Source organism: Prionailurus bengalensis, chromosome B3, assembly GCF_016509475.1.
Source record: "Prionailurus bengalensis isolate Pbe53 chromosome B3, Fcat_Pben_1.1_paternal_pri, whole genome shotgun sequence".
Lineage (NCBI taxonomy): Eukaryota > Metazoa > Chordata > Mammalia > Carnivora > Felidae > Prionailurus > Prionailurus bengalensis.
This window is the reverse complement of record NC_057355.1, coordinates 773,331-895,226: the sequence shown is the minus strand read 5'-3', so window position 1 is coordinate 895,226 and position 121,896 is coordinate 773,331. Positions and strand designations below refer to the sequence as shown.

General features: G+C 61.7%; 2 protein-coding genes and 1 long non-coding RNA gene across 7 annotated transcripts; 2 read left to right on the top strand and 1 right to left on the bottom strand.

The window, feature by feature from the left end:
* The first annotated feature begins 2,457 nt into the window (after positions 1-2,457).
* Positions 2,458-43,667, top strand: ADAMTS7 (ADAM metallopeptidase with thrombospondin type 1 motif 7). Of its 3 annotated transcripts, none has more exons than XM_043554591.1 (24): positions 2,459-2,810; positions 10,108-10,463; positions 11,988-12,153; positions 13,082-13,278; positions 16,653-16,736; positions 17,054-17,178; positions 17,975-18,124; positions 19,183-19,326; positions 27,797-27,941; positions 28,752-28,844; positions 29,161-29,306; positions 29,427-29,596; positions 29,774-29,907; positions 30,711-30,831; positions 31,895-32,139; positions 33,622-33,757; positions 35,325-35,451; positions 35,968-36,181; positions 36,475-37,740; positions 38,459-38,611; positions 38,875-39,048; positions 39,142-39,288; positions 40,979-41,141; positions 43,311-43,667. In XM_043554591.1, the coding sequence occupies exons 1-24, from the start codon at positions 2,720-2,722 to the stop codon at positions 43,466-43,468; spliced, it is 4,905 nt and encodes a 1,634-aa protein (XP_043410526.1). In that variant the 5' UTR covers positions 2,459-2,719; the 3' UTR covers positions 43,469-43,667. The 3 variants fall into 3 exon arrangements, with proteins under 3 accessions (XP_043410527.1, XP_043410526.1, XP_043410525.1); XM_043554590.1 differs by having other exon boundaries at positions 2,460-2,810; positions 33,610-33,757; XM_043554592.1 differs by lacking the exons at positions 40,979-41,141; positions 43,311-43,667 and having other exon boundaries at positions 2,458-2,810; positions 33,610-33,757; positions 38,875-39,026; positions 39,142-39,282.
* Positions 43,668-43,891: 224 nt separating this feature from the next.
* On the top strand, positions 43,892-51,067 carry LOC122468167. Its single transcript, XR_006293142.1, has 2 exons — positions 43,892-44,263; positions 50,363-51,067. It is a non-coding gene; the product is annotated as an uncharacterized LOC122468167 (long non-coding RNA).
* Positions 45,563-112,789, bottom strand: TBC1D2B (TBC1 domain family member 2B). Of its 3 annotated transcripts, XM_043554595.1 has the most exons (14): positions 112,471-112,789; positions 97,833-97,986; positions 89,477-89,636; positions 74,242-74,405; positions 71,144-71,370; positions 70,196-70,579; positions 62,455-62,565; positions 61,441-61,634; positions 58,524-59,018; positions 55,727-55,844; positions 51,514-51,699; positions 51,244-51,365; positions 48,140-48,300; positions 45,574-45,638 (listed from the first exon to the last, which is right to left on the bottom strand). In XM_043554595.1, the coding sequence occupies exons 1-14, from the start codon at positions 112,786-112,788 to the stop codon at positions 45,574-45,576; spliced, it is 2,859 nt and encodes a 952-aa protein (XP_043410530.1). In that variant the 5' UTR covers position 112,789. The 3 variants fall into 3 exon arrangements, with proteins under 3 accessions (XP_043410528.1, XP_043410529.1, XP_043410530.1); XM_043554593.1 differs by having other exon boundaries at positions 45,563-48,300; XM_043554594.1 differs by lacking the exon at positions 112,471-112,789 and adding an exon at positions 111,165-111,560 and having other exon boundaries at positions 45,563-48,300.
* Positions 112,790-121,896: the final 9,107 nt, after the last annotated feature.

The window sequence follows — 121,896 nt, the reverse complement described above, 5'->3', positions numbered from 1 at the left end:
CGGCTGAGCGTCTGACTTCGGCTCAGGTCATGACCTCGCTGTCCATGAGTTCCACCCCTGTGTCGGGCTCTGTGCCGACAGCTCAGAGCCTGGAGTCTGCTTCGGATTCTGTGTCTCCCTCTACTCTGCCCCTCCCCCCTCTCAAAAAATAAATAAAACCTTAACATTTTTTTTAAATGATCTCTGTCAAGATTTAGGAGGAGAACTCTTTAACTGCACAATTACAATCACAATGACATCAGACATACTGCAAAACCAAATCCCTTGCTTTGTTCAAAATGGACTTGTGTGCAGCGTGCTGCCTTCCACAATGTACTCCTGGCCCCCCAGAATGTGCAGGGTTCTTCGGCTGGGTTATTACTAATGTCATGAGGGCGGGACTAAGCCTCGTCATTGTGTGTGTATCTTGTGTGTGTGTGTCCAGCATGTTTGTGAGGAGGGGCACGGAGACGGTGCCCAGCAGGGTGCGCACCGAACGAAGGCAGGCAGTGGCCTGGAACCGAAGCAGGTGCGGACTGCTGTCAGCCCGAGGCTCCAAGACGCACGCGCCAGGGCTGCCTTTCGGGAGGCCTCTAACCGGTCTTGGTCTCAGTGGCTGGCCATAGGAGCAGGGACGGCAGGCGGTGGTGCCCGCCAGGGGGTGCTGTGCGTCCCCTCGCCAGATCCTCTTGGTCTCTCAGGTTTACTGTGCTGGGGGCCGGGTCGCCAAGGCGAGTAAGACCCGACTTGACCGCTCGCAGGCGGCGGGGTTGATGGACCCCGGGAGCAGACCTCGGTCATTCCGTGTGGTCGGTGCCATGACTGGCGGGTGAGGGTGGAGGGGGGCAGTGGGGTGGGGGCGCCTCTGGAAAGCTCAGGGCAGGGCGGGAGGAAGACTGCCCTTGCGCCAGAATGGAGGCTGCAGCAGGGGTGAGCCTGGGGCACCAGCAGGGGAGAAGTCTAGATGCCCCTGGAGAAGTGGGACGGGGAAGGGGAGCAGAGGGGCACCCAGGCCGTGGAGGAGTAGTGTCAGTGCCTTTCAAGGAGGGAGAGCAGAATGCTTTAGATGGAGGGTCACCAGCTGTAGGGACCTAGCTAAGAGGGGGCACCCAGAGCAAGGTCCTTCGGGAAGCAGGAGGGGAGGGCACAAAAATGGCAGAAGCATTTGTCTCCCACTGCTGGAGTGACCTGCCGTCCCACTGTGCGCAGAGTGCCGGGACTTCCTGCCGCCCCACTGTGTGCAGAAGGCAGGGACTTCATGCTGTCCCACTGTGCAGAGGGAGGGGACTTCACGGGTGCTTGGTGTTCAGGTGAGGTGTGTGGCAGGGTGTGGTAGTGGGGGGGGGATGGGAGGTAGTTGGGGGCACAGGGGTCAAACAGTGCATGTGGCTGGGAAGGGAGGCAGGTGAAGTCCGGAGGGGCTGGTAGGTGGGGAGAGGAAGAAGGTGACAAGGGACCACAGGAAGAAAACACATAGTGTGATGTGGGTTTGGGGAGGGTGGGGAAAGTCGCAGGATCCCGTCTGAAGGTCAGGCATCTGATCCTCAGGTTTCAGAGGTGGGGCAGGCGGGGCTGAGACAGCCTAGGTTGTGGCCCTGGGAGCTGGTGGCACAGGTGGAATGAAACGTGCTGGAAAGGAGGACGTCAAGGCCACGTGCTACCGGGGTCCCCTGGAGGACAGCAGGGCTAAGGGTGCAGGAGTCAGGAGGGAGCTTCCAGGAATGAGGGACGGAGCGCGGGAGATGGGCAGTGAGGAGGCATGTGGGCCTCGGAGGGGAGGGGTCTTCGCCAGGGCTGGGCAGGGCAGGGCAGCTGACCACGACCGGTCGTCCCCAGGAACAGGAGGAGGTCCCTGAGCAGGACCAGGTTTAGCGAAGGCAGGAGTGTTCCTGGGAGCGGGCTCCTGCCCGCACACGAGGAAGGGCCGCGGCCACCGAGGGCAGACGGCTGGGCCCTCGCCCGCGGCCGGCCGGCCTCCAGGCTCGGGGTGGGGGGCACTGCTGCGCCCCGCGCTAACCTAACGGACGTGCAGCAGAGAGCCTGGAAACTAGGGCTGCGGGACCAGCCCCGCCTGGGAGCCACCGCTCTCTGGCCGGGCCTCTCTCCTGAGCCTGCTTTGGAGCAGCGTCCACCTTGGGGTCCCCGGAAGGCCTCTGTACCCCTTTTCGTAGAGGGGGCCGCCCTGCCGGGCGCACGGAGCGCAGTTTAGGGAAGACACATTCCGGAAATTCTAGTTTCTGGGGGGCTTGGAGGGTCGCGGCCAAGAGGCCCGGCTGAGCTCCGCCGCCAGAGGGCGCATGCGACCCGGCGGGGCGGTCGGGGCCGTCGGGGGGCGCAGCGCGCGTCCGGCCCCGGGCCCGCCCCCAAACAGCGGCCGGCGGGGCCCGCGGGGCGGCGGGGGCGGGGCCAGGCCGGGAGGGGCGGGGCCGAGGGCGGGGCCGAGGGCGGGGCGGGGCGGCCGGCCGCGAGGCCCCCTCCCGCCCTCCCTCCCTCGCTCCGCTCCGCTCTTTCTTTCTTTCTTTCTTTCTTTCCTTCTAGCCGTCGGGCTCTGGGTCCCTGGAGCCTCCTGCGCCGCCCAGGGGGCGGGCCCTGCAGCCTTTGTTGCCGCAGGCCGGGTCCCGACGCGGGAGCGGCGCGCGGGCCCGGCATGTCCTGAGCCGGACCGGGACCGGGCAGCGAGCGGACGGGACGGACGAGAGCGCGCGCGCGGGGCCCCCCCTCGGCGCCGCCCGCCCCGGCCATGCCCGGCCGTCCCAGCCCCGCGCCGCGGCTGCGCCCCCTGCTCCTGCTGCTCTGCGCCGTGGCGCCCGGCGACCCCGGACCCGCACCAGGTGGGTGGTCGCCCCTCCCCGCCGGCCGGCCCCGCGCCCCCCTCTCCTCGCGGCCCGGGTGTCCGGCACCGGGGGCGGGGGGGAGGTCGGGGGGCCAAGCCGCGCCGCTGGGCGCCCTCTACGGCCGCGCAGCCGGCGGCCCCCCGCCGTGCCCGGAGGAAGCCCCTCTGCCCTCGGGCGCACGGCGCAGGCCCCCCCCACCCCCGTCTGGTCCGTGCGCGGAGGGCCCGGCGTGGAGCCTCGTCGGCGCCTGGTCCGCGGAGCACCCCGCCGACACGCAGCGGGCCGGGGCGCGGGGCCGGTGGCGCGGGGTCCCAGCTCGCGCGCCCCCAGCACTTCCTGCCTCCCCTCCCCCGAGTGTGCAGGCGCCCGGGCGCAGCGGAGGGGAGCGGAGGGGAGCTTCTCTCCCGGCCCTGGGCTCGGCTCTCCCTGCCCCGCCCGGCTTGCCTCCGACGAGCCTCTGGCCAGAGTCCAGGTCCTTGCTCGGCCGCGGAGCTCCAGGCGTCCGAGGCAGCCGGCCTGGAAGTTTCGGAGCCGAGGGTCTAGGGGACCCCTGGCCGTGCGCCCAGGGAGCGCTGATGGGGGCCGGTCGGATACCCGGGAGAGAGCCATGCGGGCCAAGCGGTCGGGAGGGCTTTGTAGGGGAGGAGAGGCCAGAGCCGGGAGGGACTGGGGATGGATGAACTTCGGGTCGGGGGGGGGGGGGGCGTCCCCGCGGCGGGGCGTGGGCTGCATGGGGCCTGCGTGCTGGGGATGCCGCAGCCTTGGAAAAGCGTCCGGGGCCGGAGTGTAGGAGGAGGCATTTCAATCAGATCTTAGAAGTTTTGGGGAGCCATTGAGGGGAGTAGCTCATGAAAGCAGGGTTTCAGGGAGGTTCCCTGTAGCAGTGCGTGTGGAGTGTAGAGGAAGCAAATATTTAATGAGGTTCTTAATTCTCATCAGTCCTACAAGAGTGCCGCAAGGCAGGTGACAATGCGGAACAGGCTCAGAGAGGAGGGTGGCCTGCCAGTCTGGCCCTTTAGCTACTGCGTGAGTCCTTTACCCCCCTGCTCAGAGCGGGAACCCATGGGGACTGACCAGGTGATGGGGATGAGGCAACACGGACCCCCTTGGCCCAGGGAACTTGGGTCCAGGACCCTGGCAACTGTGAGAGGAGTGGGGAGTGGGAACGTTCTCCACTTGCACTGGAAGCCAGACCCATAGATGAACTTGGCCAGCCTCCTGCCCCTCCCGGTCTGTAGTTAAGTGGGGACAGTGGTGTCTGCCTCCCCCGGTTCTTGGCAGGACTGAGATGCTGAATGTCAGTTGCTTAGCACAGGGCAGAGTGACTGACTACCGTGTGGTGGCCATTTTCGCTAATGCCACAGAGACCCAGGAAGACCGGGGAGACCTTGGTGGGTCCTGTGCTTTGGACCTGCCGTTTGGCAGTGGACGCAGGGCAGGTAGCTTCTCCCACCCAATGTGCCCCCCACCCCTGGGTGGAATGTCTATTGTGGTGTCCCCGCGGGTACATGACAGGGGGCCTCCCCGTTCTGCCCCCACTCGGGGTGCCTGAGCCCTGGGCTGCCGAGCTGAGCCGTCTCACTGTCGTTGGAGCTGCCCAGAGGTCCTAGACTCTCCCCGCTGCACACGACCTTCTTTGAGACCAGAGGGCGTATCCTGGACACACTTCTAGGAAGCTGTACCCTGATTGTTTCTCCTGTGACAAATCAAGGGATTTGTTGGGGTTGGTGGGACTGGGGCCTGGTAATGTCCCCACCAGCACGCTGAATTGCACACGTGGGCTGTGTGTGCGTGTACGTGCGTGCGTGCCGGGCACACGCAGGCCGACCTGAGGAGGACGGCATCTGTCTCTCCCACATCCACACGCACACCACACACCTTGGTTATTTGTTATCTTTGGCATGAGCTTCGGGTCAGGTCGTTTGAAGGGCTGGACCATCACTCTGGTTCCTGAGAGAGAGGTGATGGCAAACACCACGTTGGCATTTCTCTGGTAGAAGCTGCAAAGTGACAGTTCTGTCACCTAGGGATGGTATTCAAAGTATGTAACACCCTGAACAGAGCTCCTGACCTGGCAGGAGGGACTTGGCCGTGAACCACTGGCCGTCCGTCTTCCTGCACAGTGCCCACACCCATTCCCTTGCCCAGTGCCCGTGCACCCGCGTGCCTTCTAAGACTGGACCCCGCAATTTCCCCTTGCCGGCACTGGGTGCTGCTCGCTTCAGCCACCAGGTCTCTGCCAGGGGTCGGCTTTAGGAGACCGTGAAAGAGTTATTTGTTTTATAACACACTTTGCCCCCTTTATGACATATTTTAATGGCAAAACAATAAAGTTAATTACAAAAATAATTATGCAGAACAAAAGAAGAAGATAAAAATTATGGCAAAGTGATAGCTTCCTAGAAATATTTTTCTTTTTGCTTTTTTTTTTAAAGTTTATTCTGAGAAAGAGAGAGAGAGCGTGAGCTTGAGCGTGAGCAGGGGAGGGGCAGAGAGGGAGAGACTCCCGAGCAGTGACCACACTACTGGTGCCGAGAACATGGTGCTCGAACTCAAAAACCACGAGATCATGATCTGAGCTGAAACCAAGAGTCCGATGCTCAGTCCACTGCGCCACCCAGGAGCCCCTATTTTTCTTTTTTGATTAAAAAGTATTTTTGGGGGGCGCCTGGGTGGCCCAGTCGGTTGAGCATCCGACTTCGGCTCAGGTCATGATCTCACGGTCGGTGAGTTCCAGCCCCGCGTCGGGCTCTGTGCTGACAGCTGGGAGCCTGGAGCTGCTTCGGATTCTGTGTCTCCCTCTCTCTCTGCGGAGTATGCTTCAGAGAGTCTCTTGCTAATTTTCAGTTACAACTTAGCTCTGTTTTCTGTGTGTGCCACGTCCCGTTCTCGGCACCTGCGTGTGAGCCCAGGGGACTCTCCCACAGGCAGAGAGAGCAGGTGTGACGATTATCGTACCCATTTCGCAGATGGAGAAACAGACCTGATGCTGGAGTGTCTCCCCTGTGGGCTAACAGCCGCGGGTGGCGTCTGGGTCTGGCACACGCTGACCCTCGAGCCGGTTACCTGCGTGCCTCTCTGCTTGGTCCCCGTCACAGTTTCGAACTTAACAGACTGCTTCTGTATAACTCGCCTTGAATTTCTGTCCTGCGGTGTTTGCCCACGGTCTAGAGCAGGGATTCTTTATTTATTCATTTATTTATTTTTTTCAACGTTTATTTATTTTTGGGACAGAGAGAGACAGAGCATGAACGGGGGAGGGGCAGAGAGAGAGTGAGACACAGGATCGGAAACAGGCTCCAGGCTCTGAGCCATCAGCCCAGAGCCTGACGCGGGGCTCGAACTCACGGACCGCGAGATCGTGACCTGGCTGAAGTCGGACGCTTAACCGACTGCGCCACCCAGGCGCCCCTAGAGCAGGGATTCTTAACAGGACCGCACATCCCAGGGCACACGGACCCTCGCTCCCCAGGGACACTTGTTTGGAGTCCTTGGGGCCATTTCTCCGCACTGCTTCAGACTCCCCCATCACATGCGAGCTCCGGACGTCTGCGGGTGTGCACGTCTGCGGGTGTGCGGTGCGGCTGCGGTTCTGCGGGGCAGTGAGCGCGTCAGGCCGGCACCGTGCACCCGCACCTCCAGCCGGTCGTTCGTGGCCTTGGCCGTGACCGCCCGAGCCCGGGAGCCGCTTCAGACCTTGGGATGTAGCTGTCTCGTTGCCCACCTGTTTGTCCCGCGCCCCTCCCTCCGTTCCCGACCTGGGTTCTCTGCGCCGGTGAGCAGGGCCAGGCCAGCCTCAGCACGATGGCGACTGCCCCGGTCACACAGCCACCGAGCGGCCGGCTTGCGGCCTGAACCTTTCTGTGCTCCAAGCCGCGTTCTTGGCCGTGCACGATTTTTTCACTCCATCGTCCCATTGTACAAAACGCGTGCGTGGCCGAGCTTCCCGTCTTGTGTTGCCCACACCCGTGGCACGTTGTACTCTCGGGGTCCGTCACACGGCGCCCACTACCGCGACCCTCCGTGGGTCCACGTCACATGTTGCCGTCTCCAATGAGACTTTTCCTCCTCCGTCCGCCCATGAGGCGTCCCCTCCCCTGCCTGGGGCCCATCTCGGCACGGGGCCAGGGGTGAGGACGAGTGCCCTCTGCCGGGTCTCTGTTTTGAGGGGGAGGATGGCGTCCTCTGCATTTTCCTGGACTTTGGAGCACCCGCCGCTCCTCGCAATGAGCAGTCAGTGGCGCCACCCCAAACGCCACGCACTAGGGCAAGTGAGCAAACACGGTGGGCGGGCTCTCTCTTGTTTCCCCGTTGTTGTTAGAAATTCAGTTCTTTGGTCATTGGGAGGCAGCATAACCGTGAGGCCAGAGGACCCTACCTTTATAGTTGGGGACACAGCAGGGGGCTGTGGGGCAGGCTGCTGGGGGGGTATGGGCCCTCTCCCAGGGGGGCTCCCTGCTCGACTCCAGCCACTTCTGCCACGTGGGGATTTAGGCCTGATGGGGATAGATGGCCAGGCTTTTCCAGGAAAGCTGAAAACTGAGACTTTGTGCACTATCGCATAACTTTTAAACATAGGTAACTGATTAAATATTTCCAACATTTGTGGAAGCCAAAATGAATGACCAAGATCAATAAACCGACAGAAAACAAGTCTGCAGGCGGTGGTTGGGAAGCTCTAGTCCCAAAGGCCCTCGTTGGACGTCAGAGAAGGAGTCTCCCTCCTCAAAGTGCCGACTCCTGGCTTCCGAAGGTCAGCCTCCGAGATGAGTACGTCAGAGTCCCTGGAAGGCTCGGGAAAATGCGGAAAACGCAGAGTGAGGGGCCCAGAGCTCTGGGGCTATGGAATCGGTCTCTGGGCCGTCCCAGCCTCTGCACTCTTCAGTCTTTCCAAGCTCTCCAGGTGTGGCCGCTGTTAGACCAAGTGCACTCCCGGTGCAGGGTCGTCCAACTTCCCTGACGATGGCAGTCCCCCGAGGCTCTGGGGGGAAAACCCAGCTTCCTAGTCCCATTTCCTGGAGATGCTGATTCAGTGCGTCTGGGACGGGGCCTGGGAATTCGTGTCTAACAAATTCTTACCCGAGAAGTCTGGAAAATCCTCGCACGAGTGTCCTCCAGGGACTCGGGGAGGGAAGATTTGCCCGGAACCACACAGGGTCACCCAGCACGTCCGCCTCTTGCCTGAGCACGTGCTCTTGGGCTGCAGCCTGAGGGCCGGCCGCCCGGTGGTTGTGGGCAGTGGGGCATGTCCTCCACAGGGGCACTCTGCACGTGGTCTGGCAGGACCCGGGCAAGAGGGTTTCTGCAGCCTGGCCGGGATGCGGCTCTGGGCTGGGTTCCCCGGCAGCCACAGAGGGAGCCTTGGTGGGACATCTGCAGGGTGTCCGGGCATGCCTGTGGCCCTAGGGGTCATTGTCCTGGGGAGCTGGGCATACGCCCGGTTGGTCAGAGCAGGACCTAGGGCTGAGACACACTCCGGTGGGCCACTTTCCTGACTGTTCCTCCGAGCCTGGAAACTGCAGAGAGCCAAAAGAGGACAAGAGCCTCAGCCCCAGGGTCCCTGCCCCCACCCGCCGTGGCGCCACGCTGCTGTGTCCGTGTGTCCACACGAGATTTCTTTTGCAGATTAGGTCTGGTAGCTAAAGAAGTTTGAACAACTTGATGTAGCACAACTCCTTCATGTCAGTGATGAGGAAAGAGGCCCAGGAGGGGACAGACCGCCGAGAAGGTAGAAGAGTGTTCCTGAAGAGACAAGCCATCTGGGAGACCTGGAGCCCAGTCCCGGCTCGATGACTGGCTGTGTGGCTTCAGGCCGGTTGTGCGCTTCTCTGAACCTCCCTTTGCTTTCTTCAGAAGCAGCCTGGAGACTTTACTGCAGGTGCCCTCCTGGAATCTGCGGCCCCAGGGACATGGGCAAAATGGAAAGGATCCGTGAACTTGGACGGGAAGATACTATGTCTTCAAGCTTTTTACCTCGGTTTGCATTTCCTTCAATTACGCATATTAGCACCAAAGTACAATGGCATTAGCAGCACCTGTGATTCTGTTACCGAGGCAAACAACCAAAACACTTTTCTGTCTCATTGTAGTTGCAGGTATCTTGAGATAAGGTTGATACTCGTCACTTCAAAATCACCATAAAAGTTGCCGTAGATCTTGTTTAATGCGTTCACAAAGGAGCACGTGATTCTGTATCCCACCTCTAAAATTATTCTGATAACCGTGTTTCAATATGATCGGTTTCCTTGGCACTTATTTGCACCTTACGCATTTGAAAACATTATTCTGAGAAGGGTCTGTGGCAAAAAAGGCTAGGAATCTGGTGTTAGAGGGAAATCGGAGAGGACAGATGTCTTCCAGGTCTGGAACCTTCTCTTCAAATGAACCAAAGCTGCTCTGCTCAAATGGGGGCCACTCATCTGCGTGGTCTTCCTCCATTTCTCCTTCGCAGGAGGCCTGGAGGGACGTGCAGAACCCTCCGGCACCTGAGGGCACGTGTTAAAGTCCACCAGGCTATACGATCCCCGCAAATCGTAATTGCTGGGCCAGGCACTGCTGTGTGGAGTGGTTCAAGTGGTTCAGATCACTAACCCTCCCAACAGCCCTAAGGGTGCAAATGGTTTTTACTCCCATCTACAGATTCACTCACTCACTGAGAAACTAAGTCTTAACTGCTCAGAGTCCTAGGACACTCTGGGCCCGTGAAGTCTTCAACAAAGACTGGAGAGCTTCTTGCCCTCCTGGAGTTTGCATTGGGAGAAAATAGAAAAAAAAATTGAAACAAGGCATATGGCATTCCCTGAGTGCTGTGGGGAAAAGGGGGGGGGGGAAAGCAGGGGCAGAGGGGGGCAGGGAGTTGCCTTTTTAAAACAAAGTGGTCAGGGGAGGCGGCAGTGAGACCTTTGAGGGGGGGCTCGAAGGCGCGGCTTCGAGGCGAGGCTCGATCTTGCTGCACAACCTGCACAACAGGCAGCGGGCAGGGCAGCGTGTTCCACCCGGAGGGGGCGGCAGTGCGGCATGCGGGCGGGGGTGGGGCGGGCACCGCAGGGAGGCAGGTGTAGCCGAGGTGAGACTGAGGAATAACCTTGCCCGGGGCCACACTGGCCAGAGCTCTGCCTTTTTCGGAGGCGGCCACTGCAGGGTTTGGGACGGAGGCGGGCCTCCTCTGGCCGCTGCGCCGCACGCAGAAGACGAGGGGAGGGGGCCCGCGGGAGGTCGTCGCGGTGACCCGGGTGGAGGAGCGGGCCGGGCGGGTGCCCCGCAGCCCCGACCGCAGCCGGTTTTCTCCCCGCAGGGAGCGGCGCCGACGGCCGCGCGGCGCTGGACGTGGTGCACCCGGTGCGCGTGGACGCGGGCGGCGCCTTCCTGTCGTACGAGCTGTGGCCGCGCGCGCTGCGCAAGCGGGACGTGTCCGCGCGCCGCGCCGCGCCCGCCTTCTACGAGCTGCAGTACCGCGGGCGCGAGTTGCGCTTCAACCTGACGGCCAACGCGCACCTGCTGGCGCCCGGCTTCGTGAGCGAGACGCGGCGGCGCGGCGGCCTGGGGCGCACGCACATCCGCGCCCGCGCGCCCGCCTGCCACCTGCTCGGCGAGGTGCAGGACCCCGAGCTGGAGGGCGGCCTGGCGGCCATCAGCGCCTGCGACGGGCTGGTGAGTGAGCGCGGGAGTCCCGGCCGGTCCTCCGGGATGGCGGGGCTCAATCCTGAACGGAGCCAGAGCGCCCGCAGGCCTTGTTAGGACAGAGCCTCGGAGGGTGGGGGTGAGTGTCCGAAGCCTCCGTTTCTGCCGGTGCAGAGAGCGGACTTGGAGAATCCCTGTGCAGGCCAAGTAGCTCCTCGAACCGCGCGGTCCTTGCTCCTTGGCGGCGTCAGTTAGGACTGCTCCCCCACAGCCGCTTGGGCTGTGCTTCTCCAGGACAGGCAGCCTCACCTTCACCCCCAGGGGGAGCAGGCCTTTGGGTGGACGTGGTCGCCTCCCTCTGCTGGGGTGCACGGGGACCCCCAATGCTCTGGGCTAGGTGACCGGCTCTGCCCTCCCCCCTCCCCGCGGGGATGCGTGGACCTCCCCCCCCACCCCCCCCACCCCAGGGTCCTCAGCTGAGGTCGCTCAGGAGGAGCCACGGGCAGTAGCAGGACCGGCCTAATGAGAGCCCACGCCACAGCTGCCACACATCAGGCCCTAGGCGCCTGCCCTTTCTCGCTAATCTCCCTGGATCCGCAGCAGCTGTTCATATGGGTGTCATTCCCATTAACAGATGAGGAAGCAGGCGGGGAGACGGACTGGCCCAGGGCCACCCAGTTAGCCGGTGCTGCAGTCCGCATTCACACCCGGGTCTGCAGCCCCTCTGGGGGGGGGGGGCACTCTCTGGCACGCGGGGCTCACCTCGACCCTGCACAGCCCCAGGGGCACACTTGGTGCGTGGAGGGAGCTGCGGGGTAAGGAAGTGGGGGGGGGGGGGTGAAATCCTCTTCCCTGCCGGAGCCCTGAGCTTCCTCAGGAGGTGGCCGGCTGCCCAGAGACACTTCCCCAAATCCCTCCCTCTTGGGGCCTCTCTGAATGCGGCGGATGTGCCCAAGACACGCCCACCGGGCTTCCCTTCTCCGAAGGTCCTGGGACCAGGGAGTAGGATGTCCTGGTGACTGAGCATCTCCGTGGCTGGGGTGTGGGGAGAGCTGCACTTGGAGTGATTCATCACCTCCGGGAGAGTGGGCTGCAGGCCAGCTTTGAGACGACACAATGGCTGGCATGCAGGGGAGATGGATAGTGGCCCGACTCAAGACGGCCGTTTGGGAAATGGCCTGGGTGCTGGCCCCGGGGCCGCCCGACTCAAGACGGCCGTCTGGGACCACGCGGAAGATGCCATCTCAGATCTAGGGTGCTCCCGTCTCCTGCTTCCAACAGGGCGGGGGAGGGGGGGCGAGGTGGGCGTGTGCGGCATCTTCGGAGGCTGGTGGCTCCGGGGCTCAGCCCCCAGGCCCGTGGCTGTGTGGAACGGCCGGGAAGGACGTGCCAGGCGGAGGGTCCGGAGTGAACAAAGGCCCAGAGCGGGAGACGCACGCGCTTGGGGTCAGCCGGGTGCTGGGAGCAGCGTGGGCTCGGCGGGCAGCACGGGCCTCGGGGACGGTGGGGACGGCAGTGCTCATCCGCTCCGTGTGAGCCTGCACCTCTTCCCAGACAGGTGTGTTCCGCCTCTCCAACGAGGACTACTTCATCGAGCCCCTGGAGGGTGTGCCCGCCCGTCCTGGCCACGCCCAGCCCCACGTGGTCTATAAGCGCCAAGCCCCAGAGAGGGGGGCGGAGCTGAGGGGCTCCAGAGCTCCCGGCACCTGCGGGGTACCAGGTATGGTCCTCTCCTGCCCGGGGAAGGGGATGGGCCTGGAGGCACCGAGCTTCTTTCCAGAAGCCTCTCTCGACATCTCCATGCACACCTCCCCTCGGACCAAAGGGACGCAGACAGACAGACACATCACCACAGCCCGTGCCTTCCAAATGTGCCTCCGGCCTGAGGCCTCTGCCTGCCAGGCCTGCCCCAGCTGATGCCCTGGGCTGACCCCTCTCACCACCTCCTCACCCACTGCCTGGCCAGGCCCACCAGGGCAGCTAGCCAGGAACCTCCCGCCCTTCCCCACACTGGTCCCCGCCCAGAATAACTCCTCTCTGTCCCTGGGGACCTACCTCCAGCCCTTCTTCTTCAGAGCGGCCACGGTGCTGGCCAGTCCAGGTAGGGAGCCGCCTACCGTGGGCTGCTGGGTTGGGGGACTGCTTGGCCGGCACGCCAGCCTCGGAAGGTGCCGCCGCTCAGGGACTCCACTGGTTGGAACAGATATCTGGTCATGCTTCTGGGCCTTGGTTTTCCTGCTTCGTAGATGTGCTGTCTCTTCTGATCCGGGTCAGCCTGGGACAGTGCAGTGGGTCTCCCAGGCAGCGGGCTGGGCCCTGGGGACCGCGTGTGCTGGGATGCACCAGCCCCCCGGGGCTAGGGGCCCAGGAGCTGCCTCGCTGTGTGTTCCTGTGCCCCGTTTCATTGCCCCCCTCCTCCTAGGTCAGCTTCTGTGGCTGTTTGGCTGATTCCTGTTTGTAGGCGGGGATGCTCAGGGTCAGAGAGGGGAAATGACCAGGTCAGGGTCACACGGCACAGGTCCCGGGCGGAGCCACAGGGGGGAGTCCAGGCTGCCGCCTGTGATCCCAGCACCGAGGAGAGGCCCTGGAGAGGCACGGCCTGGGCCAGCCTGCTGGCAGCTAACCCCCACCCGGCCTGGGGCCCACAGCGTCCACGGAACCGGAGGCCCGGCGAGAGCGTTGGGAGCAGCGGCAGCAGTGGCGTCGGCAGCGCCCGAGGCGGCTGCATCAGCGCTCGGTCAGCAGGGAGAAGTGGGTGGAGACCCTGGTGGTCGCCGACACCAAGATGGTGGAGTACCATGGGCAGCCGCAGGTCGAGAGCTACGTGCTGACCATCATGAACATGGTGAGGCTGCGGAGGGCGGCGGGGGTGCGGTCTGGGGGGCGGCGGGGGTGAGGTCGGGGGGCCGGGCGGCTGGGGGGCGGCGGGGGTGTGGTCTGGGGGGCGGCGGGGGTGCTGTAGGCAGTGGGAGGGCGGACCCCAGGCTGTCGGGTCCAGTAGTGGCTGGTGGACATCTCCTGGGTGAAGGGTCACCATTTGGCCCAGGACCTGGCTCCTTCCTGCCTCCCTGTGCAGGCTCACAGGACATGGGCATCCACTGTGTGAGCCCCGTCCTGGAGGGGGGTCTGGCCCTCACGTTCACTGGGCTTTGATCAGGTCAAGCACTGGTCGGGACAGAGAGGGGACCTCTATGAGTCTGTTAGCGCCAGTCACCTGGGGAGGCTGCAGCGGCTGGCAGGGACACGGGGGGCATACAGCAGCCGCTGAGAAGGGCTGTACCGTGGGTGATGGCTGCAGCCTTACCAACACCGGCCTGTTCGGTCTCCTGTAGTCACTGCCCTGCCTGAGCCTCACCCCCATCTCATAGGTGAGGGAAGAAAGGCGCAGAGAGGCCAAGGGACATGTTCACAGTCACACGGAGGGGGCTGGGGCTCAAGTCTGTGCCTCTGGGTCCAGAGAGGGCCTCTGGGTCCAGAGAGGGCCGTGGTGGCCAGAGCTTGCCAGAAGGATGGGGTAGCCGTGGCGGAGGTGGGGAGAACTTCCCTCCCTCTTCCCTCTGGAGCAGGTGTTTGTTTATTTAGCGCTGCTGTGCCGAGTGCCAGCTCTACCCCAGATAAAGTGACGGGTGCACGAGAACAGGTTCCCTTCCGGCAAACTCTGCCTCTTTGTAGCATGTCTCAAAGCGTATTCCAGGGAGGACTTATTCTGAGATGCTGATAAGTGTTCTGTGAAAAAAAGGTGCCATGGTTGAAGAAGTTTGGCAACAAGGGTTAACAGAAAGGAACACAGACCTGTTTACTGCGGGACTTCTCAGAGCCTTCAAAGCTAACATGTGTTGAGAATTTTCCGAAGTTAAGAGCAGGGGCTCTGGGGCAAACCTGGGTTCTGAGCCCAGGTGAACCCTGTCTTAGAGCCTCAGTTGCTCTACCTGTAAATGGGGACGGTCATGCCTACTTTAGAAGTAAGACGATTAAGCAATATACTGCAGGTAGGGCTCTCAGTACAAGGACTGTACACGTTGGGCTCGGCACGTGTCCGCTGCTGCTGGTGTGGCTGCTGTAGCACCTGCCCTTCAGCCCCACAGCCACCTTCAGGGCAGCCGCACTGTTTACTCAGGCCTCCTGCGGGCCCCAGTTTGTCAGTGTGCCCTCTGTGCCAGACCCAGACCTGTGTGTGGGAGCTCGGGTGGGTCTGCTCCAAGCATCGCAAGCCAAGTTCCCCGCCTGCCCCTTTCTGAATGGCTTGTGTCATACCGTCAGCTCACTGGAAGCTTGTGGTCACCTGTAACCCCCAGATCTTCCACAGTCCACCCAGGCTTGCTCTCGGGGCCTGCAGCAGAGCTGGGCTGGGGATCGTTTATCCGGTTGAAACACCGGTACTCACCTCAGGCCATCGCAGACACTCACTGGCTGAGTGGGTCGGCCGGTGACAACTGCCTCCCTCCGGTCCTGCCGTTGTTGCTCTGCCTCTGTACTTCTCTGCCTCTATCTGGGGTCTCTACTTCTTGGGGGGCAGAGGCGTCATACGTGCCAAGGGAAGGACCTGGTGGTGGCCGGAGCCGCCCGCAGCCCTGACTCGGGACACGGAGGCCGGCTGTCGGGACGGTCTTGGCAGAAGCTTAGGGGCTTCTCGCCCTCCAGGCCCCTCTGCTGGGACCTGCTGCCTGTGGCCTAGGGAAGACTCCTGACTTCCTTCAAGGTGCTTTTCTCATCTTCTGCGAATTCTTTAGAATGAGACAGGGCGTCAGAAATTCTTAGCAGGTGCCCAAGATTCATTCCTTTGTTCAAAAAGCTCTTTTAGAGTGCCCGTCACGCCAGGTGCTAGATGGGTCACTGGGCTGGAAGAGGGCCCACACAGACCCCGCGGGGCCGAGGAGACCAATGTCAGCGAAACTGTCATCTTGAGGAATCTGAAAGTCAGCAGACGGGCTGCTAGGAAGGACACGTTCACGTGCTTTGGGAGTGTCTGGCAGAAGAAAGGCTCCTCAGAAGATGTGCTCGAGGGTTGAGAGCTGGAGACGGGAGGACAGAACTTGGGAAAGACAAGAGGGAGGACATTCCAGGCCAAGGGCACAGCATCTGCAAAGGCCCTGTGGTATGGAGAATCAAGGGCTTCTGAAAGAGCCAGAGTGGTTGGACCAGGGAGTGAGGACGGAGGGGCCGTCAGCGTGTGGGGCGGGACTTGTCTTCACCCTGTGGACAGGAAGACCCACTTGCTGCTTTAAGCAAGGGCACGGTGACTGGGTTTGCATTTCAGTGGCAGGTGACTATGAGGCTGGAGGAGACCTTTACAGCTGGCCAGATGAGAGGCTGTTGCCTCAGGCTGGGCGGTGGCCTTGGAGGTGGATGTAGGGAACATCCAGGAGGTGGAATTGGTTGATGCTGGGGAGGGGGCGGTGCACGGATGATGCTGGGGAGGGGGGTGGTGCATGGAGGTGGACGGAGGCACCTTGGGTTCTCAAAAAACAATCTATCCTGTTAATGGGCTTTTGTATCCTCTTGATAGTGTGTGTTTTGTCCATTTCTATCAAAATATCATTTTTCTTGATGAAGCTGCTGGAAGCCAACTCATGACTGGCCTGTCCCGCCGTCTCTGCCATCTGGGAACCTGATGCCTGTCGCAGGCTGACCTCTTTCTTGTTCTGAGGGAGCTTCCCCCACCCATCTCCCCGCACCTTCACATACCTTCCGTCTTTGGGGGCGGCCTTTCCTGGGACCGGGTGGGGAGCCCCCGTGCAGCCGTGGGGCCTCCGAGAGCTTGCGCCTGCCGTCTTGGCCCCACGGCTGTGCCCCAGGGAGAACTTGAGTGTGGGGCGGTGGGGAGACTCTGGGGGCCTGTGCCTGCCCCAGCCCCCTCTCTAGTCCCGGCCCGCGTCTCCTGCCTCGTGGGAGGACTCAGTCCTGGGATGCTGGTCCTGGCGAACCCTGGGCAGGAAGAGGCTGCGGGGCCTCCCAGCCCAAGACAGAGGAGGCAAACTAGGGCCCTGGGGTGGGTGAGCTGGGTGAGCAGATCCCACACTGGTGCCCAGAACGGGCCTGGGCCTGGGCTGGCCTTTTGTCCAGACTCTGCGGTGTGTGTGCAGGTGAGGGCACGTTCCCGTGTGGGTGCGCTGCGTGAGCTCCCCCGCGTGAGGACGTGGGTGGTCGGAGGTAGGCAGTGGCTGTCTGGTACCTCTCTGCAGGCTGGCGGGCTGACCGCCCCCCCCCTTTCTTGGGCAGGTGGCCGGCCTGTTTCACGACCCCAGCATCGGGAACCCCATCCACATTACCATCGTGCGCCTCGTCCTGCTGGAGGATGAGGAGGTGAGAGGTCACGTGGCTGCGGGCTGCCCAGCGATGGGCGTCGGCCACCAGAGCCCTCCTGGTCCGTCACCCAAGCGGCCCCGTGTGGAAGGGCACGGCGGGCCTCTGTGGCCCGGGCAGTGTCCTCCGTCGCCCCTGGGTCCCCGGCCGGCTCTCCGCCGGGTGCCCCCAGGATGGGCCTGTGGGGAGGGGTGGTCCCTGGAGGCTGGACCAGGGCTCCCCGGCCCCAGGGCCTCTGTCTCCTGCCTTTGGAGGAGAATGGGGCTTGGCCCTCCGGCGCTCAGGGGAGGGACCCGCGCTGCCCTCTCTGCCCCCAGGAAGACCTGAAGGTCACGCACCACGCAGACAACACCCTGCGCAGCTTCTGCAAGTGGCAAAAGAGCATCAACATGAAGGGGGACGCGCACCCGCTGCACCACGACACCGCCATCCTGCTCACCAGGTGCCGCCAGCTGTTGGGCGCGACACCGCCGGCGGGGGGGGGGGGGGGCGCCAGCTGTGGGTGGGGGGCAACGTGGCCAGCCAGGGCCTGCTCTGGAGGGTGGTGCTGCCTGAGCCCGGCGGGGTGCGGACACGGCCCTGCCTCTGGAGCCCGTGTTAGGGGAGCGCACGCACCTTTGGCTGGACCCTGGGTTCCGTCAGCGCTTGGGGAGCTCTTGTGAGTTTTCCCAGAACTGTCCGAAGCAGGCCCCCAGTTCCTCCCCCTCCCCCCGTTCCTCCCCCTCCCCCCGTTCCTCCCCCCATTCCTCCCCCTCCCCCCGTTCCTCCCCCCATTCCTCCCCCTCCCCCCGTTCCTCCCCCCATTCCTCCCCCTCCCCCCGTTCCTCCCCCCATTCCTCCCCCTCCCCCCATTCCTCCCCCTCCCCCCATTCCTCCCCCTCCCCCCATTCCTCCCCCTCCCCCCATTCCTCCCCCTCCCCCCATTCCTCCCCCCATTCCTCCCCCTCCCCCCATTCCTCCCCCTCCCCCCATTCCTCCCCCTCCCCCCATTCCTCCCCCTCCCCTTCCCCCCCTTCCTCCTTCTCTTGCCCGACCCCCACCCCCACCCCCACCCATCACCACCTCACCCACTCCCGTCTCACCCACTCCCATCTCACCCACTCCCGTCTCACCCACTCCCTCCCACCTCCTCACCTACTCTCTCCCTCATGCCCAGCATCTGGCCTTCTGGGCTTAGTTCCACCTGGCACCTGGCACCTGGTCAGGTCAGCCTGAGGATCCTTTCTCTCTGAACGCAGGAAGGACCTGTGTGCGGCCATGAACAGGCCCTGTGAGACCCTGGGCCTGTCCCACGTGGCGGGCATGTGCCAGCCGCACCGCAGCTGCAACATCAACGAGGACACGGGCCTGCCGCTGGCCTTCACGGTGGCCCACGAGCTCGGACACAGGTACTGCACCTGCTCCCGTTCCCACACTAACGCTCCAGCTTCCCCTGCAAACCCGGGGGCACCAGGCAGCTGGGCCCACGGGCCACAGGATCCCAGGGAAGCGGGCCTGGCCGTGGCCGCACGTTGTCCCTGCGATGTCCCCACCCACACCGGGCTGCTTCCCTGTGAGATGTGGGGAGGCCCACGCGGGTGCCTGTGGGCCTGGCTCGGACCGAGTCCCGGTCGGTGTGGGGTTGAGACGACCGGAAAGTCACCAGTGTCTTTAGCTGTCCCTCCGCGGTGCGCTCAGTGCTTGCGTGTTGGCTCTCGGTCCCCCACGCCTGCATGTCTGATTGCTCCGTGACCCCAGGCAGGTGCCCTGCCCTCTCTGGACCTTGGTGTGCCCCTTGTTGCTCGAGGGGGTTGGACTCACTGACGCTCGGGGCTCCTCCAGCCGGCCCCTCTGCGCGAGGTGTGTGGGCCACAGAGAGGCCTGGTGGTCAGAGAAGTCGGCGTCATCATTCACCTGCTCTGGGTTCCTTGAGTGACAGCCACGCGTGCAGGGCCTCGAAGCCGCCCGTGGTGGTCAAGAGCGCTCTGCCCCACATCTGCTGTTCCCTGGCTGTGTTACCTTGGCTAGTTCCTGGGCCTCTCTGGGCAGTTCCGAGAACTGAGCAAGGTGGGGTTTCTGAAAGCGCTTAGCACGGCGCCTGGCACGTAGTAAGTCCGAGCAAAGAGAATCATTCTTGTCTCCTTCCCCAGGATGGCGTCTCGAGAGTTTCTCTGTGACAGGGCAGCTCAGACTCCCTTAAATCCAGGGCACGGTGGGACCCGTGTCATTCCCTGCTGGGGACCCGTGCGGATGTGGGGACAGCCGTCCCCCCGTGCCCCTGGCTCGTCACTGTGGGTGCCCCTCGGGCTCAGTAGGCTGCCCCCCGCCCCCGCCCATCCACGCTCTGGGCGGGGGAAGCTGAGGCTCCGAGAGGGGTCGGCCTCCCGAGGCCCCACGGCGGTCTGGAGGCAGAGCCGCCCGGCGGCCCCGCAGCTCACCAGCCCCCGGGGCCTGTGCTCTCACGCAGTTTTGGGATTCAGCACGACGGAAGCGGCAATGACTGCGAGCCCGTGGGGAAACGGCCTTCCATCATGTCTCCACAGCTCCTGTACGACACCGCCCCCCTCACCTGGTCCCGCTGCAGCCGCGAGTACATCACCAGGTTCCTGGAGTAAGTCCGCCGGGCCCGTGGGGGGCCGCCCGGTGTCAGGGAGGCACGGGCGGGGCCGCCCGGGCTGGACCGAGAGGTCCCCGAGGCCATCTCCGTGTCCTGCAACCCCGCAGGAGGGAGAGAGGGGTCGTGGGGACCTAGGGATGGGGCTGGGGTCGAGCCCTGGGTTTGGGACGGGACGGAGACCCGACGGGGCACGGCACCGGCCGCTTGGCCACAGAGTCCTGGGGAAAGTGCCGCCGGAGGCACCGAAGCTAAAGCCCGTCCCCTCTTTCTGATCCTCTCAACTGGTGACCGTGTTTTTGATTTGCTATTTCACGTTGCTCTCGGCTAAGGAAAATTTAAAGATGTAAGTTATTAGCACAGACTTTTTCACAGTGCCAGTTGTAAGCACAAGTAGGAGAATGGACCTCGGGTGCGAGGCCCCAGACGACGCGACCCACACCCGTAGCTCCCTCGACCAGAGCAGCAGAAGTGTGTACGAAAGGAACTGGGTGGGTTTTAGTCCACTTTTTTTTTTTTTTTTAATGTTTTTACTTATTTTTGAGACAGAGAGAGACAGAGCATGAGCAGGGGAGGGGCAGAGAGAGGGAGGGAGACCCAGAATCCGAAGCAGCTCCAGGCTCCGAGCCGTCCGCACAGAGCCCGACGCGGGGCTCGAACCCACAGACCGCGAGATCACGACCTGAGCCGAGGTCGGACGCTCAACCGACTGAGCCCCCCAGGCGCCCCATTTTTTATTCCACTTGACACGTGGGTGCTCTGGCACCGCTCCCCGCCCTCGGCTGACGCTGGCCAGTAAGCGGGGTCTGAAGGGAAAAGGGTCTGGGGGTCGGCCCGTGGCCCCCTCCGCATCCTCCCCCCTGGCGTGCGGGTGGCCGGGACAGGGAGGTAACGCCGATAACACGGGACGACAGGGTTTCTGGGTCGTTCGTGGCTCTTAACACGTCACTGCCTTCTGTCCACATTTGAAGCACGTGCTGATTCCATCAGGCAGCGTGGCCTCTGTTCCCGTTCCTATCTAGACCGGGTGCCTTCTGGGCCAGCCCTAAAATTGTCCCACGGGGTCCTCCTGCCACTGACTCTAGAGGGGGTGCTTCTTTGTTCTGAGAAAAGGTGCATGGAGGTAAGGGGGTCGAAGTGTGTTTATTCTGCCCTCACACCTGATCGATCGTTTGATTTGGTATCAGCTTTGCGCTGTCGGTCGCTCTCCGTCAGCGTTGAGAGGCTTTGTTCCCGGGCGCCTGGGTGGCTCAGTGGGTTGAACGTCCGACTCTTGATTTCAGCTCCGCTTGTGATCTCACTGTTTGTGACTTCGAGCCCCACTTTGGGCTCTGTGCTGACAGCAGGGAGCCCGCTTGGGATTCCCTCTCTCCCTCTCTTCTTCTCTCCGTGTTCCTCCCTTTATTGTTCTTCCATGAGCGTGGGATGGCTTTCCGTTTCTGTGTGTTCTTTCTCCCCAGTTCTTTTCATCAGCGTTTTATCGTTTTGCTGTGCGGAAGTTTTTTACCTTGACGAGGTCCCAGTTCTCTATTTTTGCTTTTGTTTCCATTGCCTCAGGACGTACCTAGAAAAGAGTTGCCACGGCTGATGTCAGATCACTACCTGTGTTCTTTCTTCTCTGGGATTTTTATGGTTTCAGGTCTCGTGTGTAGGTCTTTAATCCATTTTAAACTTATTTTTGTGTATGGTGTAAGAAAGTGGCCCAATTGCTTTTTTTTAATTTAAGAAATTTTTTTAAGTTTATTGTTGAGAGAGAGCAGGCAGGGAGGGGCAAAGAGAGAGGGAGACAGAATCCCAAGCAGGCTCTGCACTGTCAACATAGATAGAGCCCAACTCAGGGCTCAGACTCACAAACCGTGAGATCATGACCTGAGCCGAGATCAAGAGTTGGTCGCTTAACCGACTGGGCCACCCAGGTGCCCTGAAAGTGGTCCACATTCATCGTTCTGCATGTTGCTGTCCAGTTTTCCCAACACTGTTTGTTGAAGAGACTGTCTTTTTCATATTGTGTATTCTTGCCTCCTTTGTCCAAGGTGAGTTGTCCATGTGACCGTGGGTTTGTTCCTGGGCTTTCTGCCCTGCTTCGTCGACCTGTTTTTGTGCCAGTACCACAATGTTTTGATCATCACAGCTTTGTAGCGTATCTTGAAGTCTGACATTGTGATGCGTCCAGTTTTGTTCTTTGTTTTCAAGGTTGTTTTGGCTATTTGGGGTCTTTTGTGGTTCCGTCCACATTTTAGGATGGTTTGTTTTTGCTCTGTGAGAACTGCTGGTGGTGTTTTGACAGGGATTGCGTTAAATGTGTAGACTGCTTTGAGGAGTAGAGACGTTTTAACGATATGTGTTCTTCTAATTCATGAGCGTGGAAATCTTTCCATGTCTGTGCGTTCTCTTCAGTTTTTTCATCCGTGTTTTATAGTTTCCAGAGTGCAGGTCGTTACCTCGATGCAGTTGATTCCTCGGTACTTTGTTTTTGGTGCAATTGTAAATGGGGTTGTTTTCTTAATTTCTCTTTTTCTACCTCATTATTAGTACACAGAAATGCAACAGATTTCTGTATATTGATTTTGTGCCCTGGGATTTACTGAATTCACCTATCAGTTCCAGTAGATTTTTGGTGGACTCTTTCCGGTCTTCTACGTACAGTATTATGTCATCTGCAGATACGGAAAGTTTTACGTCTTCCTGGCCAACCTGGATTCTTTCCATTTCTTTTTCTTATCTGATTGCTATGGCTGGGGCTTCCAGTACTGTGTACTGTGTTGGATGAAGCTGGTGAGAGTGGACATCCTTGTCTCGTTCCTGATCTGAGAGGAAAAGCTCTTAGCGCTTTATCATTGAGGACGATGCTAGCTGTGGATTTTTCATATACGGCCTTTATGAAGTTGAGGAACGTTCCCTCTACACTTACTTTGTTGAGAGTTCTTATCATGAATGGATGTTGTACTTTGTCCAGTGTTTTTTCTACGCCTGTTGGAAGGTTCGTGGGTTTTTATCCTTTCTTGTATCCGTGTGATGTATCATGTTGATTGATTTGTGAATCGTGCAACCCAGAAATAAATCCCACTTGATTGTAGCGGATGATGTTATAAACGTATTGCTGGATTCCGTTTGCAAGTATTTTACTGAGAATTTCTGCGTCCATGCTCATCAGAGATACTGGCCTGTAGTTCTGTTTTCTTGTGGTGTCTTTGGTTTTGGTATCGAGGTAATGCTTGCTTCGTAGAATGAATTTGGAAGTTTTCCTTCCTTTTTAATTTTTTGGAACAATTTGAGAAGAAAAGACATTAACTCTTTAAATGTTGGTAGAATTCGCCTGTGAAGCCATCTGGTCCTGGACCACATGTTGGGAGTTTTTGATGACTGATTCAGTTTCATTGCCGGTGACTGGTCTGGTCAAGTTTTCTATTTATTGCTGATTTCTTTTTGGGAGGTTATATGTTTCTAGGAATTTATCCATTTTTTCTGTGTTGTTCAATGTGGGCATTTGGTTTTTTGTAATTATAACCCTTTGTACTTTGGTGGAGTCTGCTGTATTTCTCCTTTCATTTCTGATTTTGTTCATTTGGGTCTTTTCTTTCCTCTCCTCCCTCCCCCCCCCCCGCCTTTTGTCTCTCTTCTCTCCCCCATGTCTCTCTCTCTCTCTCTCCCCCTCCCTGTCTCTGTCTCATTCTCTCACTGGTTTGATGAGTCCAGCTAAAGGTATATCAATTTTGTTGATCTTTTCAAAGAACCTGATCTGTATTACTGTGTTGTTTTTTTTTATGTTTCTCATATTTATTTCTTGTCTAATCTTTATTCTTTCCTTCCTTCTGCTGGTTCAGGGTTTTGTTCTTCTTCTGGCTCCTTTACATGTAAGGTTGAGCTTTTTCATGCTGCTTTAGACCTGGCAGATGCTTTTAACCTACAACTGCCCGTCCTTCAGCCCCTGGAAATGCTCTTGTGTCATTTGGTAATTTCGTTTTCTCCTTCGGGAGCTCTTTGACCTTCAGCTGCTCTCTCGTGTTGTGAGTTTTTACTTTTTTACTGGCTTTTACCTGTTTTCTGGGCAGCATCCACATGTTCACCCTTCTGTTAAGTTTTTTGTACTGTACTTTTAAGTTCCTGACTTCCTCCTTCTTATTGTCACGTTTCCACACTTGTTTCCTGTTTTTTCTTCCTGAGGTTATTCTTTGTATGGATTTAGTTACGTTCTTCTCCCTGCATTATCTTTCTTTAATTTTAAAAAATCTGTCACATTTGGGGCACTTGGCAGGCTCAGTCAGTTAAGCGTCTGACTCTTGATTTCAGCTCAGGTCATGATCTCATGGTTGGTGAGTTCGAGGCCTGTGTTGGGCTCTGTGCTGACAGCTCAGAGACTGCTTGGGATTCTCTCTCTCCCTCTCTCTCTCTGCCCCTCCCCTGCTCTCTCTCTCTAAAAACCAAAACTAAACCAAAACTTTCATATTAGAGGTTTTAAACTACCTGAGGTCCTGTCACACACAGGGGGAGGCACAGGGACACTGGTCGGCAGGTGTTTCTGAGTCCGTGCAGGGGACTGGCCGAGATGGGGCTGTGTCCTCGGTAGGTCGTCACATACCAGTGTCTAGAGCCCTTTTATGGAGCGGGTCTGCTTCCCCAGGGAGGAACTCTCTTCTTGTCCTGGGCGTGTACATCTGGCTGTGGATCCTGGCACCCAGGCTGGGGGGGTGGGGGGGTGGGGTGGGGGTGGCGCGTAAGGTGGGGAAGGGGCTTGGCGGCTTGTAGACTTAAATTTGTCCTCATCTCTGTCGGTCTGTCTGTAGGTCACCCTGGGCCAGATCCTCTGGTTCACCCTCTTCAGAAAGTGGTCCCCACCCTCTGCAGGTGGCCACACGGGGTTGGGAGCAGGTGTGGGGTCTGAGGTCTCCTGTCCCCAGTCTTGCTGGCGCTCCAGCCTCCATGGCTCCCTGGGGCCCTAAGCCTGAGCCTTTCTGGGGTTCTGCCTCTGGGTGGTTTCTCCCCATTGGACTTGGCTGTTGACTCTCACTGCCTGACCAGGTCAGCCACTGCTTGACCGGCTGCTTTCCAGCCTCCCGGGTTTTGCTAACCTGTTCCACGTGCCGTCGTCACCTCTCCCTCGCCTTTTGTCCTTGTGGACCTCTGCCTCGTTTACTCCTTTACTGTCCTGGGCTGCAGGGAGGGAGTGGAGATCAATCTGCCATGTTCTTCTAGAAGTCGCTCAGTGTGGGGTTTAAATGTGTGTGTGGGGGGGGGGGGCGGTGGCCCCCGACGGAGGAGGCATTGCTGGGGTGAGGGAGGAGGCGGAGAGGGGTCGTGGATGATGGTTAGGGCCTGGACTCTGGCCCCGGCTTTTCCTTGTGTTGACAGACGTGTTCCATGGGGCTCGTGACGGGCCTGCCTCTTGGGTGGCTGTGAAGGTTTGGCCCGCAGGCACGTCAGTGTCCAGCACGTGGCCATGCACGTGGTTAGCGCTCAGGGCTTCTAACTGTTATCACCACTTGTAAGCCACAGAGAATATGGACCTGAACCAGGGCAGCAGCCTGGGCATGTGGGTCAGGCCTGAAAAACACCCCAGGGGCGTGTCTCCTGGCCCACTTGGGGGCAGAGAATTAGGGGCCAGGCTGGAAGATGCGCTCCCCTCCCCGTAGCTCCCCCAGGGCTGTTCCCAGCGGTCCCCACCCAGGGAGCGCCCCACCCCCGCGCCCTGCCCCCAGGACCCACAGACACACAGGGGTCTCTGTGCTCACATTCAGCTGCTGGAATGCGTGAGGGACTTGGCTTGGGGCCTGGAGCGAGGGGTGGGGTGAGCAGGCCGGGGCCTGGGCCAGCCGGGCACTGAGGAGGGCTGCAGGGGGGCGGTGGCCGGAGAGAGGCGCGCCCGCAGCGGAGGCTCGTCTCCTCAGGCCGGCCCCCGCGCCTGCCTCCCCAGCCTGGAGGCCCAGGAAAGCTGGAAGGAGGGGGGCTCACGTGGCAGGCGTGGACCAGCCCGTCCTCAGCCCCTCTGCCCGCCGTGTCCTTGCGGGGGGCTGGGACGGGCTCCGCCCTCGGGGAGCGGGGCAGAAGGAAAAGACGCACAGACGTGCCGAGTGGGGTGAGGCAGTGTTCCCTGGGTTTGGGGGAGGCCCCGCGGCGCCCACGGGCCTCCTGGGTCTCCCCCCCCCCCCCATCCCGGACCGGATGCTTCTTGGCCCCCACCCGTAGCCGCGGGTGTGTGTGCCCCGTGCGAGGAACCTGGCGGTGAGCTGGCTGGAGGGCTGGTGCGGCTGTTTATACCTCTGTGGTTTCGGTCCCACAGGCAGCCTCAGCCTCCTGTGTGAAGGCCCAGGGAAGGTGAGGGATGGCCCAGGCCACGCGACATCTGGAGCTGGGCGGGGAGCCACACTCGGGGCTCCGACTCCCCATCAGCACTTGGGCCCGAACGTGGCCCTGATTCTGGTGTTGGGTGCTGGAGGGTCCCCCGACGCCCCCAGCCTCTCGCGCACACGCAGAACGGACCAGATGGGCTGTTGTCACTCCAGCCGCCCCGCCCACAGGACCTGACACGTGGCGGGTTCCAGCCAGGAAACAGCCGGGGGGTGGCCCTGGTGTGGCATTGGGGTGAATTAGCCTGTAGGTTGGAGGAGCCCCCAGGCTGGGGCTGAGCTCCCCCCAGGCGGTGAGCCCTCCTAGCCCATATCCTGAGTTGCAGGACAGAAGGTGTCCCAGGGTCCTGCTGACGCTTTGCCCCAGGGCACAGGCCCAGGGAGCCCCAGACCGAGGTCAGCAGTCAGAACACTGCTTTCTCTCTGCCAGGGCTCAGCTGCCATGGATGTGAACTTGCATTGGGGTGAAGTATTTGAGGTCAGGCTTATGGACGGAGGGGAGGAGCTGTGCACCGGGCAGCCCGGCAAGTGGACGCGTGTGGCCACTGGCGGCTTGGGCCCGGCCTCAGACTCTGACGTTACCGCTCTCCGGTGTGACCCAGGGCCAGTGACGCTCTGCCCTGGGGGCCCTGTGTGTGTGAGAAGGGGATTAGATTCTGCCCAGGGTGTTTGAGGAGCGAGCGAGGACCTGGCCTGGGGTCACCTGGGGCAGAGGGCTGGGTCCCACAGCTGCTCTTTTGCCACCGCCCACCCGACAGGGTCTGTTTTCTGCTAGCACAGACGGTCCAGGTGATCTGGGGGGAGGGGTCCTCAGGACCCTCAGCGGGAGTCCGGTCTCAGTGTTCACTGCAGCCCTGGGTGGAGCTTGGGGCCTGCCACCAGCTGGGGGACTGAGGAGACCCCAGACCCCCACCGCATCTCACCCACGGTCCCGGGGGCTGATGGCCCCCGGCCTCTCCCCACACCCGCCTGTGTGCTGGCCTGCGTCCATCTCCCAGCCTGTCCCCATCCTGTGGTGTCTCCTCTGTGCCTCCCCACCAGACCCCAGCACCCACCCCCTCCAGCCTTCTGACCCTAACCAGGACCCTCCACTCATCTGGCGCCCCGCACCTCAGGCTGGAACACCGGAGGGCTTCTGCCTCCCCCTGCCCTGCCTGGCTGGGGCTGCCCGGGCCGGCTACCCATCACCCCCGACCTCAGTTCTCCCCAGCCACTGCCGCCCCGAGAGAGGGAGGGAGGCCCCCGGACACCTTTCTGACTCCTGCATGATGGCAGTGAGCCCTGGGCTCGTTGGTCAACATGTGGGCCTGGCAAGGGCAGCAGGATGGCCACTGGCCCCCAGAGGCAGTAGCTGCGCACAAGGTGCCCGTGGAGAGATGCGCTGGCATAAGTGGGCCCGAGCTGGGCCTGGGATACCTTCTGTCTCTGTGCTCCCTGCCTGCCGATCAGGGTTCCCTGTGCTTCCAGGGGGAAGGCAGGAGTAAATGAGGGAGTGATGGGCAGGCAGGGCTGCCCCAGGCTCTCCCAGGCTGTGGTCCCCCACAGAGACCCTAGATCTCAGCCTGGGGTGGGGTGTCAGAGGCGCTGGCTGCTGTATCAGCTGTGGCCTGATGCTCTCCAGATCCCTCACTGACGTGGCCGGGGCCCCATGCGGTGGCGGGGGTGGGGGGAGGTGGGGGGGAGGAGGGTGGAGCCTGCAGGAATTCAGAGCAGGGCCGGGAGGGGGCTTGGTGGTCTGGAGGCTTCTGCGGCCGGGCCTTTGGGCTGGGGATCCAGGAGACAGTCCTCACAGGAGAGTACTAGAGCACCGTGGCTGGGAGCCGTGGCCCTGTGGGTGGGGCCAGTTGGTTAGGGAGCCTGAGTGTGTCCGGAGACACGGAGGCCCGGAGGGAGCAGGAAGGCCTGAATGCCGGGCCGGGGGTCTGGGCTGGAGGTCGGAGGGGAGGCTGGGGTGAGCGACGAGGCTGCAGTTTTCCTACGGGTTTAGTGCTCTTCCCTCCCCGCCGCGCCCCGCCCTCGCCCCGCCCTCGCCCTCGCCCTCGCCCCGCCCCGCCCCTCCGAGGCCTCCCTGATGGGTCTCTCAGGCTGTCCCCCTTGCCCTGTCCCCTGTCCCATCTCTGCAGCCGGGGGTGGGGCCTGTGCTTGGACGATGCTCCCACCAAGGATGTCATCGACTTCCCCTCGGTGCCACCCGGGGTCCTCTACGACGTGGGCCACCAGTGCCGCCTCCAGTATGGGGCCTATTCGGCCTTCTGTGAGGACATGGACGTGAGTGTGGGCACAGGTGGGGGCGGGGCTACCCTCCGCGGCCTGCAGCGCCTGCGCTCGGCCCACACCCCCACGTGATGCTGGGGGACTCGGCCTGTGGGATCCTCCTCGGGCTGGGTGGCTACACACCCAGCTCTGAATTCTGGGTGGACCATTTGCCAACTGTGCGGCTTTGGGCGAGACCGTCACCTCCCAGGGCTGGGTTAGAAGAGGCAAGATAAAACCCTGGGGGAGACCCCCCTCCCTGGGGGAGACCTGCCCTAACCCGGCCTTGTTAGAGACCCCGGGTTTGGTGGGGGTGAGGGTCTTTCTAAGGGAGTGGGTGGGGCTGGGAGAGGTAAGGGCGGGTGAGGGGTGGAGCTGGGAGAGGTATGGGCGGGGCTGGGAGAAGTAAGTGTGGGGAGGGGGTGGAGCTGGGAGAGGTGTGGGTGGGGCTGTGAGGTGTGGGCCGGAAGCTGGGAGGGGGAGTAGGCGGGGCTGGGAGAGGTAAGGGCGGGGAGGGGGTGGAGATGGGAGAGGTGTGGGCGGGGCTGCGAGAGGTGTGGGTGGGAGGCTGGGCGGGGGAGTAGGCGGGGTTGGGAGATATATGGGCAGGGCTTGGGGAGGTGGGTGGGAGGCTGGGGAGGGGGCGGGGCTGGAGGCCGTTCTGAACAAGCCCCAGCGCCCCTTGTTTGGGAGAAGATGGGAAGGGCCCTCTGGGAATCCCATTTGCAGACCCCCACCCTGTGCCAGCCCCACACAGGGTGGTGAGGGGTGGGCGGGTGGAGGCAACAGGGAGGGGTCAGGGCATGGCCTGTGTCCTCCCTGCAGAATGTGTGCCACACACTCTGGTGCTCCGTGGGGACCACCTGTCACTCCAAGCTGGATGCAGCTGTGGACGGCACCAGGTGTGGGGAGAGCAAGGTAGGGGACAGTGTCAGGTGGGGGGGAGGGGAGGGGTGGGGCTCCCAGCGTGCCTCTGCTCTGCAGGCAGCCTTGGCTCACGCTAGCTCAGGCTCTTGGAGTCCAGCCTCTCTGCCCTGTCCCGCCTGCGCGCTGGACCAGGAAGTCGGCACCTGGGCTCTGTCGTTCCTGTGCGCCTCCACCACTGGGAGGAGCCTCCTCTCTCCTTGGTCTTGTCCTCTGCCTGCCCTGGCCCCCCAGCTGCCACAGTGTCACCAGGGCGGGGATGGCCGACTGGCCTGGGTGCGCGTCTCCACCTGGTCGGCTGTCTCGGTAGTGGTGTCTGAACGGGGAGTGTGTTCCTGTCGGCTTCCGGCCTGAGGCTGTGGACGGCGGCTGGTCGGGCTGGAGCGCCTGGTCCGTCTGCTCGCGGAGCTGTGGTGTGGGCGTGCAGAGTGCTGAACGGCGGTGCACACAGCCTGTGTGAGTGTGGGGCTGGGGGCCCCCCCGGGGACTCGGCGGCACCGCGCTCACCGTGCGCTCACTCTGCCCCCCCCCGCCCCGCCCCCCCCGCCCCCCCCCGCCCCACCCCGCCCCCAACAGGCCCAAGTACAGCGGCAAGTACTGTGTGGGCGAGCGGAAGCGCTTCCGGCTGTGCAACCTGCAGGCCTGCCCCCCCGGCCGCCCCTCGTTCCGCCACGTCCAGTGCAGCCACTTTGACGCCATGCTCTACAAGGGCCAGCTACACACCTGGGTGCCGGTGCTCAACGACGGTGAGTCCTGCCGCCCACGGGGAGGGGCCGGGGGGCGGGTGGCAGGAGCCGGGCCCCCACCCCAGCTGGGCCGGGCCAGGCCGGGCTGGGCTGTCCCTGGAGCCTCCAGCCCGTTCCTGACACACAGTGCGACGCCCGCCCCGGCTGTCCCTCACGGCTCTCCCTTTGGGCCCCCAGCCAGCCCCTGTGAGCTGCACTGCCGGCCTTCGAGCGAGTACTTTGCTGAGAAGCTCAGGGACGCTGTGGTAGATGGCACCCCCTGCCACCAGGGCCGGCCCGGCCACGACCTCTGCATCAATGGCATCTGCAAGGTATGCCCGACAGGAGGGGCGTCTCCCACACCGGCTGCCCCGGGTTCCCTCCTGGTCCCCTTCTGGCCCCCGTCAGCAAAGGCCACCCCCCCCCCACCAGCACTGGAGCCCCTCACAGGCGGACCTTGTACCCCCAGCCCCTGCACCGTGGCTCTCCTCCCCTCCTCCCCTCCTCCCTGCCTGCTGTCCGAGCCTCTGAAGCTCGGCCCGCACCTGCACAGCCCCTGCCGGGAAGCCAGAGCCCGGGTCAGCCTCCTACTGGCCAAATGACCCCGGGCAGTGGTGTCCTCTGAGAGAGAAAGTGGCCGGTTCTGCACCCCTGTCACCGGGTTCGGTGATGCCACTGCAGGGGCATGCAGGGCCCCGAACCTGGCAGATAAGTGTCAGTAATGCCAGCAGCGTGTATGCTCGCTTCTGGTGTCAGCCCGGCCTCTTCCCCACCCGTGTCCCAGCCACTGTCCCCCACCCGAAGCACTGGGGCCCAGAGTGGCAGGGACGCGCTTGCCCGGGGCCTCTGATACAGATTCCTGTTTCCAGGAAACTTTCGTCCACACTGGGGGAGCTCCTGGGGTGCTAGTGCCCCGCCTGCTGTAGCTCTTTGTGAAAGGCCCCCCCCCCCGTACCTCATGCCCCCTCAGCATGGCCTCACTGCACGCGTGGATCCCCCCCGTGTCACACCCGGGGACAGGCGGAGTGGGGGCCTGCTCCCACCCCGGCGGACCCCGGCGGACCGTGGCGGCAGGGGCCAGGGAGGGCTGCTGGCTGGTGGCCAGGCACTGGGGCCTCCCTCCCGTGTGTTCCAGAACGTGGGCTGTGACTTTGAGATTGACTCGGGTGCTGTCGAGGACCGCTGTGGCGTGTGCCACGGCAACGGCTCCACCTGCCACACCGTGAGCGGGACCTTCGAGGAGTCTGAGGGCCTGGGTACGCGGGGGTGGGGGTGGGTGGGGGGGTTCTCCTAACTCGGCAGCCCTGCCTGATCCCCAGGGTCCCGCCCGGGCTAGAGACTGGAGGCAGGGAGACCACCCCGCTGGGTCCTCTCGGGCATCAGGCACCTTGGCCCAGACACAGAGACGTGTACTCAGGGGAGTCCTTCTGCCCCGGGGACCCCGGGTTGGCTGATGAGGCTTATGGGTGGCGCCAGCCCCTTCAGAGGCTACCGCCTTCTTGTGAGGCTTCAGAGAGCTGCCCCCCCCAACTCCACCCCCTCAGCCGTGTGAGTGCCGGCTGCGTGTGCTGGGTGAGGGGGGCTTGAAGGTTGCGTGTGCTGGGTGAGGGGGGCTTGAAGGTGAGGAGCTCACAGCGACAGGTGACGAAAGCTTTCAGTGTGGCAGGTGCAATTGTGGGGGGCCCAGCAGGCTGTGAGGAAGGAGGTCCTGACCCAGGGAGGTGAGGGGAGAGTTCCTGGAGGAGGGGGGAGTTTAGCTGGTGCGTGAAAGACCCAGGTGAGATGGGAGGAGTGTTTCATGCAGGAAAGAGCTGTGTCCCCAAGGCCCGGGTGCATCTCTGTGCAGGCACCCGTAAGGAGCGGGGCCTCGGGCGCTGGGCCAGGACGCTCGGACCCTGGAGCCCCATTCATACCCCAGCAGGGCCTTCGGGCACATTACTTAATCTGTCTGGGCCTCAGTTTCCTCATCGGTCAGATGGGGGTGACGGCAGCCCCTGTGTCACCGGGTAAAGCGCATAGAGTCAGTGAAGGAACGGGAACGGGCTGTGTGGGCAGCACGGAGGGTGTCCCCGGGAAGGGCCCAGCTAGCCTAGGCATCCAGGAGAGGCGTGAAGGGGCATGGGTCACGGGGGCAGGATTTGAGGGTCCCCTCTAGGTTTAGGTGACCTAGGACACATGGGACCCTCTGCCTTCTGGAGGAGCTTGGGCCCCCGGGCTGGTGGTGGGACCTTTGCCGTCAGCAGGCCGGGTGGAGCGGGAAGGGGGGCGAGGGAAGGGGACGGTCAGCCTCTTAGCGTCTATACACCCCCTGGCCAACAGGGTACGTGGACGTGGGGCTGATCCCGGCTGGTGCCCGTGAGATCCGCATCGAGGAGGTGGCTGAGGCCGCCAACTTCCTGGCCCTGCGGAGCGAGGACCCTCACAAGTACTTCCTCAACGGGGGCTGGACCATCCAGTGGGGCGGGGACTACCCGGTGGCGGGCACCACCTTCACGTACGCGCGCACAGGCAACTGGGAGAACCTCACGGCCCCCGGCCCCACCGACGAGCCCGTCTGGATCCAGGTGCCTGCCTCCTGAGGCCCAGGGTGGGGGGGAAGAGTCGGGCCCCGGGGGTCCAGCACCGCCTGCCCCACGGCGAGACAGGGCCCTGGGCCTCTGCCTCCCTTCCCCCGTCTCTAGGACAGCCCCACGTTGTAGCCCCAGGTCCCAGAGGTGGCTGGGGCTGGGTCCGGGTCCCTTCCAGTGATCGCTCTGGGCAGGTGGCAGGACGCCTCGCGCTCGTGGGGATGCCTTGTGCTCATGGGCCCCGGGTGGGCGGTGGGGATGCCTCGTGCTCGTGGCTCCAGGTGGGTGGTGGGGACACCTCGTGCTCGTGGGGCCCTGGGTGGGCAGTGGGGACGCCTCGTGCTCGTGGGGCCCTGGGTGGGCAGTGGGGATGCCTTGTGCTCACGGCCCTGGGTGGGCGGTGGGGACGCCTCGTGCTCGTGGGGCCCTAGGTGGGCAGTGGGGACACCTTGTGCTCGTGGGGCCCTAGGTGGGCGGTGGGGACACCTTGTGCTCGTGGCCCCCTGGGTGGGCGGTGGGGACGCCTCGTGCTCATGGCCCTGGGTGGGCGGTGGGGACGCCTCGTGCTCGTGGGGCCCTAAGTGGGCGGTGGGGACGCCTCGTGCTCGTGGCCCCGGGTGGGCGGTGGGGACGCCTCGTGCTCACGGGGCCCCGGGTGGGTGGTGGGGACGCCTCGTGCTCGCGGGGCCCCGGGTGGGCGGTGGGGACGCCTCGTGCTCGCGGGGCCCCGGGTGGGCGGTGGGGACGCCTCGTGCTCGCGGGGCCCCGGGTGGGCGGTGGGGACGCCTCGTGCTCGCGGGGCCCCGGGTGGGCGGTGGGGACGCCTCGTGCTCGCGGGGCCCCGGGTGGGCGGTGGGGACGCCTCGTGCTCGCGGGGCCCCGGGTGGGCGGTGGGGACGCCTCGTGCTCGCGGGGCCCCGGGTGGGCGGTGGGGACGCCTCGTGCTCGCGGGGCCCCGGGTGGGCGGTGGGGACGCCTCGTGCTCGCGGGGCCCCGGGTGGGCGGTGGGGACGCCTCGTGCTCGCGGGGCCCCGGGTGGGCGGTGGGGACGCCTCGTGCTCGCGGGGCCCCGGGTGGGCGGTGGGGACGCCTCGTGCTCGCGGGGCCCCGGGTGGGCGGTGGGGACGCCTCGTGCTCGCGGGGCCCCGGGTGGGCGGTGGGGACGCCTCGTGCTCGCGGGGCCCCGGGTGGGCGGTGGGGACGCCTCGTGCTCGCGGGGCCCCGGGTGGGCGGTGGGGACGCCTCGTGCTCGCGGGGCCCCGGGTGGGCGGTGGGGACGCCTCGTGCTCGCGGGGCCCCGGGTGGGCGGTGGGGACGCCTCGTGCTCGCGGGGCCCCGGGTGGGCGGTGGGGACGCCTCGTGCTCGCGGGGCCCCGGGTGGGCGGTGGGGACGCCTCGTGCTCGCGGGGCCCCGGGTGGGCGGTGGGGACGCCTGTGCTCACGGGGCCCCTTGCCCACCTGCCTCAGCTGCTCTTCCAGGAGAGCAACCCCGGGGTGCGCTACGAGTACACCATCCACAGGGAGGAGGGTGGCCACGGCCACGGCCACGGCCAGCCGCCCGAGTTTTCCTGGAGCTACGGGCCCTGGAGCCAGTGCACGGTCACCTGTGGCACAGGTGAGGAACGGGGTGGGCGCGGTGCCCGGCTTCAGCCTCCGGCTGGCTGCTTACATGTGGCTCTCGGGCCCCCGTGTCCAGAGCGGGGCCGCCGGCAGTCCTGTCCCCGGGTCCCTCGGGGGAGAGGCCGGCACAGGACCGGACACGTGCTGAGTGCCCGGTGTGTCTCAGCTGCTGGCACTGTGTCCCCAGAGACGCGCCAGCTGCCCCTATCTTCGTTCTCACTGCTCAGCAGGCCCCTCACCGGTGCTTCTGTCCCACGCCAGACACCGGACCCTCGTCCTCACAGTCTTCCATGGGCTCCTTCCTCCACCTCCTGCTGCAAACGGGCTTTGTGGCTCCTTCCTGGGCGGCCCGGAGCCTGGTGCTCCCTGGCTGCTGCCCCAGGAGGGGCTTCGCAGGGGGGATGGGGAGGAGGAGGAGAGGTGGGGAGGAGGGAGCCAGGACCACCGGCGTGTCCCCACCCCCGCTCTGAGCCTCTGGGCCCAGTGGCCCGTTCCCCACACACACTCATTTCTTCCAACTCTATGAGACGTGTAACAGTGTCGCTGACCCCTGTTCCCCGGGGCTCGTCACCCCCAGTGCTCGTCACCCCCAGTGCTCGTCACCCCCAGTGCCCCTCAGTGTCCAGGGATCTCAGCATCAGGAGTCTGGGACAGACGTCTGCTCATTCCTTTTTAGTTTTTAGTTTTTTATTTTGAGAGCACGAGTCAGGGAGGGGCAGAGAGGGGGTGGGGGGAGAGGGAGCATCCCAAGCAGGGTCCGCACTGTCCATGCAGAGCCTGACTCGGGGCTCAAACGCATGAACCACGAGATCATGACCCGAGCCGAATAAAAAATTGGACACTTCATCGACTGAGCCACCCAGGTACCCCTCAAACACTCCTTAAAAACCTCGTGTGATGATAAAGTGGAAACCGACACACGGAAACCTGGCAGAAATTTTCAAAAGCTCTTAAAAAGTATCCTGTCCCATAGAGCGTCTTTACGTTTACAAACATGACTGCAAACCCGTTAGACCGGGCCCTGGGGGTCAGCGGACGGCCGCTTCACAGGTGGGCGGCTGAGGGGCGTGTGGCGCTGCAGGTCGTGGGGTGCCAGCTGGAGCACCAGTGCAGGTGGCTCGGGGTGGCCTTAGGGACCCAGGACCTCTCTCCCCATCCGAGTGTTCCCCTCACGTGTGTCAAGGTAGCCCCGCCCTCCCCCTTCTTGGGGTCCAGGCAGGAAGAAGGAAGTGGCGAGGGGCTGACCCCCAGGGGAGAGACTCGTGTCCTACCTCCCTGTGTCCTTCCCTCGCACACGGGAACTCCCATGGGGAGTGTTCTCAGCAGGTCCTCGCAGAGCGCCCAAGCCTCCCAGCTAGGACGCCAAGGGGCTGGGCCCTCAACGCCACGAACCTCCACGCTCTGGTCCCCATCTAGGGGTGGAGGCGGAGGCCTTGTTCTGGGAGGGTTCTAGAGGAGCGGGTGTGGCCTTGTCTCTGGGTGCGGGGCAGCCCGGGCAGGGGCACCCTGGGCAGGGGGCACCCTGGGTGCCGGGCCCAGGCTGAGCCCCCGCGGCCCCTCAGGTATGCAGAGGCAGACTGTGCACTGTACCGAGCGACAGGTGGGGCCCGTGGACGAGAGACACTGTGACCCCCTGGTCCGGCCTGATGACCGCCAGAGGCAGTGCAGCGAGGAGCCGTGCCCTGCCCGGTGAGCCCGCCCTGACTGCTCCTGGCCCTGCCACAGACCCCACATCCTGGGCCCACAGGAGGGGCTGAGGGAGTGGGGCTAAAGGCCCAGGTCGTGGCCACCACCACCCCAGCCTGGAGCAGCTGGCCTAGGATGTCCCTGGTCACTAGGGTTTGGGTCTCGCCCAGCCCCCCGGGGAGGTCCTGTCACTGGGCTTCGGGGCTTGCAGCTCTGGGAGATTGTCCCCTGGGCCCTGACCCGACCCGACCTGCCTGCACCCCGAGTGCCTGGGAGATTGTCCCCTGGGCCCTGACCCGACCCGCCTGCACCCCGAGTGCCTGGGAGATTGTCCCCTGGGCCCTGACCCGACCCGCCTGCACCCCGAGTGCCTGGGAGATTGTCCCCTGCGTCCTGACCCACGTGCACCCCGAGTGCTTGGGAGATTGTCCCTGGGCCCCAACCCACCCCACCCCGCCTGCACCCCCAGTGCCTGGGAGCGTGGCCAGGCTCTGCTGATGTGGCCCGTGTGCCTCACAGGTGGTGGGCAGGGGAGTGGCAGGCGTGTTCCCACTCCTGCGGGCCCGCGGGCCTCTCCCGCCGCTCTGTGCTCTGCATCCGCGGTGTGGGGCCGGATGAGCAGAGGGCCCTGCAGCCGCCTGCCTGCGAGCACCTCCCCCGGCCCCCTGCCGAAAGTCCTTGTAACCGTGAGGTGCCCTGCCCCGCCACCTGGGCCGTGGGGAACTGGTCTCAGGTGAGTGTCAGGATGGGGGGCCCGCCCCCAGCTCCACCATCGGTCTTCAGGGGGCCCTTCCTGGCGGGCCTCATGGTGGGAGGGCGGTGGGGGCGTCCCCCGAAGCCTCGGGGACTAGGCTGCCCTGGAGAGCCACCACCGCACGCCACGGTCTGGGGCTGGACAGGCCCAGAATCAGCTGGCCGAGGGCTCCCGCTCTGCCCTTGGCCAGCAGGCAGGGCGCCCTGGGCCCTGACCTCCCCTGGTCCGTGACCTCCCCTGGCCCGAACCCCTCTCTCCGGCCTCCTCTCCAGTGCTCGGCTACGTGCGGGGATGGCGCCCGGCTCCGGAGTGTCCTCTGCACCAACGACACTGGCGTCCCCTGTGACGAGGCACGGCGGCCGGCCGGCAAGACTACCTGCTCTCTGCCGCCCTGTCCGCGGACCCTGGACGTGCTGGGCCCCGAAGGCTCGGGCAGCGGCTCCTCCTCCAGCCACGAGTTCCTCAACGAGATCGACTTCATCCCCCCGCGCCTGGCCCCACGCCCCCCACCCCCCTCGTCACCCGAGCCGACCGGGGTGGGCAACGCCATCGAGGAGGACCCTGGGCTGGGCCCGCCGGGGCCCGTGTTCGTTGACGATTTCTACTATGACTACAATTTCATTAACTTCCATGAGGACCTCTCTTATGGGCCCTTGGAGGACCCCGCCCCAGACCTGGCAGGTGCGGGGGACCGGACACCCCCGCCCCTGAGCAGTCCCGCTGAGCCCCCCACAGCCACCCCCCTGCCGGCCTCAGAGCTTCCTGGGACGCCGGGAGGCGGGTCGCCTGCCCCTGGGCCCGGCCAGGCTGGCCTCTCCCCGCCCCCACCCTCAGAGCAGACCCCCGGGGACGCCCTGGTCAATTTTTTGCCTGAGGAAGACACCCCTGTTGAGGCCCCAGACTCTGGGCTCCCCAGCTTGCCCCGGCCCCCCACTCCAGCCGGTGGCACGGAGAAACCGGCTGCCCCTGGGAGCCAAAACAGGGCCCTGGGAGGGAAAGACAGCCAGAGCTGGACGTCCCCTCCGTGGTGGGAGAGGACCAACGAGCTGTCCGAGGAGGAGGGTACCGGCCCCCCCCAAGGGCCCCACCCCACCCCACCCGCCTCACCCGCCACGGGCCCCAGCCACTCCTCCCCCAGTCCCGACGCAGGATCGCTGTGGACAGCTGGGACTGTGGCCTGGGAGCCAACTCTGAACGGTGGCCTGGGGCCTGCGGACAGTGAGCTGTGGCCCAGCACTGGGGGGGCTCCTGCCCCTCCTCCTCCGCCGGTTGCTCAGCCAGAGACCCGGGACGGGGACAGCACCCTGGAGCCGGGGCCTCCCACCCCTTGGACCCCGGCAGCACCAGGAGCCTTCTTCCTGCCGGCCCCGGGCCCAGGACTTGTGGGCCCCGAGTCCCCTGGTTCTGTGGTGTTCACACCAGCTCAGGACGGCTCGGCCAATGGCAGCATCATCCCTGAGGCCCAGCCAGACCCCAGCCTGGCCGTGCACCTGCCCCCTGCTGGGAATGCCAGCTGGGAAGTGGGCAACTGGAGTGAGGTAGGGGCCTCACCACCTCTATCTCCTCCTTTGGGACCCGGGGACCAAACCCTGCCTGTGCAGGGCGGGGGGGGGGGATGTCGTCTCAGGTCACGCCCTCCGTGTGCCCCCGGGGGCAGTCCACCCCATCAGGCCCGTTTCTTGTCTGAGTGGTGAGGTGTCCGGGGAGGCGCCCATCCCTGGAGTCCCCAGAGGCCCCCAGTGGCATGGGGGTCCGCCAGGAGGGCAGGTAGCACAGATGGGGGCAGCCGGGGGCAGCGTCCCTCACACCCGGCTGGCAAGCTCCCTGGACAGGGCGGCCATAGCCCCCTGCCCCCAGCGGCCCCTCCCCACTCAGGCCAGCGAGGGTCTGAACTTGACAGGAAGAAGCTGGCAGGTGCCCCCCCAGTGTCACTGTTCAATTCTGTTCAGACTCCTCATCCTGGGTGGGGAGGGACAGGCGGAGACAGGAATCCAGACTCCCTTCCTCCGTGACTTTGGGGAGCAGTGAGCCTGGTCACGATGGCTGGGTCACCTCGTGCGTCCCCTGTGGGCACAGACCGTGGCTTGTGATTTTTGGTCCTCACGCACGGTCTTCTTGGGAGGTGGGTGGAGAGCTCCCCTCTGCAGAGGGGGAGACTGAGGCCCTGGCTCCACCAGGGTCCCCGCCCCCCACCTGGATGGGCAGCCCCTGGCTGGGGGCTCTGCCCGCCCTCACGGCCCATGCCCTGGTCCCCAGTGCTCCACCACCTGCGGCCTGGGTGCCGTGTGGAGGCCCGTGCGCTGCAGTTCGGGCCGGGAGGACGACTGTGCCCCCGAGGGCCGGCCCCAGCCCGCCCGCCACTGCCACCTGAGGCCGTGTGCTGCCTGGCATGCGGGCAACTGGAGTAAGGTACGCGGGCCTGGGGTGGGAGGCTCCCGGCTGCCGCCCTGTGCTCATCCGGTCCCCTGCCTGGTCCCTTCTCGGTTCCCTGTGACCTGCCCCAGCAACCACCCCCCCCCCCCCCCCATACCTGCCGCCACCCTCGGGACCTCATCGTCACCCACTCTACCTTGCACTCTGTCCACCTGCCCAGGGCCGGGCGGAGGATGGGGTTCCGCGGGCCGCGTGCGCATGTGCGTGGGGTACGCTCACCCGTGCTGCTCGGCCCGCAGTGCTCCCGCAGCTGTGGCGGAGGGTCCTCGACGCGGGACGTGCAGTGCGTGGACACGCAGGACCTGCGGCCTCTGCGGCCCTTCCACTGCCAGCCGGGGCCGGCCATGCCACCGGCCCGCCGTCCCTGCGGCGCCCAGCCCTGCCTCAGCTGGTACGTCTCTTCCTGGAGAGAGGTGAGGCCTGGGGGCCGGGGCGGGGCAGGGGTGGGGGTGGCCTCGGCCCCTAGAAGCGCCCTCAGCCCGTTCCCTGCCGTCGCGCCCTCCTAGTGCTCAGAGGCTTGTGGCGGTGGCGAGCAGCGGCGTCTGGTGACCTGTCCGGAGCCGGGCCTCTGCGAGGAGGCCCTGAGACCCAACAGCACGCGGTCCTGCAACACCCAGCCCTGTACCAAGTGGGTGGTGGGGCCCTGGGGCCAGGTGAGCCGCACGCGGAGGAGGGGCGGGACAGGTGCCCGGCAGCCACCGCTCGGTCCTCCGCCCCAGGCGCTCCTTCTGGTCACCGCAGATGCGGGCGGTGGCCACACAAGGTCCCCGCCCTGCTGCTGGGGAGAGAGGAAGAGGACCGGGCGGGTTCTCTGGCGCGGAGGACTCTGGGGGTGAGGCCCGAGGGGAGCACCCAACGCAGGGGGCGGGAACGGGAGCTGTGAGCCTTCAGGGACCCGAGCAGAGGCCTAGGCGGCAGCTGGGGTGGAGGAGGGGCCGGCGGGGGGCAGCTCGGGGGTTGCAGAACCTCCGGCCACCCAGTGACTCTGGGCCCGTGGCTCTGCCTTGCTCGGCCGCTGTTTCTTCGTCTTCGACAGCGGGGTGTGAGGGTTAACACGATGAGGCCCTCAGCCCAGGGCCTGGCACCGAGTGGCAGAGATGAAACCTGTTTGTAGGGTTTTTTACAACCTCAGACCCTAACAAACCAGAATAAAGCCCGACTCCGGACGGAGGGCTCCCCTTGAGAAACTTTCTGCCTCCCCCCCTCCCCCACCGCACTGCCCGGGGCCATGGTGGGTCCTCCGGGCCCTGTCCCTGTCCCTGTCCCTGGCCTCCTGGGCCTCCACGCAGGTGTACCTCCTGCAGGTGAATGCCAGGTGGGCTCTGAGGGGCAATGGGGAGGGGCTGTCAGGTGCAGGGACTGGCTCTAGGCGATGCCCCTCCTCCCCCCTCACCTCTGGCCCCCCCCGCAGTGCTCAGCCCCTCACCTCTGCCCCCCCCCCACAGTGCTCGGCCCCTCACCTCTGCCCCCCCCGCCCCCACAGTGCTCGGCCCCTCACCTCTGCCCCCCCCCGCCCCCACAGTGCTCGGCCCCTCACCTCTGCCCCCCCCGCCCCCACAGTGCTCGGCCCCTCACCTCTGCCCCCCCCGCCCCCACAGTGCTCGGCCCCTCACCTCTGCCCCCCCCGCCCCCACAGTGCTCGGCCCCTCACCTCTGCCCCCCCCGCCCCCACAGTGCTCGGCTCCTCACCTCTGCCCCCCCCCGCCCCCACAGTGCTCGGCCCCTCACCTCTGCCCCCCCCCGCCCCCACAGTGCTCGGCCCCTCACCTCTGCCCCCCCCCGCCCCCACAGTGCTCGGCCCCTCACCTCTGCCCCCCCCCGCCCCCACAGTGCTCGGCCCCTCACCTCTGCCCCCCCCGCCCCCACAGTGCTCGGCCCCTCACCTCTGCCCCCCCCGCCCCCACAGTGCTCGGCCCCTCACCTCTGCCCCCCCCGCCCCCACAGTGCTCGGCCCCTCACCTCTGCCCCCCCCGCCCCCACAGTGCTCGGCCCCTCACCTCTGCCCCCCCCGCCCCCACAGTGCTCGGCCCCTCACCTCTGCCCCCCCCCGCCCCCACAGTGCTCGGCCCCTCACCTCTCTCCCACCCAGTGCTCAGCTCCTCACCTCTGCCCCCCCCCGCCCCCACAGTGCTCAGCCCCTCACCTCTGCCCCCCCACCCCCACAGTGCTCAGCCCCTCACCTCTGCCCCCCCCGCCCCCACAGTGCTCAGCCCCTCACCTCTGCCCCCCCCGCCCCCACAGTGCTCAGCCCCTCACCTCTGTCCCAACCACAGTGCTCACCCCCTCACCTCTGCCCCCCCACAGTGCTCGGCCCCTCACCCCTGCCCCCTCCTCCCCCCACAGTGCTCGGCCCCCTGTGGTGGCGGTGTGCAGAGACGCCTGGTCAGGTGTGTCAACACCCAGACTGGGCTGCCCGAGGAGGACAGTGACCAGTGTGGCCACGAGGCCTGGCCCGAGAGCTCCCGGCCGTGCGGCACCCAAGACTGTGAGCTCGGCGAGGCTCCACGTGAGTGCTTCCTTGCGGTGGCAGGGGTGGGGCGGGGCCGGGGGGGGGGGGTGGGACGGGGCACGAGGGAGACGGGACCCTCCGTCCAGCTGCCGCCCCCACGGCACTGGCTGGCTGAGAACGGTGAGGCCGCGGGTACCAGGCAGGAGCCGGGGCCGGGCCAGGGTCGGAGGCAAGGGGGTCCGGCCCACCGCACCCCGCGGGCGGCTCCCTCTGGCACAGGAAGAGGGGCGGCGGCCGACCTGGCCCCCAAGTTGCCTTGTGGCCTGGAGCAAGCTCCTCCTTCCTCTGGGTCTTGGTCACCTGCCGAGTGAGACCAGGGACGTCCCTGGGACTGTGGAGCCCCGGCTCTAGCTGAGCCCCCGCCCGCCCCCCCCCCCCCCCCGCCCCGGGCTGGAGGAGGGTGGCGGTGCAGCCACACACAGCCTCCTCCCTTCCAGGGTCCTGCTGGCTGCTTCCTGGCCAGCTGCGTCCTGCCGGAGGAGGGCCCTGCCAGAGGTGGCTCTGCACACACGCGGGCGCACAGCCGCCTTCCGGCAGCCCCGGCGGCCTGAGCTGTGCCGAGCATGGGAGACCGGGCTCCTCACCAGCTGTGCGGCCTCGGGCCCCACTTCCCGGTGCAGAGAGGGGCCGAGGGCCCCCGTGCTCGGGGACGGGGTGGGTAGAGCAGAAGCCAGGTCCCAGGCGGGGGAGGGCCCAGGAGGTGCTCAGGGAGGGTGGCCCTCTCCCTCTGCTGCCCGGTCCCCGTCAGCTGCTGCCGCCACTGCAGCCGGGGGGGTCAGGAGGAGAGCCCAGCTGCTTCTGTGCCCGTCAGCTGCCTGCCCCCCCCCGCCCCCCCGGGACATAGGACAGTGTGCGGTGCTCAGGCTGGCATTCAGGGCCTCCGGGCTGTGCCCCCCACCCCGGCTGCATCCTTGGGCAGTTCCACCCAGGCCGCTGCGAGGGGCGGTCTGGCCTCCTCAAATCCCAGCCTCAAGGCCCAGCGGAGACGCCACCCGCCCTGACCCCCAGCATCTGCTCAGCAGCAGCTCACGGCCCCTGCTGCACGCAGCCCGGGCCCCAGCTCCTTCCTGCCCTTCACGCTTGGGCTCCGTGCCAGGGGCACTTGGGCAGCCGTGCTGTCTGGAGGAGAGGGCCAGCTGGGGGAGAGGGTAGCAACAGAGGCCTTTGGGGCCTACAGCCAAGCTGGCCAGGTGTCCCGGGGGCCAGGGGGCGGGCTGCGAGGCGGCGACGGGGGGAGGCGGGCTAGGTGTTTCCTGACCAAGTGAGTAGTTGAGGGTGGAGGCCAGCCGGGGGTACTTGGACACCGAGATCCTGGAGCCCCAGGATGTTTTGACGGTTTGTGGGCTGGTGTGGGAAGACATTCAGAAAGCCTGGAAACTCCAGGGTGTGCGGTCACCGTGGTGAGGCAGCTGACATAGCGTGGCCCACATCCGCCTGTCTGTGGAGGTGGAGGTTGTTGGCAGAGGAGGGAACTGCCCCCCCAGGGGTGAAGAAGCTCGCTTGAGGTCACACAGTGGGAACAGGATGCAGGTCCAAGATGCCGTAGCTCAGACCCACGGCCAGGAGTCGGGGCGGAGGAGCCAGCCTGCTGCCACGTGCCCTCTGTGTGGCCCGGGGGATGTCCCAGGCCCGCAGCGTGGCTGCCTTCTTGCTCCTCCCGCACCCGGGCGTCTGTGGCACTGAGCTGGGCAGCTGGGGGATGTCAGTGGCAGCGGGGGTGAGGCCGGGAGGGCTGGAAGCAAACCACTTCCCGAAATAGCTCCGATAAGCACAGGGCGGGAGGGCCAGCCAGGCCCCGGTCTGCCGCCTCCCTCTGTCCCTCCGTCCCTCCTCGGGAGGCTGTGTGGCCCAGGTCACGCCAGGGAAGGGGAGGGGCAGCAGGCTCTTTGCCTTCTCAGGAGCCTTTGAGATGGTCACGGGTGGAGTCTCGGGGCCTTTCTTCTGGAAACCTGAGGGCAGGCAGGTGGGATGGGGCCACAGCAACAACTGGGGACTGGCACCTCTGGGCCCAGAGGGCTCAAGCCCTTGGGGGTGGCCGCCAAGCCCCTGAGGCTCCTGGCCACCCTGATCCTGGGGACAGCCCAGGTGGAGGAGGGAGGCGTGCAGGTGTGAGGGGAAGGGAGCAGGTGTGGCTCCTCCTGAGGACCCCACCCCACCCCACTCCAGGCTGCGAGCGGGATCGCCTGTCCTTCGGCTTCTGTGAGACCCTCCGCCTGCTGGGCCGCTGCCAGCTGCCTGCCGTCCGCACCCAGTGCTGCCGCTCCTGCCCCCTACCAGGCCACGGGGTCCCCTCCCGTGGCCATCAGCGTGTCGCCCGCCGCTGACCCACTCCAGCCAGGCCAGGCCGCACGAACAGACCGTCCCAGACGCACGGACCTCATGCCCCAGTGCGGGCTGCACCCCAAAGGTGCTAACCCGGCCCGCTGACGGCGGGCTAGGGATCTCTCACCCCAAGAAAGGTATTTTTTTAACAGTCTGCAGAACGTTATTATTGTTATACATAAATGAGCACTATGGTTTCGAGCACGGTGTGACTTCCTCTTGGATTGGGAGAATTTCAGGTCAGACCCCCTGGTCTCTATCCTCCTGACTCACCACCCTTCATGTGCTCCTCGGGGAAACCCTAGAATAGGTGCTTGGGGGCCTCCTTGGGAGGTGTTATGGCAGGAGTACAGCTTGGCAAAGGCGGGGGTGGGGCGGGGGTCCTGGGCCACGCTCTTTCTGCCCCTTCAAGTCGCTCGCCCACCCTCCCTCGAGCAGTAAGGCCCTCTGGTCTCCAGCAGGGGCGGTCCCCTGGGATGATCGCGATGGGGTCCGGGACGCCCTGTCTGTCTGGTTCCTGGCCCTCGCCACTTCGGCTGTTACCTGCACCAGGGGGAGACACGGGGTGCAGGTAGGAGCAGATGGGCGGCCACATCCTTCCTGGTCCCCCCTTGTCCCTTTCCCACATCTCCATGTTCAGAGACAGATTTGGGGGGGGGGGGCGGGTTCCTGCCCTACCAACCCCAGCTGCTGGGCTCCTGTGACGCTGACCCGTGACCTAGCACCTGCCCATCAGAGCTCCCTTCTTGCCGGACAGACCTAGGTCCGTGGAGGCAGGCGTGAACAGCAGATGGCAGGTGGGCACCAGGTGCTCTGGGGAGTGTTCTATGCTTGAACCAGTAATGAGGCTGGGGGGGGGGCGGGGGGGGGGCCCAGCTGCTCCTCCAGGAAGTGGCCTGGGTAGGCTCCAACCCTTACCTCTGGCCATGAGTCTTGAACTTGACCCTCTTACACGGTGCTCACAAGCCCTACTCCTGGAGAGTGCAGACCCCTTCTTCACGTGGGGGACACCGAGGCTGAGAGAGGCCCCGGCCCCCAGCCCCGTGCACACCGGCGGACACCACATTCAGTTCCACGGCATGTGCCGTTCACAGCGGTCCTTGGGCCGTGGTAGCTAGGGCCACGTGGCCACTTGTGCATCAGAGGCCGAAGCCACCAGCAGGCGTCTGTCCCGGGGACTGGTCCCCACGTGGAAGGCACGGAGGGAGAGGTGCCCAGCTGCTCCCCAGCTTCCCGTTCTCCGCACACAGCACCCCTTCCGGTAACACCCCTTCGCCGCCGGCTGCAGAGCCCCGCCCGCTCCGCGTGGGTCTGGCCCAAGCCCCCTTCCACCTGAGCTCTGGGCTTCCCCCAGCGGGAAGACGGCTTTGGCAGAGCTAGTCACTCTGAGGTCACTTCAGGAAAGCGAGTCACGGGGGCTTGAGAGAGTCCCAGGATCCTGCACGGGGGGAGGGGCAGCAGGCTTCCTTCCTGTGTCTGCAGTAGCTCTGGGGACCCACGCTCTGTGACGGCCTCTGTCCGGGCGCCTGACCCACACTGAGCAGGGGCGAGAGCCAGAGGGCACGGCACGGGGGTCCCAGTGCCGGGTCCGCTCCCGCTGCTGTGGTCGCAGGAACCCCCAGCCGCACAGAGTCTGACCTGGAGACTCTCAGCGGGCCCTCGTCTGCTCTGTCCGGGAACCCTCCCTGGAGCCCCCTCCCCCACACCGTGGAAAGACATTTGGTCTTAATCATTGTGGTGTGTTTTTCCGATGATGGGGGCTGAGGGGGATGGTGTCCCCGGTGGCAGCCGAGCGGTCAGCCCAGACGAGAGGCAAACAACCCATGACTCAGGCGGGGCACGGCACAGCTGTGACCCGGGGGGCTGCTCCAGACACAGGGCGGCTCCCGGCCGAGGCCCCCCATTTGCCAGCTTGGCCTCGGCTCCCGGGGCTGCACCGCTGACCGAGGCGAGGCGTCTCGTCCCACACACCCCGAAAGAGCAAACCAAGGGCACGGACCTAAACACCCTGCTGGCAGGTCGGGGAGGCCCCTGTCCCCCCTAAGCCCTGGGGTGAGCCCCATCACGAGTGATTACAGCCACATTTCAAACCACAATGTTATACAAATTAGTAGTTTATTTGGCTTTTTAGTAGGACCGTTCCAAAGCTTAACTGGAAGACGAACACAGAAGCTGCAGAGACATGAAGGAAAGTCACCTGCCAGCAGCCCCCCTGCCGGCACACCCCCTCCCGCCCCAGGCTGACCGCCGCCCTGGGCACCTGGGGAAGACCACGCGGCACAAAGCCAAGGGTGGGGATTTGTGCAATACACACGTTTAGCTTCAAAAAGGAAAACGCGCTGGCTATCTGCCTAGAATATTTCCTATATGGATACAATGGAGGAGAATCCAGTCTCGGTCCAGCCCCAGCGGGTGCTGGACAGCTGTCCGCATAGCCGCAAGTGACCAAGGAGGTGCTACCCGGGGAAGCAGCCCCAGCATGAGCCAGAGGCGGGATGCCCGGGGCCCAGGAGTGGGGAGCCACGTTGTGCTCAGGTTTATACACAAATACAGGGAGCCGTACACAAGACTCGTTATATAAAATAGATGTACGTCATCTAGAAAAACCTCGATACAAAGTCTATAAAAATATAAACTGTAGTGAAAAAATATACAAAAGTATTAACATGTTCAACCCATGAAACAAAAACACATCCACGTGCAAGCTGGCAGGTGCCCCCCCAACACGTTGAGGGAATCCCCTTGGCCACGGTACACGCGTTTGGGCAAGAAGTGTCGCCACGAGACCCAGCCTGCAGGGACCCTGGGCTGGTGCTGAGGCCGCCCCATGGGGACGCTGCCCGCCCGGTGGAGGGGGCAGGAGAGGGGGCCGTTCCGGGCCCTGTGGTTCTGGAGCGACGGCCCCATCCTGTCCCGTCCGGACCAGGCCAAGTTCCCCTCCTGCCCTCCGGACACCCAGAGGCCAGCACCCCTGGCCCGTTCCCCCGACCCCTCGGCTTTCACACCAACTTCCGGCCTCGGACGACCGCCTGGAGGCAGCAGCACAGCCCGGCCAGCCGCTCCCTGAAACCACGACTCCAGCCACGTACAGTGGGAACCTGGGCCCGATCCACGTCTTTAAGATGCATCTTTCTGGGGCAAGACGGACAAAACCAGCAGCACCGTCACCTCCGGGAAATCGATCCGGAAACTACGGTCTGATCCGGCTGCACATCCTCACCGCTGTCCCCAGGCCGGCAGCTGCGTGGGGGCCAGGGCAGGGGGTCCGCGAATGGCAGTGAGGACGCCACCAGCCACTCCCAGGAAACGAACAACGGTGCAACGTGTCTGATACCCGAAAATCAAGTCAACCAACCTACGGACGGAAACTCAGTCTGTGGAGACGTGGACCCGGCTTGGACCCTGCTCAACGCTGGTGACAGGACATCCCTACTTGGGAAAAAAGCGCTTCAAATTCCATCGGTTCAGCACTCAGGCTGCATCGAACACGTCAACTAAGGGCTGTTTCCAACTTCTCCAGGTAGTGTAAAAATCCCACTTGAAGTCATTTCTTTCCTATTTGAGCAATACTGTGCCAGGACACAGTGTCACACGTCTGCATCAGGGACGGTCCTCGCTGTGATAAAGCAGAAGTCCACTTCCTTGGGCAAAGCCTCTCTCCGGGGCTTCAAACAGCTAGCGCTCCGTCTCCGGAGCTGCCTGGGCGGATGCCCGTGGGCAGCACTGGGGAGGGGACCCGAGCGGTGCCCCAAGCCCCGGCAGCCGCCTCCCCCCACGCCAGCAGGCGGAGGAGACCTCGGCTGTCACCCGGAACCTGCACCACGGCCCTGCTCTGTCCCCTCTACCGAGGCCCCAGGGCAGGGCCTGCTTTGCGGGACGGCTCCCCCCACAGACGGTGACTCGGAGCCAGCCAAAAAGAAGGATTTCACAGAGATCTGCGCCAGGCAGAGGGCAGGCTGAGGGCAGGCGAGCCCAGCTGGTGCCCAGGAGGGAGTGTGGGCTGTCTGGAAAGCCAGGCCCTTCGCTGCTTGAAACGCTGTGCACGGAAGGGCCAGTGCTGTTCCAGAGTTGAGGCGAGGCCGCTTGCCCGCAGGGAAGGTGTGTGGGTTTTCTTACAGGCCGCTTCTGAGCGCGGGACGCACTTGCTTTTCTAGGAAAGGCCCCTTTTCACTACCCTCGTGCCCCCAGAGCAGCCACACTGTGGCCCGGGAGTGCGCGAAGCACAGTGTGGCTGCTCGGCGGAGGCCCTCAGCCGCGCCGGGTGCAGGAGGAGCGAGACAGGGAGGCGCCTGGGACGGGGTCCCGAGGGCGCGAGCCAGTGACCAACCCAGCTGACACGTGCAGCCAACAGGGCCTGGAAAACATCCAGCCAGTTCACCTGGGGGCGCACAGACCACGCGAGCCGGGGACAGGCGCAGCCACGTGGCACGGCACGGAAGACAGGTGTAAACGGGACAAACCCCACCGCGAGTGGAAAGGAGAAAGTGCGGTGTGGCCCTGGACGTCTGCCCGGCAGATCTCCAGAGACCACGGGCGTTACATTCGGGCTTTTAAAGGAGCAGAGACGTCTCTGCGGTCAGCCTTTGGCACGCTTCGGTTGCGAAGGCAAGAGCAGCATCGTGGGGGGGGGGGACGGGGGACTCAGGTGTCCTCCTCATCGCTGACCAGCTCGCCCTTATCAGGGCTGGCATCCCGCTCACGCAGGAAGTCCTCCCGGATGGCCTCCAGCTCCGTCAGCTCCAGCCGGACCTTCTCCAGGTGGTAGGCGCGCCGGTTCCGGATCTGGCGCAGGGGGAACGGGTTGAGGTCCCCGAAGGAGATACCGATCAGTTTCCTGGAAGGACCCAGGACAGGCACGGAGCGTCAGCGGGGCAGGACACAGGACGGGACCCCAGCAGCTGTATCACCTGGAGGCCCGCCCTTCTCACGCACAGGCTACGTACGGGGCCGGCCCTGAGCCACGGCCCGGACTCAGACACACGCTCGCTCTGTCGTGGGGCAGGTGACGTCCCTTCCCTTTCTGGTTTCTGATTCCTCGTCGGTAGGCCGGGACAAGTTAGCGACCTTCCTGAGGTCTGGGGTCACCAAAGCTGCCACCACAATGCGCACACAAGGACGGTGCCTGGCACTTGCCCGTGACCCCAGGGCCTGGGGCCGGGTGCAGCCCCCGATTCATCCAGCCCAGGGGCTTCTCTTCCCAGCCACAGGGCCCTGGCACACCTCCAGACCCAGGAGAGGCCGTGAGGACAGAGCCAGCGGCCACAGGTGGCCTGCCACCATCCACCCATGTGGGCTGCCTTGATGTAAGTCTATTCTAGAAGGTGTAACGTTAAGGGAGGGTGTAGCCTGTGGCATTTCTCCCTACTGAATTTCCAAACACCTACTCCTCAGCCGGACTCCAGAGGACGCCCTGCGTGAGGTCAAAGGTCAGGAAGGCCACCTTCAAATGCCAAGCTTCCCAGACTGTTTTGGAACACGGGCACGTGGGAGAACAGGACAGGCCTGCACAGAGCCGTGCCTCCTATTGGGCTCCACCGGCCGGGGCCGCAGGGGTCTGTGAACGGAAATGTGAGCCCAGACCCGGGACCCAGGGCCACACGACCAGCCCCTTTTCCTGCAGCCGCGAGTCGCACACTCCACGCACCTGAGAGCTGGCCTCCAGCCCCCTCTATGGGAGGCAAACAACACCAGGTTATTTTCACAGAGCCTCTGGTGGGACCGTGCTGCCGGGGCCTGTTGGCCCAGCGGGCAGGGCAGGACACTCCGCTCTGCGGCCCGGTCAGGAGATGAGAGATACCCCATGGTCAGCCCAGGCTGAAGGCCCCAGGGGCCCCGACTCGAGACTGGTTTAATCCGTTGACCCGCTGTCTCCTGGGCACACGGGACTCAGCACCCGCGCCCTCCTTTCTTACGGAGCCGCTCGGTTATGTGGAATTGCTCCCCTGGACCCACCAGCCCGGGGAGCTGAGTGAAACACCCGGGTCACCACCCAGCCACGGGGACTGAGTTCCCGAGGCCAACGGCCGGGCGGCTGTGCCCGAGGCCGCTCACGAGGTGGCGCTGCAGAGCTCGAGGGAGGCGCTGCCGGGAGGGTGGGGGGGCACATCCTGCAGCCTGGGCCTGAAGGGAGGTTAGGGGACCCTGGCCTGATGGAAGGGTAGCGCACGCTCTCAGCCTGCTCTCTCTCAGGCTTTGCTCCCTGGCTTTTCATTTGGCGACACCGAGGCCACTATCGCCGCCGATACGTCAAGCTGCCTGAAAACCCTTACAAAGTGCGATGCCTTCTGGGCTGTCGGGCGTGGCCTCCGCCATCAGCCCCTTTGCTCGCAGCGTCCCCTCCCCGGGACCTGGGCCCAGCCCCTGCCCCAGAGCCCTCCTGCGGCCAGGCTCCCCCAGCGCCGGTGCCCTCTGAGGGCCTGCGGCTTCTCGCGGGGCCAGCCAGGAAGAGGGGCACCTGCCAGCTTACTGGGGGGCCCTGCGGGCTTTCAAGCAGGTTGTGACACATCAGTGGATGAGAAACCCACGTGGTGAATCATGACAAGCGTTTTGTAACGGGAAGTTAGAAACCTCAACATCTAACACAGACCTTTAGCAAGAACCACAAACATTTCAACAAACCGTTTCGTTTCACTTCTATACGCTCTGGCACGGGCAGTTCACATTCTGATATGAAATGGTCTTACGAGCTACAGTCCAAAAAGTCTGGGGGGCACCTGGGGGGCTCAGTCGGCTAAGCGTCCAGCTTTGGCTCAGGTCACCATCTGGCAGTCTGTGAGTTCGAGCCCTGCATCGGGCTTTGCGCTGACACCGCGGAGCCTGCTTCGGACCCTCTCTCTCTCTCTCTCTCTCTCTCTCTCTTCCTCTGCCCCTCCCCCTGCTTGCATTCTTTCTCTCAGCAATAATTTAAAAAATAGTCTGAAAACGTATGTGAGCCACAGACACTTCTCTGCGGAAAGACTCGTGGCTTCCTCACGGGTAGACAAGCCTGACGTGGAACACGGTCATGTGCAGGGAAAGGCGGCCCTGTACCACGCGGGCAGCAGTGAACTGTACCCCGCCTTGGCCGTGGGAGCCCCTGGCGAGTTCCCAGGGCAGCTGCCAAACGCGGTCGGGGGCACACACACAACACGGACACGATCCGCCGAGGCCTGGTGCCCGGGCCAGAAGCCCAGGGTTCCCCAAGCTCCACTTCCTGTCCCATGCTCTAGTCTACCGCCTCCGCCCCCCTCCCCCCTTCCCCAGGCCCCGGGTCTCCTCTCCGATGCCAGCCCTCCTGTCTTCCCGACACTTGGGGGATGAAGCCCGTCCCGCTCCGCCACGGCCCCAGACACGCTGCCTCTCACCTCCACTCCTCAGGATCCCTTTGCCCAGGACACCCTCTCCTTGGGGTCCCCCCGGCCCCGCTCATCCCCACCTTTCCCCTGCACTTGTCCCATCTGGGCTCCCCCCACGGCAGCCCTGAGCCTGTCACGCCAGCGGTCTCCCCTAGGTTGTTCATGGGAGATGTCCGTCCTTGGTCACCGTGCCCCCCCCCCCCCCCCCCCCCCGTGCCCCGGACGCTCAGTAAAGGCTTGCTGGACAAATAAAAATGCTGCTTCGCTGCTGGGACTGATGTTCATTGGAGAAAAAATAAACTGTCCTCCTCTATCCTCCCCCCGCCCCTCCCCATCACTGGAGGCCACCTGGTGTCCCCAGCCTGTCCCCACCTTTTCCTCGGGAAGCAGGGACCAGCGCTCCCGCTCTTGCCACGCCCCCCCCCCCGCCCCCAAGGACGCACCTGGCGTCGAGGACAGTGCGCGTGAAGTGACGGAGATACTTGAAAATGGACATGGAGTCTTGCAACCTCAGGATCTCCTCCTCCTTGTATTTAAAGAGAGCCAGGGCAAAGCGGAAAATGACCTGTGGGCGGGACAGAGACACCTGTGAGCAGAGGCACACCTCGGCCCGGGGCGGCTGCTTCCTGTGACCCCGGCCCCACGGTGGCCCCTCACGCACCCGGGCAGCTGGCCACCACCGTGCTGCCCAGAAACCCGGCGAGCAGACCCACCTTTGGTCCCTCATAGAGGAAGGAGTCCCAGATCTTAAAGAGGACGTCACTCACGACGCTGTCCACAAACACCACCAGAAACCAGTTGAACGTGATGAGGGTGTAGTCGACTTTGTGCTGTTCCAGGTGGCTGTGCAGACGGGGTAGCTTCTCGCTCAGGAGGTCTCTGAACACCCGCTGGTCCACCTGGGGAGGGGAGCGGAGGCGGAGGCGTGGGTGCGCTCGGGCACGCCGCCTGAGCCGCGCACGAGGGACCTCACGCACTGCAGGCACGTCCACCCCCGGGCCCGAAACCCACTCGTGTGCCCCAAACACCCAAGAACACAGGCCGCTATGATCCGCTCCTGAGCCGGCGGAAGAGTCGGCCTGGCCGCTGCACGCGAGATCTGGGGTATATGGGTCACAACCGAGTCCCAGGCCCAAGAGTTAGCGTGACAGCAACACGGCCGTCCCACAGATGTCACGGGGCGCGAAGCGCTGCCTGCACCTCCCAGCCGCTGCCGCCCCAGGACACCTGCACGGCCCGCTCCAGGGCACGCGAGGGCGCCGTGTGATGCAGCCGGTGCGTGCTCCCCTAGAGGGGTCTCCCCGGAAGCCTCGCCCCTCTCAGCGGGCAGGGTCAGCACCACCCGCTAGAGACAGCGCCTGTGCATTTGAACGACGGCCCCGGGACAGCACGCGCCTGAGGCCGGGGCTCAGGCCAGTGCTGGCCACCTTCAGGGGCTGAAGGTGGGCAAGGGAGGACAGCAGACTGTGGGACGTGACCCCGGGATGAGTGACCGCCGGACAAGTGCCCACATAACAAGTGACTGTGGGACGAGCGACCCCAGGACGAGTGTCTGCGGGACGAGTGACCACGGAACGAGTGACCATGGGATGAGTGCGGGACGAGTGCCCCCAGAATGAGTGTCTGTGGGACAAGTGCCCACGGGATCAGTGGCCCTGGGACGAGTGACCGCGGGACAAGTGACCCCAGAATGAATGACCGTGGGACGAGTGACCATGGAACAAGTGACCACGGAAAGAGTGACCGCGGAACGAGTGACCGCGGGATGAGTGAAGGGAACAGACTCCTCCTGCCAGGAGGGGTGGGACTGGGCTGAAGAGGAGGGGCGAGAAGCCACCCCCTCAGCGCGAGGGGCACCCTGTATCCGTCGGGCGGCAGGCGGCACCTCGCACTGGAGGCTGTCCAGGCGCAGAGGGCCGGGTGCGGAGCAGCCGGCAGCAAGCACCGCTCGACCTGTGTTCAGCCCCGGCCCCAGCCCCGCCGGCTCGGGAGGACACCGAGGGGGACACCGGGGCACACCGGGGGACGGGGCCCTCGGCGCCGGCCGGGTCCTGGTGCACAGCGGATGGAACGATGCAGAAGGCGCGAGCGGCCGGCAGGGATTTGGGAAGCAGGGTGCCGTGGGGGCAGAGGGGCGCACAAGCTGTCCCCGCTTCAGGGCGGCCCGCGCGGTGGCCCCTGTAGGACGCATACAGTCCACGCACTGCCCCGACGGGACGCGGCAGCCACCGAACGGGGCAACTCGCCGGAGCCGTGCCGCGAAGCAGCCAGGACAGCTCACGCCCCCAACGTCCATACCTAAGAGGAGGTGGGGGAGGAGCAAAAAGGGAGCACATCAAAACGCCAACCGTGGTCTCCCTGGTAGAGAAACGCGGTTTTCGTCCTCCTCTTACTGTCTTTCTGTGTCACCTGCTTGCTCCTCGGGAGCTTCTGCGACTTTCTCCGTTGGGGACAGAGTCTCTTCAGTTTACGACTCCCTTTCCGTGACAACACGAGGCACAGTTCATCTCAAATCCACATACTTAAGATAGGTTTTTCCCTCCTGCCTGTTGTAACTGCGAGTTTTTTTTAATTCTGAACGTTATGACAGACCCTGAAAGCATCGTCTGAATCTGGCGTCGAGCACTCCACAGGAGGGGAGTCTGACGCCCATCTTACAGGTGTGGAAACTGGGGGCGGGGCCGCCCGGCAACGTGGCCACGCCCCCACAGGGGGCGGGCCTGGCTCAAGGGAACGAAGACTAAGGCTCCTTCCTGACGCTGGAGTAAGTTTCGGAGTAAGACCTTCTTGTTCTGAAACACAGTCATCTGAGATTTTGAGTCTCTGAAGCTACTGGCTCCCAGGCGTCTGTGATACACAGAACATTATTTACTGGCCCCCTCACTCCCACAAAACAGTGACTGCTGCCTGTTAGCTGCTCACTTCCTAGTTTATACACTGGCGAAACTAGCCTCTCGGTCGCTTGGCAAACCGAAGCGATCACCGGAGGACCAGATGACTCTCCTGGGATCACTGGGCCCAGAGCCCAGGCCCTGCTCTCCTCCCCGGCCTTCCAGGAGGAGTGGACAGAGGTCCAGACCCCAGCCTGGGCCTTGGTGGTAGCTCCTCAGGCAAGGTACTTGGCGTCTCTGAGCTCCGCTTGTCTCCCAAGGAGGAGGGGGACCGTGATGCCTGCATCCGGATGGTTTTGTGCAGACGCGAGGGGGGCTCGCTAAGTGCCCCCGGCCGGAGAGCTCGCTCACACACGCTCCGCGCGCACCGTGCCGCGTGCCCGCGATATTGAAATGAACGTCAGGGCTGCTGACCAGCCACAGGACCAGTAGGCACAAGGGGAGTGTCCCGTCAGACAAGCGGTGTCCCCGAGGCCCCGGACCAGAGCAGCAGGCGGCCCCAGAGGGGCAGGAAGCAGCACCGAGGAAGCGGTGCTCAGCGCTCAGAGCAGGTGCTCTTCAGGATGCAGGCAGGGCAACGGTGACCTAGGGAGTCACGTCTTCACCCGAGGTCAGGGCGTGACCGGCGAGCAGATGTTCTGTCACAAGGGGGCACGGCTGACCCCAAGAGTGACAGTTATACAGGAGGGCAGGGCACCCTGACAAGGGTCAGGGGTCAAGGGGGAGCAGGGATGAGAGCCACCAGGCAGGTGGCAATGACCAGAAGGTAACCGCAGGGATGCAGGGGGCGAGAAATGAGGGGGAGTCCAGGCTGGTGGGCTAGCGGGCGCAGAGGGCAGGCAGTGACAGAGGCCACGATGGACCCGGTCTGAAGGCAGACGTGCAAATCTAAAGCAAAACTCAGGCAGGGGCCAGCCAGGCGGACAGAACCTACTCCCAGTATTTACAACCGAGACCCTGAGGGATTTTACCCAGGAAAGTCACACAGTGACAGAGAAGCTGAGAAGCCAGGCGGCCGCTGGTGGCCCAGAGGCAAGGGCAGGAAGTCACCCCCAGACTGGAACAGGGAGGTCCCTCCTGCACGGGGGCGGGGAGGGGGGACAGTAGACAGGAGTGGGCACCGCGGAGGAGTCAGACCCACTGACGGGCGGTGCCCGTGATGAGTGGGGAGAGAACTACCGTCAGTCCCCTCCTGCCACCCGCCTATCCCCCGCCGGTGCCTTTGCTGGCCTCCGCAGGGCCGTGAAGGTCAGACCTACGAGCAGGATTGCTAGTTGGGGAGCAGGGACGGCGGCCCCAGCCCGGCCCAGGGGAGGGGCCCCGGGCTGCTCTGGAGCCAGAACTGCCCCCGAGGAGACAAGCCTGGGCTCTCCCGCCCCTTCGCCCTTGGGGGCCGGGTGTTGTGGGCATGTCTCCCGCCAGGGGGGTGACTGCCAGCCCCGCTGCCTGCTCCCAGGAAGGAAGTGACCACGGCAGAGCCCCGATGCAGCCTGTCGGCACGAGACACAGGTTTGTCACAGGGGTCCCTGCTGGCCTGGCCGACTTCCTGAGAACCACACGGCCATCTGGGACCTGTCCCACTCGAGCCACCTTCCTGTCCCTGGTCTGGGGGCTCCCCCGCCTCCCTGCTCCCTCCCTGGTCCTTCGCAGGTGACCCCCCCTCAGAAATCTCTGGCTTGCCTACTCCTGTCCCCAGATTCCCCAGGAAGGCTGCACTGGGGAGAGGGCACGGCTATGGGGGGGGGGGACAGCTTGTGCTGGGGAGAGAGCAGGGCTATGGGGGGGAGGGGGACACCTGTGCTCAGGGAGGGAGACAGCAGGACTGCAGGGGATGCACAGGACTGCAGCTGTGCCCGGTGGGACTTTCCCCGCCCGGTCACACTCAGCCAGGCCCGGGGTCTGCAGCACGCCCTCCTCGTCCGTCTGTTTCAAGGCTCAGCACGCACGGGAGCCCCTCCCCCACCGAAGTTAAATTCACCACGTGTCGGCTGGACTCTCCAGGCCGCTGACTGACACGCGGTGTTTCTAGCCGTACCTGGGACCCCAGCAGCGTCTTGGTGTAATAGTCTCGAGGCATGAAAACTTCCACTATGGTGACCAGACACCAGAACGCGTCTTCTTGCTCCAGGTACAGGAGGGCCACCGCCACCAACCTGTAAACAGACGGACAGCAAGGTGAGGGCCAGCACCCCGCACACCGGGGCCCGGGCCACACGGCTGGTCAGCCGCAACGCGCCGCCTGCTTACACAGCCGCGGCCATCTCCAGTCCCCCAACAAAGAACAAGCAACTTCCTGCACGAGCAACACATTCGTCCTTTTCTTTCTTTTTTAAGTCCTCTCTGCCCCCAACGTGGGGCTCAACCTCACAACCCCGAGATCAAGAGTCACGTGTTCCACCAACCGAGCCAGCCGGGTGCCCCAAGTGAGGCACGTCCGACTCTGGATTTCAGCTCACGTCATGACTGCATGGTTCATGGGTTCGAGACCCGTGTTGGGCTCTGTGCTGACAGCACAGGGCCTGCTTGGGATTCTCTCTCTCTCTCTGCCCCTTCCCCCTCTCAAAATAAACACTAAGATAAATGATGTTTGAGAAGCAAAGGTACTGCTCCCGCCAACCCTTTCATTTGGTTTTCGTTTAAGGATGCTGAAATTCTTTCCCAATGATCAACCAGCCTCGTTAAAAAAAAAAAAAAAAAATGCTTAGCTAATGCAGCTCTTTTGTGCACAGAAAGTCCAGGGGTGAGTGTACGATGGGTTACAGAGAACCACTCCGAGGGGCTCTGAGAAGGAGCTGCGGCCACGGTGTGCGTGCACGTGGGGCCAGGAGCCTGAACAATGGTTAGCTTGCTCGTAAAGGAAACCTGGGTTCAGCCGTTACACTGTCCCCAGTCACGGGCCTGTCCAGTGGTCCCAGGCTTGACTCCCAGTAGGCATTCAGGCAGGATCTGGACACAAAGCAACGAGAAAAAAAGCCCTTCTCTCTGCATCTGAAATCCAAGCGCCTCTGCCCTGACAGCTTCTGTGCCTCGCTTACGGGAAACCCTAACCCTGCTTCTCCGAGGCCGGTTACGGTCTTTTTCTTCCTCACACAAAATTACGACGGATTCACCTCGAATTAAGACCTTAAAACGAGGGACGTGGGGTCGGCGGAAGGGGACGCCTCAGGCAGGCCTGACCGCACGGGCCGCGGGCAGGTGGCCGCGGCAGGGACGGACAGGAGAGACGGCAAGTCCACAGCACCCAAAGGTGTGGGGAGCGGGGCCAGGGGTCTGCAGTCAGCACAGCCTGCAGGACGTCACTCTAACCGAGTTTCAGGAGGTAGGCCTGGACCACTCACAAAAGGCTAACATTCTTCCACCCGAGTTCTGGGTTCTCAGGAGGCACGTGTAAAATATTTGGGGGAAAACCCCAATAAAATGGTTAAAGTTAAGAGGCCCTAAGGGTGATGGGGTGCGGATGACGGGGGCAATTTTCTGGAAGTTTTGTGGAAGAGGAGGTTCCACGGTAGCGCCAGATGAACGGGGCGCCAGCGTCGCCCCCAAACAGGCGTGCCGGAGGGATCCGCTGGCCTTCAGAGGGTTGTGGCTTCTGGAAACCGTTAGATTGGGTGTTCCACGTGAATCGTGGATTCAAAGAGAACTAAGCCGTTCCTCACACAGCATCCTGTTGGCAGCTTTTTTTCTTTTAACGGGGGCGCAAAGGGGCAGCCGAATCCATCACTTTCGGGGCACGGACGGCACATCCGTCCTCCCCACCACAGAGGCAGGTGACTTCCTTGGGAACGGCCTAGTGTGAACACGCCAGCTGAAACCTTCCTTCTGCAGCACGGCCACTCGGACACAAACACACGGCCCTGACTGGAGGTCAGTATGTGGCACGGAGCGGGAGTCAGGGCTGCGAGCGGCCAGAATTAACCGCCAGCATCCACAACTCAACGCGTGCGCTTGGCTTGTGGCAAAACTCCTGACGCACGCGAGCACACACAGCTTCTTCACGCTTCAACGTATCTCCCGCTCCCACCGCACGGACAGGGCACCCCTGGACGAGCGCAGGGCCAGCGAGTGCGGAAAGCACGTCGGCCACAGACACCAGGCACCAAGCAGCCACGGCACGCAGCCCCCTGCGGCGCAGACCCCGGGGCCTCCGGTGGCCTCGTCCCGCCCTAGCCCGGCTCCGAATGAGGAGCGACGAGGTGGGCGGCCTCCCAGTGTCCTCCGCCTATGGAAGCAGGGACGTGCGTCAGACCCGCGGACTCTCGTCCACAGGTGCCAGGTTCCAACCAGCCGCAGAACCATCTGGGGCAACTTCTCAACTCACGATGATGCTGGATGAACGAGAGGAATGGCCACCAGCATCCGCTTCGTGCGTTATGAGCGTAAAATCATATAAAATTATAATTGAAAGCATAGTGAGATCAAACTTCCGGTCAAACCCTGAACCTCGTGAGGAACCAGAACGAGAAACGTAGTTGCTTCAGATGACGTCAATTTGGCAGTGGTATTGTTTTCATATTTTACTTTTTTCAAGTTTATTCATTTGAAGAGAGAGACGGAGAGAGATCCCGAGCCAGGGAGGAGCAGAGAGAGATGGAGAGAGAATCCCGAACAGGTTCTGAGCGGTCAGCACAGAGCCCAACACGGGGCCTGAACTCACCAACAGGGAGATGGTGAGCCGAGCCGAAATCAAGAGTCGGCTGCTCAAGGGACCGAGCCGGCAGGCGCCCCAGGGGACACTGCGTCACCCAACCTAGCTGACTGCAACGTCCCCGCAGGGGAGGGGCCCGTCCCGTCCGGTGGGGGGCACGCAGGAGCAGCGTGGGGCCGACACCCACCTGTTCAGACCCTGGCAGTAGCCGATGTCCGGGTTCCGCCAGGAGAAGGCCAGCAGGACGTTGCGAAGCTTCTGTATGCCCTCCGAGGTGGGGCAGGAGTAGTGCTTGTTGTTGGGCAGGGTCCGCAGCAGGTCAAGCTCGATCTGCTTGGAGGCCGGGTTCTGCTTCTCCAGCGCCTTCTGGAGCAGCGTCTGGAAGTACCCGGGCTCGGTGCTGCCCTTGAACTTCCGGGTGTGGAGGTCCACGCACCACTTCCACACCTTGGAACGGTGCTCGTGCGGGATGCCCGCCCGGATCAGGTTCTTCAGCTCCGGAGAGCACGCCATCTCCCTGTTCATCGTGCTCGCGAAGTAGTTCTCCCACTTGACGCCGGTGGACACTTCCTGGTTTTCCGTGAGGTGCAGCGTCTTCAGGTCCAGCGCGCGGACCTTGGCCACCAGCTTCTCCTCCTCGTCGTCCTCTGGGACGGTCCTGAACCCGTAGATGTCGTACTCGCTGTTGAGAAAAACAGGAGGAAAATAAAACGCCGTGACTTCCGCAAACACAGGGCAACGGCAAAGAGCGCCAGCCACGTGCACGTGGCCCCGTGACCCGGGCCCCGGCGCTGCAGCGGCCAGGAGAGACCGAACTTCTCCGTAAACGGGGTCAGGACGACCGGCTGTCTGCGCGGGGGCAAGTTAGACTAGACGTCTTCTTGATACCGAGAGAAAAAGGGAATCGGGGTGTGGAAAGCACAGCGGAAGCACGCCGGCGTTACTGGGAGATTCGGCCGCGCTGATGCACGCGCGTGTGTACGTCACACCTGCACGGACGAGGAACTTTTGTGTTGGAAAAGCGTCATTTTAAAAAGCGGAAAGACGAGGGAGGGAACGTTTGTGTGGACATCAGGGACGTGGAAGGCAGGACAGCGGCCCCGAGGACGTCAAACCCCAGGGCCTCACACCCGTGACGAGGTCACCTCACAGAAGGCATTCACGGCGGGGAGCTCACCCCGGGTGTTCCAGGGGCCAGCGTGTGCACAGGAGCCCTTCACGGTGGGAGTCGAAGGAGAGGGGCCGCGTGGCCCACTGTCGCCGGCTGCGGAAGGAAGCGGGGGCCGGAGCCCGGGGACGCGGCGGCCTCCAGAAGCGGGGGCTGAACGCCGCGCCCGGCGGCCCGGGGAACGCGTCCTGCCGACAATCCCGTGACCACGTGCCGCGGGGAAGGCGTGCAGCCCAGGACACGTCGGCCGCCGGCAGAAGCCTGAGTGCGGCGTTGGAAGCCGCAAAGCGTGTGGCGACCCGCCAGGCCGGCCACGGGAAAATCGGCACGCGGGCCTTCCGTGCCCTGCTGCTCCGGAAACCCGCCCTGGCGCGGCTGCGGCTGTATTCCGGTCTACACCCGGCAGGACGGGAGCTCGCACACAGACAGGCAGACCCACGAACCACGTGCTCGCCCGCCTCATCTGGTAAAGGAAGCGCGAAGGAACCACGAGGGGAAGGAATAGAGACACCGAGGCCCGGGCACCACACGTCCCCCCCTACCGGGAAGGCACACGAGGCAAGGACGAAATGCCCGGAGCCACACGTATCCCCCTGTGCGATTTCAGGAAGTTAACACTGAAGGCAGGCAGTTGCGAAAACACAGAACATGGTGGGATGCGCCTATTAAAAAGTGTCATCAGGGGCGCCCGGGGGGCTCGGTCGGTTGAGCATCGGACTCTGGATTTTGGCTCAGGTCGCGATCCCGCGGTTCGCGGGTTCGAGCCCCGCGTCGTGCTCTGCGCTGACAGCGTGGAGCCTGCTGGGGATCCCCTCTCTCTCCCTCCCTCTCTGCCCCTCCCTGGCGCATGTGCACACCCAGACACACTTCCTCTCTCCAAGTAAATACGCTTACGAAAGAGGGCCATCAGTTAGAAGTTAGAAATGCATCCTGGGGTGTTTTAAGGCGAAAAGACAAAATGAGTGGCATTTGCCTTAAAGTAACTGCAGGAAAAAACCCTGGGGGAGGGGAGGACGAAACCAGACCGGCCAAACACCGGCAACTGCTGACGGTACACGTGGGGTGTTGCTGGCCGTCACTTTGTAGGCTGGAAATTTTCATCGAGTAAAAACGAGTCCGTGCGTACAGTCAGCGTTCTAGTTACACGCGGTTTGAACACGTACGATGTACACAGCGAGGGCCCGACGGCGCACGGGGGAGGGAGGAAGGACGGTGTCTCCAGAGCCGCCAGCGGGGGTGCCGTCCGCGGGCCCTGTCCTTGCCCCCGGGCACCATGACCGTGGCCAGCACGTCTCCCCCACGGCCTCAGCCTCCTGTGCGGCACGAGGGTACACGCACCCGCCTCGCCGAGCCCGCACGGCTCCTGGCGCACAGGCCTCGGCAGTGCGGGTGCCGCGCTTGAGCGCAGACGCGGGGAGGCCGTGCTGACCAGGCTTCACCGGGGCGGGAGGCGCGAGGCCCCTGCGGCAGGGCCGTCCCGGAGCGGCCAGCGGAGGAGACGAGGAGACGGGACCGAATCTGCGGGTTTCTCCGTGTCCAACGTCTCACGGATCTCATTTATTCAGTAACTACTACGTAAGGACCCCAGGGAGAGAGCTGGCACGGGCTTCCAGACTCCGCCATTTTCTAACATGTGCGACACTGCACGCGTCCAAGCGTGTCCACGGCACACGTCGGAGCCTCAGTGGCTGCTGGGCCACCGAGCCAGGCCACCCAAGCGTCTTCCCCACTCGGGGGCCCCCGTGCTCTCAGACGCGGTGACGGCTGTCATGTCCACGCTGCCCTTCCCACCACAATGCCATCGGGTGGAGCTGTGTCTCGGGACGGGGCGCCTGCTCGCCGGGACACGGCCTCGTGTCCCGCTCCCCGTGAACGGCCGCTGTGGCTGCAGCAGGGGGCTTCAGGAGGGGGTCCCACCACCCGCCAGCACCTTTACCTGACGAGACGAGGCTTCACGAATGCCTGCTCCGGCTGCTCCGGGCCCTCCACCTGCAGAGCGTCCTCCAGCAGCTGGGCTATGACCTCGCGGGAGGGCCCCTGCTCTTCCGAGCACACGGGCGTCTTCATTTCTTGCAGCAGAATCAGGTATTTGCTTTCTATCTGGCAGAGCTTGGCTTCCAGGCTGGAATACTACAGATAGCGTGGGGGTTACCTCCGTCCCGACCGACGCGGGATACACAACCCTTAGGTACGTCAGGCAGCTGACGAATGACAAGCCCCCAACTACCAGGAGGAGAGGCGGGGGGCCGTGTGGAGGACAAGAGATTAATTTATGTCATCGGCCACCCGTCACGTCCCCTCCCTTCTGGGGCTCCGGCACCAAGGACCCGATGCCAACACCCACATGGGTCCTGGACGGCCGAAGGGAGCAGGAGGAACCAGAGCACGAGCCGGTTCCTGAGGTCATGTCGTGTCCCTGGCAGGTGCGCCATGAGCAGGCGCCCGCGTGGCAGCCATGCTTTCCCAGGACCCTGTGCCTGGGACCAGCTCCCGTCCGCCGCCGCCTCAGACGAGACAGACACCAAGGAGAACACGCAGGCAAAGGTCGGGGGATGGGGTGACGGCTGTCACGTTCACGCTGCCTTTCCCGCCACAATGCCATCAGACTCTCGCACCGCCACCGTTGGGCTGGCAGCGAGGTGTTCTCCCCCTTCCCCGTTTACAGGTGGAAATCGACCCCCACCGCAGCTAAAATCACCATCCAAGGGGCCTTCATTTGGGGGCCTCAGAATAGGATTTAAGCTGTTCTGTGAATCCCGTTATATGTGCAGACGGGACACAGCAGGGCGCCTCGGATGAGACCAAGCACCCAGCACTCTGCGCTCCCAACGTTTAGGACACGATTCGGGGTCGCGACCACACCCCCACCGGCAGCAGGACAGGCAGCAGGACCCGCTTCCGGAAGGCTTGAGTCCCCCGCCACCAGGACACAGAGCCGCGCCCGACCCACCTTGGCCATCAGATCCCGCTCCCTCCTTTCTGCGTTTCTCCGCAGCGCCGAGAGCTCCAGAATTTCCTTGTTGAGAAACTTATTCTGGGTTTTATACCCCTGGAGGCTGTCCTGTTGGAAGAGAAAACCCGTCGACTCACACCAGCTGAAGGCTGATTATTCTACATAATTAACATTCCGCCCCTGCAATCAAACGGTCCCGCTGAATTAGTGCCGACACCCCGACCACCGCCGCGGCCACCAGGACCCACGTCCCCGCTCTGTGCAAACACCCACCTGCACTCACGTCCCTCACGCTCCATTCTTTCCTAAGCAGAGAGACAGCACACTTTCTGCGGGTGCTCATTTTTACTCACCCGCTTTGCACACCGCACACGCCCTCAACTAGAGACCCACGCCTGCAACTGACAGCGGGTGAGGCGCTCCGGAGAGCACGTCCTTCCCTCCCGTGTCCCCGTGGAAGACGTCAAACTCTGGCCCAGCTGCAAGGGAAGTACAGCGAACCCAACATACCCTTCACCTAAATTCACCAATGGTTAATGTCTGCTGCATCTGCCATGTTTTAAGAGGCCTCACGGGCCGGCGACAAGCTCTACCAAACGTGGGGACACGCTTGGCTCTGGCCTTGAAGCCTGAGGACAGGAAGCCGAGCCGGACACGTGCTGCCGAGCCCAGCCCTTCATCAGTGTGCTCCTCCCGCTCTGCCGGGGCTCCCAGGGAGGCTCCGGCCCCTCGGCCTTGGCCACAGCCACAGGAAAATTCGGGGGCCGGCCGGGAGTGGCCAGGGAAGCCGCGGGCTCCTGGACCCTCACGGGACAGAAGCCAGGGCCGTTCCCCGAGACGTGCCCCAGGCCGGACGTCGCCGTGGGGCTGGCGGCCCATAACCAGCCTAAAACCCACAGAGAAAATGACGTTTCCGTGATCCCTTCAATCGCTAACATTTGTGGGGCACTTGCTAGGGATTATGGGTCGGCATGACACTCCTGATCTGCCTGCACCACGACAATTGCTGGGCAGCCGTCCCCAGGTCTCCGCTGCCCAGGCGAAGACGGAGCCTAGGGGCCGGGATCCGGCCTCTGAGAGCCAGGCCGCTGGACTCCGGGCCACTGGCCACCGCCTGACTGATACACGCACACCTTCTGAGTCCGTGGGACCACATGTCATGACGGGCCCGCGAGACACCTAAATCTAGCCCCACAGAAGGCCCCGATCCCCTTCCGCGGCCTCAGTCTCGCCCTCCTGGTGGGTGAGAGCTGCTGGCGGCAGAGGGAGGAGAGGGGGCGCCGGGCCGAGCGCAGCACATGCCCGAGCCCGACCGACCGAGGCCGAGTGACACAAGGGGGTGGGTGACAGCAGGAGAGCAGACCAACGGTGTCTTCCTTGGGAGGGCCTGACTGTTCCTCACAAGGACGGTCGCCCTACGGTGACGATCACGGCAGGGAAGCCCCGTGAGGCACCAGGAGCCCGATCCCCGCGAGACCCCCGAGGGGAGGGCTGGGTCTCAGGTGAACACACTGGGCAGAGAAGGGGCCCAACCCGCCGTGGGGGGGGCTCACAGGCCCCACAGCTGGGCTCGAACGCAGGCCAGGTCTGGCTCCGGGGCTGCGTCTAGACCACCACGAGTGCCGGCCCACGTCTCTTCCCTGCTGCTCACCCTCACTGCAGCTGTGGCTCTGCCTCTGTCTCTGCTTTCGAGACACACTGGGTGCCACGGGGGCGGGGTGGGGAGGGACACACCGTGCGCTTCCAGCAGAACGCAGGCCCGGCGCGTGGCCGGACAAACGAACAAGGCCGCAAGCGTGAAGGCCCACGCGGAAGGAGCAAATCGCAGGAAGGAGGACAGGGCGGCACAAGGGGATGGGGACACAGTCACAGGACGGGCAGCCCCAAGTCACAGCGAGGACAGCGCCCACCGAGACGGGCCATGGCACCGGACAAAGCAGGGATCGACCTGCTCCGGGCACAGAATTACGGAGCCACGGAAAAGGTCTGGAAGGAAGTACGAGAGAGATAAAGTCCTTAAATTCTAGGCTGGAAAAATACGACGACCAACGTTTACACCCTCCTCAAAATACCCCGGAAAGTGACCCTGTCTGCATCAGACCAATGAGAAGAGCTCGCAGGTTCCAAACAGCACAAACCTGCAGGCTGCAGACACGGACTCTTGACTGAGAAACCCGGAAATGACGGTGACAGTGACACGACAGAGTGCCGCCGACACACACAGACGGTCCCCCACAAGGACGTTTAAACTCGGGGACAAGGGAAGCAATCAGCGTGGGAACCACGCAGCATTAAGTGCTGGAGGACACAGAGGACAGCAAGTCCCCACTTCCATCCACAACCCCTCACGCTGCGTTCAATTCCTGCAGTGCCACGGACAGCCACGCAGGTGAGCATGTGGGGCCGGAGAGCCAGCGCAGGGGAGAGGGTGTGGGGCCGGAGCGCCAGTGCAGGGGTGAGGGTATGGGACTGGAGAGCCAGCGCAGGGGAGAGCGTGTGGGGCCGGAGAGCCAGCGCAGGGGTGAGCGTGTGGGGCCGGAGAGCCAGCGCAGGGGTGAGTGTGTGGGGTCAGAGAGCCAGCGCAGGGGTGAGCGTGTAAGGCTGGAGAGCCAGCGCAGGGGTGAGGGTGTGGGGCTGGAGAGCCAGCGCAGGGGTGAGGGTTTGGAACTGGAGAGGCAGTACAGGGGTAAGAGTGTGGGGCCGGAGAGCCAGCACAGGGGTGAGGGTGTGGGGCCGGAGAGCCAGCACAGGGGTGAGCGTGTAAGGCTGGAGAGCCAGTGCAGGGGTGAGAGTATGGAACTGGAGAGCCAGCGCAGGGGTGAGGGTTTGGAACTAGAGAGGCAGTACAGGGGTAAGAGTGTGGGGCCGGAGAGCCAGCACAGGGGTGAGGGTGTGGGGCCGGAGAGCCAGCACAGGGGTGAGCGTGTAAGGCTGGAGAGCCAGCGCAGGGGTGAGGGTGTGGGGCCGGAGAGCCAGCACAGGGGTGAGCGTGTAAGGCTGGAGAGCCAGCACAGGGGTGAGGGTGTGGGGCTGGAGAGGCAGCACAGGGGTGAGAATGCGAGGCTGGAGAACCGGCACAGGGGTGAGCATGTAAGGCCGGAGAGCCAGGGCAGGGCTGAGCGTGTGGGGCTGGAGAGCCAGCACAGGGGAGAGGGCGTGGGGCCGGAGAGCCAGCGCAGGGCTGAGCGTGTGGGGCTGGAGAGCCAGCACAGGGGAGAGGGTGTGGGGCCGGAGAGCCAGCGCAGGGCTGAGCGTGTGGGGCCAGAGAGCCAGTGCAGGGGTGAGGGTGTGGAACTGGAGAGTCAGCGCAGGGGTGAGGGTTTGGGGCCGGAGAGCCGGCGCAGGGCTGAGCTTGTGGGGCCAGAGAGCCAGCGCAGGGGTGAGGGTGTGGGGCCAGAGAGCCAGTGCAGGGCTGAGCGTGTGGGGCCGGAGAGCCAGTGCAGGGGAGAGGGTGTGGGGCCAGAGAGCCAGTGCAGGGGTAAGAGTGTGGGGCCGGAGAGCCAGAGCAGGGCTGAGCGTGTGGGGCCAGAGAGCCAGTGCAGGGGAGAGGGTGTGGAACTGGAGAGCCAGTACAAGGGTGAGGGTGTGGGGCTGGAGAGCCAGCGCAGGGGAGAATGTGTGGAACTGGAAAGCCAGGACAAAGGTAAGCGTGTTGGGCTGAAGAGCCAGCACAGGGGTGAGGGTGTAGGGCCGGAGAGCCAGCGTAGGGGTGAGGGTGTGGGGCCGGAGAGCCAGCGCAGGGGTGAGCGTGTGGGGCCGGAGAGCCAGCGTAGGGGTGAGCGTGTGGGGCCGGAGAGCCAGTGCAGGGGTGAGGGTACGGAACTGGAGAGCCAGCGCAGGGGTGAGGGTTTGGAACTGGAGAGCCAGCACAGGGGTGAGGGTGTGGGGCCGGGGAGCCAGAGCGGGGGTGAGGGTGTGGGGCCGGAGAGCCAGCGCAGGGCTGAGCGTGTGGGGCCGGAGAGCCGGCGCAGGGCTGAGCTTGTGGGGCCGGAGAGTTGGCGCAGGGGTGAGGGTGTGGGGCCGGAGAGCCGGCGTAGGGGTGAGCGTGTGGGGCCGGAGAGCCAGCGCAGGGGTGAGGGTGTGGGGCCGGAGAGCCAGTGCAGGGGTGAGCGTGTGGGGCCGGAGAGCCAGCGCAGGGGAGAGGGTGTGGGGCCGGAGAGCCAGCGCAGGGGTGAGCGTGTGGGGCCGGAGAGCCAGCGCAGGGGTGAGGGTGTGGGGCCGGAGAGCCAGCGCAGGGGTGAGCGTGTGGGGCCGGAGAGCCAGCGCAGGGGTGAGGGTGTGGGGCCGGGGAGCCAGAGCGGGGGTGAGGGTGTGGGGCCGGAGAGCCAGCGCAGGGCTGAGCGTGTGGGGCCGGAGAGCCGGTGCAGGGCTGAGCTTGTGGGGCCGGAGAGTTGGCGCAGGGGTGAGGGTGTGGGGCCGGAGAGCCGGCGTAGGGGTGAGCGTGTGGGGCCGGAGAGCCAGAGCGGGGGTGAGGGTGTGGGGCCGGAGAGCCAGCGCAGGGCTGAGCGTGTGGGGCCGGAGAGCCGGTGCAGGGCTGAGCTTGTGGGGCCGGAGAGTTGGCGCAGGGGTGAGGGTGTGGGGCCGGAGAGCCGGCGCAGGGGTGAGCGTGTGGGGCCGGAGAGCTGGCACGGGGGCAAGCGTGTGGGGCCGGAGAGCCAGCGTAGGGGCGAGCGTGTGGGGCCGGAGAGCCAGCGTAGGGGCGAGCGTGTGGGGCCGGGGAGCCAGAGCGGGGGTGAGGGTGTGGGTCGGAGAGCCGGCGCGGGGGTGAGCGTGTGGGGCCGGAGAGCCAGCGCAGGGGAGAGGGTGTGGGGCCGGAGAGCCTGCGCAGGGGTGAGGGTGTGGGGCCGGAGAGCCGGCGCAGGGGTGAGCGTGTGGGGCCGGAGAGCCGGCGCAGGGGTGAGGGTGTGGGGCCGGGGAGCCAGAGCGGGGGTGAGGGTGTGGGGCCGGAGAGCCAGCGCGGGGGTGAGGGTGTGGGACCGGAGAGCCAGCGCAGGGGTGAGCGTGTGGGGCCGGAGAGCCAGCGCAGGGGAGAGGGTGTGGGACCGGAGAGCCAGCGCAGGGGAGAATGTGTGGAACTGGAAAGCCAGGACAAGGGTAAGCGTGTTGGCTGGAGAGCCAGCATGGGGGTGGAGGTGTGGGGCTGGAGAGCCAGCACAGGGGTGAGGGTGTGGGGCCGGAGAGCCGGCGCAGGGGTGAGCGTGTGGGGCCGGAGAGCCAGCGCAGGGGTGAGGGTGTGGGGCCGGGGAGCCAGAGCGGGGGTGAGGATGTGGGGCCGGAGAGCCAGCGCAGGGCTGAGCGTGTGGGGCCGGAGAGCCGGCGCAGGGCTGAGCTTGTGGGGCCGGAGAGTTGGCGCAGGGGTGAGGGTGTGGGGCCGGAGAGCCGGCGTAGGGGTGAGCGTGTGGGGCCGGAGAGCCAGCGCAGGGGTGAGCGTGTGGGGCCGGAGAGCCAGCGTAGGGGTGAGCGTGTGGGGCCGGAGAGCCAGCGCAGGGGAGAGGGTGTGGGGCCGGAGAGCCGGCGCAGGGGTGAGCTTGTGGGGCCAGAGAGCCGGCGTAGGGGTGAGCGTGTGGGGCCGGAGAGCCGGCGCAGGGGTGAGCGTGTGGGGCCGGAGAGCCGGCATGGGGGCAAGCGTGTGGGGCCGGAGAGCCAGCGTAGGGGCGAGCGTGTGGGGCCGGAGAGCCAGCGTAGGGGCGTGTGGGGCCGGGGAGCCAGAGCGGTGGTGAGGGTGTGGGGCCGGAGAGCCGGTGCAGGGGTGAGCGTGTGGGGCCGGAGAGCCGGCGCAGGGGAGAGGGTGTGGGGCCGGAGAGCCAGCGCAGGGGTGAGGGTGTGGGGCCGGAGAGCCGGCGCGGGGGTGAGGGTGTGGGTCGGAGAGCCGGCGCAGGGGTGAGCGTGTGGGGCCGGAGAGCCAGCGCAGGGGAGAGGGTGTGGGGCCGGAGAGCCTGCGCAGGGGTGAGGGTGTGGGGCCGGAGAGCCGGCGCAGGGGTGAGCGTGTGGGGCCGGAGAGCCGGCGCAGGGGTGAGGGTGTGGGGCCGGGGAGCCAGAGCGGGGGTGAGGGTGTGGGGCCGGAGAGCCAGCGCGGGGGTGAGGGTGTGGGACCGGAGAGCCAGCGCAGGGGTGAGCGTGTGGGGCCGGAGAGCCAGCGCAGGGGAGAGGGTGTGGGACCGGAGAGCCAGCGCAGGGGAGAATGTGTGGAACTGGAAAGCCAGGACAAGGGTAAGCGTGTTGGCTGGAGAGCCAGCATGGGGGTGGGGGTGTGGGGCTGGAGAGCCAGCACAGGGGTGAGGGTGTGGGGCCGGAGAGCCGGCGCAGGGGTGAGCGTGTGGGGCCGGAGAGCCAGCGCAGGGGTGAGGGTGTGGGACCGGAGAGCCGGCGCAGGGGTGAGCGTGTGGGGCCGGAGAGCCAGCGCGGGGGTGAGGGTGTGGGTCGGAGAGCCAGAGCGGGGTGAGCGTGTGGGGCCGGAGGGCCAGCGCAGGGGTGAGGGTGTGGGACCGGAGAGCCGGCGCGGGGGCGAGCGTGTGGGGCTGGTGGCCGGCCATCCCGCCTGGACCCCAGGGCCACACAGAGGCTCCAGAGAACCTTCCTCCTTCTTGAGCTCTCGTGGATTTTGGAGCCACAGGCTTTAAAAACTGGGGAGAAACATTGGAGGAAAAGGTCACGAAATCACCAAGTGACCGAAACCACCTTGCCCACCGTGCCACAGAAACAAGAGAGTAAACAAGGGCGAGAAACCTAACCCGGGTCAACTCTTGGGTCCCCATAGGGAGCTGCGTGGACACAGGACAAGCCGCTCCATCCCGCACGTGCTCTGGCTGGGCCCGCGTGTGTCCTCACAGAGCATGCTCGGCGGGGCCGGCAGGCAGACGCTGCCAACACAGGCACGCTCTCAAAACGTGAACTCCTGTCCACGTTAAACAAGGCGGCCTGAAACGCACATCACCCGCGCGGCGCGGGTCGGGCACCTTCCAGGCCGTGTGCGCAAGCAAGGCCGGCCCACCGGCAACGCTGACTGAGACGTGTCGCCGAGAAGCCGTCGCTACGGAGGCCCTGCACATGTCCCAGTCATGCTGCTGTCAGCCCAGTGTTAAGTCCTGTTTTAGAATTCTCTGGGAGACCCCCCCCCCACACCCCGCCACGTCTGCCACTTGCCATCCTCTGCACTGACGGGGGCAGGCGCTCCCGGGCACACAGCGGGGCCTCGCCGACAACCTCAAGGTGGCGGACCTTGGCCTCCGAGGATACATTACACTCAGGGGCCAAACACCCTCGGTGCCAAGGTGTCTACACAACGAGGGTAGCCAGGTGAGGAGCGTGTTGGGGACGGGACACACCTGCGGCTGGAGACCCGCGTGGGGTCGACTGGACTACACCCAGGGTCCCTGTGGGGCCTGACGGACAGACCACGGGCCCTCAGCTCTCCTGGCGAGGGGGAGGGGGGGGCTGGCAGGCTTCTCCGCAGGCACGGAGACCACCCCTGCCTCCCACAGCAGCGCGCTCCCCCGACCTGCCAACGGGTCCGCACCCTGGGGACGACCCAGAGACCCAACGTGTTCAGGAAGTAGCGCCCTCCCCAGGGCCAGCGTGGCCACAGGGGCGCCGGCTCCGAGCGGGCCTGTGGGGCAGCCGACCCCACGCTCCGCTCCCCCACCAGGCACTGAGGCCGGCACCCCTGCGCGACATCGAGGGGCCGCCCGCACCGCCTGTCTGAACCCCGCCCAGCAGCCGGAGCCCGCACCCCACTTACCTTCAGCCTGTCCAGCTCCAGCTGCTCCCTGCCGGCGGGGGAGCCGGGCACCCCCGCCGGGGATGACGTACTGTCCTCGCTCTCGCTGAGCTGGCGCGAGAGCTTCATGATGACCTCGTCCTTGGCCTGGATGGTCTCCACCAGCATCCCCAGCTGCTCGCTGAGCTCGCCCACCTTGCCCTTGAGCGTCCTCACTTCCTGCTGCAGACTCTCCCTCTCCAGGGTGAGCCTCTCCAGCTGGCCGCTGAGGCCCAGGATCTGGTCATCCTTGCGGTGCAGAAGGTCGAGCGCGTCCTTCGGGACCCCCTCGGAGAGCCGGCTGCTGGCGAAGTACTTGTCATACTGGGACGACCGGACCGTCTGCTGCAGCAGCCGCACAAGCTCCTGGAGCCGGAGGGGAGAGCAGGGACCGTGAACAGGTGCAGGGGGCAAGGCGGGGCGGAGGGAATGCGGAAACCCCACTGGGAGCGTGTTAGTAGCGAACCTCCTCTCGAGGGGTCTCGGAAACAGAGAGGAAGAGACGTTAGCCGGCGGAGCCTGTCTGCGGAGAACGGCAATAGGAAACAGGAAACAAACGCGCGAACTGTGATCAGCAACAGGTCCCAGTGAGCGCACATCGGGGTTTAGAAAACGGGGGCTCTAAAACCTTAAGCCTCGGCTCTGGTCGGAGCAATCAAGCGCGCTCAGTTTCGGAAGAAACGGTGTTGTCTGACAGCACGTGGAGACTGTTCCCACCGGGAAGGGACTCTGGGCCAGCGCTGTGTCGAGAGAGACTGATGCACTCGTGTCTGAACGCGTGACCTGGGGCACCAGAGTGCCCACAATGTGACACCCCGAGGGGAGCCCCCCCGGGGAACAAAACATCCAGAGACCCACGAAAGCCAGGCTTTGCCCCTCCGGTCCCGGCGGCTGATGTGGGGGGACACACGTGCGCAGAAGGGGAGTCACCTTCTGACTGGACAGGTCTTTCTTCAGCCGCTCCAGCTCCTCCTGCTGGCTCTGCAGCTGTGTTTCGGGGGCCGGCTTGCTGACGCCGCCACTGCCCTGCGGCCCCTCGGCGGAAGGGTCACCACTGACGTGACGGTTCCTGTAGGACCCGATCATGTCTCTCAAAGGGCGCTTTCCTTTGTAGGGAATACGTCCGAAATCAAAGGGAAATCCTGAGCTGGTTCCTCCTACGTAAAAACAAAACTTTTTTAGGTGCAGGACAAATCCTCACTCTGGGAAGTCCGGTGAAACACATCGGCATCCCATCCGTCATCCTCCAGAAAGCTGTGTGCCCCTCGCGCAGGGGACACAGGCGGGGGCGCCTCTCGCCCGACTCCTCCTTGATGAAAGCCAAGCCTAAACTCAAGGAGCGGGATTCTTCCGTATTACACTTGTCACATGACCACTGCTAAAGACAACGCTCTCTCTGCTTGCTCAGTTTCTAAGATGAGGCCTGGTGGCGCTAACGAGCCTACGACAAGGCTTCCCTGCACCTTCTCTCAGGACTCATAAGCTCCTTTTCCAAAAGGTCAGTTCACGTCACCGTTCTCCCATGTCATCCACTTCTAGGACCAAACAGAAAGAGAACGGGCCAGGGAGGAGCATGGTGCTGGAGTCCTTGCAGGGTCCCCACCTGCACAGCCGGCGGCTTCCCCGTGGGACTCCCACACCTCGGGGATCCCTGGCTTCCTTTTGCTCATCTGTTCCCAGCAAAATAAAAACAGGACCAAACCCCTCCCTAAATGCACGTTTTCTTAATTGTGAACACTTGCTTTAGAGCATGACTACCTTCTCTTTCTTAAAAAAAAAAAGGGTATTTAAAGGGGCGCCTGGGGGGCTCAGTCGGTGGAGCGCAGGTCACGAACTCGCAGTTCGTGGGTTCGAGCCCCGCGTCGGGCTCTGTGCCGACAGCTCGGAGCCTGGAGCTGCTTCGGATTCTGTGTCTCCCTCTTTCTCTGCCCCTCCCCCGCTCACACTCTCTCAAAATAAGTTTTTAAAAAATGGGTACTCAAAATACTAAAGGACCCAAATACATTTGTGCATCAATGGATTCAAATACATATTCAAGCTACAAGGAAGCAATGTGAAATAGTACAAACCACATAGGTCCCTTAAAGCTAGAAAACAAGGCCCTGACTCCCTGCTGTTTTGGGACAGGGGCCACCCTGGGAGAGGCCAGTGACTGGGTGGGTCCGGTCTTGTCCTGTCGAAGTGTGCGCTCACACGGAAAATCCGCTGAGTACTCATTTGCAATCAGGGAGCTTTGTGTGTGTTACGCTTTCGATTAAAAAGTCCACTTAGCAGGGGCGCCTGGGTGGCTCAGTCAGTTGGGCATCCAACTTGGGCTCAGGTCGTGATCTCACAGTTTGGGAGTTCGAGCCCCCTGTCGGGCTCTGTGCTGACAGCTCGGAGCCTGGAGCTGCTTTAGAGTCTGTGTCTCCTTCTCTCTGCCCCTCCCCTGCTTGCTCTCTCTCAAAAAAATAAACGTTAAAAAAATTTTTTTTTTAAAGTCCACTTAGCAAGCCCTAAGAGACTCTTAAATACAGAGAATAAACCGAGGGTTCTCGGGATGGGGGGGGGGGGGTTGGATGGGGGATGGGCATTAAGGGGACACTTGTTGGGATGAACACTGGGTGCTGCATGTAAGTGATGAATCACTAGATTCTACTCCTGGAACCATTATTACCGACTATAAATAACTAACTTGGATTTTAGTAAAAGTATGAGAAGAAAAAAAAAATCCACCTACACAGCAGGGGAACAAACACAAAGGAGAGCGGCTGGGCGCCCCGAGCGACAGGGCGACAAGCTGGCGGGCTGACTCACAGCCGGTACAGGACGGGTCCGCAGACCCCCGCTGCCTCTCAAGGGCGACTCCCGTCAGGAAGGTGCCCACAGGCCCCGGGAGTCTCCGGCCCACTTGGCCGCTCAGCCTTGCTGACCCCTCCTTCCTTTTCACTCCAGGAGCCTCTACCAGAAGTCAGAGCCAAGGCGGCCCATCCGCCAGGACCCAGGTCCCCTTCCTCAGGAGGCGCTCCCGCTCAGGTGGGCCCCCCTCTGGCGTCGCACCCACCGAGCCGGCCCCGGGGAGCACAGCACGCCCGTCTGGCCGCATCTCACGCCCCGTCACGTGGGACTGAGGGCCCCAAAGGATGACCCAGCGAACAGAAGCAAGTCTCGGCCACCCTCCCCAGGGGATGGGAAAGGTCTCTCCTTTAGTAAATACCTGCCCACCCCCCCCATAAACATTTCCTAAAATCCCGCCTCCTCCCGCCAGCCCACGCTAGAATCACACATAAGGCAAAATTTCAATATTATTGTCGTTTTACATGAAAACATCAACATTCCCTCGTGGATCCCTGGACAGAGCGTCACAACCGGCTGTACAGACGGGGTCAGGCTGACAAACCCCCCGAACAGAAATCCAGCCCCAAACCGGCGGGAACAGGACAGGGTGTGGTTCCAGGGGGCGGGGCCAGAGGGGTACACAGCCCCAGAGTGCCCTCGTCCCCTGGCGTCACCTCCTGGTCACGCAGCTGTGGAACAAGTGCAGGGTTAGACTATTAGATCAGACTCACTGTTTCTCCGTGCAATAACACGCTGCCGTAACTTTAAGATGAGTCGTTATCTCTTAGAGATACACACTAGGTGAGACATTTACGTGTAATGGAGTGACGTCTAGAATTTACTTTGAAATGATGGTGGGTGAGCACGGGGAGGGGAGGGGAGGGGCTGGGAAGAAAGAGAGGCCTGGTTTCACAACGGCACAACAAAGCCAGACGAGGCCACACCAGAATCCGTGACCTTGCACGTTCTACCTTCGTGTCTGTCCCAGAATTCTGTAAACACAAGGTTTAAAAAAAAAAAACAATACCTCTGTAAAGAGCACCAGGACCCCCGGATGTCCCGTCCCTAACTTCACAGGCCCTCACGACTCATCTCCCACAGACAGGATGCAAACCCCTGCGCCTCCTGCTTCTGGGACCGCCTGCCACGGAAGGGTCCCCGCGCCGCTGGGGGCCGGCGGACGGGGGGTCGGGCAGCAGGGACCGTCCTACCTTTGTTTCCTTCGGGCGCCTGCTTCCTCCTCTCTTCCTGCACCATCGACTCCTCCAGGTCCTTAGGGTTCGGGTCTAAAAGCTCCCACTCTTCATTGGTATAAAACACACTCTTGCGACTCTCACTGTGTCCTCTCCCAGGACGGAAAGACGACATTGAATTTCTGTCAGGAAAGAGGAAGCGTGTTGTTGAAAGAACCGTACGACAAGATGTAACTTCACGTATACAACTGTGAAAACGAACGGAGGAAACGGGGGGAGGGGCAGTCCCCACGCGGAGTCAGCAGCACGCGGCTCAGTTTAAGAGCTGCCAGCCCGTGACCCAGCAGTTCCCAAGTTCCCAGACGTGGGCAGGAAGACGGAGGGGAGTGCCCATGGCAGCACCGTTCATTCCGGCAACAACGTGATGGTGGGAGCCTGACAGCTGCCAGAACAGACGCGGTAAATACACCACCGCGGAACGGGAGTGCGTCCACCCCGCAAACGCTCACTTGTGCCCGTGGCCACCACTCGAGGTGCCAAGACCCACCAGAGACGGAGACACGTTCCCGTCCTGGCGCAGAGTACCCCAGAGGAAGCAACACGTGGCACAGGGCAAGTGTGTTTTAAAAGCTGAGCGAAAAAAGAAAGAAAATCAAACAATGACGTGTACACGTGACATGTTTTAAAATTAAAAAAAAAAACACTTTCTAACGTTTACTTGCTTTTGAGAGACAGAAAGAGACAGAACATGAGCAGGGGATGGGCAGAGAGAGAGGGAGGCACAGAATCCGAAGCAGGCTCCAGGCTCCGAGCTGTCAGCACAGAGCCCAAGGCGGGGCTCGCACTCACGAACCGTTCGATCATGACCTGAGCCGAAGTCAGACGCTTAACCCACTGAGCCCCCCAAGCGCCCCTAAAGTGACGTATTTTAAATCTTCAAGGTCATAGTGGTAACAGATGCTGTAAGTGCACGTGTGGTTAAGACTTGTAAGTGACCAGTCGCCCGCGGGAAGGTCAAGGCGAGGAGGCATGTGCGGGGCCGAAGATGCGCAGCTTACACCGCTGGATCGACACATAGCTGAGCGACCCCACAACTGACCCCAAGCCCAGGTGTTCACCTGCAGAAACAAGACCGTGTCTGCACACAGGACCGGACCTTATTCATAGCAGCCACAAACGGGGTACAAGCCCCAAGCGCATCCGTGGTGAGGGGGTCACCCAGCGGGACACGTCCACACACTCTACATGCTGTTCAGCGATAAAAGGGAACGAAATATGAAACTCTCCCCAATGCGCAAGAGTCCCAGAGAGACCGTGCTCAGTGAAGGATGAGGACAAAAGAATACACACAGCGTGACTTCGTCCATGTGACTCACCAGAGACGACGGCGGAGCACGGACCAGGGGCTGCAGGGACCAGGGTTTGGGACAGGTCGGCACAAGGGGCCCAGGGGGCTGGGGGGGCCACGGAAATGCTCCAAGCCTCCATCACGGAGGGGTTTACACAACCACGTACGGTTCCTGAAACCCACCAGCCTGTACACCTAACACAAGTGAGTTTATTGTAGGTAGATTACACCCGATAAGGTGGTTAAATTACAAACAAGGGAGAAACGTGTCGTGTGGTTGAAGGCACTGGGGTGGGAGCGGTGGCCGCACGTTTGTGGGGAGCAGACGGAGGGCACCCTCACGTACGACAGTCATGTCTCAATGCTCTAGGTGTTTCCAAAGCATGACTGTCTTTCCCTGATATGAACCGTATCAAAGTGCTTTAAAAATACGAACGCAAAGAAACTACTTAACGCGCTTCGGTTTCTGCCGCTGCATCAGCACATACCCCTCCCCCCCCCCAGCTCCACCGAGCAGCCTCGGGAGCCGGGCACGGACACCTGCTCACAGGCTCAGTGTCTACTCGGAACCACGGGCAGCGTCTTCCCTGTGCTGTGTATCCCGGTGGCGGAGACCGCGGTGCCTGCACGGGTGCCCACCATCGCCCCAGCAAGACCTCTCACAAGGGTGGCCGTGTTTGCAGAAAAAGCCATTGCAGAGCAGCTGCTCAGAAAGAGAAACAGAAAGAAAATCTGCTCATTTCTTGGACACGACTGGCTCGTTACTTGGCCGAGTGCGGGCCCCGCCGGACCCACGACACAGCGGTTTCAGTGGCCCGGCCGTGGCTGCCGCGGACATGCCGTGCGTGGGCACCAGCACCCCCAACGGGACGAGTGAGGAGCACTGAGCCCCGGTTCTCACGGGGAGAGCGCGGGAAGGAGGCGCAGGGCGGGAGGAGGCGGTCTGGGGAAAGAACAGCTATTTACACAACCTGGACCTTGCACACACACCCCACAGGGTTTCCCCATCTCGACCCTCGGTGAGGCTGCTCGCACAAAGCCGGGTTCTCCCTCGCGAGGACGCGCGCCTACCCAGCCCCAGGTAAGGAACAAATGGGATCAGGCTCAAAGCGGAAGCTCAAGCCAAAACAGCAAAGAGCCCACGTGAGGTTCAGAGGTTCTGTGACTGCGACACGAGACCTGGCTTGCACACACTACCCGGCTCGCAGCTGTCTACACAGGGCCTCCTGGCGGAGGTTCGAGGCCCCTCCCCAGGCAGCCCTTGCTCTTTGAAGACCCCACTCGCGACTGACAAACCTTTGAGACGGCCTTCCATGTCCCCCAGGCACTCTGCCAGGTACCCGCGCTTTTTTCAATAAATGAACCGGCACGGACAGTGAGAGGCCACCAGGAAGGCCAAACGGCACCTTGAGACCTGCCACGTTCAGCCTGAACTTTCTGTAAACACCAGCAACCTCCAGAATCAACAAGAAAAGCATTGTTCCCAAATTTACATATTTCAGACTGACTTCTCCACATACATTTACAATCTAACAGAGAAATAACTTTTTTTTTTTTTTTTTTGAGAGAGAGACAGAGCGTGAGTGGGGGAGGGACTGAGAGGGAGGGAGACACATAATCCGAAGCAGCCCCAGGCTCCGAGCCATCAGCACAGAGCCCGATGCGGGGTGGGGCTTGAACTCGTGAACTGTGAGATCATGACCTGAGTCGAAGTCGGATGCTTAATACTGACCTGCCCGGGTGCCCTGGGAAATAGTTTATTCAACACTCATTCGAGCTAGGATTCCAGATGTGATGGGACCACGGGGAAGCACCCTGCCAGCTCGGGTCTGGGCTCCGCCAGCTCCACCAGCGGCAGGAAGGCTCCCCGCCCTGGAGCTGTGTCCACAGGCCGCCTCGGGGTCACCAACGGGGGGGGACCTGACAGCCGCCCCCCCCAGTGACAGTGACACAGCCCATCCTCTGGTACAGATCAACTCTCAGACAGACTGTCCCAAGAACACAGACACACACAAGGGTATCCGGAGATGCCGCCCGAAAGGAAAAAGGCAGAAGTGACCAGAAGGGGCCTGTGGATGCGACTAGGGACCTCAAGATGGGGAGCATCAGTGTCCACACGGGAGGGAGGAGGAGGAGGGGGCCCAGCACAGAGGATGGCGGGTGACGTGCCACAGGCCCGGGGTGGCCGCAGCCACCAGGAGCTGGAAGAGGCCACGGACGGACTCCCTCTGGGGCTCCGGGAGGAACCAGCCTCGGACGCCCCGAAGGTGGCCTTGGGACACAGATCTTGGACTCCTGGGTCCTGTTACGGCGATCCGCTTGCCCGCCCACCACACTTCTCGTGCCAAACCTCAGCAGGCACTCGAGTGCGGGCCGCCACGTCTACAGGCAGAACGCATTACTGCCAACAGGACGACGTGGCAAAGCGGTGTCGTCAGGAAGGCGCGCTGCAGAGGGCCCGGCCACCCGACGTGGATCAATGCGTACACCGTCGTCCTACACACGCCATGGCATCCAGCACAATGTGCGCTGCCTTGAGAGCCCCATCAAAGGAGAAATGCTCCTACCGTGGAACCCCAGGCAGGCGGAGCCGCTCCAGATCCCCACGGCCCAGCACACAGAACCTAAACCCACCCCCGCGCCACCCGTGTCCAGCGCCCGAGCTCCAGGCACGTGGACCCGGGGACTCAGGAAACCCTGTCCTCACCGCCTTCCCTCCTGCAGGTGCCTCCGTGCACTTCAACACCTAAGTCAACCCCGCCGTCCTACAGGGCCTCCCCACAACCCCTCAGCGTAGCCAGGGGTGCGGTGACCGCCGGCACAGCCCTCCCCTGCGCCCCACCCGCCCCCAGTCTCCCCTGACGGCACGGTGCTTGATGGCAGGACGCAGAGGGCACGGGAGGGCATGAAGGTGACCGGGACGGACGCCGGGCTTTACGGCTGGGGCGGTCCTTCAGAGACCGCTTCTCAGAGCGGGCGGCAACCCCAGCGAGCCCCGAACTCTGAGGATCGTGAGGAGCACGCTGCCAACACACCAGAAGAAAAGACACTACTTAGCTTTACTGCCTAATGCTGACATTCTCCGGGGTTGGTCCGCGTTTTGCGTGCTCACAAAGGGCACGCGTCCACACAGAAGCGTGCGTCCTTCACTGTGGCTCCCGGGCAGAAAGGTGGACGCCGCTCACACCCGCTCACACCCAGCACAGCAGGCGCAGGGGCAGAGCGCTCCGGCCACGACGACTGTGGAGGAGCCCAGGGGTGGGGGTCCCCAGGAGAGAGAAGGCTCCCGGCAGGGGGACGGCCTGAGGAGGGGCCTGGGGGCAAGACCCAGCGGGTGGAGAACTGACAGAAGCCAGGCAGGCCGGCAGTGGAGGCGAGGAGCCCAGCGGACAGGGAAGGCCTTGCGCCCGAGGCAAGGAGAAGGAAGGGAGGAAGGAGGGATTTGGGATCACAGGGACTGGGGTCCCCGCACCAGGCGGGTCCAGGACCAGCACACGATGCAGACAGGGTCCTCTTCCCACCCCCCAGCGCCAAATACAACAAGAGACACGGGCCACTCACGGCCTGGGAGGCCCTGGACGAGGCTCTGGCGTCCTCGGAGCCTGTCCCACGGCCAGCAGCTGACCGAGTGCACTTTCCAGCTGGGCCCGACGGGCTGGAGCCTCTCGTGGCCGTCGTGGTTTCTGGGGAGCGGCATCACTCGGCCACAGCCCTGGTGATGTGCGGCCTCAAAAGTGAAGTTCGGGGACAGTCGAGGTCGAGACAGCTGCGAGATGATGTGTGGAACACGCCCTCATGCTCCCCGGGGGCTGTCAGCCCCTCGGACCCCGCAACCACCGCACCCCACGGGGGCCAGAGGCCAGCTACCCCTTCTTTGTGCTGTCCTAATGTCAGTGCAGGGGTGCCTGGGGGGCTCAGGTGGTTGAGCCTCCCACTCTTTTTTTTATTATAAAAATTTTGTTTAAATGCTAATTTTTGAGAGAGAGCGTGAGCAGGGCAGAGTGAGAGAGAGGGAGACACAGAATCTGAAGCAGGCTCCAGGCTCTGAGCTGTCCGACATGGGGCTTGAACTCCCAGACTGTGAGACCATGACCTGAGCAGAGGTCAGATGCTTAAGTGACTGAGCCACCCAGGCCCCGCCAGCACCCCACTCTTGACTTCAGCTCAGGTCATGATACGGTTCGTTAAGTTCAAGCCCTGCGTTGTCGGGCTCTGTACTGACAGCATGGAGCCTGCCTGGGGTCCCCTCTCTCTCTCTCTCTCTCTCTCTCTCTCTCTCTCTCTCTCCACCCCCACCCCCACTCTGCACCAACTTGTACTCACCAACTCGTATCTGTCAAAACAAACAAACTCAAAAAAATTATTAAACAAAATAACCGTGTGACTCTACTCCTTGTGCTTTTTTTTTTCGAGGTCTGAGGCGTTTACGTAAAAGTCTGTATCACTCATTCCTGTGTGCGTTCGTTCTGCGTCATCACATCTAAACACTCATCAGAACCAGGAAAGTCCGTTAAGAACTTTCAGATGCTGCACTGGGGCTCTGGCACCTTGTCTCCCGACGTGGACAGAGCTGTGCCTATGAGGAAGACCGTGTCCTAACTCCACGTCACAGCCGGGTCAGCCACCTCCCCAAACCACCAAGCCTCTGGGTGCCGGCGTCGGGCACTCTGGCACGGCCCTGGTGCCCAAGACTGCACGGTCTCCCCAGATCACCAACTGGGCACGCACGTGACCACTTCCACCAGGCCTGAGGTCAGGAGAGAAGCTAGAGCAAAGGAGCAGGGCAGGGCCGGGCACGAGACTAGCGGGCTAGCGTGGTCCCTACGGCCACCATCCCCCTGATGGGGCCCGACAGACACCGTGGAGAGCACCGCAGGACCGGGTGACTTCACCACCACTGAACATTCACAACCACCCAGTGGGAGGGCGCGCGCGCGCACACACACACACACACACACACACACACACCAATTTACTAATGGAGAATACAGAACTCAGAGAGGTTAGGTGACTGGCTCAACACCACACAGCTAACGTGTAACCAGGCTGACTGTACAGAGCGCCAATGAAGGGAGAGCTCAGCACCTGACAGCGGACCTTGCGTCCAGGCCACAAGGCACTGCTCACGGTCGCCACACAACCTGTGACACCGTGGCGGCCCACGCACACCTCCTGCACAAACCCGTCTCACTCATGCCCTGCACAAGCTCCGGAGCACATAGTTACCACATGCCCAGGCCTACGCTCTCCCCGTCCCGCCCACACACCCACCCCCAGCCCTGAGCCCCAAGCCCCCGCTCCCACGCAGACCAGCCCCAGCCCTGAGCCCCCGCTCCCACGCGGACCAGCCCCCAGCCCTGAGCCCCAAGCCCCCGCTCCCACACAGACCAGCCCCCAGCCCCCAGCCCCGAGCCCCCGCTCCCATGTGGACCAGCCCCCAGCCCTGAGCCCCGAGCCCCCGCTCCCATGCGGACCAGCCCCCAGCTCCCAGCCCTGAGCCCCCGCTCCCACGTGGACCAGCCCCAGCCCCCAGCCCCGAGCCCCCGCTCCCACACGGACCAGCCCCAGCCCTAAGCCCCGAGCCCCCACTCCCACGCGGACCAGCCCCAGCCCTGAGCCCCCACTCCCACACGGACCAGCCCCAGCCCTGAGCCCCCACTCCCACACGGACCAGCCTCCAGCCCTGAGCCCTGAGCCCCGACTCCCACGCGGACCGGCCTGGACTTCAGAGCACACCCAGCTCTCTTACTGAAGGTGATCTGAACTGTTGGGGGTAATGAAAAGGTTGGTAAAAGCAGGAACCACCGGGAAGCAACTTCATGCCAACGCATGCACCTGTCCAGGTATGGGCACCTGTGTGGCGTTCTGGGGTCAGCAGCCAAGGCCTCTTCCCGAGCCCGGGCCCCAGCCTGGACTCTCCCGATGAGCCGCACCCGCACGACATCATTAAGCTCGTCCAGGTCTGTTGATTCTGAGTGTGGAACGTGGACTTACAGCCTCAAACAACCTGCAGATTTTCCACCATTTTCTCCCCCTGCACATGTTGCCCGTGTCCTGGGGGCAATATTTTAGTGACTCACTTTTATCAAATCTCCCCCAAGTGTTCAACTTCTTTTTCATACAAAAAAAATTCCCAAGGTGCCTGAGTGGCTCAGTTGGTTGAGCGTCTGACTTCGGCTCAGGTCATGATCTCAGGGCTCAGGGGTTCAAGCCCCGCGTCGGGCTCTGTGCTGACAGCTCGGAGCCTGGAGCCTGCTTCGGATTCTGTGCCGCCCCCTCTCTCTGCCCCTCCCCCACTTGGGCTGTGTGTGTGTGTGTGTGTGTGTGTGTATCTCAGAAATAAATGATAAAAAAAAAAATTCCCTTTCATACATACAGGCTTATTAAGTATTTCCCTGATACAGACAAGGACACAGGCAGTGACCGGCAAGGAGCAAACCCAGGCAAGTCCTGGAAGCCAGCGGCGACCTCGCGCACTCCTATGACTTAAAATGCCGTTCACTGGGAGCCGGTGGAAGGGACACTGGGTGGGGTCTGCCCTGGAAACCCTGACTACATTCTGAATAAAATGCCGTCTTGAATTCATACACATACATGCAATTGTTGAGGCTTTAGCTTCCAATACAGGAATACGATTTCTGTGGTCGTTAAAGTCGCTCCGTGCCCCTAAAGCGTTTCACGTGAACCTTCATGAAGCATGCTGTAAGTACCACAACCCCCTACAGTTTCCACAGGAGGGGCCGCTGCGGACGGCGGCTCTGTCACAGCTGTGCCCCCACTCCGGCTCCGGCTCCGGCTCCCCGCGTCTGGGACTCAGCGGGGGCGGCTCTGTCACACGGCCTCCCGGTGCCGGGCCCTCAGGATGTGATCACCACGCCCGCTTCACAAACGAGAAACAGAGGCCCCGAGGTCGCAGAGCTGGGACTGCCACGTGGACAAGGCCGCCCTGTGTAGGTACAGGCGGCGGACGGTGACCCCAAACGATGATGAGCCGAGTGTTGTGACCACAAGGAGGGACAAGAGCACTTTCCCCAGGCCCAGCCATCCTCGGGCAAGGACACGGGAGCACCGGGGGGTTATGGGCTGCTGCCCCCGGTTCCACTGCTAAGTGAGGGCAGACGAGAATGGTCAGGCATGAAAATCCGGCAAAACCAACGGTTTCCCAAATTACACCCTTATGCTGAACAGTGGGACCTACCGAGGGCCCCCGGGCATCCTGCCGTACGCTTGCATGACCTTGGACAGGCCGCCTTCCTGCTCCGAGCCTCAACTCTTTTGCCTGTAACAGAGAGACGGTCTCTTGGTGGCCCTACCACCTCTCCAGGAGCACCTGCCGGGGGCCGGCAGACAAGCTGGTGCCTCGGTGGGGGCACCGTGCAGGAAGGTCCCAGTGGACCGAGGTGCCGTGGCTGCATGCCATGGCTCAGGGAGCCAGCAGGCGGGGACACGGGGGCCTAGGGAGCCGACCGCATGCAGACCAACAAGGCTCCTGTGGCGGGGGGAGCGGGAGCATCGGGCGAAGAGGGGGAGGAGGAGAGCAGGGGTGAGAGCCTCCTGCAGGCCGGGTGCGCGGCCACACCCCCTTCACTGTCCACGTGAACCTTGTGTCAGCAACTGACAACACACTGAGAAGGGGTTTCTTCTTATACTGAACCCAACCAGAAAGGTAAAAAAGGGGCCACCGGGTGAAACATGTCCCCCGACGTACGTGGTGCCTGTGACAGCTCTCCCCACACACACCTCAAAGCCCAGGGGGAGCAGCTGTCCAACAGCACGCGGTCCCGGGGGGCCCCACAGCAGCCTCACCCTCCACAAGGTGCCCAAGCCCCAGGGGTCCGTGGCCACCACCAAGGTCGAGGTGATGAGTAGAAACACTGCCCCTCGGATCCTCAAGGGACAGGGGATATGGGGCCAATGCTGTCCCCAAGACAGGAGAGCATGGGAGCCCCAGTGTCCTGGAGCAGCTGGGGCGGGACCCTGAACAGAACCAGGGGTCCCTGGAGGCTCTTGCAGCCCCCTCCGAGGGCACCAACCCCAGGGACCCCCCAAAGGGCTGTGACTTAACCTCCAAGAGCTCAACCAGGGTCCCACAGAGAATATGGGAGAACTGCCCTCAGCTTCTTGCAGGGAGACCGGAAGGAACGTTCTGAATGCTCCAGAATGCCCTGCTCCTAACAAGGCCTGCCCTTGGGGTCACCTGGTCAGCCAGAGCCCATCCGGCTAGGCTGGGCTGGTATCAGAAGGGACCCCCCCACCCAGCTCTGGCCCCTCTCGCCATCCTGTCCACCTACGGGGGAAGGAAGGACAGAGAGACGCAAGTGGGTCCACGGTACAGGGGCCCGCGCTCGCCTGTCACAGGACGAAGACCCTTCCTCCCTCCCCGCATCACTACGTCACAAGGGGCCTCTGACGCAGCTCCTGTCACCCCGTATGGCACACCTGCCATCAAGAACAGTGACAGGGCCAATCAGAAGGCCAAACAGCCTGATGTGAAGAGAGGGAGCAGAACCAGACAAGACAGGGATGCTGGACACTCTGACCGAAATTTAAAAGAACTCAGGGCTCTGACGGGCAGAGAGCACGGCACGTGGTGCCAGGTGGGCAACATGAGCAGAGAGCTGGAGGCCCCAAGGAAGAACCAAAAAGAAATGACAGAGATTTAAAAAAAACAAACAAAACACCACGAGAGAAATGAAAAGGCTCCCAAAGGGCCTGTTCGTAGGACGGACACGGCTGAGGAGACAGCCTGGGAGCTGGAGGGCGCATCCGCAGACTGGGGTCGACGGGAGAACGGACCATCTGTGGAGCGAGGGCAAGTGTGCCAGGGGACGACAGAGAAACAGGAGCAGGGTGTCCCCAGATTAGAGTCAGACACCAAACCGCAGAGAACACCCAGCAAAATAAACTCCCAGAAACCGTAACTTGGCAGGACGTTCCCAAATTACAGCAAACTGAAGGTGAAGGAAAACTCCAGAGAGAAGCCCGAGGAAAACACCTGACCCACATCGCTGCCTCCTCAGAAACCACACGAGCAAGACGTGAGTGGAGGGAAACGTTTGAGGTCTGGAGAGAAAACCACCGAGCTTGAACTCTCCTCTGCAAAATCAGCCTCACAACGAAGGAGAAACGGACTCTCTCAGATGAACAGAAATGGCGGGAACTTGTAGCCAGGGGACTTGCCTCGCGGAAGAAAGTTAAGTTCTTTGGGCAGAAAAAAACGATATAGGTCAGAAACTCAGACCCGGAAGACGGGGCAGGGGAAGTCAAACACAGAACTTTATTTTTCGTATTCTGATTGATCCACCAGATAACAGCTCGTTCAAGATACTAACACCAGTGACGTGTTTGCTGATGTGTGCGTGTTGTGTGCACGTGCTCTGTGCGCCTCACACGATGACAGTGGCGACACAGGGACGGACGCAGGAAGTGAGAAGGCTTCGCTGTCTAAGGCACGCACCCACCTGTGGAGCAGCACAGCATGACTTTAAAGTGAACCTGGATTAGCGGGAAAGGGGTGTTGCAAACTCCAGAACAGACACTTAAAAAAAAGAAGTAAGGCTGATACGTTAAAAGAGAAAATGGAAAGCTGTAAGATGCTCGACGAAAACCACGAGAGGAAGGGGAGCCCGGCTGGCTGTTGGTAGAGCACACAACTCTCGACCTCGAGGTTGTGACTTCAAGCCCCACATTGCGTGTTGAGATCACTTAAAAAAATAAAATAAAATAAAACCACAAAATGCAGAAAAAGAGTGGAAGACAAAAACAGGACCTAACTGCGTGTCGTCTTCAGGAACCCGCTTCAAATATAAGCACTTCCAGATTAAAAGTAAATGGAGGGGTGCCTGGGCGGCTCAGCCTGTTGAGCGTCCGACTTCATTCGGCTCAGGTCATGATCTCATAGTTCACGAGTTCGCACCCTGTGTCGGGCTCTGTGCTGACATCTCGGAGCCTGGAGCCTGTTTTGGATTCCGTGTCTCCCTCTCTCTCTGCCCCTCCCCCATTCATACGCTGTCTCTCTCTCAAAAAGAAACATTTTAAAAAAAGGTAAATGGAGAAAAACACACTGTGCTAACGCTAATCAAAAGAAAGCAGAAGCAGTTGTATGATTTTCAGACAGAGCCAACTTCAAAAGAAAGGAAGTCGTGAGGGATAAAGAAGGCATTTCATAATGAGACGAGGTCAAGTCTCCAAAAAGACAACAGTTCTTAACGCATATACCCGATCAGCAGTGTCGGTAAAACCACAGGAAAAATAGAAGAACAAACTACTGTAGTCTGAGACTTTGATACCCTGGGTCAGAAATGAAAGGAGCCAGGGGCACCTGGGGGGCTCAGTTGGTTGAGCATCTGACTTTGGCTCAGGTCATGATCTCACTGTTTGTGGGTTCGAGCCCCGCGTCGGGCTCTGTGCCGACAGCTCGGAGCCTGGAGCCTGCTTCGGAATCTGTGTCTCCCTCTCTCTCTGCCCCTCCCCCACTCGCACTCTCTGTCTCTCAAAAATGAATAAACATTAAAATAATTAATTTTTTAAACTCTGAAAGGATAATAAAAACCTCCTGAAATTAATAAGTGATTACAGCAAGGTTACAGGATATAAGACTAATATACAAAAATCAACTGTTTTCCTGTATACCGACAATGACCAAGTGGAATTTGAAATTAAAAACACATTACCATTTACACTGGGACCCAAGAAAATGAAACACTTAGATATAAATCTAAAAACGTAGAGAGTATCTGTGAGGAAAACTATAAAACGGGCTAATGAAATCAAAGAAGAACAAAATTATGGAGACAATCCATGTTCGTGGGCAGGAAGACTCAGTATTGTCCAGAGGTCAGTTCTTCCAAAATCGATCTATAGACGCAATGAAACCCCAACCAAAATCCCAGCCGGTTATTCTGTGGCTATCAACAAACTGATTCTCAAGTTTAAATGAAGAGGCAAAAGACTCAAATTCTCCACGATACTGAAGAAGACCAAAGCCGGAGGACTAATACTACCCGACTTGGAGACTCAGTACAGTGTAAAGCTGCAGCCGTCAAAACTGTGTGACACCAAGAGTAAGAACAGACACATACGTGGATGGAACAGAGTGAAGAGCTCAGAAACAACCCCCAATGAATACGACCCATCAATCTTTGACAGAGCAGCCAAGGTGGTACAAAGGAGCCAAGACAGTCTCTCCAACAAATGGTGCCGGAACAGCTGGCCGTCCACGTGCAGATTAACGAATTTAGATGCGGACCTTACGCCCTTCGCAAAAATCCACTCAAAATGGGCCAGAGACCAAAATGTAAAATGCAAAACCAGAAAACTCCCGGAAGATCACGGAAGAGAAAACCCCGAAGACCTTGGGTGTGGTGATGCCGTTTTAGATACAACACCAAAGACACAACCCGTGAAAGAAATAACGTTTCACTGGACTTCATTAAAATTAAAACCGTCTGCTCTGTGAAAGACACGGTCAAGAAATTAGAAGACAAGCCACAGACCGGGAGAAAATGTTTGCACGAGACACATCTGACAAAGGACTGTTATGCAAAACACACAAAGAACTCTTAAAACTCAACGATAAGAAAACGGACAGTCCATTACAAGTGGGCCAAACACCTTAACAGACGCCCCACCGCGGAAGACATACGACGCCACGTAAGCATACAGAGCGATGTTCCACGTCACGGGTCACCAGGGAAACGCAAACGAAAACATGAGGGAGCCACCACCACGCATCTGGAAGAATGGCCAAAATCCAGAACCACGACAACACCAGACGCCGACGGGGACGTGCAGCGACAGGAACCCCCGTTCTCCGCTGGCGGGAACGTGGGGCGGCCCCTTGGGAAGACAGTCGGCAGTTTCTGACAAAAGCGCACACACTCGTACACACAATCCGGCAATCACGCTCCGTGGCGTTTACCCAAAGGAGCTGAAAACTCACGTCCACACGAAAACCTGCACGCGGATGTCTACGGCAGCTTTGTTCATAATCGCCGAAACCTGGGAGCAACGAAGATGTCCTTCAGCGGGTGAGCGGATTAATAAACCGTCTCCTTCTAGACAACGGAATATGACTCAGCACTAAAAACAAATGAGCCATCGGGCTCAAAAGACACGGAGGAAACTTAAATGCGTATTACTCGGCGCAAGAAGTCAATCTGAAAAGGCCAACCCCCTATGATTCCAACAAAATTGACATTCCGGACAAAGCAAGAGCACAGAGAAATTTTAGGCCAGAGAAAATACTCTGTATAATACTCTGCTGGATGTGTGTCATTATACGTGTGTCCAGACACACAGAACCCACACCACCAAGAGTGACCCTAACGTAAGCCGTGGACTCTGGGTCATTACAATGAACACAGGCTCATCCTTGGTAAAAGATGTTCCTCTCTGGTGATGATGGGGATGGGGGTACACATGTGTGGGGAAAGGGATGTATAAAGATCTCTAGCTTCCTCTCAAGTTTACCGTCACCCTAAAGCCTCCCTTAAAAAATTAAGTATTAAAAAAAAAGACAGGGCGCCTGGGTGGCCGGGTTGAGTGTCTGGCCAGCTCAGATCATAATCTGGTGGTTTGTTAGTTCAAGCCCCAGTTCATCCAAGTTTTGGATCCTCTGTCTCCCTCTCTCTGCCCTCCCCGGTTTGTGCTCTCTCTCAAAAATAAATAAAATACCTAAAAACTAAAAATTTAAATAAAAATTAAAAAAAAAAAGACAACGCAGTTAAAAGCGGACAAAGGATCTGAGCAGAGGTCTTTCCGAAGATCCCCAAGTGGCCCATAGGCACACGAAGCTTCCTGATATTGTTAGTCACCAGGGAAATGCACGTCACAACCACGAGCCCGTACTTCACCACCAACGACGGCGAGAACCACAAGGAGGGTAACGGGCTCCGGTGAGGATGTGGGGACCACGCCGCAGGTCCTCGCATAAACCCAGAGTTCCCAGACGACCCGGCAGTTCCGCTCCGGGTACGTACCCAACAGGGACAACCACACGCCCCCCGTGGACCCGGTGCCCCGGCAGCACTGCTCACAGCAACCACAAAGAGAAACAGCCCACATGTGCGTCACCAGAAGAGCGGACACACAGAACGTGGTCTCTCCGAACAACGGAGCGTTTTCCACAATAAAGAGAAACGAAGCGCTAACAGCTGCCAGAACACAGACGGACCGGAAAACGTCTGCTCGGTGGAAGCAGCCAGGCAGGCACCAAGTCTCCCACGCGGGAGGCCATTTACACGAAACGTCCAGGGCAGGCGAACCCACAGCCACAAAAAGTGAATTAGTGGACACAGGGCCGCGGGGAAATGGGAAGAGGTTGCTAGCGGCTTTCTTTTCGGGGTGACGGAACTGCCCCGTAACTGACCACGGTGACGGCTGTCCAACCGTGAGGGTGTACTAAAAACCACTGCGCTGTACATTTTAAATGGGTGAGTTGGACGGTCCAGGAGTTGTATCTCAACAAAGCATTTCTTAAAAACACAAACACACACGAGCCCACCTCCCCTCCCCTCTCCCTCACTCGAGCCCACGCCCTGGGGCAACCCTGGGGGCCCGGGGAGGGGGCTGGCTCCCCGGGAAGACTGTTGGATGGGCAGCCTGGGGGCCTGGAGACCCCAGACAAGGACTCTTCCCGAGCCGGTCTGTTTCTGCAGAACTCGACCATCTGACCTCACAGAGTCAAGCGAATTTAAACACACCACAGGTGTGAAAACATTTGGCACAGTATGAGCCACATGACAGGCGCTTTCTACAAGCTAGAAAAATAACCAAGTACCTGAAAGGACCTTGACAAAGACCCTCGTAAATGTAAGGCAGCTTTGCAATTTCATATATAAAATTATAACACGTCATCAGAAATAACCCACGTTCAGTTTCATACGTTGCTTTCCAAAGACTCACTTGAGCTCAGTGCCCCACTGTTTGAAAGAGAAATTACTGGAATTGGGGTGCCCTGCGGCTGGCTGGTGAGCTGCTTGCTCCAGCTCTCCGGGGGCGGTTTCCACAGCGAGGACATTTCTGGCTTTTTCTGCAGAGGCATCTGGGTGCGGGTATATTACATCTGAAAGACAGGCAAACAAACGTCAGTTCCTCAGAGCTCCCACGTGGGACGCGGCATGCTACAGGGTACTCGTAACGTCACCTGCACGACAGGGTGCAGCTTGTGCAGCCGCGGCCACCTAGAGTACTTCCGTGTTTGTCACAGAAAGGCTGTGACGTGCCTCAAGGCACCACGTGCCCGGGACAGGAGAGCAAGGGTCCCCTCCGTGGTCCTGCAGATCAGCAAGCTGGCACGGAGCCGTGGCCCAGCGCGCTCACCGCAGTGATAAGGAACAACCCCTGGGACAGGCCAGTAGGGTGAAAGAGCAAAGTACAGATCAGCTTACACTACCATTCTCTCCCCGAGAAAACAGGGGAATAGGAGTATCCTGCACCCATTTGCTAATATCTGCCATCGTGACCCTGAGACAACAGGTGTGCACCTCCCAGGGGAGCGGCTCACTAAAGTCACAGAAGCACTGATGCTAAATCATGACCAGATTTCAGAATAGCTTTAAAATGGAAGCTTCTGGGGGGCGCCTGGGTGGCGCAGTCGGTTAAGCGTCCGGCTTCAGCCAGGTCACGATCTCGCGGTCCGTGAGTTCGAGCCCCGCGTCAGGCTCTGGGCTGATGGCTCAGAGCCTGGAGCCTGTTTCCGATTCTGTGTCTCCCTCTCTCTCTGCCCCTCCCCCGTTCATGCTCTGTCTCTCTCTGTCCCAAAAATAAATAAAAATCGTTGAAAAAAAAAAAATTTAAAATGGAAGCTTCTGAAGTACTAAAGGTTGAAACAGTACGACGTCTGGGATTTGCTTTAAAATAACTATATTTGGTTATTTAAGAAATAATAACATTCAGGGGCGCCTGGGTGGCTCAGTCGGTTAAGCGACCGACTTCAGCTCAGGTCACGATCTCACAGTTCGTGAGTTCGAGTCCCACATCAGGCTCTGTGCTGACAGCTTGGAGCCTGCTTCGGATTCTGTGTGTGTGTCTCTCTCTCTCTGCCCCTCCCCTGCTCGTGCTCTGTGTCTGTCTCAAAAATAAATAAAAACATTAAAAAAATAATAATAATAACATTTGCTTCAAATAACACAAAGTGGGCAGGGCCGTCCATGAACCGGCACAGGTCCAGGAAATATTAATTGTGGGAATTACCCAGTAAACACGGGGATGATATTATAGTATTCTCTCTTTGTGTAAAAATTCCAATAAAAACTTATTTTTTTGAAGAACCTTCTTTTAAACATATATTTACTTTTGAGAAAGAAAGAGGGAGAATCCCAAGCAGGCTCCCCACTGCCAGTGCAGAGCCCTACCTGGGGCTCGAACTCACAAACCGTGAGATCATGACCTGAGCCAAAGTCAAGAGTCAGACGCTTAAACGACTGAGCCACCGAGGTGCCCCAATGAAAACTTATTCTAAAGATCTGACAAAAACGTACCCGACTACAAACGCTCTGTACTCTCCCCCACGGCACCCTTCTTTCTGAGAACAGGGCATCGGGGCATGTTTGCAAACGGAAGCGAGCCAGATACAGCTGGCTCTACGCTGCCCTTTCCCGAAGTGCCTGCACACTGCCATTATCAACTGTTCTTCTCCGTGAAAGCAAACTCAGAACGGCCTGCTGAACATGGACGTCCAGGAAAGGGCTGCTTCTGGTCAGAGGAGTGCAGGACCGGAGAGGCTCGGGCCGGGTGTCTGTGGAGCTCACGGAGCACGCGTGCAGGGAACGCGGGGCCGCAGGCCCTGGGCTCTCGCTGTGCAGAAGGCTCACTGACTGACCCCGGCAGCCTGAGAAGAGCTCCGAGTGTGACACAAAGAAGGATGGTTGTGTGCCCTTCCAGGGAACGTGGCTCCGGCCCCGAGGGTCAGCATGCAGCTCGAGCAGAAAACACGTGGGCTGGCAGCGGCTTACGAGACTCCGGGAAGGCAGCCAGAAGTTGCCAGTGACCACGGATTCCCACCTCTTGGTTCCAAATTGCTGCCACATGGTGAATGCCACGTGCTCGGGGTACCTCAGGCAAGACCAAGCACCTGCCCCCCACGGGAACCCATCTCAGGAAGAGACACAGAATAACAAGACATCAAGCAGGATGCACTGGGCCCCTGGCCTCCAGGGCCCTACGGTCCCCAAAGACGCATTCCTGAAGGATCTCATCCTAGGCTCCAACCGCCGCCTTCCTCTTCACTCTTTATAGACTGGAGTCCCCCTAAGATTTCACTTGGAAAGAGTTCCAGTAAACAAACAAGTTCAAATACTATTAACCGGGCCCAGTCCCCCGTACCTGCCTCATCTATTAAGACACTGAGCCCAGAGCCAGGGCCGGAGAGAAGGAGCCTGTGCCCTGGAAGACGGACACAGCAGGTGCGGCGACCACAGCTGTGAGAAGGCACCTCTGTTCCTCCAGAGCGGGGGACGCGGAAGCCTGGGCTCCCCTGATAGGGGGGACTTCCACACATGCTCGGGGAGGGCACCACGGGCCGGGCCAGGGGGTGAACACAGCACGCTGCACCCATGTCCACGACGAGCTGGCCGCCTCTCCTTCCTGTGCAGGCTGGGGGAGCGAGGAGAACAGCCCCTGTGGGCGCAGAGCACCCCTGGCCCGCACTGGAAACCTTCCCGAGGAGCTCTGCGCCCCGGGGCCCGGCTGGAGCAAAGGGCCGGGGGCCGGAGAGGGCACTGGCAGAACAGACCGACGCTGCAAGTCATTACCGAACGTGAAAAAGAAGCAATTTCCCAGTTTTGGCTATTCTTGTCAGTTTGCCTTGCTTTCAATGTTTAGAAGACAGTGGGAGATTTACTTAATTCAGAGCGAGCGGCTGGCTTTGCGTCCACACGAGTCCTCACATCAGCATTCAGGAACCGCCTCGAGGACACAAACTAGGTCACAGCAGCATTTCCTTGAAGTCCTGAATGGCAGCGAGCAGACCCACCAGCTGGTGCAGGATCCTGTGGCTTCGCTCGGGAGGGACGGTCGGCGCGTTCAGACATTTTCTGTTCCTTTCAGACACTTCCGTGCGCCTTCGTGGTGGCCCCGGCTTCCCGGACCTGGAGCCCTGGGCCCATGGCCACTCGGACGTGTCCTGACAGCGGCCGCCCTCCTCTCCCACTCCTGGCCTGCTGCCCCGTCCGTGAAAGTGGGCAAAGCGATGGGAAAAGGCCATTCCCACAGGTGACGGAGAAGACACTGCAGGAGAGACATCTCTGTGGGAGCGGGACAGCCGGGTTTTGGCAGGAAAAGCCTCTTCCCGCGCCATCGAGCGAGTCTTCCAGACTGTGCAGCAGCGGTCGGAAGCCACAGAAAGACCTGAGAGCAGAGTGTCCACCCAGGCACCAATGCGGAGGGGCTCTCAGGGCCCCCGGGGGAGCTGGTCCACATGTCTGGCTGGCTGCTCCCACGGCAGACAGAAGTCTCGTGAACAGTAGAGAAGTCGGGCCCAGTAACGACTGGGAACCAGATGAACAACAAGTGAACGACAGGTGGATGAAGAGCTGGCACGGGAGGGCCCGGGGGCTCACGCGCCTGCCCTCTGACCTGCGTGTCCTGTCACCTCCCTCTGAGAGACCCCTGAGTCTCCGGGGAGGCCCCACACCCGGCTGATGGCTCCTCTCTCTGGTCCGCACCACCTCCCCTCTCCTGCAAGACGCTCAGACCCCACCCTCGCCAACACCCCCCCAGCTCACCTCCCCCCACCCTCCCCAACACCCCACCAGCTTACCTCTCCCCCCAACACCCCCTCCAGCTCACCTCCCCCCTTCCCAACACTCACCTCCCACCCTCCACAGTAACACCTCCCAGCTCACCTCCCCCACCCTCCCCAACACCCCCCCCAGCTCACCTCCCCCCTTCCCACCAACACCCACCCCCCACAATAACACCCCCCAGCTCACCTCACCCACCCTCCCCAACACCCACCTCCCACCCCCCACAGTAACACCCCCCCAGCTCACCTCCCCCCACCCTCCCCAGCCCACCTGCACCCCATCTGCCCGCAGCCCCAAGGAGGCTCCTCCCAGGTACACCTGGAATCCAACCTCCGGCACGCACTCCCTTTCCCGATCTGATTTGAGAAATCCCCTTTAGAGCAGAAGTCACAGAGAGCATCCCGTGCACAGACGCGGAAGCGCCGTCAGCCCTCAGTCCTGAGGGCTTTCCCCGCAGGGACAGGCTGCCTCTCAGACACGGCGTGGCGTACCGTGACTTGTGGCATCCTGCGGACGGGATCAGAGAAGCACAGCTGCTGGGGTCACCTCGCGGGGCGGACAGCTTAAGTGAGCACGTGGACCTGGGGTGGCTCCACAGGGCAGGGGGCGCATCGGCGTGCGCCCGGGCCCGTGGCACAGGCTGTGGGGCTCCTCCGGGCCGCTGACGGCTGCCCGCCCCACGAGCCCCCTCCGAGAGGGAAACGCGTGGTCCCGTCTGTTCTGCCGTTTTCCGCAAGATACGCCCCCGTCCGCAGACGGGCACCCGGGCCGCACACAGTCTGGCATCCCTGCTCGTCTGCCGATCGGTTTACGCGGGAAAGAAGCGAGAACGAGCCGGATGCGCCGCTCACCACGAGCTCTCAGCTGTTCGTGGGGCCTCCTGCGGGTCCAGCCGCCTCACGCCCCGCGGCCGGGAAGGTCTCCGCAAAGCATTCCTCCGTGCTGAAACTAGGTCTCGGTCACGCGAGCACAGAGACGCGCAGAGCCGTGCCTGAGGCACGGTGCGCTTCCGGAGGCCAGGCCCCGGGGTGGAGGCAGGAGAGGAGACGGATGCAGCCAGGCCGTCCCCTCGTCCCGCAGCCGGGCTGACCTGAAGCTGCAGACCCCAGGCACGAGAACAGACTCTCACCCGGAAGACGAGAGCCCCAGAAAACAAATCTCGGCGATCGCGGGACGGTGCGCGCCGCCTCTCCGAGCTCACCGCGGCCTTCCCTTCCTTACTGACGCCGGTTCTGATCGGGCCACCTGCTCAGCTCCAACACCTGCTTCCCCACCTCGCTTCCGGCCAGGGGAGGCCACGTGGCAGCGTCCCAGCTCCTGAGGCTCGGGCGGAGGGTTCCCTCCCGACACGGGGGCGCCCCCCCCCCGGGGGCGCCGCCCCCCCCGCCCCCGAGCAGGAAAGCGGATGCAGTAAGGACGGCGAACGCCGGGCGGCGGTGCCGGGAAGCAGCCCACCGCGAGGCAAACACGTCCCTGTTGGTGAGGTTTCCTGTCGACCGCAGCTGGACGCGATCTGCTCCCCAGGCAGCCTGCCATCTGACCCGCGTAACAGAGCTGCAAGGGGGCCTCCCCTCCCCCACACTCTCCCCGCCGCCTGCCTCTTTCCACCTGCTCTGCCACAGCCCTCACCGTGACCGCTGTGGTTTCCGGGCCGATCCCAGCCCCCCATCCGGCCGACAGATCCCTTCCTCACTCGGCACGTCTGACCCATGGCTCACCGTGCTCTTGCTTGTCAAGCCACCGCAGGTCTGGCCCCTGACCGTCCGTCCAGCTTTCTCGGGGCAGGGGGGGGGGGTGTGTGTGTGTGGAAACTCTTGCCCCCACTTGGCCTCGGAACCCGGCGCCCGAAACGGCCGCGCCTTCCGCTTCCTGAGGCCAGCCCCGTGCCTCTGAACTGGCCTGGCCTCGCCGGGCCACAGACTCCTCGGAAACACAGACCGTGGCTCCACAGTCCCTAAATGGCAGGTACGCGGCACTGCCCAGAGCACAGGCTGCGGGAGGAGACGGCACCACACTCTCCGTCCCCCAGACGAGGAGACCAAGGCTCCGAAGGACAGATGCGCCCAGGGCCCCAGAGCAAGGTCGGCAAACTTCCTGAAGGCCCAGGTAGCAGTACTATCGGCTCATGAGCCGCGTGGTCTTGGCTGCTGATTGATTCTTGTACAAAAGCGCCAAAGGTGATGTGCAGATGAACTGCAGCTCCAGGAAAACACCTCGCGGCAGGAGACCGGACTCAGGCCGTAAACCCTGGAGGCGCAACACGAACCCAGGCTCCGGGGCTTCTCCCACCCGACGGAGCGGCCTCCCGAGATGCACCACTGCCTGCCACGGGGAGGTGTCCACGCCCGTGACGCCGCCCCCAGCAGCTCGGGGCCGGGTGGCGCTGGACACCTGGAAATACCCCGGACGGCGGGTGATGAGGCAGAGCGGGACAGCGTCATTCCTCGTGCAGATCGGAGTCCCAAACAACGGTGGCTCCAGCGGCATCACAGGGCGCCCTGCCCACGCCTGCCATCCCGCCCTCGCACACCCGCCTTCCCCGCCCTCGTGCACTTCATCCTCTGACCAAGCCCTCTCTCTGATTATACAAAGGCGAAAATACAGCCTCTTCTTGACTTCCCACACGACGAGAGTCTCACAACTGCCCAGCAGTCCAAACTTCCGTTATCTTTCCTTAGATGCCAAAATCCAGGTCTGTGGCGAGAGTCAACGTCTACACACGGAACTGCCCTGAGGATGCAGCCCCGAGTGCCAAACCCACAGGGAGAGGCGCTCTCGCGCTGCCCCCACGCCCCGCTCGGCCCCCTCTGGCTCCTCAAAGGCAGCTGCTGGGGGCCTCGCTGGACTCCTCCCCTCCCCCCCCCAGGTCATCCTCAGGCCCCGGCCTAGACTCCGCTTCCGCAGAGGGGACCCGCTGTGGGCTCCGTCCCATGCACCCCTGCTACCCACACCTCCCGTCCCACGCTTCCCTGACTTTATCTTCACACAGCGTGACCGGGACGTCGCGAGAGGAGGGACCAGGCCCACCCTGCGTGCCCACCTTGCTGAACAAACAAGCAAACGTCAGAGGCACCGCTTGGCCCCAAACCAAATAAAGAGAACCAGCTGTGGGCTTCAGATGCTTCCTTGGCTCCCCGGCCACAGACATGGCTCCAAGAAAGGAAGGATTTATGTTACAGACCTACTCCCTCCAGTCTGGCGCCCTGGGTCTGGCAGACCCACTGCGTCCTCAGGACAAAGAACCAGGCGGTGCCTAGCTGGCTCGGTCAGCGGGGCCTGTGACTCTTGATCTCGGGGTTGTGAGTTCAAGCTCTGTGTTAAGTGCGCAGATTATAATAAACTTGAACAAAGAAACAGGGGCACAAGGCACTCGCGGCACCAGTCCGCCCGCTTCCCTGCAGCGTTTCCAATGCTCACGTGGCATCCAGGCCGAGCTACGGAGCCTCTTCTCATCAAAAGTCCTAGAACGGCGGCTCCCGACACCCCAGCCGACACAGAACTGGGCACCAGACGCAGGGACGTCCCTTCGGTGTCGGCGTCCATGAGAAGCACGCACCGGACAGGCGTGGCCGACGTTCGGCCGTGCCTCACTGACCGGAGCCGAGCTGCAGAAGACACTGTGGTCGGGGAACACGTGGCAGGCGGGACGTCGGGTTTGCAGGGGGAAGACTCGGAGGAGTCCCGGCACCCGTGTCCGAAACGAGGGCCGCGTGGATGCCGGGACCGGCTGCGGCTGGCGGGGGACCGAGCAGGCCTGCGGGCGTCATGAAGCACCAGCCACACGTCTCCGTAGGCGTGAGAAGCGGCCCTCGCTGGCCAGGCTCCGGCGTCGGCGTCTCTGATCGTCAAGACACGCGGGTGCAACGGCCTCGGTGGCCTGCTTCTTCCCGGCGGCCCTCCGCGCCGCGGGGAGACAGGAGCCACGAACACGGCCCGCCCACGCTCTCTGCAGGGACGGTCCGCGAGTAACGGCCACCTGCTGTGTTCCGTGAGGGCCTCCACACCACCAGGCCCGAGAAGACCCTGCAGCCGTAAGTCTGATATTTGAACGTAAAGCCACGTGCCCTCCACACTTCGAATCGCCCAGAGTCGTGGAGATGCCACGGACCTAGAATACGGAATCGCATCTAACGGTCACTCTCCCTCAGGGACGTGACGGTGCCACGGGCCAAGCGCGTCGAGAACCAAGTGCACACAAACATGGGTGACCTCGGGCCGCGAGCACGTCAGCGGGGCAGACACGGGGTCTGGCCCTGCAGTCAGGACGGGGGTCACGGCCCGCAGACCCCCGTCGCCAATCCGCTCAGGGTGCTGGGCACGGACCTCGCTGAGCCCCGAGGTCGTTGTCGGGTGGAACGGGATTCTGCGCGAGGAAGCACGCGGGCGCCAGGAGTGCCATCGGAGGGGTCACCGCCGTTACTTTTGTTCCGGGCTCCTGCGCTGCCCTGCCCTGCCCTGCCCGGTCACACGGCCACGCCCGAGGAAGTGCCGCCGGCCCCCCGCCGCCGACTTACCCGAGTTGTCTCTGGCCACCAGACCCTGCGAGAAGTCCCCCGGGGCCGGCGAGGCCCTGCCGTCCCACGTGGCGGCGTCCAGGCCGTTGCAGTACTCCCACCTCTTCTGCTGGAGCTCCTGCAGCCAGTAGGCCATGAGCTGGCGGTTGGGAGCCTACGAGAGGAGGGAGAGAGCGAGTCAAGGCCAAGGACGGGACCGAGGGCCGGGACAAACCACGTCCCGCGAGGACGGACGCACACCCTGCCCCTCGAGGGGAGCGTCAGGAAGAACGGGCCGAGGACATCTCCCCGCCAGGGCGAGCGGCTTTGCTCACCCGGCCAGTGAACGGCACGAACACCAGGAATCCAGCCCCGATGAGAATCTTCCCACATCCCAAGATGACACGACACCCTCCACGGAAGCCTGGAGGACGGCATGGTCTCGCCGCCCTTTCACGCTGCACACACACACGTCCTGTCCCAAGAACTCACACCTCGTGCACGTGTGGCCGCAGCCTGGCCGCGTCACATCGAACGACAGTGGTTCCAGCTGATGGCACCTGGAGAGCATACAGATACCTCTGCACGTCCGGGCGGCACGTCCAATGGCTAAAACTTTTAACACCGAGGACAGCAAGTGCCAGAAAGGGCACAGGGCAACCGAACCCGTCACAAGCCTCTCTCCCAGCCCCTGAAGACACGGTGAAAGCCGTGCTTGTGCGAGAATGCTCCGATTTAAAGGGAAACATCTGACGGGGGAACAGTCAGTAACCTCGTGAGTATCTCTCACTAAATTCCTGGGCAAAAACAAACGTTAAAGTCCCATGCTTTCAACGTCTGACTTACTACTCGTGTTTCAAAAACCTGGTCGGGAAGGCACCCCAAACCACCTCAAGGCAATGACTGACTGGGGCTCCTTCCCTTTTGGGGCGTCCGGGAGGCTCAGCCAGTGAGCATCTAACTCTTGGTTTCAGCTCAGGTCATCGTCTTACAGTTTGTGGGTTTGAGCCCCGCATCGGGCTCTGCACTGTGAAGAACCTGCTTGGGATTCTCTCTCTCCCTCTCTCTGCCCCTCCCTCCCTCACGCACCCTCGCTGAAAATAATGAACAAGCAAGCATAAGTAAGTAAAGAGGATCCAGAAATCACTGAAAGCACCCCGACTTCGATCCCGCGTGCTGCCACCAGGGAGACTGCGAGGGCCCTGCCGTCAGGCGCTCAGACCAGAGACAAAAGCGCAGGCTGGCAGGCAGGGCGGCCCCGTCAGTCGAAGCACCGCCTCCATGTTCTCCCTCTGGTCTCCCCGCACGGAGGACTGAACGGAGATCCGACCTGACTCAGCCCGGATTGAATCAGAATCACGAACGAAATCTCTCAGGCGCCCGGGTCCAGTCTGGGTCCGACACGTAACGTTGGTCCCGATCTGCCAGGTCCAGCACAGTGGCCACTGAGCATGCGAAACGCGGCCGGAGCCACACGATCGAAAATATTTCGGACACGGTGGATTAAATAACATATATTAAAGCTACCTCATCTGTATCCGAAAACTTACAAGCATCTGTTACGGCTCGTACCGTATTCACGTTGACAGCACTGGTATAGAGGTAACAGTAAATTGTCCGTTTTGAGAGCCAAGGTTGGCAGAAACCCAGGGGGTGGACAGTGGCCTCAAGGACTGAAACGCAGGCCAAAGGCAGCAGGTTCCTGAGTGTGGGACAGCCACCACTGCTCCTCCCAAGGACACTATGACTTGAGAAGGCTTCTGTTCTTTACCTACAGAGATGCCAACACTCTTCAGGGACCACAACAACAGGCCCGGCTCATCTGGCTCACAGATGCCCTTCCTGGACGGGGCAGCAGGACCCCCAAGTGATGTGGTGTCACAGAACACACCAGTGAGTCTGTCACCAGGAGCTCACCGCTGAGCTCCAGCCCCGCTGGTGACGAGCGAGCCAGTCGGTGCTAAAGCCTATCGCCACCACATCTGCCAAGCACCCACCGGCCAGAGGGGTGGGGAGCAGGACTGGGAGAGAGTGGGTATCTGCCCCACACCACCCCCAATTTAAATGCTCTGATCCCAAATTCTGGAGAGCCACACGGGCATTCCAATCATGCTGCAAGGGGCAGAGCCCAGGCTCGGCTCAGCACACAGAAGGTGCCTGCACGAGACATGTGACCACCATCTGTCTGAAGACTCACGGGAACCACACCGAGTCTCCCAGAACACCGGTCTCTGTGACTCCTACACGTCCCTCAAAGCCCAGCACAGACGCTACCTCCAGAGCTCACACCAGCACGCACCCGAGGTGAGCTTCCCACGGAGGCGGGCGCACTCTTTTCGTGTCCCTCATTAGTCTGCCCTAGCTGCTCCCGCGGGCCTCTGTCCCCAGACCTCCACCAGCCCCAAACCCAGAAGCCCCCATGCCTGAGGGAGCAGGGCCCCACCTGTCCCTTCCCCTGGACCCTGGGACGCTCCCCACCAAGCCTGTCTCTGTCCCCAGGGCTCAGAACTGTCCCGCATTAATCGGTCCAAGTGAATTCATTTCAACACGTGCTCACTCAGGGCCCACGCTCCTGGCAGGGGGCGTGCTACTGGGGGAGGGGCGGGTCTCAGGCCTTGTCCCCCAGCCACATTCCCCCACCCCCGGATCCCAGCCCTTCGCTCCCCTGGTAAAGGGTCCCCGCCCATCAAAGCACACCCTCGCCTGCTTGGACTCCGTGACCTTCCTGGAGACCTATCTCGACTTATCCATCCAAAAAAAGGAAAAGGAAACGATGCCACGCACACACAAATGTTTGTTCGTTCCCTTGACAAATATTTACCGAGCGCCAACGAGGGCCAAGTGTCGCCGTTCGCACACAACTGGGGGAGACGTGGTCTCCCGAGACACTCCCAGTGAGCTGTCTCCTTTACAGCAGCGACAACCAGCTAGAGTCAGATTCACAATTACAATCAAACTACGAAATACCTGGTTGAAGAAATCCTCATGCATCACAGAAACTTCCCAAAAATCCGGTCAAAATTCTAAAGGAGCTCTTCAAAGCACAGCACAGAAATTCTGAAATTCATCTGCAGTTTAACCTGCAAGATTCTGAACAAAAAACACAAGGCCTGGGGCTGTGCCCTACGAGGCTGGGAGGCGCGTGACAAAGGCCCGCGCGGCCAGCAAATCGAACACAGAGCAGATACCAAATGTCGCACTTCAAGGAAAATCAGCAGGGAAAAGACCTTAGTTATTGAGCGATGGCATCAGGACAACCAGTTAAAAGTTTGGAAGAGAAGAAAATGGATTCAAATTTGATTCACGATTTGAATGTACAACAAAAGTCATTTAAGTCACCAGGAAATGCCTAAAGGATTAAAATCAAGTTTGTCTCTTTCTGCCTCTGGCGACAGGAACCTCGTAGATGGAAGGGCTGACTCGGCGTCGGCAAGAATTTGGGGGAAGGTTCCCGCCGAGCCGTGAGCCGTGAACCGCGCCCCCGAAGCGCCCGGGAGGCCCCGAGGACCCTGCGCGCCAGGGAAGAGCCCAGGACTGCGAGCCACAGGGACAGACGGACGCCCGGGCAGGCGGGGCGCGTCACGGGGCTGATTCCTGTCCAGGCAACAAAAGAGCCGTGGCTACTCCAACATGCCCGTAATCGTGGACCGCAGAGACCTTTCTAGTCCCAAGGCGGCCTGCAGAGGAAACGTCTACGCGTCCCCTCCCCCACTCATGCTCTCTCTCTCAAAAATAAACATTTTTAAAAAACAGCGTACTTTAGACTTTCATTTTTTTTAATATGAAATTTGTCAAATTGGTTTCCATACAACACCCAGTGCTCATCCCAACTGGTGTCCTCCTCGATGCCCATCACCCACCCCACCCCCTCCCTCCCACCCCCCATCGACCCTCAGATTGTTCTCAGTTTTCAAGAGTCTCTTCCGGTTTGGCTCCCTCCCTCCCTTTTTTCCCCTTCCCCTCCCCCATGGTCTTCTGTTAAGTTTCTCAGGATCCACATAAGAGTGAAAACATATGGTATCTGTCTTTCTAGACTTTTATTTCAAAGAAGAGTAACAATCTGCATTTGCTGTGCAAAATGTGGGAAAGGAGGAAAAAGAGGGAAACGAACTTGACCTTGCGGGGTGCGTCCTCTCAAGCGCTCCTCGTGCGTAAACACACGCCGGAAGAACACGTTGGGCCTCTACGTGACGTGCACGTGGGCGGGGGGGGGGGGGGGGAGGTGCGCTGTCACGTGAGCACGGACCACGTGCCATACATCAACCTGAACGCGGGGCACATGCGGCCAGAGCGGTATCACCCGCTGAGCCCGGGCTCGCGCACGGTGCCTGGAGCCTCACTGTCCGTCCACCCCCCACCCCCTCCCACCCCCGTGCCGCGTGCTGTTAGGCAACGTGTGCAACCGGCCGGCGGGTGGGACGGGAAGGGAGGAACCGACCTGCTGAGCCGGCTCTGAGGGTCACAGGAGGTGGCGCACGTCCGGCTCAGAACGGGGCCCCACAAGCAGCTCCCTGGGCAGCCACGACCCGCGTCCCCTCCGCCACCCAAGACCTCGCTGGCTGGCCCCGCCAGAGCTCCAGCCCGCGTCTGTCCCTCGTCTGTCCCTCGAAGAGGAGGAGGACGACCACGCCCATCTCCGCATCTCCCTGCGGCACCTCCCGAATACTGACACGGTGCACGTAAAATCCGGAGCGGTTCGCGCCAAAGGTAGCTTCCGCGCCAGGGGCGACACAGAGCGGGGTCTCAGGGAGCACGGCCGTCGGTCCGCAGGGTCCACTGGGCGCTCTCAGCCACGAGTCTGAGCTGAGCGCGCGACTTGCGGACCCACTGCGGGGAACGACGGGAGCGCCGTGCGCGAGGCACGAGGCACGGAAGACAGAAGCTGCTTTCCAGCCTGAGGGTGTCGCCAACTCTCCAAGGTCAAGGTCTGTCCAGCTCCCGGCTGGCGCCCCCTGGCATTCTCCTGGCTCATCCGCCTTGGCCCCCCGCGGCAGCGGCGTGCCCCAAAGCCTCTTCTCACGCCCACCCGGTGAGGTCACCCGCACCCCAAGCTTCAAGACTCTGATGGCTTCCGCGGGCCCTGCAGTGCGCGCGCTAACCGGCCCACGCCTCACCCCACTCCGCAGAACGGCAGCCCTCCCCACGCCACACGCGAGCAGAGCCCAAGTCGGCTTCCACAGCCCCGCTCCGCCTGCCCCACCAACCACCTGCGAGCTCCGATGCACGCCTCAAGCCCCGGTCCAGACGTCCCACCTGCCGTCCTTGGCAGGACCGGTCTTGCCCTATGTGACGACACAGCATGACGGTCGGGCGCTCAGAGTGCAGACCCTGGGCTCCTCCCCAGAAGGTCGGGGCCCACCCACGTCTGCAGGGCGGGAAGAATCGGCGTGATCACCAGTCTCCGAAGAGCCACAGAAAGGAGGGTGCGCAGAGGGACGGACCCAGTCTGCACCTCTCCGGCCACGTTGCTTAAAAGGACACGATGTCTGCTTGTCATGAGGGAATCTTGTTTCTTAAGCCTGGAAAAGCCCTAGATCCCCAAGGCGCATCTAAGGTAATTCCTCCATAAGGAATAAAAAGCACAAGAATATTGTAAGTGGTCTGATGATACAAGACTCAGAGGAAAAACAGACGACAACCCAAATCTGATAAATAACTTTAGGTTCCAAATTTTCTTCTGAATGTTTCGAAATCACGAGCCTGGCCAGGATCTCAGGAGATCTGGCCCCGTACCAATGAAACAGATGTAGTTGTTCCCTGGGAGGGTGCTGAAGCCTGAGTCCACGCCAGTGGCAGACACGGAGAAGGGCGTCCGTCCGGGCCCTCCGGCCCCCGGAAAGCGCACGCGTCTGCACCGACCTTCATCCTCGGTGGGTGCCACGAGCACACGCCTCCTACCTTTTCCAACTGCTAACTCGAAATGAGCATTTTCACGTTAGCGATGAAAAAAATTACATGAGTTGTGGTCTCCATCCTGTTCAAAGGCTGGGCAAGAACCCAGACCCCACCTCCCACCCACTCGGGGACACAGACACCAGAGGGGTTCCCCCTTCACCACTCAAGCACCCTCTTTCAAAGAGCAAATCCCCCGAGACAGACCCACCTGTCAGCTGACATCTTTCCAGCTTCAACGATGTCACAGAGATGAGCAACCGAGGGCAAGGGTCAGGGAAGGAGGGCCCAGACAAGGAACGCGGCAAAGCAAATGCACGCTCACAGATGAGGCGGCACCACAGATAAGGGATCGTGGGGGGCCGGGCCAGGTGATGGACTTCGCCAAGAAAAGGGCAAGGCCACTCTCTGGGTCTGCTCTCCCTGCAGGAAGTACGGAAGCCCGTCAAGGCGCTTTCTGTTTCAGAGAGAAAGGGGCACGTGGCCTCCGAGTGGCCACAGGGTTGCATTCCTGTGGCTCCCTATCAGCTCTGCTGTTGCACAATCAGGGAGAGCCAGGGTTTTATGGACTCAGGAGAAATGCAGACTGCAGCCACAGCCAGCAGCCCGTGGACAGCCCCGCACCACCCTGCCTATGATGTTTCCACACACCACACAGCACTGCGCTGTTCCGGCTTCAGTTTTTAACTTAAAAGTAGGACACGGGAGGGGCACATGAGTGGTTCAGTCGGTTAAGCATTGGACTCTTTTTTATAAAATTTTTTTTTAATGGTTATTTATTTTTGAGAGAGAGAGACCAGAGCATGAGCAGGGGAGGGGCAGAGACAGAGGAAGACAGAATCCAAAGCAGGCTCCAGGCTCCGAGCTGTCAGCACAGAGCCTGACATGAGGCTCGAACTCACAGACTGCGAGATCGTGACCTAAGCTGAAGTCAAACGCTTAACCGACTGAGCCACCCAGGCGCCGCAAGAGTCAGACTCTTGATCTCACGGTTCTTGGGATCAAGCCCCGCATCTGGTTCTGTCCTGACAGCACAGAGCCTGCTTGGGATTCTCTCTCTCCCCCTCCCCACGGTCTCTCTCAAAATAAATAAACTTAAAAAAAAAAAATAGGACACAGGAATGAATGACAATATGAAGTTTTAGGAACTGGGGCTTGGGAAGGGGAGGCTCCAGGCCCCACACACCAGAGACCCGGGGGGTCAGGGGAACGTGGCACCAGAGATCCTACCCTTTAAGTGAGTTTGCGAGCCATCTGGGAGGCATGCTGATTTCTAACAGTCTTCTGGGCAGAGCTGGTGTCTCAGGAAAGTGTTGGGTGGCTCCCCTAGGTCACTCTGTTACTCACCCTTTGCTGGGTGAGAATCTGGGGGCTCTACAAGTCCTTATGAGCTCCTCAGTGGAGTCGATCACTAAACCGCACCCCCCAGAAATACCCCCAGGACGCTGGGCAGCACTACTGGCCCAGGAGACACAAACCTCAGGGCCTGGGGGAATTGGGGCGGGGTGCCAGGCCCCAAACCACTGCTCGTAGAAACTCAGAATGCAAAGCAGATGTGCAGGCAGAAACCACAGGGCGTCAACCTGAGGGTAAGGGGCTCACGCCTCACTGGTCTCCGTCCACACAACTGCTTCCAGTCGCACAGAAAACCATCAGCAGCCCGGCCCCTCTGGACTTCACAGCCAGGGGGAAGGCTCAGTCACGATCCGGAGGACGGCACTGGTTCCCGAAGAGAGGCCCCCAGAGCTGCAGCGGGAGGGCCGGGGTGACGGATAAACATGCGGATTCCCGAGGTGCACTCCGGCCTACCAACCGAGTCGGGATCCCTGGGGCAGGACCGACTGTGCAGAAACAGGATCCCAGGAGGCTCCTTTCCTACATGCAGTTTGAGAACCACGGTTCTGAAAAAGATGGTTCCTTTAAACAGCAGATTTGAAAGAAAGACCACCGGGACAGGGTCTGCGGGGGCGCCGGGCACGGCTCCCAGGCAGCAGAGGTCTGTCCGCCTCTGGCACACGCCTCATCCCTGCAGGGAGACACCACTGCCTCACTCACTGCTAAGGCAGCCCCATGGGGAAGCTTATCGTCCACACCGTCCATTTCCAAATCTCCCGTGGCTAATCCTCTTAAGCCTAGGCTGCAGCACGGATTGGGTACGGGGAGGTTCAGGTGTCTGTGCACCACCCGCTACACGTGAGCCTAACTTCCTACCGATGGATTAAAGTCGAAATACGAAGCAAGTGCCACAAACTGCTAGGTTTAGATAATGACACATCCCTCGTGTGTCTGGGGAAGACTCTAGCGCCCAAGCGGCTGCCGCCCCGCTACGGGACCCCAATCCCTCACTCGGCCCCCGGGGTCGGGGCACGCTGCCCTTTGAAGGCCCGAGCAATCCTGACTCGGGGATAAATGACCCTTAGAGCAAAAGCACGTCATGACTTCCTCCGACCCACAGAGCCACTGAGGACAATGCCCCAATCACACCTCAGAACAGGACAGGACAAGCTCCCTGAGGCCAGAGACAGCACCTGACTCTCACCAGGCGCCCATCACGGCCTCGCTCGACAAGATCCGTTAGGCGAAAGGCTGACTGACCACGTCACTCCTGGAAAGTCAGGCCACCTTGTCTGCAAGCACAGTCTTTCCTCGACATCACAGAGCTGAAGGGACAGGAAAATCGGGCCCACTGCCTACAAATAATTCCTATAATGCAAGGTGAACACCTCTGACGGCACGGCCTTGCCCACCCCCATCCACCACCAGGCCTGCCATCCGACACTCAGACCCGTTCTGAGGGGCGGACCGAGCGCACACGGAGCACTGCTCCCTTCTGGGGGGCCTGGGAAGGGCCAGAAGTCTGAAGGACTCGGCTCCGGACCCCTCCCCACCAGATTCCGGTTCTCCCACAAAATCAGCCTGGGAAAGGTAAGCAAATGACTGGGAACACGTCCCGCTGGCCCAAGAGGAGCTCCGTCTGTGAGCAGCTATGCAATCGTACCAAAACCCAACCACTCCCCGGCCGACCTCCTGCGGGGAGCCCTCGATGACCGTCACAAGGTCTCCCCAGTGCTGCAGTATTCACAGGATTATCACACGGACCACAGACGTCTGGCTCCGGGCCACATACAAATCGGTCCTGCACATACAGGACCCCTCCTGTTCGCTTACTCTGGGAAGATGCCACCCCCGCCCCCCAGAATCAAGACACCGGCAGGCATCCCACCTTCACGCCCAGCGCTGAATCCTGAAGCCAAACACGGCTTCTCTGCGAAGGTTTTCCAAAGGCATCAGGTGCTAGACTATTTTTCAAGTCCCGATACTATAGTTTCTTAAATGCATGGAAAAACTATCGCCACATCTGCAGGGAAAGCATAACCTTACAGCACAGCAGATGCTCTCGAGACACTCGCTGATGTGTCTGACACTGCCGCAGGGGCATCCGGTCACACTGAGCGTCTACGACACGCCTGCCACTCCCCTGAATGCTGGGGAGGCAGTGCTCCCAGACAGTCTCTGCCCGCGGCCACGTACCCTGGTAGGACACAGCATCGGCGCTCCAATACCCGAACGGGACTGGACCCACCTCCAGGAGCGACAGCACCGAACCTCTGTCTGCTCAGGGTTTCCGGAGCGGCCTGGTGAGCTACAGCTTATCTGGGAAATTGTGGGATCCGCAGGCTCCCCAGGGATGGTCCTGGCCTCTTCCCACCCAGGGGGCCTCGCACGTCACCGACCGCTGCAGGCCGAGTATTTAGGGGCTTAGGGGGCGCGAGTTAGAAGCGTCGCCATCCACACTGCGCTCACTCTGTGACAGCCGAGGACTGGACCTCGGGGATGTAGGCAGACGCCCACCCCGGTGTCACCCAGACCCTACTGCATAAACCTCTAAGAGAAATGATGGTTCCTAATTAAGCCCCACTTCGAGAGTCATTTCTACAATAACAGGGTTCTTTGCTTTCCTTGGAGGAATTTCGCTCTGATCAGACAGGAAGACTGAAACCCAGCGGCTGATGGGTAAAGGCGCCCGAACAAGGACACCTGTCCGCCCCTCCGAAGCCTCCGTGAGCTGGCACTTGGTGTCCACACCTCAACCCCGGACGCGTTCGGCCCTCCTCTTCTCGGGGAAACGGCCACGTCCAAAGGGGAAGGAAACTGGTAACGTGCATACGAGCAGAAGTGGAACAGGAGAGAATTTGGTGAAGGTGGATTTGGGAATGTTCTAGCAAAGGCAGTCCACCGGGTGGGGCAGCTTCCCAGACGCCGCTGCCCCCGAAATGCGGTGCTTAAGAAGCACAGGGCAACCGTATCTCCAGTCTCACAATTCAAACCTTCCTGCCAGCGTGGGACATAAACGCTTCAACCCTTACTACGCAGACTAGATAATCGTCCAACGTACCTAGATGAAAATATCAGACACGACCCAACCACCGGTGTGGAAGAGGAAAAAACAAGGTTGAACCCCTGCTGAAAACTGCTGATTCCTGTGGCCTCGGCCCCAAAGGCCTCCCCTGCCAAAAGCTGTGCCCCCCATCTCCCTGGCTGACACCTGGCCCTTGGCATTCCCCCATCATTCCTTTCCCCCCCCCACCCCTGCAAGTCTTTCCCAGCGCCCCCCCCCCACACACACACACACTGGGACCCCTGTCCCCTCCACAGTGTGCAGCACTGGTTGGTGTTATCCATATCTCCACACACTCCAGAAAGCCCCACAAGGACAGGACTTGTTTTGTTCAGCTGAGCCCCCAGGGCCTAAGCAGAGGGAATGAGTGAGCGGACGAGAAGTGCCCCAGGCCCTCCTAAAACAGGAGGTTCAAGCAACCCCAGCCCAGGGCCACCCCCAGCCCACCGCCTACTTTCATACACCTATGAGCCGGGAATGGTTTTTACACTTTTAAATGGTTGGGGGGAAAAGACGGAAAGAACATATTTTGCGACATGTGAAAATCACATGAAATTCAAATCTCAGGCCACAGATAAAAATTATAGAAATGCTGCCACGCTCGCTTCTTGGCTGTTTCTGTCCCATGAGAGCGGAGCAGTCAGAGAAACAGCACGGTGATGAGACTTAAAATATTTACTCTGTGGCCCTGTCGTTAAAACCTTCCCCCTCCAACTACACCAGCTCCTCAGAGTCCAGCCACGGACGTGAAACACAACAGACCGAAAATCGGGACCAGCCGGAATCGGGGTGAAGCTCTCTGAAGAGCGGACGCCTGTTGTACTCGTGGGTGCTGCACGCCAGGACAGTCAGCTCACCTGAGGGGTCTGGCTCACCCTTCTAGAGGCCCGAGGCCTGCCCCCAAACCAGAAGGTGATCCCCTTCTATGCTTTCACTCCACAGACGTCTGCCTGGGCACCTACTCTGCGGGCAGCGTCCGCGAGGTGAGGATACAAACATCAGGAAATGGGGTGCCGGCCACGCTGTGGATGATGGATCAGAGGAAGCCACGGTGACATCACACGATGACACAGCACCTGCTTCTTAGGAGCTTATTAACTGGGAGACCGAGACGAACCCATGAGAAGTCAGGTCTTGATAAAACAGCTCAATGACACTTGAAGACCGCCGAGTGGACCTCTAGGGCCCGACAGCCGAGCAGAACCATTCAGCCCAGAAGGCCGGTTCAGCGCCTCCCTTCTGTGTGGGACACACCAGGCTCCCCCGAGCTAACACATGCCTGTCATTAAGCTGCAAGGGGTTTCAACACCAGAGAAATGTGCATCCTTCCCACAAAAGTGGGTTAAGAGTAAGGACGCGTGCCTGTGTAGTTGCGCGTGGTTCAGAAACTGACACCACGTCCGTTTGAGCACCAAACAGCTCCAAGAAAGGGGCCCAGGGAGGGGATGCATCTGCTGACAGTCTGGTGATGCCCGGGGCGCCCCAGGCTGCAGAGACCTGGCGGAGGAGAGGGGCTCCTGCTCTGTTTTACCCGCAGTCAGTCCTCCCTGCGCGCCAGCTCGCTCCACAACTGTCCCCTGCACCGGGGAGAAGCCTCCAGCACACCAGACTCGCCGGCCCCAGAAGCATCGGCCTCTGCCTGACCACTGTACCAACTTCCAAGTGCAGAATGTTCCCGGTGCCTTTTTACTACATGAAAAAGGCAGAAATCAAATGCAGTAAAGGGAAAACCACTACCCCTTATCTAATCCCAAACCACTGGTATTCAGAGTCAAAGAAGGCACACTTGTCACAACAGATAACACAATTAGATATTCTGCCTTTTGAACACCCAACTATTCCCGGAGTCTCTCCTTTCAAAGAGGGTCTGAGTCTAGCTTCCAATCTCAGGCAAATCACAGCCCCTCTCTGGCCTCCACTCCTTGTAAAATCTGTAATATAAGGCGCTGGACCAGATCCCTGAATTCAGGAATAGAGAAGTTTAGCAAGAAATCCCAGTATCAGCTTTCGTTAAGACGCAAGCGGTAAAACGTTCGGAAAAAGCCAGCGAAACCACAGCTCTGCCAGAGAGGGCTGACAGACGCTTTAAAACAAGAAACACATGAGAACACAGTACGCAAACTGCTGATTTTTCGTTTCCTCAACTCATCTGTCAAAAGAAATGGTATCTGTAAAATGATACCCAACCAGCCGAAGCCAAAGCCTCCTCACTAACCTGAGGCTCCCCTCTGCAAGTCAGAGGCTCCCCCATGGCCGAGGACCCTGAAACGAAGCGTCAGCTCTTACAGGAATCAGTTCTCGGACCTGAAAAGCGGGAGGAACATAAATCACTAATTTCCACTTTTACCACCACAGAAGTTTTACACCCGCAGCTCAAAAGTGATCACTATACGCCGAAATTCCTCCTCCAAGTGAGCCCCCACTCTGGAACCCGGCCTTGCCTGTGTCTCCGTTCCCACGGTTTTTGTAAGGCAGACCCTCAGCTTTACAGATTCGTCCCAGTCGGTGATCCACATGAAATCCACATCAAAACTCATTTCCTTCCTTAAAATACTCTGAATGCACACAAAGGTGGACAGAATACCGTAAGAAGCACGGTGCACCCGCCACCCGTCCCAGACGTAAACACGGCAAGGGGTAAACTCCATCCTGAGTCCGGGGCTCATCACCCCACGTGGCCACCACTCAGCACACAGACATCTGCGTGACCTTTTTAACCGGTCCGTAAACGGTACCGTCTGTGTGCAACCATTCCGTAACCTTTTCTTGCTCGGTTTTACGAGCCAAGCGTGTCGACAGCTGTTTCTTTACGTTCACTGCTGCATAATACTCTGTCTGTCACATGACCATACCATGTACTTGGCCACGGACACTGCTTGTTTCACGTGGCTGCCGCGTGGTGCCCGCTCTGCGCCAGCCATTTCCCACGACATTTCCTGGACGCTCACAACTCGAGGAAGGGGAGACTCTCCCTGGACTGAAAAGGACACTGGGACAGACGGGTGGCGTAAGCCGCCCAGCACAAGCGCGCGGCAGACCCGGGGGAGTTCCAGACCACTCACCTCTCCCACCACAGTCTTCAGGCTCAACCTCAAAGCCCCACTCAGGTCCACACCAACATTATTCGCATTTTTCTAAACGACAAACCTCATAGAGGACTCGGAAGTCCTCTAAGACAATCTGAAAGAGGATGCTCTATTTCGTTCTTCAACAAACAATCCCACAGTAAATGCATCTGACACAGGGCGGTCCACACGCAGTGAGGACAGGCCTTTCTCTGGCACAAGTCCGGGTGCTCCTGGAGTCATTCCCAAGTTTATACAAACGGTTTCTAAGTCAGCCTGAGCTGAACTGCAGCCCTGCCTGGCTTCCTCTGGAGGAACAGGCCGTCTGCACCCACTTGGAGCGGTGTGGAAGGGCCTGGAAGAACCCAGGACCCAGAGTCTGCTTGAACCGCAACAGCTGAGCAGCGGCGGCTCTGAGAATGGCTCCAGCTCCAGCTCCAGCTGCTGCCGGCTCGGCTCGGAGGTCCGGCAACAGCTGTGCGCTCACCAGGCCCAGGGACTCCGCAAGGCCCCCGCCGCTCTGCACTTGGCCCGGGCCCGCGCAGCCCTGCTGCTCCGCGACACGGAAGACGGTTGAGGGTGGGGGCTCGGGGGAGGGGGGCGGGGGCCGAGGCCAGGAAGGAGATGCAGACTTCAGCAGGAGGGCCCCCGGGACCTGAGGGCGGGGAGGCCTGTGTGTCTCCCACCCCGTCTCGGCTACAAGATTAAGGAAGCCTCGCTCGGGCGGACCCGGTTAAAGCAACCCCTTCCCACCTCTCCCAAGAAAACAGGCTCCGCCACTTTCGGGCTGTGCGACCCCGACAGAGCGCCCCTGCCCGCCAGGAGGGGCTGCAGTGAGTGACCTCTAAGGGCCCCGCCGCCCCCGACTGTGTGCAGCACGAGGGCAACCGGCGGATCCCACTCAACCCCACGCCCCACGAGGGAGACGCACCGTTACCCCCACGTTACAAAAGAGGCAGCGGACGCACAAAGGGGTCGTAACCCAGGCCAGTCGAGGAGCCCTCAGTCGCGAACTCCCGGGAGGGCGCGGGGAGCCCAAGAGAGCGGCGGGGGCGTAGGACGGGTCCGGGCACTGCGCAGCCCGCAGCCCCAAGCCCGGGTCCGCTGGGCCCCGGGGCGGGCGGGGAAGGGAGGGACGTGGGCGCCAGGGGCGGGGAGGGCCGGGGACGCCCGGGACGGGGGCGGTAGGGGAGGGGACTCCAGGGACGGGCGGGCGTAGGGGAGGGACGGGGGCGCCCGCGCCGGGGTCGCCAGGGAGGGACGGGGACGCCGGGGTGCCGGAGGGGCGGGGGCGCGCTCCCACCTTGAGCACCGTGACGGCGCCCGCGCTGTGCACCTGGAAGTGCGCGGGCGGCTCGGCGCCGGGTTCGGCCGCGTCGTCGGGGCCCTGGTAGCTGAAGCAGGCGTCCGCGATGTCTAGGTGGCCGAGGGGCAGCGCGTCCTGCGGGCTCTTGAAGTAATAGAGGTAGCAGCGGCGCGCGTCGAACACGAACCAGCGGCTGCGGTAGCCGCGCAGCGGGCCCTTGCCCGACAGCTTCTGCAGGTAGCCGCACAGCCGCGCCGGCCCCGCCGCCGCGCCCTCCCGCTCCTCCTCCTCGGCCCGCGCCCCGGGCCCCGGCATCGCCGCCCAGCCGCCGCCGCCGCCGCCGCCGCCGCCCCGGCTTCGCGCGCCCCCGTCAGCGCGCCCCCGCGCCGCCCCCGCGCGCCCCGCCCCGCCGCTGCGCACGGCCCGCGGGCGCGCAAGGCCGCCTGGGACTTGTAGTTCGCCGCCCCCGCCGACTCCGTCCCGGGGCCGACTCCGCCAGCGAGCGTGGCGGTCCCCGACCCGGCCTTGCGGGGAGCTTGCGTCTTGCGCGGAGGCACGAGGGCCGCGGCACCTGCCCCGGGCCGCCTGTGCGCGCCATTCGCCCGGGGCCCGCAGCACCTGCGGGAGGGGGCGGGGTGCGGGGAGGCGGCCGACGGCGGGAGTTGGGGGGGCGGGGCCCCGGGGAACGGTCGCGGAGGGCGGGGCGGCCCGGTAGAGGCCACGACCGTGCAGACCGGCCGCCGCCAGAAGAGAGGAAGCGTGAGAAACGACGAGACCCTGCCGGTGGCGACAACGTGGACCCAAGGCCCTCGTGTACAAACTGAAAAACACACAGAGACACAACGTCGGAGCAGAGAAGAATCTGGCGCTCGCCGGAGGGGGGCGGGGATGGGGGTGTTCAGGCTTCCAGGTGCAGCTCAGGGAACAGCCGGTGCTGATGTAGCAGCGACACCGGCGGGTCACTGTCGTGCACCTGAGACCAGTGGAGCACGTGTGCCAAGTGCACTTCCGCTGAAAGAGGAAGGTAATAGCCGAGTTTCTGAAAGGGCCAACTCAAAGCAAACACCGCGCCGTCTTCCTTCCGCGTTTTTTTACACAGGTCCGTTAACAGACTCAGTAAAAGGCGGACAGCTGAGCCTTCTGAGATGGGCAGGGCACCACCAGTTTCCGGGAAGAGAGAGCTCAGCCAGCCAGACATGCCCCCTACCTTCACTGTCGCGGGACATAGCTTTGGTGGGCGCCCCCACCCCCACCCCAAGGATCTGCTGGGCGTGGCCCCCACCTTCATGCCCTGGGTTCTCTTTGAGCACAAAACACAGGTGTTGGGGGTGGTCTCTGGAGTCAGACTGATGGGATCCGTCTTCTAGCTCTGCTACTAACCAGAGGTGTGACCTTGGGCAAGTTACTTAACCTCTCTGAGTCTCAGCTTCTTCACCCAGGGAGTGGGGATAATACAGTTCGTACTACTGTCCTTGTGAGGGTTACAGGAGAAATGCACAGCAAAGTGCTCAGCACGTGCCTAGCACATAGTAGGCCCTCCATAGGTCCCAGCTGTCATTACTGTCGTAGAGTGAACACGACTGTCCTAAGCAGCGTCTGAGAGGGCAGTCCTGCAGCAGACCAGCCAGCATGGGGGAGGCGAGAGAGCAGGAGTGGGATGGGCCACACTGTGGAGTCGGGGAACCAAGTTCCATCTGGGCCTCGCCCTATGGGTGAGAGGGGCAGTGACTAATGGGCTTGCAGGGTGAGGCGGCAGTGTGGGACGCGACCGGGAAATCCTACGGGAAAGGGACCAGCTGGGAGGGCTGGATCCTACTAGATCCGCGTGGCTGCAGGAGGCACAGGGAAGAGCAGGGGACAGCCACTGTCCTCAGCCCTGTGGGCCAATTCTGCAAATGTGGGGCGGCCGTGGCCTGTGGCAGAGACAGAGTTCTGCGAAGCATGAGGAAGGCCCCCTCCCAGGAACAGGGCTGAGCCCCCAGCCGGACAGACGGGACCCGACCCGGGTCGGCCTCTGTGACCCGCCGAGCGTGACCGTCCCGCACCAGAGCCTCCACTCCCTCCCACGTCACCCGTGGGGCAGCAGTGGTGCCCTGTTCCTTGTGCGGGGCCACACCCCACACCCCACACCGCAGCGAACATGTTCAAATGCCCCACGTCCTATGATAAACTTTGCTCTAAAAACCTTTGAAGGAATTTTTATAATTGTGATCTTGTTGTTGTCTGACCGTGAGGAATCCATTTTAGTTTATGTTTGGCGAACAATTTCTTGGCGATGGTGGTGTCTGTGTGGGCACCCTGGCGAGTGAGAGAAATCCAGCCTACACATGGTTTTCCAAGGGGGCGACATTTTTTAAAGTTTTTTAAGTCATCTCTACACCCAACCCGGGGCTCAAACTCACGACCCCAAGATCAACAATGGCTCGCTCCACCGGCCAAGCCGGCCAGGTGCCCCAGGAGTGACGTTTTTATGATTACTGTGATGCTGACATAATGTCACGCTTTGTAGACATCTAATGAAGTGTTTATTAATTTGGATTTTGCTCCTCTTGGGTTTTGGAGCTCGGGTATATTTGTCCTCGGCTACAGACAGTTCGTGGGCCCCTTGAAAGCCACAGAGCCGGGCACTGGGCCTGCAGAGTCTAGGGAGCGAAGTGCCCTGTCCAGGCCCAGAATGTGGCCCTGTGCGGGGAGTGGGGAGTGCTCAGCCTCACCCTGAATCCCCTTGAGGGGCCAAGTGGCCACAACATCTCAGCAGAGTCCCTGGGGAAGTGGCTGGAGCCTCCAGGACCAACCCCAACACGTTCTCGATGCCCCCCCCCCCCCCAGACCTCTCCCAGGCCACTGGGCCTGCACACTGTCTCACGGCCGCTCTACTGTGCTGGTTTTCCACGAACAAACCCCGCGTTGTGTCAGGCCTCGTTCCTGAGGGCCTCAAGCTGAAGGGCTGCAGGATGGAGCCCCTCCCGCGTCCTGCGGCACCTCCCCCACCCTCCACGTGCACAGTTTTTACAGTTTATGTAAAATGCTGAACCAGACTCTCCCCCCTCCGAAGGCCTTCCTACATGGAGACTCTGAGGCCAGTTCCCTTCTTCTCTAACCAGCGCCCCACCCCCACCCCCCCGCCTCTGCTGGCTCCTGATTTCTCCCTTGGAACCCTTTTTTGAATGGACATTTTGCAGTTCCCAGAGTCTCTGAGATTGCATATCAATGTCCCGTTGGGCAGGGGGCAGCCTTGCGCGGCCTGCATCCCTCCCCTGTGTGTAGGACAGGCGTGCTTGGTGCCTCTTGGAGCCCAGTGACCAGAGGAAGTGGCCAGCCCAGGAGGAAGTGGCTGCTGTTTACCGAAAAGGGGAAATTTGGGCAGTGAACTTGCTCCCACATGGCCAGCCTCTGGGCAAGCCCCGGGAGAACACACAGCCAGTGATTCATCCTGGGCCCGTTTCCTTCGAGAGGGATGGGGTGAGAGGCCCAGCCACGCAGAGCCTCTGCGCCTCTCAGACCCCAGAGATGCCAGCCAGCCACAGGAGGAGCTCGCGGTCCAGTGGGGAGTCCAGAAAGGAAAGTAGGCTTCACCACCTGGCATGCTGTGTGTCCTTAGACACGTGTGTGCCCTCTCTGGGCTGCGGGTACGTTTCCCACCCGTACCACGAGGGGCCCTGTCCTGCCTGCTGGGAAATGATCAGTGGCCCGAGGCACAGCCGTGAGGCCTGTGGTCTTCCTCCCGTAGCTCCCCGGGCCAGACGGCACAGATGGGGCACCCCTGTCCCTGAGGCATAGAGCACAGAGATGGCTCTATTATTTGGAGGTCAGGCACTGTCTCGGTAGGGCCTTGTTAACCCCAGAGCATGTCTGGAGGAAGCTGTCCTGGTCGGGGAGGGGACTGGAGCTCACAGGCCAGGGGGCGGTGCCGGAGAGGGAACAGGAAGAACGGGGCAGGCAGGCGGCAGAGCAGAGGCTGCAGTGACCAGGGAACAGCCCCCTCCCCCCCACAGGGAGACCCCCTCTGGGAAGAAGGCTGTCCACATGCTCCCACTAGGTCTCGTGCCTCCTGCCCTGATAGGGCCAGTGGGAGGGGGCCAAAGTAAGGGAGGGGCCGTGTGACTCCGGGCGTATCCCCCACCTGCCTGCGCCTTGGTTTCCTCATCTGCAGGATGGGGCCAGCTGTGGCGTTTACCTCCTAGAGCTGTCGTACAGCTTAAGTTAACAAACGTGGAGTGCTTGGCACGGCATCCAGTGCTCAGTGAGTCCCCAGGGTGGTGGCTACCTCAGCAAGTCTCCAGCCCCGGCTCCTTGCCTCCACCTCCCACGGGTGCTGGCCCCGGGCGGGCGGGGGAGCCGCAGAGACAGGAGCCCCGCCAGGGACCCTCTGAGCCCGGGTTTGCAGACTCTGGCTTCCAGGAGGTCCCGTTTCCCTACCAAATGGGCAGGCAAATCTCCACACATCGTGGTTCCCTTTCCCAGAGGGCGGGCGCCTGGGGCGCTGGCCACCCTCCCAGCCCCAGGGGGGGCCAGGGCACCAGGGCTCAGACAGGCGGAGGCCCGGGAGCCCGTGGAGGGCAGAGGGTTGGCAGGGGGCGGGGCCTGCACAGGAGTTAGGGGGAGTCACACAGCCCAGGGAGCAGGTGAGGACTGGACCCCGGTGGGGCAGGGAGGGAGGCCGTGCCGGCAGAGGCCCTGGGTCCTTCCTGTTTCCTGTCCTGCTCCTCAGCCTGGCTCTGTGCTCGGGACTCGGGCCCACCTACCTTCGGGGCTCCTCTCCCCAGGCCCCCTGCCCTCAGATTCCACCCCCCTCCTCACACAACGTCTAGGCACCGAATTCTCTGCCTGTGAGGCCCGCCGGGGCGGTGGGGGCATTTCAAGTGACCACTCGAAGAGGGGCTGTTCGAACAGAGTTCAGACACCACCCTGATTCAGTGAAGGGGCCTCCAAAAGGAGTTTAAGAGATGCTCACGCAAGCCAAGCACTGAGGAGCCAGGAGCTGGGAGGGAGCCCCCTGAAGACAGGGTGTGATGACAGCCAGTAAGGACACCCCGAAAGAGGCTATCTGGACTTTCTTTTGTATTTTGAAGTTTGAAATGTTGGCTAAATATCTAATAATTTTGACTCGATGCATTGTTGAGGTGCGCACGGAATTTGAGTAGCAGGGCAAGAGCCCGGGGCGGGGGCAGTGGCGGGCAGGCAGGCGGTTGCAGCGTATCTGTCTCTAGTCCCGGGTCTCAGTTTCCTGTCCTCACAGTGGAGACAAGCAGGCTCCGTCGTCCACCTCTAGTGCCTGAGGCAAACGTGAAATCATGTGTGCTTGTATTTGACGTGCCTGGCGCACAGTAGGGACCCAAGCATCCTTACAGACCCTCTGTCGGGCTGTTGTCCCAGCTGTGGGGGAGGGGGCAGGTGTCCTGCGTGCCGGGCCCCAGGGCAGCCATCTGGCCTCCGAGGCAGTAGCACAAGTGTTCTTTTTTTTTTTTTTTAATGTTTTTATTTTTATTTTGAGACAGAGACAGACAGAGCATGAGCGAGGAAGGGGCAGAGAGAGAGAGAGACACAGAATCCGAAGCAGGCTCCAGGCTCTGAGCTGTCGGCACAGAGCCCGACGCGGGGCTCGAACTCACAGACTGCGAGATCATGACCTGAGCCGAAGTCAGACACTTAACTGACCGAGCCACCTAGGTGCCCCACCATCGTTTTTTTTTTTTTAATGTTTTAATTATTTTAGAGAGAGAGAGAGACAGAACATAAAAGGGGGAGGTGCAGACGGAAAGGGAGACACAGAATCCAAAGCAGGCTCCAGGCTCCGAGCTGTCGGCACAGAGCCCGACACGGGGCTTGAACCCATGAACTGCAAGATCGTGACCTGGGCCGAAGTCAGACGCTTAACCGACTGAGCCACCCAGGCACCCCAACAAGTGTTCTTAACATGTGCTCTTAGAGCCCTGCTCTTGCCGGTGGGCCCTAAGCTGGCCTCGCACTGGCTGTCCCTCACTCAGGCCTCACGAGCACACAGCATGCAAATCCTGCAGATTTTCATTTTTGTGCCGGGCTCAGAACTCCTCACTGGGGAGGCCAGATAATCTATAGAGAAATTAACTCGTCTTTGCCGTGAAAACTGACAGTCGACGGGGAAGCCCGCTGGCCTGAGGGGGTTTCCCTTCCCTCTGGGTGGTCAGGAGCCCACAGCTCGGTGGTCAGGAGCCCACAGCAGGGGCTTGTGGAGCAGGTGCGCGGGCCGTGCCCTTAAGACCGTGGGAGGCCCGAGGCGCTCTTTGGAATCCTCCTATCACTTCGTAGCAAATGTGTCTAATTTTGTAATGGCAGTCACATTTTACATGATAAACTGTGTGTAAACATACGCACATATTTCTTTTGCTTTGAGCTTTTGGGAAAATGTTTATGCATTTGCTTTGGAACGATTTGGCTTTGAGAATTCATTGATCTGACAACTGGTGATGATGTCTTGGCAGTTTTCCCACACACTCGGGGACTCTGGTGGGGTCAGATAATCTGACCCCCAAACCATCATCGAATGCGATGAACCTTCCATGAATAGTCCATCGCATAGACGTTTACTCACACACGTATTCATTGTGACTTTACAACTTTCTCTTGGCACTTCAGAGCCAGTACTGTTTTGGGTTGGAGGTGTTTCCTCATTCGGTTCACAGACGTTTTGGTTTTTTTGCTTTTTTTTTTTTAATTTGTTTTAATTAAAAAAAAATTTTTTAATGTTTATTCATTTTTGAGAGACAGGGAGAGACAGAGCATGAGCAGGGCAGGGGCAGAGAGAAAGGGAGACACAGAATCTGAAGCAGCTCCAGGCCCCGAGCTGTCAGCACAAAGCCGGACGTGGGGCTCAAACCCACGAGCTGTGAGATCATGACCTGAGCCGAAGTCGGACGCTCAACCGACTGAGCCACCCAGGCGCCCCAGGTTACAGACGTTTTTATAGGCCCTTGTCAGGTTCCCAGTGCTCGGCCAGCGTGCTGTGGGTACAGCCGAGCTGCCCGTGTGGGGTGGGAGGGTGGCCGGAATGGCATCTCTGGGTACCCCCCCACACACCCCAGTAGCTGTGCAGAAACAAACTTGCTCAGCTGCACCGAGGGGCCAGAAAAGCTCGTAGTGACAGTGGCGACCCCTCCGGATCCGCAGCAGCCCCTCCCCCAGTTTTCCCTGCAAGCCAGCGGCCGCGCAATGACTAAGCTCGAAAATATTACCCATTCGTCTACCCGTTCATTCAGTGTTACAGAGCGTTAATGAATCCAGCCCTCAAAGAAGGCGATCAGGTTGGCGACATCTATCAGAACTCCAAACGCAAGCGCCCTCTGAACAGAGGGACCCCGCTGGTGGGAAGGCATCCATGGGTGTTCTCACTCTCGTGCAGTCAAGTCCGTGCTGCAAATAGGAGCTTCTTAGAAACCACCACATGGCCTCCCGTGGGGGCGGGCGGGTTACAAAACTTACGGTGCGAGGAAACCGTAGCCGCCCCGTGAGTCCTCTTACAGCCGAGCTCCCAGGTACAGAATTAACGTGTTTTACAAAGCAAACCTCTGGACACACACTAAGCACCGTGTAGACCCTGCCCTTTATGTAAGAGAGGAGACATACATACAGACTTGGTCGTGCACAGAGCAACCCAGGAAGGACGGTCAGGAAAGGGAAGTGCCTGTGGGGTCGAGGAGGACCTGGGCACAAAGGCATTTAATGCTTGGGGGGGAAATGTTTTTATGGATACTTTTTAATATATTTTAAAAAAATTTTTTTAATGTTTGCATTTGAGAGAGTGAGAGACAGAGTGTGAGTGGGGGGAGGGGCAGAGACAGAGGGAGACACAGAATCCGAAGCCGGCTCCAGGCTCCGAGCTGTCGGCACAGGACCCGACGCGGGGCTCGAACCGACTAGCTGAGCCCCCGGCTCATAACCTGAGCCGAAGTCAGACACTCGACCGCCTGAGCCACCCAGGCGTGCCAACTTTTTAATATTTTTTTATTTTTTAAAGGCATGTGGGTGTATCACGCATCGGAATAATTTAAAACATGCCTGTTGAGCGTCTAACCGTAGCCAGGCCCGTTCTCGGCACAGAGGAGAGTGGAGACTGAGGCGGACAATTTGAGAAGAAAGAAAACAGCCTGTTTGTTCTCCACCCCCTCGTGTTAGGGAGCAAATCCGTGCCCACTGCCAGGATATCAAGGGTGTGAAAACGGCCACACGCATGACCAGGATTCCCTGAAAAGGCCTCGCTGGCATCCCGTCCCCGGTACGTGGACTCACGGAGGGTTGGTGTGGGGTCCTCGGGCGGAACGGCCGGGCAGACCTGGGGGTGGCCTCCCAGGAGGGCGAGCTAGGCACCCGCAGTCAGGAGTCACTTCCTGGATGGCCCATGAGCATCCCTGGGTCCTACGGGAGGAGCATGACCCGGGGAGGAGAGCCCAGCGCGGGGAGGTTTTGATCAGACAGACAGACGTGGCTTCGGAAGACTCCCAGCCGACAGATGCAGCTGCCTTCCTGCTGCCCTAGCACCTGGATTGGCTTCTGAGTCCCCAAACCCTGCTGGGTGGGCTTCTCCCCTCCGTCGTTGATAGAGACGCCGAGCGGGGAGGTTAAGCACCCCCTCAAAGCCGCAGAGCCAGCAAGGGGCCAGGGTCCTAGGCCCGTCAGTGTGACCCTAGAGCCTGTGCCCCTCAGGGCACCCCGGGGAGAGGGACTGTAAGGGGCAGGGCCACGCCAGGGTCACCTCTGTGCCTGGCCCGGCCCAAAGGTAAGCACAGGTCACGGCGGGGTGGGGGTGGGGGGCAAGGCTGAGCAGTGGGGTGCGAAGCACCATCAGAGATCACCCACCCCAGTCCTTCGGGGGGGCTCCTGATGCCGCCAGACCTGGGCCCGGGGTTCCTCTGAGCACAGACACAGGCTCCCAGCTGTTTGTCTGACTTGAGAACCCTGGCCCCCCCCCCCCCCCCCCGCCCCTCTGTCACAAAGGGCCTTTGTCTTCTCATGCAAACGACCAGGTTCTGCTCACCAGGGTGCCCTGCCTGAAAGGGAGGTGGGAAGACAGAACCTGATGGAAAATTGTAGAAACACATTTCTTTGCATTTGAATACTTGCAGGGCTCCACTCCCGGCAGTAAACCCCAGCTTCCTTCACCTTTGCTGAGCCCCGGGCCCCCTTGGTGCCCGGTGAAGGCCGCACGCTTCTTCTCGGAAAAGTGTTTTCAAACACGCGTAGTAAAGAACATAGCATTAGGGTGGAGATCAATTACCCTGGAATAGGGTTGGTGAAATATCTGTGGTGTAGAAACGCCGTGTTTCTTTCTTAGCGCGTTAAAAAACAAGACCCCGCGTCGGGTCCAACTACTATCCTTTTTTTTTTTTTAATTTTTTTTCAACGTTTTTTATTTATTTTTGGGACAGAGAGAGACAGAGCATGAACGGG

What these genes read in the sequence shown, in the direction of transcription:
- TBC1D2B (XM_043554595.1), bottom strand. Translation starts at nt 112,788, where the DNA reads ATGCCGGGGCCCGGGGCGCGGGCCGAGGAGGAGGAGCGGGAGGGCGCG. An exon ending in TCCTCTATGAGGGACCAAAG is followed by an intron (nt 51,366 to 51,513) that starts GTGGGTCTGCTC and finishes TCCCGCCCACAG; the next exon opens with GTCATTTTCCGCTTTGCCCT. An exon ending in GGATGCCAGCCCTGATAAGG is followed by an intron (nt 45,639 to 48,139) that starts GCGAGCTGGTCA and finishes ATGTCTCTGCAG; the next exon opens with CTTCTGTGTTCGTCTTCCAG.
- ADAMTS7 (XM_043554590.1), top strand. Translation starts at nt 2,720, where the DNA reads ATGCCCGGCCGTCCCAGCCCCGCGCCGCGGCTGCGCCCCCTGCTCCTG. An exon ending in CCAGGTGTGGGGAGAGCAAG is followed by an intron (nt 28,845 to 29,160) that starts GTAGGGGACAGT and finishes CTGTCTCGGTAG; the next exon opens with TGGTGTCTGAACGGGGAGTG. An exon ending in GAGGAGCCGTGCCCTGCCCG is followed by an intron (nt 35,452 to 35,967) that starts GTGAGCCCGCCC and finishes TGTGCCTCACAG; the next exon opens with GTGGTGGGCAGGGGAGTGGC.